Source organism: Astyanax mexicanus, chromosome 2, assembly GCF_023375975.1.
Source record: "Astyanax mexicanus isolate ESR-SI-001 chromosome 2, AstMex3_surface, whole genome shotgun sequence".
NCBI lineage: Eukaryota > Metazoa > Chordata > Actinopteri > Characiformes > Acestrorhamphidae > Astyanax > Astyanax mexicanus.
This window is the reverse complement of record NC_064409.1, coordinates 6,781,749-6,888,207: the sequence shown is the minus strand read 5'-3', so window position 1 is coordinate 6,888,207 and position 106,459 is coordinate 6,781,749. Positions and strand designations below refer to the sequence as shown.

The 106,459-nt window shown below is 37.5% G+C and overlaps 3 protein-coding genes across 7 annotated transcripts; 2 read left to right on the top strand and 1 right to left on the bottom strand.

Annotated features, from left to right (window-relative positions):
* Positions 1–715: 715 nt before the first annotated feature.
* On the top strand, positions 716–55,518 carry tspan9b (tetraspanin 9b). 2 transcript variants are annotated; one of them, XM_007252376.4, is made up of 8 exons: positions 716–959; positions 25,989–26,068; positions 47,188–47,379; positions 47,571–47,645; positions 47,857–47,958; positions 49,251–49,382; positions 53,151–53,234; positions 54,801–55,518. In XM_007252376.4, the coding sequence occupies exons 2-8, from the start codon at positions 26,006–26,008 to the stop codon at positions 54,870–54,872; spliced, it is 720 nt and encodes a 239-aa protein (XP_007252438.1). In that variant the 5' UTR covers positions 716–959; positions 25,989–26,005; the 3' UTR covers positions 54,873–55,518. The 2 variants fall into 2 exon arrangements, with proteins under 2 accessions (XP_007252438.1, XP_007252437.2); XM_007252375.4 differs by lacking the exon at positions 716–959 and having other exon boundaries at positions 25,235–26,068.
* A 1,923-nt stretch (positions 55,519–57,441) lies between these two features.
* Positions 57,442–89,649, bottom strand: elapor2b (endosome-lysosome associated apoptosis and autophagy regulator family member 2b). Of its 2 annotated transcripts, none has more exons than XM_022671849.2 (22): positions 89,359–89,649; positions 84,312–84,432; positions 83,055–83,244; positions 82,797–82,944; positions 80,203–80,292; positions 79,578–79,683; positions 79,308–79,457; positions 78,124–78,212; positions 77,849–78,032; positions 76,374–76,502; positions 75,592–75,682; positions 75,325–75,427; positions 74,059–74,196; positions 72,291–72,554; positions 72,025–72,198; positions 70,749–70,938; positions 69,232–69,328; positions 68,377–68,478; positions 67,657–67,783; positions 66,266–66,444; positions 66,012–66,174; positions 57,442–64,075 (listed from the first exon to the last, which is right to left on the bottom strand). In XM_022671849.2, exons 1-22 carry the CDS (start codon positions 89,449–89,451, stop codon positions 64,004–64,006), a joined length of 3,000 nt encoding a protein of 999 aa, XP_022527570.2. In that variant the 5' UTR covers positions 89,452–89,649; the 3' UTR covers positions 57,442–64,003. The 2 variants fall into 2 exon arrangements, with proteins under 2 accessions (XP_022527570.2, XP_022527571.2); XM_022671850.2 differs by having other exon boundaries at positions 57,442–64,072.
* A 3,696-nt stretch (positions 89,650–93,345) lies between these two features.
* On the top strand, positions 93,346–106,059 carry dmtf1 (cyclin D binding myb-like transcription factor 1). Of its 3 annotated transcripts, none has more exons than XM_007252374.4 (17): positions 93,346–93,455; positions 95,474–95,586; positions 96,662–96,784; positions 96,864–96,955; positions 97,046–97,148; positions 97,257–97,333; positions 97,930–98,087; positions 98,197–98,229; positions 98,317–98,426; positions 99,498–99,726; positions 99,833–99,984; positions 100,692–100,844; positions 103,302–103,387; positions 103,562–103,720; positions 103,852–104,064; positions 104,958–105,093; positions 105,184–106,059. In XM_007252374.4, the coding sequence occupies exons 2-17, from the start codon at positions 95,481–95,483 to the stop codon at positions 105,219–105,221; spliced, it is 1,968 nt and encodes a 655-aa protein (XP_007252436.3). In that variant the 5' UTR covers positions 93,346–93,455; positions 95,474–95,480; the 3' UTR covers positions 105,222–106,059. The 3 variants fall into 3 exon arrangements, with proteins under 3 accessions (XP_007252436.3, XP_022527568.2, XP_022527569.2); XM_022671847.2 differs by lacking the exon at positions 93,346–93,455 and adding an exon at positions 93,467–93,681; XM_022671848.2 differs by lacking the exon at positions 93,346–93,455 and having other exon boundaries at positions 95,502–95,591.
* Positions 106,060–106,459: the final 400 nt, after the last annotated feature.

Here is a 106,459-nt window from a genome sequence, read left to right as displayed (position 1 = left end):
GTGAGGTCCTATATCGTTTGACTACATGCATGAAATCTAATTAAAATCAAGAATCAAGAATAGAATATCACAGATTAAGGAGCAGCATGTGTTTATTTACCCAGTATTATTTAAATCAATAACATTCAATAATAATGTTAAATAAAACATTGAAACAATTTAACTATGGTTATTAAATCAGAATAACATCGTCATGTTTATTGCTTTATAAACACGGTTTAAGAGTTTAAGTCAAAATATTTATTAATATACAATAAATATGTATTACTAGTAATGTCATGTTTATGTGTGTATACATACGTTTTTTTTACAATAGTGTGTGTAGTGTGTATAGTATGTGTGTAATATGTGTGTGTGTATTGAGTGTGTGTATATAGTGTGTATATAGTGTGTGTGTAGTGTGTGTGTGTGTGTGTAGTGAGTGTGCATGTGTAGTGTGTGTGTGTGTGTGTGTGTGTGTAGTGAGTGTGTGTATGTGTAGTGAGTGTGTGTAGTGTGTATGTGTAGTGAGTGTGGGTAGTGTGTGTGTGTATAGTGTGTGTGTGTGTGTGTGTGTGTGTGTAGTGTGTGTGTGTGTGTGTGTGTGTGTGTGAGTGTGTGTAGTATGTGTGTGTGTGTAGTGAGAGTATGTGTGTGTGTGTGTAGTGTGTAGTGAGTGTGTGTAGTATGTGTGTGTGTGTGGAGAGTCAGCGGGCAGCTCCGCCTCTTTACCCTCCACTATTTCCGTTCTCGTTGTCCCAGAAAAGTTCGGGCGATGGGGATTCTCTGAACTGTGGAAAGCCGCGGGTTTAGAGTGAAACTGGAGGCCTGATCAGCGGTTTGGGTCTGGGTGTGAGTTTCTGGACTCTGCGGGTCTCTGGATGAGTTTATCTACCGGAGGGCGCGCAGAGAGCGGAGTTAGGGGAGCGAGGTATCTTCTGAAGTTGTGAAACTAAAGACTCGGGCTGGTTTAGAGCGAGGTGAGTCTCCTAAACACTAAACTCTAAACACTGCATGCGGGCTGATTTACTGTTTCCTGTTCTATTGAGTTTTAATGAGCGCACAGAAAAGCAGCTAAAGTAATCCGACTTAATAGACTTTTAAATTGGAGTTTTTCCCAATTTAAATACCTTGGATGTTTATTGTCGCGGTCGGTTTTCTGGCTTCATCCGTCGTTCCTGATGGATGATGATGAACTGTGGAAAATCTGCAGCTCATTCCGCTACACAGAGTAACACAGACAAACAGCACTGAACCCAGAGAGTGCCTACTGCTGGTGCTCACGACTTAGTATCTGGTGCCCACCACTTAGTATGCAAAGTCATTCATATTTTGGTGATTTGGTATGTTAGTATGTGGTGCTCACCACTTAGTATGTGGTGCTCACCACTTAGTATCTGGTGCTCATCACTTAGTTTGTGCTACATAGATTGTGTGTCCCCAATTACTACCTGGTGCTTACCATACAGTATCTGGTGCTCACCACTTAGTATTTGGTTCTCACCATTTAGTATGTCGTGCTTAGTATCTATTGCTCACCACATAATATTTAGTGCTCACCACTTAGTATCTGGTGCTCACCAGATAACGATGATCTATGGAATATCTGCATATTTACATAAACATATTTATTATTTATGTATATTATTATTTATTATGCTTTGTGGATTTAAATCCACATTTATAAAATGTTACTATCTTGTGCTCACCACTTAATATCTGGTGTACCATCACTTAATATCTGGTGCACACTACTTAGTACCTGGTGCTCACAACTTCTCCATGGTGCCACACCATGTCCCCTCAAGGGCTCTGTAGATTTTTAATGGTCAGTGGTTTATTTTGTGTTTGTTTAAACCCTGTCCACTAGAAGGCAGTGTTGTACCCTGTATTAGATCCTATTTTATTATTGCATAAACAGTAACATTGTGTGTCTTTTATTACAAAGAGAGTTTAAAGATTTTTAGATTTAAACGATTGCAATATGTCACCTTGTTTACAGTACAGCAGTATATTTTGGCATATTAAATCGTAACTCTTTAAAAAATCCAGAATAAAACCAACTGATTATCCAGAAAACACACATTATGCTGCTCAACAGCTAGTTAATGAGGGTATGTTGTTCTGGATGACCAGCTGGTTTTGAGCTGGATTTTTAACAGGGCTGTATTGTGATACATATCATATCTGAAATTCTTAACAATACACAAACGAGTCTACAATGCATATATAGCTAGCCATTTTATTTACTTTATAAAACAAACATGTTATACATGTGTGTTATATCTGAATTTTGGCAAATTAATATTTTGCCTCACAGCCTTCCTGCATAAACAAAAAACTTCTCAAATCTAGTGCAAAAATATGTTTTGGACATTAGGCAGAAAGTTTCATGTAAGTGTTATCTCTGATGCAGCTTTTTATAGGCATTAAACATCTTAAGATGTAAGCCTATCTGGTTCCTATCAGCAGCACTGTAAACAACCCGACTCATTTAACACCAAACCACTTTGAATCCCTCTGAAGTAGATTTTAATCATTTAATTACAGAGAGCTTGAAAAAACTTTGAAAAACTAGTGGAAATTCCCTTCAAGTAGTGAGTCAAGTATGAATCAAGAATAAAGTGCTAGCAAAAACGTGAGTCATGAAACTGTTCAGATACAAACTTGTCCTTTTAGAACATCTGGATTTGTTATATTCTTCAATACAATTTTTAGCCTTTATTTGGTGTATAATAAAATATATAATAAAATTAATCAGTTTAGGTGCTGAACCCACAAAACAGAAGGAAAGAAAAACAGTAATACTAGTCTAAATTAAATATGAAGCATAAAATGGAAAACTATATTATTTTTCTCACAAAAATATGTTTGCGTATGTCCTGAAGGAGCATTTGTTTTGAGTACTTTAGAGCATGTGCGTACACACACACACACACACACACACGTGGGAGTTTTAGTTGAGCTGCTGAGGCACCCTGCAGGAATGTGAGGGACTGGTCCACATTTTGCACAGCGCTGTGCAGCACGGGTGATTGATTGGGGGGTAGTAGGTTGTTAAAGTCAGGACCTGGACACACTCTGTTCAGCCCCTAAACACTGAAATTTCACGTTTAATACTTTATTAGAATTCTTAAACTCATGTTAATCATGTCTAATATTTAAACTCTTGTAAATGCATACATTCTCATGTTTATTGATATACCACTGTTAATATATAATATATAAATATAAATTTAATATATATAAAAAAAATAATGAGTTTCTTTGATTTTACCAAATTGAAAACCTCTGGAATATAATCAAGAGGAAGATGGATGATCACAAGACATTAAACCAAACTGAACTGCTTACATTTTGCACCAGGAGTGGCATAAAGTTATCCAAAAGCAGTGGGTAAGACTGGTGGAGGAGAACATGATGCCAAGATGCATGAAAACTGTGATTAGAAAACAGGGTTATTCCACCAAATATTGATTTCTGAACTCTTAAAACTTTATGAATATGAGCTTGTTTTATTTGCATTATTTGAGGTCTGAAAGCTCTGCATCTCTTTGTTATTTCAGCCATCTCTTATTTTGTGCCAATAAATGCTCTAAATGCAAGTATTTTTATTTGGGAGAAATGTTGTTCGTAGTTTATAGAATAAAACAACAATGTTAATTTTACCCAAACATATACCTATAAATAGCAAAATTTCTTTCTATTAAAGCGTTTATAGAGTTTAACAGCAGATCAGCAGATATAAACTTTGTGAAATGTGGAAGTACCAGATTGTACCGGTAGGGGGCGGTTGATTTGCTCTGCAGTCTGCTGAGTGCAGCGGTATCATGCCTGTAATTAAACTGTCTCTGAGAGGAAACATAAGCCAAGAGCAGGTCTAATAGAGGAGGCAGGAGCTGTCTGATTAAAGAGAGGGATAAAGTGTTCATGGCACAGCTGTAAGAACAAGGTTTGACTGTGTGGATGTGTGTGTGTGTGTGGGGGGGGGGGGGGGGTGAGAGGTAGTTTGTGACATTGTGCATTGTAAAGTAATCCTTTTTAAATTACTGAACAATTGAATTACTTAATATTATTGATGTTTTAATTTAAATGTACCACCCTGTATTTTTGCCCATTGTGTTCTGTTAAGTTCCTTTTATATCACTTGCAGTAAGCAAATACACAGTAAAATCCCAAGTACTCCCAAGCTTAATCAAGAACTGCAAGACATTTTTTCTCAGAACTTTCTGCTAAAGAGCTGAATTCATGGTTCCATCAATTACAGCAAGTTGACCAAGTTCTAATGCAGGCAAGCAGCTACAGAATCCAAAATTCTGTGTTATTTTGATGCCAGATGTAAAGGGACACATACCTTCCAAATTGTTCCACTTTTGTCTTATGAGTCCACAGAATTTATTTAAAGACAGGCCTTTGTGTTTTATTTGGTTAGCCTTGTTTTTCACTCTCCCATGGATACGTTTTTAGCCCAGAATATTTCTTATTATTGTATAATTAACATTGACTTTAACTGAGGCGGATGAGAGCTGTAGTTCCTTAAATGTTCCTTAAATGTTGTTCTGTATTCTGGATCTCTTTGACGAGTTGTCCATGCAATTTTTAAGTAATTTTGGTAGGCTGGTCACTCTGGTGAAGGTTCACTAGTGTTTTGTTTAAAAGTAATTCCTTGATTCTACAGGTCTGGCAGTAATCACGCTTGGTTGTGGTAGTGAAATAGTGAAATTAAACTTAAATAGTTAACTGCAGTTACTGTATTTTTCGCAGTATAAGGCCCACTTAAAATCCTTTAATTGTTCCAAAAATCGACAGTGCGCCTTTTAATCCAGTCCACTGTTAAGAAACAGTAAATATTAATATTAAAGGTATTTTTCAGCTGATCAGACAAAATGACATTTAATCCAAAAACCTGATTATGATTAAGAGAATGAAGTGTCATGTGAGTGATCTTGTTTGGGCTGACTCAAGTGTCTGAAACTAGTGAGTTGTTTCTGGATATTTGACCTGAACTGTGTATGTGGGTGAGTGTGCAAAGGACAGTTAGGCTGACACCTCAAAACTGAATGTCCAGTATGTAGCATGTAATGCAGAAGTCAGCGCCTAAGCAGCAGAGATGAGGCCGGAGGACACATAGAAAACAGTAGTAATCAATAAATGATTTAACTTAATCAGTTAGAAACAGTTGCTGAGGAACCGTTTAACTGACCTTTGCACAGTATGTATGGGTGGGATTTTGGGGATATAAGGTCTTGCAAATGTAAGGATCATTGAACTTCTTCTACTGAAACTCTGTCTGAGTGGAAGGGGTTCCCAGAGCTCTGTTGTAATAAATTGCTAATTTGCTGAAGATCTAAGTATCCTGTCTCTCTATCAACTCTACTTCGGGCTTCCATCAAAAGAATCAAGGGGAACGCACTGGAGCAGTTGAGGGTAGTGCTGATTTTCCCAACACCACTCTATGTATGAATTTTACCAGTCAGGTATTAAGGAGCAGTAAAGCCACTCAGCTCTCCAGCAGTATTAGCATTAGCTGCTAACCCTGCTACACGCTAGCTTTCTGGCTAACCCCAGATAGCAGCAATAGCATTACTCGCTAACCACACTAGCTCTTTTGCTGTTCAGAGGCGAGTATGTCGGACTGTAACCTGCCCATTTACCGTGTTAAAAACAAGCTAAGTGGGATTAAACGCAAGCTAACACCACCCTGAAATACTGGAACACTTAGGGTTCGTCAATGTAACCTAGCGATTAGCGGCTAATGCTAATGCTCCAGGTGTAGAGGAAATCTGTAAATTTAAGCTGTAAATTAAATGGAAACGCTTTACTCACCCAAATAATCAGTTTTCAGGAGAGGAATCTGTGTAGATTAACATTCAGCGCTTGTCTGACTTTTTTTTTATTACAGTTTTACAGTTTTGTTTAATTAACTTAGCTTAACAGGTCTCGCCACTTAGAAGGAAAACATGGCGACACCCCTCTTTCTACTACTAGTTACTAGTGTTTAGGGCTGGGCGATATGGAAAAAAATCTTATTACGATATAGTTTTTCATATCAGCCGATATCGATATGTATCACGATATAAATCAAATCACTTTCTGTTACACTTAAAGGTTTCTATTTTTACTCAGAAGTGACAGAATAAGGGAGTTATGGACAAAATCACTAGCAGGCTCAGAGCCTTGTGGACAGACACTAGGATGTTAACATCTTGCCAGGTGGGTACAGCTTTTAAATTAATTTTAAAAAGGGGACAAATATATAAACTAAAAAATATGTAAGACCCTTTACATTATATGTCTGTTTAATTTAAATTGCAATAACACTTTATTTATTTTTATAAAATTATATTTAATCAAAAGATCATTCCCCTCCCTGAATGCAGGCAACTACATAAAGCAAAATACAAGAGTATATCACAGTGTTCATTTTGACAGGTGATTTTGATACAGTCTTAGTCTTTTCACTAAAATGTATAATAGTTTTAGTTACATTTTAGTCTATCGGATATTATTAGTTTTAGTCAGATTTCAGTCTAGTTTAATTTTGGTCATATAAAAAGTATGTATTACATATGTTTTACTGTTTTTCTATTTTCTATTTGTTGTAATTTTAGATAATTTACTGCTTATGTTTTTTTTAAATAAGAGCCTTTAGTTTTTTTTTCATTTAAATTAAGCTAACATTTAAATATTTTAAAAAAAAAGTGGCCTATAATGGAGGTGGGAGGAATAAAGTCAAGTTTCTGAAATGATCCACTTCTACTGCAGTACAGATTTATACTAACATTACTGGCTTTCAGTAGACTAGACTTACATTACTTAAGTGTATTTAAAACTCCAGTTCAGTAACAGCAATGTTTAGCTCAGTTCAAATACAGCTAGACAGATTATATAATCTTCTGTATTTAGTAAAATATCCAGCATAACAGACTCTCTATCTGTTAAAAACTATAAAACACAAAGACAGAGGAGAATGCTGCCCTCAGGGTTTTCTAACAGAAACAGTGAGAGTTAGGAAAAAAGATGGAAAGTGCTTCCTTTCTGTGTGTTTATATACTAACCCCTCACTCGTGCTGAAGTTAACCTTAATTTACACGAAACGTGGATTAACACGGCTAACGTGCGTTACCCATTAGTTTATTAGAATGTAAAAAGCAGTGAAAGCATCTTAGCTAATGATGACAGATTGCACAGATCCCTTTTACACCTAAACATCGCTAACTTTAAACTGGAGACAAGCTAATCTAACTAGCAGCTAACAGAGCAGCGTTTACCTGCCTTCAGAAATCTGAACAAGCTCACCTCTCTAAATATCTTGGAGACGCATGCCTCATATTTAAAAGGTGAGTTTTCCAGTGTAGCGCCGCTGAATAGTATAAATGAAGTTTATCCAGTAAATGGGAGAGAAGGAGCCGCTATGTGAGGAGTTCAGAGTGGAGGGGCTCGGGGGGTGGGGCGGAGGGGGATGGTGGAGAGGGGAGGGGAGGGGTTGTACTGGGCTGAGCAGCAGTTCAGCGTGCTGCCTGATCTCGTGCTGCGCCTTTTCACAACGCTACTTAAACGGGAAATAGAAAATTTAGTTTATCGAATTTCTCGCCCCGACTTATCGCGATATATAGTTTCCTCGATAACTATCGATATCGTTTTATCGCCCAGCACTACTAGTGTTGCATAAAATGCACTTTAAAATCAGATGCGCCTTATTTATTAAAATAGAACAGAAAATAGACGTTTATTGATAGTGCAAAAAAATACGGTAATAAATTGGTGGGCCTGGTACTTTTTCACATAGGACCAGGTTGGTTTGGATAGTTTTTTTCCCTTAATAACCGAAATCATCATATACTCATCATTTACACATGGTAAATAGGGGTGGGTGATATGGCTCTAAAATAATATCACGATATTTCAGGGTATTTTTGCGATAACGATATACTTGGCAATATAGGAAAACAGAAAAATAATTCATTCATTTTAGGAATATAGTACAATAGTATAAGAGTATAATCATAATGTGGCAAAATAAATAATATAGCATAAAATAATATAATGCAGCAAAAAATATTGCAGAATATTTTCATGCATATAAACTGCAAACAAAAACTATAAACTAAAACAATTATACAATAAATACACTTAAAGCTTCACAGTAAATAATGGACTACTTTTAAGACAAACCATCGCTATTATCACAAAATGGATTTTTAATATCATGATATTTCTGTGTCACGATATATTGTATACGTTATAATTTTGAATTGAATTCACAGATAATCACATTCCCCTCTACATATAGGCACTTACAGTGATTGGACGGTGTCAGCAGTTTAGTTACTGTTTCAGTGAGTAAAGTGCAGGGTGCAGAGTGAGAGTGTATAGGTGAAAGTTGTGGTGTGGTTTGTCCACAGAGATCCATAGTGGTGATGATCCAGGTGAAATGTATGAGTGACAGGCTATGGGCTGATACTCTGCTACAGGCTGTTCAGCATCCTGATAGCCTAAGGGGTGGAAGTCTTGGGAACTGATGGCTTCTGGACCTGATGCCTCTGTACCTTCTGCCGCTGGGCAGCTGTGAGAACAGAAAGTGGCTCGGGCAGTTGGACTCCACTTCATGGAGTTACACCTGGTTATTCTCAGAATGGTGGTGGCTGGGGTAAAATTCCAGGAGCTGAACCCTGATGATGTGCTTAACAAATTAATGTTATTCAGAAAAAGTAGAACTATACAGCTCCAACTTATTATTTAAAATATTATGCACATAGAAATGCTACCACACTACAGCAGGTAACTCTGTGGTAAGCTTTAGCCTTTCTCTTACACCCAAAGCCTCCTCCTTTGAAGCAAAAAAAACACAGCTAATTGATTTCTTCTCTGTTTATTTTACAGTTTTTTTTAGCTATAAATGTCACAGTCCTATCCTGTTTTTGCATCTCTCTGGTGTGTCCTTCTGTTTAACCTTTGCACGTGCCCTTTGTCTATCCTGTTACTCACCAAAAACGCTCCAAATAAACAGACTTATCTACTGATTCGGACCTAAGAAACCAACTACAGGTGTGAAAACATTAAAACTACGCATTCAGCTATGGTGATATAGTGGTCCTCTCAATGTTTATGAAGGAAAATACTACATTTTTGGAGTTTCTTTGGTCGCTGGTGCCAGTGACCGCCAGTGATTCTTCCCCTCTGTTTTGAGTGTTTCTCTGAAAATTCATGCAGCTTCAATAAAGTTACATTCTTGATGCTGTCTTGATAGCATTTTTTTGAGGACGATATATCATTTCAGAAATTATTGCGATAAACTGTATTATTGTCATTTTAAGACAATTTAAATGCCACTGACTTATTAATAATATTATAGCATAACAAAGCATTTACACCTTTTTAAATACAACAAAATTTTAAATAATCATAGTTTTCTTTACCTACTGCAGTCCAGACTGTGTATGAAGTAGCAGTTATAGAAGATTGTTTTGCAGTATGACTGGCTAAAATACTGTGTTTTGTTATATATGTGAACAAACATTAAATAAACATAATAGACGATAACATGATTATCAAATATTATTGAGGTAGTGTCTATTTATTGTTCGATATGTCGATAATATAATTATTGTGACAGGCCTAATTGTGCACTTGCAGCAATCCAGCCCAGTGGTGGAAAGTGATGCTGTCCTTTTACAGTCAGAGGTGCTACCGAATGATTCTGAAACTAATTATGAATTAAGAATTATTATTAATTTAAAATAATTTGTTTCCTTCTTCAAATTATTATAAACTCTCGCTCTTTTCACTGTTGCCTACAGGACTGTGATTTTGTGTGTCAGTATGAGTGTGTGTGTTTTCTCTTTCATTCTGGGTTTTGATGTGTGTTGACAGAGTTGTCAGTGTTATAAAAGCACATTACTAATGTAAGCGGTGCGAGCCCAGGAGAACACCTTCAAAGGGCTGGAGTGTGAGAGATTGTATGTGTTCGTGTTAAAAACTTATGAGTGTGTGTTTAACGGCTGGCTTTTATCTCCTTTCACACACTCACTTTTTAGAGTGGTGTTTCGGAAGAGACCCTCTCTGTCTTTTTTCGTGTCTAGGGAAGACATGTTATTCTCCCACACTTTAATAGAGCACTTTTTGTACTCTTTCTAGTAGCACTGATAGCACTTTTAGTATGTGTGAGGGATATTAATGCTTAATACCTAAAACCATATTTTTTACCTTCAGTTTTTTTTGCTTTTGTGTTTAAAATGATGCTTCGTTTAGTATAGATGCCCCCTGGTGGATATACATATACAGCTCTGAAAAAAAATAAGAGACAACTTCAGTTTCTGAATTAGTTTTTTTCTGATTTTGCTATTTATAGGTTTGTGTGTGAATAAAATTAACATTGTTGCTTTATTCTATAAACTACGGACAACATTTCTCCCAAATTCCAAATAAAAATATTTTCATTTAGGGCATTCATTTGCAGAAAATGAGAAACAGCTGAAATAACAAAAAAAAAAAAAGATGCAGAGCTTTCAGACCTCAAGTACTGTTAAGGACACAAGTTCATATTTAAAAAAGTTTCAAAAGTTCAAAAATCAATATTTGGTGGAATAACCCTGGTTTTTAATCACAGTTTTCATGCATCTTGGAATGTTCTCCTCCACCAGTCTTACACACTGCTTTTGGATAACTTTATGCCACTCCTGGTGCAAACATTAAAGCAGTTCAGCTTGGTTTGTCGGCTTGTGATCATCCATCTTTCTCTTGATTATATTCCAGAGGTTTTCACAAAGTAACTCATCCTTTTTAGGTGGTCTCTTATTTTTTTTCCAGAGCTGTATACTGATTAACATGCACTGCTGCAATCACATGAATTAATATTGCATCAACCTACAGCATACAATATGTGTAACTGTGCAGTTAAGCAGCCTGTTCAATGGTAAAGAGATTGCCAGGGCTGTGATGATGTGTGTGTTCATGACAGGTTGGAGTTGATGAGGTGAAATCTCCACAGGCTGTTGATTACAAACCAAAGGGGGCTTTGAAGATTGATAAAGCTTGTAGACCCTAAGTCATGCTGTGCTGCAGGGATGGATTACTGATTGGGCTAGTGCCCAGAGACCTCTGACTGCCACGGGCCTTGGAGTGGGTTCGGGTGGGCATAGTAAAAAAAGATAAAAAAGATGAAAAACAGAGACATTTACATTACATAAAAATAATAATAAAATATTTTGATATAATATGTTTTGGTGAAATGTAGGCTGTTTAATAATATTATTGAGAGCTATTTAAAGCATAGCTAACTAGCTAACTAGTTCTTAGGACATTGCCTTACCTGACAGTCTCACATGCACCCAATGCACTGGCTTCACCATAGCTTTAAACTCACCATAACTGAGCCTTTTTCTCTCAGTAAGGATGTTCTGGTGTAGGTTTCTCTTCACACTGTGGTAAAAGAAGTTGTATAGATATTGGGTTTATGTTTTTTAATGTAGTGTCTTTAAACAAAAGCTCTATCTGGACGAAATTAAATTTACTCAGTTATTTTATTCTATTCCAGACCAACCTTTTCTGTGTTTTTCTTTTTTGTCCTCTGAGAAACATTCAGGCTGAATTACCTACCGGTACAGTTTTTCTTTGATAATTATAGTCCCGGATTTAAACCACTGTGCTTTTTCAGACAGAAAAAAAGTTTTTTGGCCGCTCGTGTGTGCTTTATTTAGTCTCTGAGCTCTCTGAGCTCATATATGGATATTAAACAGATTCTGAATAGCTGGAGAACAACTTATCTTTTTAAACTAAAAACTAAACTGACTGTTGTTGAAACATCTTTTACTGCTTGAACACTGATGTTGTGAATGGATGGATGGATGGATGGATGGATGGATGGATGGTAGGGTAGATAAATGAATGGATGGATGGTGATAGATAGATAGATAGATAGATAGATAGATAGATAGATAGATAGATAGATAGATAGATAGATAGATAGATAGATAGATAGATACATAGAAATAGATAATGTGAACCCAGTTAAACAAATTTGTTATATTAGATTTCCTCAGTACATAAATGACCAAGTTTAATATTTAAATGTCTCATTTAACATGTTTATATATTCTCTTTCAAACGTCCAAGCACCACTGCATTAACGTTAAGCAAGTTTATAGTGAAGTGTTGTGATTCATTGAATATGATTATGCAACAGTATCAATTAAACATGAAAAAACTTAGGTTGAATTTATTACAGTCTGGATACCAAAGGTTTATCACTTAAGATGTGTGTAATTATTTTTACAGGAAATTCCCCTGAGAAACTAATCAAATATTCATATTACGTCCTTTTCCTGTCACTTCTTAGCCTTCATGTTTTTTTCCCCTCTTTTGTTTGTTTTCCTATCTATATATTGTAGCTCTGCCCCCTCATTATCTGCCCCCAGGTGTTTCTTGTTTCCTGTTCCCTCCATGTGTACTGTATTTAAGTCCCTTATGATTTCAGTGTTAGGTTTTCTGGTCTTGTGAGTGTTCAATGTTAGTCAGGTTGCTGTTTCCTTTGTTTTCTGTTTTGTTAGTTTATTCAGTGTTACTCCAGTAGTCCTGTCTGTAGGAATTACATATCTGCCTTGCGTCATCCCTGCTGCAATTCCTGACAATTCTATATGACACTAACAATTAACAACCAATACACTTTACACTTTTGCTCTACTGACATTTTAAACCACTTTAAATACATTTGCAAAGTTAAGCATCCAACCCACACACAGCTACATACATACATGCATACATATATATATACACACATACAGCTACACACATACATACACAGTCTTATACTCTAAGCAGAAGTATGCTTTTGCCCTAACTTGTCGGGGTCATGGTGTGCAGAACTCGAGATGTTCTCTTGCAGTTATATAAAGCACAGAACGAGCCATCCCATAGGAATTCATACAGACACACACACATACACACACACACACATACATATACAGACTGTCTTGTCGAAAGAACACCTCACACTCCAGCCTGGAGATACCACTGCGCCCAAGAGCTTTTGTGGGGCTGTAAGAATTGATTAATTAGTGATGAGGAATGGGTAGGTGTGGATGTGTGTGTGGGTGGGTGGAGTGCAGAGGTGATTAATTAGTCATTAGATAGTGGGAAGAACGTCTCGTTATCAGAAAACCAAATGTTCATGTAACTCTTAACGCATTGCTTTAAGATGCTTCAGGATTGCCACTGCCCCTCACCTGAGCTGTGGAGATGTTTGGGTGCTCAGGGATGCAAAATCGAGCGTGTTTTAATTGCTGTTGTTCTTTTCAGCCACACAAAAAGCTCCAATTAACACCTTCCAGTCTTTAGACATAGTTTATTATTAGTGAACAGAAGTACTGTTCTTCTAAACAATCTGAGGAGATTTCTGTTAAACATGTGATTAGAATGTAGAATGTGATAGTTTCCAAGGCATGCAGTACAGCTAAATATGTATGCATTACATATATATATATATATATTCCCTGTTTAAATATGTAACCAGTGTTGTAAGCATGTAGTCCCAACTTTAGTACTGTTGCACAGGGTAGTGTAATCTGATTGACAATAAAGGGGCTAACAGTTTTCTTTGTACCAATGCTGGAGGATTGAGGTTTTTCAATTTACAAATATATAATATATAAAAATTAAAATAAAACTCCATTCTGGATCCAGAGCCTGTTTGATTAGAATGTAAGTCGCTTCATATGTTGTGACCAATTAATGTATAAAAAACATGGATGCCGGGGTTATATTCTATTCTGTTTTGTGTAAATGAAGCCAAAAATTGCCAGCAATGTTGTCAAATTTGCAACCAATAGAAACCGCAGCTTCTGCGGTTTCTATTGGTTGCAAATTTGACAACATGGCTGGCAATTTTTGACATCAGAGTGTGATTACTGTTTTTACACATGCCCAAACAAATCGCACCATGAGAGAAACCAAATCTCAATCAAAGAGTCTGATATAACCTCACTAAAAAGAGCGAGTGTAAATGTTTAGTTTATTATTTAAGCAAAAGAGTCAATAAACTTTATCCAGATGGTATGTTATATATATATATATATATATATATATATATATATATATATATATATATATATATATATATATTTCTTTTTAAAGAAAATTTTAAAAGAAATGGATGTTCCAATGACAATGTGTTTGTATTCATAGTTATAATAATAATAATAATAATAATAATTATGATTATTATTATTAGTAGTAGTAGTAGTAATATATAAAATATGTTGCTCTTTACAAGAGTATAAATGAATTGAACTTTTATTATTATTATTATTATTATTTATGTATTTATTTTTTCAGTTGTTTCTGGGACAGTATATTGTCCAAACTAAAATATTTTGCCGATTTTAGTTTAATTTAGGCCTTTGCTTCCTGTAAATCTGAATTCTTATTTAAAGCATCTAATCCAGATGAGAAGAGAGAGTGATAATCAAGCAGGAGAACAGTATAGATGAATGAGAAACTGTGATCAGGTGCCAGTCTGTGGTCTGTCTAGTCTAAAAAAAGACTTGTTTGACCTATATGCAGGGTTGGAATATGTCTGTTAATGTTCTATTATGCTATGATTGTACAAAAAGATCCATTATTGAGAAGTTTAGTTTGTTGTGAACTGTTCAGAGGTGAGCAGCAACTACAAAAAACTGAAACTTGCTTCCTACGTAACATAACTGCATGTCAATTTATGGTATTGTATGTATGTATGTTTTTTATTTATGATGATGCTGGCTAAACTTAGTATATACACGCATTTAAGATTTTTCATTTAGGTAATGCATTTTGATGATTTTTTTTAATAGGTTAGCTTAAGCTGCTTAAAACTTTTGACAAATTGATTTGCTAATTTAAATGCTTGTAAGTGATTAATATTAATAAAGCTTCTATATATATATGTGCTAAATGTTGCACCATTAGGAAGTTAATGGCAGGTTAATTACAGACAGAGTCCAGAACAGAGACTCTCCCGAAGGAGCTCAGGCGACCAGCTGTGCATGAGAGTCAGAAAACAGCTGTAATTTAAACACTGACTAACTGTCCACTATCCAGACCTACTATACACATTATTCACCCTGTAGAAAATACAGTATGGAAAATAAAAAATAAAAAATTTATTTGCTTTGACTTTTATTTTATTGCAGGCAGTAAAAACCTAAGATATTAAATGTTTTCTAATTTTTGTTCATTTTCAGGCTGTGGCCAATTTGCTCTGGTTCAGAGACCACTTCAGTTTCTGAATCCTTTTTCTGATTTTGCTACTGCGACAACAAATAACAGAATATTGTTATTTACAGCCTTTATTTGCAGAAAATGTAAAATGGCTGAAATAACAAAAGAGATGCAGAGCTTTCAGACCTAAAATAATGCAATTCAAAAGGTTTTAAGAGTTCAGAAATCAATATTAGATGGAATAACTCTGGCTTTTAATCATAGTTTTCATACATCTTGGCATGTTCTCCTCCACTAGTCTTACACACTGCTTTTGGACAACTTTATGCCTGCAGTCCTGGTGCAAATATTCAAGCAGTTCAGTTTGGTTTGATGGTTTGTGATCATCCATCTTCCTCTTGACTATATTGCAAAAGGTTTTCATTTGGTAAAATCAAATAAACTCATGATTCTTAAGTGATCTCTTATTTTTTCCAGAGCTGTAGATGCGGAAACATCTGGATCAGTAGTGGCAGTGAGAAGGCGGGACTAAAACAGACATGATTAAAGCTGTAAAAATTCACGCACAGAATGTGTGGCAAATTAAGAAGCCAATGCTGGTATGAAATCAATTAGAAATCCAGACCAAATGTGTCCTCAAAAAAAGGCATGTCTGTAAAGGGAGGATTTATGGTCAAAGCGGATTTGAAAATGATCTTATCAGGAGGAAAATAGATGATCACAAGCCATCAAACCAAACTGAACTGCTTGAATTTTGTACCAGGAGTAAAGGCATAATGTTATCCAAAAGCAGTGTGTAAGACTGGTGGAGGAGAACATGATGCCAAGATGCATGAAAACTGTGATTAAAAACCAGGGTTATTCCACCAAATATTGATTTCTCAACTGATTTTTAAAACTTTATGAATATTAATTTGTTTTCTTTGTATTATTTGAAGTCTGAAAGTTGTGCATCTTTTTTGTCATTTTAGCCATTTCTCATTTTCTGTTAATAAATGCTCTAAATGACAATATTTCTATTTGGAATTTGGGAGAAATGTTGTCTGTAGTTTATAGAATAAAACAACAATGTTCATTTTACTCAAACATATACCTATAAATAGCAAAATCAGAGAATCTGATTCAGAAACTGAAGTGGTCTGCAGTATAATAGCTCTTGGAGCATTTATTCTCATCTGTAAGAGTTAGGAATTCACTATATTATTATCTATTGGCTTCAGGGCTTCAGCTGCAACCATTAACAAAGATGGATGTGAACTCTGGAGGCATGTTGTCCCGTATGGTTTGTGAAGGAATGTGGGCTATTTTAGGCACTGACACAAACTGTATTCATTAAATATGAGACATATAACCTACATGACTCCACATTTAAGCCCACCTAATAACACACCACTGTGTGTGTAAGTGTGTGTGTGTGTGTGTGTGAATCTATGAGGCAGACTGGCAGGCAGATGTTCATTAGTATGTTGTGTGGCAGTGGCACATTCTGCCGTCCTCAGAGTCTCTTTAATTAATCGTCCTCAAACATACACACTCAGCGGGACTGCTGCTGTCAGTGACGTGTGTGTGGGAGGGCAGGTAGGTGGATTTTTTTGGCGTAAAATTGTCAGAGAGACATAAAGTTGTTTCAGCAACAAATAGTTCCAGTCTGGATCCTGACAATAGAATACACAAGCTCTCAGCACAGCTGGCTTCAAGCGTACTGAAGTGTGTTATGCTAATGCTGTCTGTCTCTCTGTGTGAATGTATATGAATAATATGGTTGCATGTTGAGTAAGGTCACCAGGAGCAGACAGAATATGTTTATTCTCACCTTGCTGACAATGTTAATGTTGAATATGAAGAATATGAAGGAGTTTTGTCTTATAGTGTATTGTGTTCATTTTTATTTAAAAAAGTAATTAGTATATTTTGTCTTAATCAATATTTAGAATGATCAATATGTTATCCACTGTACTTTATGATCTCTGGATAATTCTTTAAAGTGATTCATATGAAACAATGAGTAAATTTTGCTATTATATGTTTGAGTAAAATGAACATTGTTGTTTTATTCTATAAACTACAGACAACATTTCTCCCAAATTCCAAATAAAAAAATATTGTCATTTAGAGCATTTATTTGCAGAAAATGAGAAATGGCTGAAATAAAAAAAAAAGATGCAGAGCTTTCAGACCTGAAATAATGCAAAGAAAACAAGTTCATATTCATAAAGTTTTTAAGAGATCAGAAATCAATATTTGGTGGAATAAACCTGGTTTTTAATCACAATTAAAAAACGCATCTTGGCATGTTCTCCTCCACCAGTCTTACACACTGCTTTTGGTTAAAAATTCAAGCAGTTCAGTTTGGTTTGATGACTTGTGATCATCTATCTTCATCTTGATTATATTCCAGAGGTTTTCAATTTGGTAAAATCAAAGGAGTCTCTTATTATGTTCAGTATTTTTTCTCTGATAAATAAAATCATGGGAGAGTCCTATAAAATAAACTTTCCAGCATTTAAACAGTAAATTTCAGCATGAGTCCTGTAAAGTTAAACTGTTTCCTGCACTGAAAACACCTTTTCCTTGAGCCAGTTACAAAGGAAAAAAGCTGTGGAGCCAAACCCAAACCCCTAATCAGAAAAAGTATAGACAGTATAGAAAATGTCTAAAAAAAAAAGTCATGTTTTATCTGATCAGCTTCAGTTTATTTATTAATATACATCAATTCCAGCTTCCTAAACATTCCAGAAAAGTTGGGATGGTAAAACATGCATGACTTCGTAATGTTAACATTGTCATTCCTTTTCATAACACCTATTGTTCTGGCACGAAGAATAACAAGTGTTGAAGTGTTTCAGGTGTTATTTTTTTTTCAGTTCTTTCTGCATACACCATTTAAGGTATAACACTATAGGGTGTTAAGGGGTGTGATTAAAGTCTATAATAGCCACTGAAATACTATGTCTAATTTTCTAACAAGTGCAAGTTAGTTTGTGATTTAGAGTGTAGTATGTAATTTGTATTTCTACAGAGCATCATGGCACCACAATTTCTGTAGCTCTCAAAACATATGTTTAGGGGTCTGAGGTGGGAGCAGGATGTGAAGATGTTTTTAACTGGCATAATCATCAATATGCAATCACCTTTGCAGTCTTTATGACCTTGAATTCATTTTTTAGACTGGAAGCAGAATTCAAAGTCCAAATTTTTGCTTTTAATTTCCTAAGGATAAAATATATAATCATAATTATCTAATGATATTTATTTACACATCAGTTGATTCTCTACAATGGCTTCACACTTTATACCTGAATATCAAAATTACCTTTGCAACACTTAAAGCAGCACTAGGTAGGATTTCCTTGATTTTTGATCTTTTTAAAGAAGTAAAATTACAGCTTGAAACTCACTGCAGCGCTGCATTGAGGTGTAATAGGAGGAATAACGGTGCTCTCGTGACTGTGCCGGAGCTCCTCTGAGCTCAAACCAGACTCTGTAAATTTTCCGAGGCGGCCGCGACCAACTCTCGCGAGAACTGCGACCTGCTTTCCGACCTTTAGTTCTAACAGTTCTACAAGGACTACTGGTTCATTCTTTACAAACTAACATACAGACACTCTGACAGAAGCTGGAAAGAGACCGAATATGTCTGTGAAAGCCAGAAAACGAGAAAGAGAAACTAATCTGCCTGAAACATTTATTACACTCTACAACTGTAGGGGGAGCCCACGAGCACAAAATCTCAATCCTACCTAGTGGAGATTTAAAGTTGCTATTTACAATTCTGGAGAATGACTGCTGATATTTGAACACTGTATCAAAACCCACACATTCCTCTCCTTAGTGATCCTTAAATGAATGCATGTTAAAGAGCACACAATATATTTACTCAAAAAGGAATGGGAAAAAATAGCAAGACATCTTAGAAAAAATATTATTAAAGAAAATCTAAGGATTTACAAAAACAAATATATAGCTGATAAAAACAGCAAAAGCAAACCGCCTCGACTTTTTTCACCTCCTCGACCTGAGCATGAACTTCAGACCAGCTGTTTTTCAAGAATACACTACTGCAACAAAATGAAATTTACATTTTATTATTGCATATGATATGGTAAGGCACACCCCTAACTGAGAAATTAAAAAATACAATAATTTTATCAGATTTGTAACAGAAGTCAATGATCCAGAATGTCATGACACTACAAATATCTCCATATATCCAGGATTAAAGTAATATAAATGAAATTGGACAGATATAATCTCTCTCTAGTAGATTTATAATGGGAATTGAGAAAAGTGTACATTTTTCTTTTCTTTTCTAAAAACAGCAAAAAAGTAATACCCTCACTGATGTGATAATTAGGGGTGGGTGATATGGCAAAATATTATTATTCAGGGTATAATATTGTTTACGATATTCAAAAATGTTAATATTTCCCTTATACCCACATATTCATAAACTCTTACTATCAAAAGTGGTAAAGCAATGATGAACACTGTTGTATTGTGCTTAGCTTGCTTGATTGTGTTTGTGTGTGTGTGAGTGTGTGTGTGTGTGTGTTTGTTTGTGAGTGTGTATGTGTGTATGAGGGGGTGGATTGGGAGGGTGGTCTCGGAGGTGGAATGAATGAATTAATGAATGTCCTTCTCTGATAGACTTCAGCCTGTAATTGGGTGTACTTGAGTTCAGGGCTGATGTACAGTTTGCCTCTCAGTTCCAACAAAATTAGCAACTCGTCCTTTTCTAATGAGATCCCTGAGAACCCTTGGCGTCAAGAGAAGACAGCAAGTCAGCATTCTGCAATAACACACATCAACACACAGTAGGGGACAGCGAGATCGCTGATCCCAAAATAGGAGGCTGCTTATCAAGGGCATGACTGTTTACCCACTTCAGCAAATGAATGTTTGAATTAATACCTTATACACTCATCGTCAAAGAAATAAAAAAAAATGTCAAAAGGGAAGTATTGGATTGGATTGTAATGCTATTCAGAAGGAGTCTACCATGGACAATAAATGCATCCATAAACATTTAGACTGATACAGGCGTCTATTACTCTTATTTATTGAGCTACATATCGTCACTGACTAATAAAAAACAAGTAACTCCAAAACAGCAACTTTACAGGAAAGAGAAAAAACCTTCTAAACTTTCAGTGGAAGTCAATGTAAAAGAGTTTATTTCAGGTCATTGTGAAGTATTTCTATTGGTCTATTCATTAAAAAAAAATTGGCACAGTGTAAGAGACAGTTTGTTTGTTCAAATTATGTAGTAAACTAAAAATCAACAAAAATAGAGATACTTGGTTTTCATTGGACAGCGACAATATGTAGTGCAGCATGTGTAACACATATGTATGGCAACATTCTAGATGTCTCTAGAAATTCACAGAAAAAGATCCTGCAATAATCCATCCTACCTGTATGTATATAAACGGCGCCTTCCTCACCAACAACAATGAAACCTCATATTTGAGAGACGACTCATAGCTTTATAAAGGGAAATGGATGAGTTAGCAGCTCATATGTGGAGCATATTTTGCTGGAGTGGAGAGTAAACAGCTGCTCTGAAGTTCATGCTCAGGTTAAGGAGGAGAAAAAAGGCCAGGTGGTTTGCTTTTGCTGTTTTTGCTTGTTTCAGCTTTAGCTTCACAGCTGCACCAAGAGATGTGTGAGAACGAGAGAGAAGCATGTAGCGCATGCAGAAAAGCTGCATGTCCATGGTTTGGATATGTATCCGATTTAGGAACAAAACAGATTTTGCACATTCACACACCCACGAAAAAATCAGATCAGATCTGAGTCACATCGAGCAAAAAATCTGATTTGAGTCACTTCAGCCTGGTAATGTAAGCATAGCCAAACTGCCTCTAATAAAGACCAAAAGTGATCTGACATCAAATGAAATTGCACTCTGGATGTAGGAAGCGTGACAACAAACCTCTGATTTTGGCACTGACCACAATGCTTTCCTATACTTTAAGCAAAAATCACAAAATAATGCTTCTCAAGCAGCACTGTTCAGTGGTCGTGTCACCCAGCATTAATCATTAGCCGCAAACGAAAAGTCGTCGTCATCTGGCGCAGCAGAAGGAGCTTCCCTTAAATTATACAGCAGCAGTTCTAGTTACAAACCCAGCCAACTACAGCTGACTTATTACCGCCCAGTAAAGAGCATACTCTGAGACTGGTGAGTCTGTGTTGTGTGTACTTATCAGTGTGTGTGTGTGTGTGTGTGTCTGTGTTTTCTGTGCCCTCATTACTGAATATCAGTTCTGTAAGAAATGGAGGACTCACACATGACCATGACTCATTGCCATGGCAACACACTTTTACAGGTCAGCAGACATCCTTGCTAGCGGTCAGATTCTCTCTCCTCTCATTCTCTTTCTCTCTCTCTCTCTCTCTCTTTCGTCTCATGTGCACACACACACACCCACAGCATATGCACAGCCTTAAGAGTGATGAATAAACAGAATGTGAGTTCTGTCTCTGTTCATTTCAGATTTAGAATCACTGTAGCATGAATGATGCTGTTTATATCCTGCAGTAACACACGTTTTGGATGCATTTGTAATATTTTGGAACATTGAAATACTGGTAATTAAGGCATTAGGACAGTGTTACATTATTGGTTCAGTACTTTTGGTGTATTGTTGTTTGGAACAGTATCAGTTTGGTCTGGAGCAACATTGTTAATTTGGTTTGATACACTTTAACACTGTTGTTTTGTTACATAGCTACCCTGCTGGTTGGCTAGTAACATGATAGATTTGGTACATCATAACATTAATCTGCAGACCAGATTCTGCAACAGCTTCTACCCCCAAGCCATCAGACTCCTTAACTGCAGAGACTGAACTGATGGTTTTTCTGTACATGCACACACACTCTTACCCCACTTACCCCAGAAAATGGAAAGCACTAAAAACCCTACTACCTCACTGGACTCTATTGCACACTGTGTAATAGAGTAATTACTACCTCACCTGGTCTTTTTTGCACACTGCAAAATTTGCACACTGTCTTGTTATTTATTATTCTTTGTCTGTATTGTGTTGTTTTGTCTGTCTGCACTTTTGTACTGTTGCACTATTGTTCTGTCTACACTGTGTTTATGTGCACCATGGTCCTTGGAGGAACGTTGTTTCGTTTCACTGTGTACTCTGTATATAGCTGAAATGACAATAAAAACCACTTTGACTTTGACTTAATGATATACAGCTCTGGAAGAAAACCTTTAAAATTATGAGTTTCTTTGATTTTACCAAAATTAAAACCTCTGGAATATAATCAAGAGGAAGATGGATGATCACAAGCCATCAAACCAAACTGAACTGCTTGAATTTTTGCACCAGGAGTAAAGCAGCATAAAGTTATCCAAAAGCAGTGTGTAAGACTGGTGGAGAAGAACATGCCAAGATGCATGAAAACTGTGACTAAAACCAGGGATATTCCACCAAATATTGATTTCTGAGCATATTCCTAAAACCTTATGTTTTCTTTGCATTATTTGAGGTCTGAAAGCTCTGCATCTTTTTTATTATTTCAGTAATTTCTCATTTTGTCTAAATAAATGCTCTAAATTTGGTAGAAATATTGTCTGTAGTTTATAGAATAAATCAACAATCTTAATTGTACTCAAACATAAACCTATAAATCGCAAAATCAGAGAAACTGATTTAGAAACTAAAGTGCTCTCTTAATTTTTCCAAAGCTGTATGTGTGTTCTGATGAACATCAAGTCTGTGTCTGTATATGTAGGCATGATGTTTTTCTGCATCTTTGTGTGTGTGTGTGTGTGTGTCTCATCTCAATAGACCTTTTCTGACTGGATAATTTATACTGGCCCCACCCACCTGGGCTCAGTTCCTTCTGCTTGCTGATTTCCTCTGAGCTCCATGCTGCCGTTTGCACTGAGAGATTACATTTGTTTAATTTATTCAGCAGAAGGAGTGTGTGTGTGTGTGTGTGTGTGTGTGTGTGTGTTTATATCTGTGTGTAGACAGATACACTGTTACACAAGATAGCATCATATGTGTGTGTGTGGCTCGTGTGTATGGATACAGAGACGATACTAAAAAGAGGGAAATTCTTACTCATATTATGGGACACATGCCAACACAATCTGTCTTTACAGCAGGAGACTAAGTGAAAGACAGGGTCACACACACACACACACACACACACATATTACCTACTTACACTACAAAGTGGGGCAGCACAAAACAGTTTCGTTAGTAGTTAATACAGGGGGTTGTTGTGTCTATGCTATAATCTATAATCTATGCTAATAGATTTTGGTCAGTCTCTGTTGCCGTGTGCTGTAAACATCGTGACCAATCACAGTTCACAATGAGTAATTTTGTGGGGAATATACAGACAGACCAATAAATATACACACAGAAAAAAATATATTTTACATAAATTTATTACATAAAAATATATTTATTTTCACAGCAGTCATCAGTGGCACACAATGTTACATTGTTTGATTAGTGTGTAGATACAATAGTACATTGTTTCATTGTTTATTTTTGGTACATTGTTACAGTGCAACATTATTACATTGGTAAATTATTGATTGTATGTGTTGTTAAATTGATAAATTCTTGCTTTGTTACATTGTTACACTGGTAAATTCTTGCTTTGTTACATTGTTACACTGGTAAATTCTTGCTTTGTTACATTGTTACACTGGTAAATTCTTGCTTTGTTACATTGTTACACTGGTAAATTCTTGCTTTGTTACATTGTTACACTGGTAAATTCTTGCTTTGTTACATTGTTACACTGGTAAATTCTTGATTAGCTTTATTGCTACACTGGTAAATTCTTGATTAGGTATTTTGTTACACTGGTAAATTCTTGATTTGCTATATGTTACACTGGTAAATATTTGTTTTTTATATTGTTACACTGGTGCATTGGGAAATGTTTGGTTGTGGACATTGATACTTTGATAAATTCTTGCTTTGGTATGCTATTACATTGGTAAATTATTGATTTTCTATATGTTACACTGGTAAGGTCTTGATGTGGTATACTGGTGCAATGTTCGGGAATCGGGAATGTTTGGTTGTGAATATTGATACATTGGTAAATTCTTGATTTGCTTTTTTGTTACACTGGTAAATGTTTGGTTTGCTATATTGTCACACTGGTGCATTGTTGGTTCTTTGAATTACACTGGTTAAGTGCTACATTGTTGGCTTGGTACAAAAATGTAATAATGATGGAAAAATGCTGTTGTACAACAAATTGTAATATTAATACCGAACATAAAAATTTGCTGCATAATTATTATTATTGGTGATGATAATAATGGGCTTTTTGTGTTTTACCTGTGATAGGCACAGCACTCTTGTCATGCGAGTTCATGAGAATATTTCATTCTCGTTTACACAGTGTTAAAGCATGAATGGCTGTATGTAGGCTATTGCTTACCCTTGTTGCCCGTGGCCCAGTTGTCAGAACAGATCTGCACCCCTGAGTTCCTGCATACGCTATAGATATATACTCTCACATACACACATCATCCTTCTATAGCACACTATTATATTACCATTTTACCCTTCCTTACAGCTATTTCTTTCAGTTTGCCATTTGTCCTCTGTTTCCTTTCTCACTGACACAAATACACGCACACACACGCACACACACACACACAGAGACAGCATGTAGACGAATCCCCTTTAAAATATGACGCACCTTCTGAAAAGTATCTCTAGAGGGGAGGGACCAAGCCCAGCGTCCTGTTGGCTGGCTGACCCGCGGGAGGAGGAGAGACGTGCAGAGAGAGAAAGAAAAAGAGAGAGAGAGAAGGAGGATAGGAGAGAGAGAGTGAGAGTGAAAAAGCTGTGGGGAGCTGTGTAGTTCACTAATAATAGCACACTAAGAGAGAACACACACACATACACACACACACATTCATACTCATACTCGGGAGTTAAGAGAAGAACCAGCGAATGAATGGACTGAAAGAGAAAGAGAGGGATTGAGAGTGAGAGAGAGCTAGAGAGAGAGAGAGAGAGGGGGAAAAGGAGGTGGAGTGATATATATATATATATATATGGAGGGAGTGAAAAGTTAAAGCAGGTCACCTGTGACTCTGATGAGAGAAAAAGGAAGATGGGATAGCAGCGTTTTTGGACAAAAAAGAGAGGAAACATCACAAGCGTGGATCGGACGGAGACGGAGTGTTTCTTGCACATCCAAGTTGTCTCGTGGGAATCTTTGGGATGTGTGTGTTGTGTTTACTGTGAAGACCTGCTGACTCTGTAGCTTTTCTGTTCGTGAGTGTGTGCTGCTTTGAGGCTGAGTGCTGCCTTGTGTTTATTGTGTGTATTGTGTGTGTGAGAGTGTTAGTGAAGCATGAGAGCATCTGAGAGCATCTGTGGTTGTGTGTGAATGAGTTTTTTTTTCTATTTTTTAATGTGTATGTATGTGATTTGAGTGTGTATGAAATATGAGTGTGTATAAGAGTTTATAAGTGTGTGTGTATGCGTGTAAGTCATGTCCCCGGGACACTCTGTCTCTGATGATGGAGCAGTGTGAGGTCAGCGCAGCCGCAGCCGTCCAGCGCAGCCCCTCTCTGGACAGTGCGGAGCTGGAGTTCGCCCGGGCCGCCCACCGGGGTCACCGTTTGGCCGTGGGTGCCTTTTACGGCTCGCGAGGTTCAGGGACCCAAACTCAGCCAGTCAGTTCTCCAGCCCCCGAGGACGCGGTGCAGCCGGAGGGGAAACCAGGCACTCAGAGAAAATCTCAGCGGGGAAAGTTTCTGGTGTTTTATCTGGACCTGTCCTTTGTCTTCTTGCTAGAGCTGGAGAAGCTGAGGATGGCGCGCGGGTGCCTGTGCTGCGTCAAATACATGATGTTTCTCTTCAACCTGCTCTTCTGGGTGAGTGACCTACAAATACTATACTACATATCTATCTACACACATACAGCTCTGGAAAAAAAAAAAACAAGAGACCACCTAAAATTAGAGTTTCTTTGATTTTACCAAATTGTAAACCTATGGAATATAATTAAGAGGAAGATAGATGATCACAAGCCATCAAACCACCAAACTGAACAGCAGGAATTTTTGCATCAGGAGTAAAGACATAGAGTTATCCAAAAGCAGTGTGTAACACTGGTGTAGGAAAACATGCCAAAATGCATTAAAATATTGTGATTCAAAACCAGGGTTATTTCACCAAATACTGATTTCTGAACTCTTAAAACTTCATAAATATGAACTTGTTTCTTTGCATTTGTTAAGGTCTGAAAGCTCTTCATCTTTTTTGTTATTTCAGCTATTTCTCATGTTCTGCAATTAAATGCTCTAAATGAGCATAATTATATATTTTTTGGAATTTAGGAGAAATGTTGTTTGTAGTTTATAGAATAAAACAACAATGTTCATCTTAATCAAACATATACCTATAAATAGCAAAACCAGAGAAACTGATTCAGAAACTGAAGTGGTCTCTTAACTTTTTTACAGAGCTGTATTTTTGATATACAATATTGTGCAAATGTTTAGGCACCTGTGGGAATTTCAGTAAAGGAAAAGCTTCTTATCTGTGCAGTAAGTGTTTATTAGCTCAGTAAAACACATTACAGCATTACAATAAAAACAAACAGTAATTTTACAAAAAGCAGAGTTTTTACAGCACAGTGTTCCTTAAAACATCTCATAATCTCTCCTTTAAAAGAGTTTAATAGAGTTATTTCTAGTTCTCATCATATTAATCAACACCTGGTTTGGTAAATTACTGGTAAATGTGGTAAATCAGGTGAGCTGCTGCTGGAACTGAACATATCGTTATACACATGCTGGCTGAGGAGCATCCAGGAGAAATCTGAAATCTCTACACTTTGTTCTTCAGCTTGGCTCACAGGATATAACATACTTAGTTAAATATGAGATTTTCATACAGACGTTTTACTGTATGTATGTTTATTTGCATCTTTTCAAATCATATGTGGTGCTTTTTTCAGGTACAAACATGTATATTGCTGAGATAAATGGATTAGTGTATTTTGCTTTGGTGCCTAAAATTCTGAAGTCTTTGAAAGTCTTCAAAACTATTTTTTATATATTTTTTGAAAGCCAGCCGTTTTCCATATTTCAGAGCTGTTTATGATGTGTATGTTTTGCCAATGTCCTGTTGGAACACCCATTTGTTCCCAAGCACAGAAAGGTTAACTGTCTACCTGATGGTTTGAGATTATCATAAATAATTATGAGATAGTCCTCCTTCTTCATTATTCCATTCACATCCTGCAATAAACCTATTGAACTGTCAGCAAAAAAACAGTCCCTGGACATGTTGCTTCCACCACAATACTTAACTGAATTTAATTTAATTAGTTCTAACTAAGGCTGCTTTCACACCATTTATCTTGGATCTACTTAATCATGGTTGTGTTGCTGCAGCCAAAAAAAACACTTTTAGATGGTTTGGATTTTCAGATAAATTACATAAAGTTCAGGCAAGCTGTTGTCACCACTTAAAAAAAACATAAGAAGAAAAAGGTGAAGAATCGGCGGATTTTGGCGGATTGCGCCAAAATCCGAAACGCCTCATTACACTGTAATACACCGTAGTTTTAATGCATCTTCCAAATGAACCCACCCATTATAAGAATAGTTAGGGACCGGCAGGGCCAACAACCAAATGGCAGCAGACATTTGGCAACAAACAACATACCAGAGTAAGCAAGCAGAGAGGGAATACAGAGGAAATTCACAACATGGTAAAAAAGGCAAGGCAACAGAATGATCAAAATACAAAAAAAGGTCAGCAACAAGAGAACAAACAAACAATAGGCAAAAATGAAAAATAGATAAGCAAAAAGGGTCAGTAACAAACGCTCACAACAACAAAGAAAACGCGAGGTAGAAGAGCTAAGTAAATAGATTAAATACTGGGCAAAGAGTGAATGAAAGCAGGGGCTATATATACTGAACAGTCCAGGTGTGAGCAATCTCAGAAGCACGGTGAGCCGGAACGCTGATTCATCACGTGATCCGGCATGTCTGGAGGCATGAGCTCAGGTGTGTCATGGCTAATGGAGTCAGTTGCAGGCATACAGATAGTGATAGGACTGACAGAGGAATATTTGAGTCTTGTGCATGTACTCTACAGGATTCTTTTACAAAAGTGTATCCGAAAAAGTTGGGATGCTCTGTAAAATGTGAATAAAAACACAATTCAATGATGAAAATGACATAAAAGGTGCTGAGTGGTCCAGCAGTCTAAAGCGCTGCCACTATGAGCGGGAGATCAAACCCCTGCTCATGCAGCTTTGCCATCAAGCTCACGGCGCTCAGAGGGAGCACAATTGTTACCTTTCTCCCTCCGGGTGGGTAGATGGCGCTCTCTCCCCACATCACTCCTAGGGTGATGTCCGCAGCACAGGGCGTCTGTGAACTCATGTAGCGGAACCGAGTCACTGTGCTTTTCTCCAAGCGCACTGTGATGCTGCTCAGCAATACTGCATCAGCAGCAGCTCGAAAAGAAGCGGTGGCTGACTTCACATGTACCAGAGGAAGCATGTGCTAGTCTTCACCCACCTGGTGTGTTGGGGCATTACTAGTAATAGGGGGAGTCCTAGTAAGTGGGTTGGGTAATTGGCTGTGCTAAAATTGGGGAGAAAATTGGAAAAAATACAAATCAAATTATAAAAAAAATAAATAAATAAGAAAATGACAAATCCTACATTTTCTTTAAAAGGTGTTCACCTTATTTCTGTGTAATACTGTGAAACTGCACAGTTTAACATTTACACTTCTCAGCATAAAATAGCAAACAGCTTGATCATCTTTCATCATCATCTACTCTACATTATTCATTATCATTAAAAGATTCAGAGAGTCTGTACCGTAGAAATCCCTGTACACAAGGCAGCATGCCAAAACCAATATAGGCTACCCAAGATCCCCAGCGCCTCAGGCGGCACTGTATTAATAACAGACATGATTCTCTAATGGAAATCACTGAACAGGATCATAAACACTTCTGTAAGCCATTATCTATGAACACAGGTCATCCCTGCATCCACAAATGTAGACCCAGTTTTATCATTGGATTTGTGCACTTGCACATTAATAAACCATATTATTAATTACAATTAAACTCCTTGTGATGTATTCAGTAGAACAGATGCATTAGAATAGTACAGAATATGTAATTCCACATTTGTTTGTTTGACTACTAAACTAGCCTGTCTGCAGTCCATATCTCTTACCCACTGAAAATATTTGGCATGTTATGAAATGAAAAATATGACAAAAGAGATGACAAACTGTTGAGCAACTGAATACATCAAGCAATAATAGGAAAACATTTCACATTCAGAACTATGGCGGCTGATCTCCTCAGTTCCCATATGCTTACAGGGAGTCGTTGAAAGAAGAGGTGATGCAACACAGTGGTAAACATGCCCCTGTCCCAGCCTTTTTGAAATGTGCTTCTGGGATCGAATGCAAAATAGGAATACATAAGAAAAAATCTATACAATTGCTCTGTTTCATTTGAAGTTTTCTTTTGATGTTCTGGTGTGCATATTTGTCAATTAAAGTGGCAGTCCGTATTATTTTGTTTCTAAACTGAAAGCAGAAGCATTTCTGAGTGGAGAAAAGATAAAATATTAAGTTAAATGGTACCAGTGTACAGAAACATCCATCTCTGCTAAGCCTAATACTGTATATTCATTCTAAAAACGGGGGTGTCAAGTCGCTTTTCGCAGAAGTTCTTCTGGCCACGTACAGCCTCTAAAAGAGGATCCGGCTCAGTTTTACTGAACGCGAGCGGCTGGTGGAGCAATGGTGACTTCAGAAGGGGAAACTCAGAGCTCAGTAGATCATTCACTCATAGTAAAAACAAAGAAACAAAGGAGTGAAGCTTCTGACTGAGCGCTCTCTCTTTCTTTGAGTGAACATAACCTGGAATCGGATTCATTCGCTCTGAAAGGAGACCGCATCACACACGCCCAGATTAAAATGATTCTTCCACATGCTCGGTGCAATTACCCATTCTCACCAGAGAGGGCCCTGAATCCCCTAAATCCCAAAACTTATGGACGTCAACTTTAAAAATTCCTAAGCATCCTAACTTTTGGAAAAAAGGCTTGTATTTAAGACCCCCTAGAGACCTTTAAAATAGTGGCCGATGACTTTTACAGGACTAGATGTTAGTGCTGGGCAGTATATCAGTTCATCCGGTAAACCAGTGTTAATTTCCCCTTGGGTATGCATTAAAAGCACAATTAAATAACACAAATAACATAAATCCTATATTTTCTTTGAAAGGTGTTCACCGCTGTGAAATACTGTAAAACTGCACCGTTTAACAATTACATTTCTCAGCTAGCCAGTTAGCCTAACAAGCTAACACACTGAAGTAGTGCTGAGCGATAAAACGAGAATAAGTATCGCAAAATAAAATGAAAGAAATGTAAGACACAGTCAATAAAAGTTCAATATAACTTCAAAAAAACTCCTTTAAGTTTCTGACAGACTACAGAAACAGCCAATGAGAATAAGAATAGCACCACGCTGAACCAATCATGTGGCTGGAATTAGGTTGGGCAAGGGAGTTATAAAATTAAACTCCCTTATTCTCTCACTTATGAGTAAAAAGATAGATAGATAGATAGATAGATAGATAGATAGATAGATAGATAGATAGATAGATAGATAGATAGATAGATAGATAGATAGATAGATAGACAGACAGACAGACAGACAGACAGACAGACAGACAGATACATACATACTTTGTTTATCCTGAAGAAAATTTAGCAACCACACAATACAATAAGAAACATATTTAAACATAAATTAAAACACAGAAGAATAGAAAATATATAAGGCTATTAAAAAAACATCAAGTGTGACAGTGATTTGATTTATATCAGAATAATTTTTTTCCATTTGCCCAGCCCTACACTGGAGTAACTGTAGCTTAGCTCTGCGGAGTCAAACACTTGCCTCAAACAGCACTTTATCTGAGAACCGCTTTTTATTAAATGTTTATTAAATGTGTTAAATGTTTTAACTGCTAAATGCCAGTAACAGTAATGCAGGGTTAGTTTACACAAAGAAGCACAATGCTTTCTAACTAAAAATGAAAAAATGTACTGCTTTTGTACTGTGCTGCAAAATCTGGGTTATTTCATTGATATTTTTGAAGAAGAGAGAGGGAAAGGATTCAAAGTATCTTCCTCCCACAGATCAAGTCACTTTATCCAGTGTTTATTTCTGTTCTCTCTGAGTTTCTGCACCTTTTCTAGCATACTTTTACACAGCAGGTAAACAGAAGAAACAGAGGCTCAGTGATGTATGCAGGCATTTTTAGTCTTCACAATTTGTCCTCCAGCAAGTTGAAAAGAAAGTTATTGTTTCGCCTGGATGATTTTTACAGCACAACTGACAGACTGAGGATTTCTGTGTGTGTTGGAGGAACATGTGACGTAAAGCGTCATTGTTTTATGCATACAGTACAGGCCAAAAGTTTGGATACACCTTCTCATTCAATGCGTTTTTCTTTATTATTATGGCTATTTACATTGTAGATTCTCACTGAAGGCATCAAAACTATGAATGAACACATGTGTGGTCTCGAGTTTTATGTACTTAACAAAAAAAATGATCTGTCCTCCACAGTCACCGGACCTGAACCCAATCCAGATGGTTTGGGGTGAGCTGGAGCACAGAGTGAAGAAGGCAAAGGAGCAACAAGTGCTAATAAACACCTCTGGGAACTCCTTCCTTCAAAACTGTTGGAAAAAAAAAACATTTCAGGTGGCCACCTCTTGAAGCTCATTGAGAAAATGATGCCAAGAGTGTGCAAAGCAGTAATCAGAGCAAAGGGTGGCTATTTTGAAGAAACTAGAATATAATTGTTTTTTTAGATATTTCACCCTTTTTTGTTAAGTACATAAAACTCCACGTGTTCATTCATAGTTTTAATGCCTTCAGTGAGAATCTACAATGTAAATAGTCATGAAAATAAAGAAAACGCATTAAAAAATTTATAACTGAGTTTAGTCTGTTGCCATTAACAGCTTCTTTTCCATTGGCTTCTGTCACAATCTATTTGCATACTGGGTGTGTCCAACAGTTTCTGACTCACTACACTCACCATCAGTGTGTAGTGATTCCCCCTGGGCTTCCTTAGAAATAAATCAGCTTCCCCTTTAGTTGTAATAACTTGATGTTTTAATTTATGCTAACTCAAATTTTCATTCCCCATTACTTAACTTTTTTAAAGCAACCAGTTTTCTCAATTATTTTTTTAGTAAATTCAACTCAAAAAATTTGAGCAAACCAGCTAACTCAACTTATCTGGTCTTACAGTTTAACAAAAATAAAAAAGTTAAATCAACCTCCCTTTTAGTTGTAATAACTTGATGTTTTAGTTTATGCTAACTAAAGTTTTTATTCCCCATTACTTAACATTTTTAAGGCAACCGGTTTCCTCAATTTTTTTTTAAGTAAATTCAACAAATCAGGGCATAAAGTGTATGTGTATAAGACAGGAAGACAGATTTTGGCACAACACCCGTTATTTTTCTTTCTAAAAAAGTGCTTTCTTAATGCAGACATTAAGGTTATGGATTAAGACCATCAGAAAGGATTTTGGTGCTTTAGTCTGGACCGTGGTTTGCACCTATTTTTTCACACCTGCTTTTGGTTTAAATCAAACTGAAAAGTCTGGACCAAAAGTCAAGACCAAACAACTTAGGTGTGAAAGCACCCTAAGAGTGCTACAGAGGTGTGTTTAAGGGTTTAGTAACAGCAGCTTTTAGTGGCAGCAGCTCAGGAAGCACATCCCATTATAGTACAAACCGGATTTGTTTAATTAGAGTGTCATTTTGCTGAGGTTTGCAGTGAACCTGTCATCTTCTGCTTACACCGTGTCACTGACCTAGTTGAACACTGAGCCTCAGCCTGCAGGACTTTCTGTACCTGATATGTCAGTTCTAGCCTCAAATATTCTGTTACATGGTGTGTTTGTGAGTGTGTGTGTGTGTGTAAGGGTGTTTTCACCCCAGCACTATTTGGTCTGGTTAAAAAACGGACTCTAGTTGGCTTGTGCCCTTAGTGCGGTTCATTTCAGCAGGTGTAAAAACAGCAATTAGACCTGCTAGAGGAGGTCCAGTTCCAAATGAACTCTGGAGCGGTTCGCTTGTGGTGAGACCGTGATCCGGTCTCGATCCGACCCAGATATCAAATATACTGCTTTTATTTAAGCTAAACTGCTGATAAAGTGCAGTTTAGTCTGATATATTAGCCAGATAATGCTAATTACCACAACTATGAACAAACCCTGTCTCTGTTGCTCCATGCTGTTTACACACACGGTCTGTTCTGCATTCACTACATGCAGCCGTGCGACTGGAACACAGAATCTTCTCACTATATTTACTATATATTTACACTATATTTACTGAGTGAGTGAGTGAGTGAGTGAGTGAAAGAAACTCTCACTCTTTTCCTTTTCATATTCTCCTCTTAAAACAATACTGTGTGTGAAAGTAACAAGTAAGATAAAACAATATAAAAAAGGTTATATAGAAATCCAATGTACAGGTGCTGGTCAACGAATTAGAATAATTTGAAATAGTGCAATCATGAAATTCTTTGAATGCATTTTTTGTGCAGAAAGCAAATCAGGTGTTCACCGCACCTGTCCTACTCGTTAGACTAATCACAGAACTCGTTACCTGGAAAAAAATTTGCTCAGCTGAGCTTTCCAAAAGGCCCATTTAGGCCATTTAACTGTGACACTGTTGTTTTATTGAATTAGAATAATGGAGAAACCGTTTCATTGAATTAGAATAAATGCTGGAATTTTTGTTTTCTGTGAAGAGTGTTCACTGTGCAGTATAAAGTCAGGGTTGAGTAGAATTTCTAAGTTGTAAAATCAATCATGGGTAAGCAGCGCGACCTCTCAACCGGAATAGTGGCTCAAATTCAAGCCCTTCGCCAACAAGGCTTGACCCAAACTAAAACTGCTGAGTAGCTCGGCATCAGCCAGTCTTCCGTCTGCAAAGCTCTCAAGAAAAACTGCAGCAAGCGCACCAACTGTTCCGGCGTCCGAAAAACTTCTGCTCGCGACAACAAGCAGCTGAGAAAGATCGCAGTCAGCAACCGGTTCAAGTCCACTTCCGAGCTCACCGACTGGTGGAACAAGCAGACCGGCGCTGACGTCTCCAGATCAACCACTTACCGTCGTCTGCGCGAACTCGGCTTCAAATCTCGCGTTTCAGCAGTAAAACCGATGCTGAACAAGAAACAAATGGAGAAACGGCTGAAGTGGGCCAAAGAACACGGCGAGTGGACTGCTGAAGACTGGCAGAAAGTGGTCTTCAGTGACGAATCACGCTTCTGCATCTCCTTCGGTGACCAAGGTCCTCGTGTCTGGCGTCGTGGTGGCGAAACCTACAACCACGAGTGCGTGAAAAGATCCGTCAAGTTTCCCCAGAGCGTTATGGTCTGGGGATGCATGTCCGCTCGAGGTGTAGGGAAACTCTGCTTCCTCAAGAAGACTGTCAATGCTGCCGTATATCAAGATGTTCTGGAAACGTTCCTGATTCCGACTGTTGAGGAACAGTTCGGCGAAGAAGACTTCATATTTCAACAGGATCTTGCACCGGCTCATGCGGCAAAGTCGACCAAAGATTGGTTCACTAAAAAACAGCTTGAAGTTTTGGCATGGCCGGCCAACTCGCCTGACCTCAATGTCATTGAAAACCTTTGGGCCATCGACAAGCGGAAAATTCGCGACAGAAAGCCTACTACGCTGGACCAACTGAAGCAGAACATCGCCACTGCCTGGGAAGCTGTGAGTGCGGAAACTTGCGACAAGCTGGTCAAATCGATGCCGCGGAGACTTCAGGCAGTCATACAAGCCAAGGGGGCAGCCACAAAATACTGAGAAAGTGATGATTGTAATTATAATAAAAAATATTCTAATTCAATGAAACAGTTTCTCCATTATTCTAATTCAATAAAACAAGAGTGTCACAGTTAAATGGCCTAAATGGGCCTTTTGGAAAGCTCAGCTGAGCAATTTTTTTCCAGGTAACGAGTTCTGTGATTAGTCTAACGAGTAGGACAGGTGCGGTGAACACCTGATTTGCTTTCTGCACAAAAAATGCATTCAAAGAATTTCATGATTGCACTATTTCAAATTATTCTAATTCGTTGACCAGCACCTGTAAAACTGCAATAAGGGCAAAAATTTATGATTAAAAAAATTACTAAAATAATTATTAAAACGAAAAAAAAAAGTGTATAGAAATATATCTTTAGCTGCTTTTTGAAACTTTGTTTATAGTCAAGTGATTCTGTGCCATCCAGTCTACGACATGGAAGCAACAAATTTGACCTATGAAATTAAAGAACACTTACATGTAGAACTAAAAATATTCGAGATCTTAGTTTTAAGATTAATTTCTAGATGATTGGACTTCAACTGGACATTGTACGATGTTACAGATATATTTGATCTCTCTACTCTCTCTACTCAGGTTAACTGTTCACTCTTTTGGCCGTTTGTTACCAGTGTTTTACATCAGATTCAGACATCAGGTCAACACTTGATCCTCATACGTGTAACAAGTGTGTGAGAAAGAGAAGTGAGGATGGAATTCATATTTCATGTGTTTGAAATTAGTGAGCCTGATGGCTCTCTGCTCCATCTTTAATACATGAGTCATAAAGCAGCTGTCCACACTCTCCACACACACACACACACACACTCACAGATGTGAGCTAGAGGAGTTATCTTTGTTGAGTGTGTGTGTGATGTATGTCATTGCAGTAGACTGCTGAATCAGCGCTCTGCAGTCTATACTGAAGCCCTTTTCACTTTACATCATTATTTATTCATCTACAAAGCCAAAGCTCACAGGACTTCCTTCCACTCCTCTCCTCTCTTCTTCTCTTCTCTTCTTCTCTTCTCCTCTCTTCTTTTCTCTTCTCTTCTCTTTTTTTGCTTTTCTATTCTGCTCTTGTCCGCTCTTCTCTTTTCTCTACTTCTCTTTTCTTCTCTGTACCTTTCTGTACTTCTTCTCTTGTCTTCTTTCTGTTTTCCTTCACTTCTCTTCTCTTCTCTCTACTTCTCATTTCTTCTCTTCTCTCTACTTCTCTTTTCCTCTTATCTTCTCTTCTCTTCTCTCCTCTTTTGTTCTCTTCTCTTCCCTTCTCCTGTTCTCTCTACTTGTCTTTTCTTCTCTACTGTTTTTTGTTTCTTGTCTGCTCTTCTCGTTTCTCTATTTCTCTTTTCTTCTCTCTACCTTGCTCTCCTTCTTCTCCTCTCTCGACTTCTTTCTATTTTCTCTCTCTTCTCTTGTCTTTTTTCTTTTCTCTTCTCTTCTCTTCTTTGCTTTTCTTTTCTCTTCTCTTCTCTTCTTTTCTCTCTACTTCTCATTTCGTCTTTTCTCTTATCTCTACTTCTCTTTTCCTCTCTTATCTCTAACTCACTATTTTGCTTCTCATCTCTTCTCCTTCAGTTTTATTTTATCTACCTTGTCTATTCTATTATCTTGTTTTATCTTGTTTTAATGCTCTTCTCGTCTTCCCTCTTCTTTTCTCTTGTCTCGTCTTTCCTTCCATTCTCTTCACTCTACTTCTCTTTTTTCCTCTTCTTTTTTTCCATCTCTTTTCTTCTTGTTCTCCTCTCTGTCTCTTCTCTTCCTTTGCCTTCTTCTCTCCTCACTTGTCTCTGTCTTGCCTCTTTTCTTTCTCCTTTCTTCTCATTTACATTAAACTCTTCTCTTTTCGCAGGTCCTCTCACTGCTAATATGACTATAACAACCTGCCATACATAATCAATCACCAGCTATATCCCACAAACACTTCTGACTGTTACATACATGCACAATGAGTCTGTGTGTTTGTGTGGCTGAGTGTGTGTGATGCTGAGTGTGTGTGTGTGTGTGTGTGTGTATAATGTTTGTGTGAGAAAGAATGAGAAACACGCTTAAAGGAAAATCCTTTCATTGATCCACAGTCAACAGTAGTTGAGCTTTAAATTGAGAGAGCTCATTAGGCTGCTTTCTCCAAAGACCTGCATGATATATTTGGCCCAAGGTGTGTATCTGTGTGTGTGTGTGTGTGTGTGTGTGTGTGTGTGCAGCAGTGATGCAGACTGAATTCTACATTATTGGGGAAGACTGTTTATCATCCCGGCCTGAACCGCGCTCTGATATATCACACTCTTTTGTGTGGAAGGACGAACGAAGGCCGTCGGAACTCTTTCTTTTCTTTGACTGCTGCTTCCTTTTTATCTCTTCTCCTCTCATTTTTTACACAAAATGTACAAAGTCACTTTTTCTGGCTCTCATTTTCATTTTTATTACTTTTCCTTGTGTTAATCTGGCACTTTCTCGTGCTCTCTATCTCTCACCTTCTCCCACATGCGACTGCAGTCTCATCTGCTTTCAGTAGGGAGGGTGAGAGTGCATGCTGGGTATTTTAACTGGAGCAGAGGGACGTGGCTTTTCACTTTCAGAAAGGCCCTGAGCACCGGCGTTCACTCAGTCACTCACATGGACACAGACACACACACACACACACACTGCTGCAGTGTCATTTTTACTGGCTCCATTGTGTCTTCTCATATGCATATACATACCCTAAAACCAAAAATAAAAACATGAAAAATGTACTTTATTTTAAGTTATATGTGCATCAACAGAGGGACCTGAATTAATGAAACCAGAAGTGAAGCAGGCCAGCGATCAACAGCAGAAATAGAAATTAACTATTTATTTTATATTCACTGACCTGTGATATTCACTGATCACTTAAAAACGATGAGTTTATTTGATTTTACCAAATTGAAAACCTCTGAAATAGAATCAAGAGGAAGATAAATGATCACAAGCCAACAAACCAAACTGAACTGCTTGAATTTTTGCACCAGGAGTGACATAAACTTATCCAAAAGCAGTGTGTAGCACTGGTGGAGGAGAACATGCCAAGATGCATAAAAGCCACCAAATACTGATTTCTGAAAACTTTATGAATATGAACTTGTTTTCTTTGCATTATTCGAGGTCTGAAATTTCTGCATTTCTGCATGTTTTGTAATTTCATTGTAATTTGTCATTTTCTGCAAATAAATGCTCTAAATGACAATATTTTTATTTGGAATGTGGGAGAACAACATATACATAAAAAATAGCAAAATCAAAGAAACTGATTCAGAAACTGAAGTGGTCTCTTAATTTTTTTAAACGGTAGGATCTTGCTCATGAATGTTTATACATGCAAACATATCACTTCTGATTGGCTAACAGCACGGCGACACCAGCGGGACAGACAACAGTTAGAAACGTTTTAAAATAAAGACATTTTTACACTAATAATAGTCTTTGCAATGTCACATGCTACTTTACAACATGTGTAATAATGCCCTGCACTTCAGCCACTGACCTAGTATTAGAGTCTCTGTAAAATGCCAAATCCACCGGAGATCCCATGTGAACGTATAGTTACTTACATACAGAGGTGGGTAGTCCAGGTCCAGAAAGTAAAAATCCACCTGTTTTTGTTCCTTGAGCCACAGCAGAGCCGCACAGGCAGTTGGAACAAAACCCCGGGTTAGATTTTGACTTTTAACTAGTGTAAACAGAACCTTTTTAAACATAAACCTACCTATCTCAATTCTATTTTGCTGCTGGTGTTCCTCCATAGACAAATTCTAACTATGTGTTCCTTAGCTCTGAATTACTGGGTACAGCATTTAACATATAACAATGGAGGTTGAGGAAGAGTTTCATATGCAGCATATACAACTCAGAGAGACCTATATTATTTCACAGAGAACAAGAAAAAGTGGATTTCAACTGATGGACACCTTTAAGAAAAGAAAATCATACATATTGTTGCTTTAATTAAGCTGTTTTTAATTGAAACTATTTACTGATGTTCAGCAGAGCGTGCTGTTGGGTTCTAACTACTCAAACACTCGACTACCCCAAAGGAAGAATCACAGCTAACATCACATTACACAGTGTGAGTGTGTTTCAGGATTTATAGCAGAACTGGATTGCATTTACTTTTCTTTTCCTTCTGATATCTATACCCATCCACACCGATATGTCATCCTCTCTGTACAAATATTATTTGCATGGAGGTTTCACCGGATTAATACTGCATAGACTGCATAGAGGCTGCACACAATGAATACGGGTTCTTTATTACTATTATCTGTCATGTGCTCATGACTCATCTTGTCGAAACTGTTTTGGTTGACCAGGTTTGATATCTGAGACTTATTACATTTTGGGTATCTGTATTGCATTACCGTGAAATTACTTGTATAACCTTCAGATGTGGATTTTTGCAGAAAGCATAAATACACTTATTCTGATACACAGACCTACTCAAACACACAGAGTGATATGCCAACAAAAGGTGCAAACTTTTTGTCATTAGCATTTATATAACTTTGCAGCCGGGAAGTCTGATACGAGTATCATCCCTGTTCTGTGTTGGTGAAAGTCGACAAAAGTCTGAAAGTCACACACACACGCGCACACACACACACACACACACACACACACACACATGCATATACGAATGTATATCCTTTCTAGAACCCCAACAAATTTCATACCATCTCAATCCCTAAATTTACTCCTATATTTCTGTTGTAGGAGATATATCTGTCCATATCTCTAACAATGCCTTTGATAAAACAGAAAAAATCAGAATTCTGATAATCTGTGTAATACATTCAATTCAATTCAATTTTATTTATATAGCGCTTTTTACAACAAAGGTTGTCACAAAGCAGCTTTACAGGAAAAACAGGTCCACGCCTCTTATGAGCAGCACCACAGAGATGCCAATTTTATGGTGACACAGTGGCAAGGAAAAACTCCCTTTAAGAGGAAGAAACCTTGGAAGGAACCAAGACTCAGTCCGAGGAACACATCCTACTCGGGTTGACCCGCTCAGTACAAACAAATAACAGAACAAAAACAGTACAGAGAATTAATGTGAACTATGGCTAATATAACAGGTACTAATTTATGAATATAAGAATGTGATGGGCACAAACTATAGAGCTATGGCTAATACAGAAACAGATACTGAGTGTGTTAATGGTAATCAGTGCAGGGCTGCAGAGCCGGACAACAACACAGCGGGCAGTGGAGAGCCAGGCTGGGAACATCAGGAACAGGGCATCTCCATACATGTAAAAGAGATAGATAGAGAAAACAGAAAGGAAAGGAAGAGAAAAAAAGCAGGAGTTAGAAGGGTTGTGAAATAATTCTGATGAGTAGAAGGACAGGGCTGATTCCTGAAAGCTGGAACCACAGACGGACGCATCCAGGAAGACCGGCCGGCCAGGCGTCTCAGCACATGTGAGAAAGATAGAGAGAGAGAACAGAGAGGGGAGGGAAGAAAAAGGGGTTAGAATGGTTTTATAAAACTCTGCTGGAGTGGGATGGGCACTGGTAGCAGCAGCTCAGGACATGGGGAGAGAAAGAGAAAGCAGATGATTAGGACAGGGTTTATATTTGCTGGATAAGCTGTAAGAGGAAGAAAATTGTAATGAGACATTACTCAAAAGCTTGAGCAAATAGAAATGTTTTGAGTCTAGATTTAAAGATTGAGAGTGTGTCTGAGTCCCGTATATTAATAGGGAGGCTATTCCAAAGTTGGGGAGCTTTATAAAAGAACGCTCTTCCTCCTGTATAGTTTTTTCTAATACGCGGGACTAATAACAGGCCAGCGTCTTGGGAGCGGAGTGAACGTGGCGGATTGTAAGGAGTAAGGAGTTCCTGTAGATAATGCGGGGCCAGACCATTAAGGGATTTATACGTCAGGAGAAGTATTTTATAATCTATACGAAATCTAACAGGTAGCCAGTGTAGGGATGAAAGAATAGGTGTAATGTGATCGAACTTTCTAGCTCTGGTAAGCACTCTTGTGGCTGCATTCTGAACTAGCTGGAGTTTATGGAGTAATTTATGTGGACTTCCAGCCAACAACGCGTTGCAGTAGTCCAGCCTGGAGGTTATGAATGCATGTACCAGCTTCTCAGCATCTTCCAGAGAGAGTATACTGCGGATTTTAGCTATATTTCTTAAGTGGAAGAATGCAGTTTTGACTATGCTACATATGTGAGCATCAAACAAAAGAATTGGGTCAAAGATGACCCCAAGGTTTCTCACAGTTTTACCAGGTATAATTAAGTGACCGTCTATGTCTACAGTATTAACATTTATGTTTTTATCAATATTAGGACCTAATAGAAGGACCTCAGTTTTATCAGAATTAAGTAAGAGAAAGTTGTGTGTCATCCAATTTTTAATGTCTTTAATACAGTCTGTTATTTGATTTATACAGAGCTCCTCGTTGGGTTTAGCAGATATGTAAAGTTGCGTGTCATCAGCATAGCAGTGAAAGTTAATACCATGCCTACGGATAATTTTACCCAGTGGTAGCATATAAAGAGTAAAGAGTAATTAGGAATAGCAGTTGTCGCAATTGATTTTGATGCTATAGATTCTTGGTTACGTGGATTGTAACAGTACAAATAATTAAAACAATCCTCCTATATACAGTATTTAATCTCTACCGTGTTGACAATAACACAGATAAGCATTCTTGGAGCGCCATAATTCCAAAAAACAGTTTCTCTGCTCCACATGCTACATACTAAAAAAATGTAAGTACAGATTTGTACTTAAAAGACCCATGTTTTTTGTGCGAGTATAGATTCTAAACATTATAAACATTATTATCAACTGAATATGTGTCAAGGAGTTCATGATCCAAAATTGTCTGGTTTTCAAATAAAAAATGTGCAAATAAAATATATATTGTTTTTTAGGACAGTGGTACAGAATACTGAATGTACTTTTGGCTGCAGGTTAAATGGTATAAATCTGTACTTTTTGCTGTTAGGAATGACTTTGTACTTCAGAGGGAACAAATCTGACCCTGTAAAGACCAATATTGTACCTTTTGAGGGTACAATTATGAAGAGTGTACCTTACAAAAAAGTACTCGTGTCGTACGTGTTTTTTTAGAGTGTAGGGCCTTTATACTCCCCTAGCCCATGCCTTGCATTAGACATGGTGCTAACAGATTCATTGTTTTTCTGCTTCAGAGTCCTATTTTATTGGCATTGCTTCTCTGCAGGGAGTTGGCAAGCTGTGTGTGTAGGCATTTTTTTATTTAAGCTGTATTTAAACAATCAGAAGCCAAGCACTCAAACACATCCTTTCTTATTTGAGAGAAGCAGCAGGTCTTCCAGTTTCTGTGTTCCATTTGTTTCATTTGTAGTCAGGTGACAATCTAGGTGACATTTTGTAAAAAAAAAAAAATAATAATAAATACATAAATAAAATAAATATTGCATGGCCTCACCTTATTAAGGCGTGGGAACGAGATCATTAAGGTGTTGCAATGACTTATTAAGGCGTGGGAACAAATGTTAATTAAATCTATCTGGAGAATAATAACGCTTGCTTTTCTGTAAATTAATGCTCATGAAGTAACTGAATATTACATCATATACTTTAATTAACTTTAATTACATTACTTCTTTAATCCAAGAATAGTCTTTTGTAAGATAAAGGAGAGTGAACTGGCTTTTTAATTTTTTATCTCTAAATGAATTATGGTGATATTTTAAAGTCTCTTGCAGTGAGATGTGGCGTAATTCTGCATAACTGTACGTTCACACCGAACGCGATAAAATCGCTCTGTGTCCAACAGGCGATGAGTCGCTTGGGGGCGTGTCTCACTCAGAACGAGCTGTCGCTGGTGGGCGTTTTCTTCAGTTGTAATAAATCATTATGTTAACTTTAATAAATAATTCCCTTTGTTTCAATAAAAGGTTCTGTTAATTAAAAAAATGTTCCCTTAGTTGTCATAAATCGTTCTGTTAATTTATAAATAATTTCCTCAGTTTAATATATAGTTTTCTATTAAATAAGGTAATTCTGTAAGGATAGTACTATAGTGGGGTAGCCGCTGGTGAAGTGGAGTATTTTACCTCAGATCAGTTCAGTTCTGTTCTTTCCGTTTTGCTGGCGGAATAAATCTTCAGTAGGAACCGAAAATCAGAGCAGCAATTTCAGGCCAGACATATGAGAATCTGTTTCTGATTGGTAGTCGCCGCCGCGTGTCGCTGCTCATTTGCATAAAGTTAAGTTCTGGTCAACTCTCTCGCGTCGCTCAAACCGCCCGCTTTGCATCGCGTCGCGCCGCGTCACTGCCTGTCACCCAGTGTCGCTCGCTCTCATTGAAAATGAATGACTTCCGGCTGCTTTGTCACTCGCGTCGCGTTCGGTGTGGACGCACGGTTAGAGACACTTATTTAATTTTGGCCACGCCTTAATGGTTATGTTTTAAGTAACTTATTCCCAAGCCTTAATTATCTCATTCCCACACATTAGGATCTCGTTCCCACGCCTTAATTATCTCATTTGCACACATAAGGATCTCGTTCCCACGCCTTAATTATCTTGTTCCCACGCCTTAATAAAGCGTGGCCACACTTTTTTTTTTTTTTTTTTGTTACGTCACTCTAGGGGCTCTATACCAATCAGCTTGATCTGAGCTAATCCCGGCATGTTCCAAACATGTTTAATTTTCTTGTAAATGATGAACATTTTAGTCATCAATCTACTGTGCGTTCTTCACACAAAACTGCATGTAATGAAACTCAGCACTTAAAGTCTTTGTTCTAGATGTGTATATCATGTAGATTCTGTCACATACAAACAGCCTACACTTGTCGTCCTGGAGTGTGGGATTGTTCCTGGAATAAAGTTTCTGTAAAACTAGCCTGGAATGGATCTTAAGAGACTGGTGCAGAACAAAGTCCTAAAAAAAGGACAAATGCATGTGAGTAATTGTTTGTTCGTGGAAATCACTGTACTGGAAAAAAGATTACCGTGAAGCCTTTAAAAAGATTTCCCTAAAAAATGCAGAAACGCTACGGCTGTGTCACGGTCAAGGATGCATTTTTCAGCAGTTACGCCGCTGAAGGCTGTCCTGTTTTGTATGATCCCTCAAATGCATATGAGAAATGTGTCCTTCGTTTCTGAGGAATGGAAGATTGCAGCTGGTGTATCCTTCGAGACCTTCAGTCACCCGCAGCTTCTTTAGAAAAATATCAGAACAGCTGCTAGTGGTGAGAGTCTGAGATGAATTGTAAATTTTAAATTTTGGATACCAGCACACACTAAAAAGCTACAAAGCTTGTCGCTGGGGCTGTACCTTATATTGAGGTACAAAAAAGTACCTTTCAGTGAAAGTCCTTTTTTGTACCCATGGTTTTTGTGCCTGTAAAGATAAAAAAAATATAAACATTATCATCAACTGAATATGTCTCAAAAACTTGATGATCCAAAATTGTCTGGCTTTCAAATAAAAAATGTGCAATTAAATTATATATTGTTTATTAGTACAGTGATACAGAATACTGAATGTACCCTTTGGCTGCAGGTTAAATGGTACAAATCTGTACTTATAGCTCTTAGAAATGACTTTGTACTTCAGAGGGAACAAATCTGACTCTTTAAAGACCAATATTGTACCTTTGAGGGTACAATTATGAAGAGTGTACCTTTGAGTACAAAAAAGTACTTATATCGTACCTCTGTTTTTTAGAGTGCACTATCAAGGCATCTTGTACATCAGCTGCACCCTTTACTGCTTTTTATGATTTCTGTGTATTTTTAGTTTATGAGCATCTATCTATCTAAAATGAACCGTACAAGTAAAGTGATACCTAAGAAAGGGCAGAACTGACACTTTCGTTTTCCTCTCATCAGGACTGTAACCTAAAATTTACAGCTCTATTTTGGTTAGGTCGGATGCAACAGTTTTCCTAGTTTAGTTTATGGTATGGGTGTAAAATATGGACTAAAATCTGATGTGTGGTAACACTGTTCAATATGCCAATATCAGTGTGAAAGACGACAGTTAAGAAGTAGTTTGGTGTGATCGTTCACTTTGGACCTCTACCTCACTCTGCCTCACTCTACCTCCAGCTTCATTATGTCACAGTCAGCAGCATAGAGAACTCCCTCTTTTGCTGCACATCGGTAACACAGTTTGAGTTGGCTGTTATTCACAATGTTACTGCAGCTCTTTTGATGTGTTTATTAACCCTTGTGTGGTGTTCAGCAAAATTAAGCAATTTTACATTAAAATGCTTTACACATGCTTACTTCACCTAAATTGCAAGCAATATAAACAGCTTACATGGTTAATATTTGCCCTTTACCTTTCTTATGTTACATTTCTTTTAAAAAGTGCTACTATTTTTTTATTAGTTTTTTTTTATAAAATGTAAAAGAAAATGAATTAAACCCAAGATAAGAGTAGAAAATTTGTTTAGTTTCAAATTTACAAATGAAGCCCTTGGCCAAACATACTGTATGTAATATAAATGTGTAGGGAGGGGGGGGGGGGTGTACAGTGTGTGTTTATCGAAAATGTGTTTTGATATATGTTTTTCACAAAAAATGAGCCAATGCCAATGAGTTTGAGTTAGAAAAAATATTTTTTTAGTATCATTTGATAAAAAATAAAATGGGTCCCACAGACCCGAACACCACACAAGGGTTAAGAAAACTCATACTGCAATAACAATAAAAATATAATAAATCATACAGTCCTAGCTCACGATTGGACTTTTCACTGCACTAAACTCTCACTACTAAACCATGCCAAGGGAAATATAGTATATAGTATAATATTTCCATTCTAGGCCACCTTTATAATGTGCTTTATCACTGCTGTTCTTTGTTAAGAAGCCCTTAATCAGGATACCACAGCATGAAACGTAGCACAGACCGCTGAGGTGTAATAGTAATAGTGTGTTGGATTAATTTCTCAGTGCAACACTTCAGCAGAACACTATAATATTCCACTATAATAATAACCTGCCCTGCATGATCCTTCTCCACTCATTCTTCACTGCTTTTAACCTCCGCTGACCCGCTGTGTTAGGAAATGAAACTGTTACACTTTAGTATTGAATAGTAATACCTCTCTCTCTCACTCTGTCTCTCTCTCTCTATTTCTCTCTCTCTCTTTATTTCTCTCTCTTTTTATTTCTCTCTTTCTCTGTCTGTATCTATATATTTCTCTCTCTGTTTCTCTCTCTTTCTATATTTCGCTCTCTCTTTTTTTCTCTCTCTCTCTTTATTTCTCTCTCTCAATTTCTCTCTTCCTCTACCTGTCTATATATATTTCTCTCTCTGTTTCTCTCTCTTTCTATATTTCTCTCTCTCTTTTTATTTCTCTCTCTATTTCTCTCTTTCTCTATCTGTCTATATATTTCTCTCTCTGTCTCTCTCTATTTCTCTTTCTCTCCCTTTATTTCTCTCTCTATATATTTCTCTCTCTCTTTATTTCTCTCTCTTTATTTCTCTCTCTATTTCTCTCTTTCTCTATCTGTCTATATATTTCTCTCTCTGTCTCTCTCTATTTCTCTCTCTCTTTATTTCTCTCTCTCTCTATTTCTCTCTCTATTTCTCTCTGTCTCTGTCTGTCTCTATATATTTCTCTCTCTGGTTCTCTCTCTCTCTTGCTGTCTCTCGCTCTTTTTGTCTCTTTCTCTCTGTCTCTCTCTGTCTCTTTTGTTGTCTCTCTCATTGACACAATAACAACATTTATAACAAAAAGTATCATTATGATTATTTTAATGAATTTATTATTTATCAATATTTATATAATAATAATCACTTTCTGTTGGGTGGGGATCCCCATGATTTTAGAGGTCTTATTTTGAGGTGGGTTACCCACTGTCTCTCAGGCTGTGACTTGTACTTACATGTTTGTCAGAGAGGGGGTGGTGTGCCCCTCTCCCAGAGCAATTCATAATTTTTCTATTTTTGAAAATTGTTGAAAATTTGGGATTAAAAATGTTTAAATCTGTTCGTAAAAAAATATTGTGTTTCTTTGAATTTGTCACACTGAAGAAGAAATTGCATCTCTCTATCTCTCTCTCTTTCTCTCTCTCTCTGTAGTTGTCGGGCTGTGGTTTGCTGGGCGTGGGGATCTGGCTGTCCGTGTCTCAGGGCAGTTTCGCCACCTTCTCGCCCTCCTTCCCCTCCCTCTCTGCTGCCAACCTGGTCATCACCCTGGGCTCCATCGTGATGGTGACAGGATTCCTGGGCTGCATGGGGGCTATAAAGGAGAACAAGTGCCTGTTGCTGAGCGTAAGTGGCAGCCTACAAATCCCACAATGCCTTTAATGCTAGATGTGCCTCATGGCTAATTAGTGGGCATTAAGAAGTCACACAGCGTGCTTTGGAAGTACACAGCACTGATATAATAATTTACATAATCACAGAACTGGGAGCAGACTGTATTGTGTAACTTCCCCCTCCTCTCTCTTTATTCCCTGCAGTTCTTCATTGTGCTCTTGATAATTCTGCTGGCAGAGTTGATTCTGCTCATCTTGTTCTTTCTGTATACAGACAAGGTAAAGCAGCACACACACACACGTACACACACACACACACACACACACACACAGGTACACACACATACACACACACAGGTGAAAACACATGCCAAGAAGCACATCCAGACACAATGACAGAGAAGCATACAAATAATTTTTTATTTTTTTATGTGAAAGTTTCTGTAAGGACTGTATCAGACAGTGGTAATGGTGAGCTCTTGTGTTGCAGGTGAGTGACAATGCAAAGCGGGATCTGAAGGAGGGTCTGCAGCTCTACAACACTGAAAACAACATCGGCCTCCGCAACGCATGGAACATCATACAGTCAGAGGTGTGTGTGTGTGTATATGTTTTTTGTCAGTGTTTGCCAATGTCTGTTAAACGTTTGGAAACATCAAGCTTTTCAGAATTCTTTTCTTAATTGACAAAAATGTTGGCATGTTTTCATTATGTTCTTTTATTTCTTACACCTTTAATTTTAACAGGCGACTTATTAAGAACAAGTTTTTATTTACAGTCATGTTAAAAAAAAAAACTGGAATCCCCATAAAAGCCTGTTTTTTAATATATTTAATCAAAGATTTACGCTTTATTTTATTTAAAATGACTTTTAATCATATGTGCTAAAACATAATACAGAAATAATTGTGAGGAAAGAATTAGGACCCCACCCCCACCATGCTCATATCATAGCTAAGAAAATTATCAGTACATCACCTGGCATAAGGCATCAAATTTTCACAAGCTATCAAATATTTGTGTTCATTCTAATGTTTTGTTTACTTATTTTAAACAAATTAGTGCTTATTGCTCACAGATAAATCACTATTAAGTCTCAAATGTCAATCTGTGTGTCTGTATATATGAATTTGATTAAACTATATTAATGTTTAAGGTCAATGTTTTAGACTTTAGACATTTCATACTATTGATTAAGTAATGTAAGTGCGTTGTACTGTTGTTCATATTGATCCTGTTTAAAGATTTACAGCTGTGGGGAAAAAGTAAGAGACCACTTCAGTTTCTGAATCTGATTTTGGTTGGCTAAAATAACAAAAAAATATGCAGGGCTTTCAGACCTCGAATAATGCCAAGAAAACAAGTTCATATTCATAAAGTTTTAAGAGTTCAGGAATCAATGTTTAGTTTGCAGTTTTCATGCATCTTGACATCATGTTCTCCTCCACCAGTCTTACACACTGCTTTTGGATAATTTCATTCCTTTACTCCTGGTGCAAAAATTCAAGCAGTTCAGCTTGGTTTAATGGCTTGTGATCATCCATCTCCCTCTTGATTATATTCCAGAGGTTTTTAATTTGCTAAAATCAAGGAAACTTCTTAGCCTCCTGCCCAATCTTTTCATACTCTCCCCCTCTGTTATCTCTCTTTATTTCATCAGGCAGAAACAACCCACCTGCAAAAGCCGAACAGAGATTGTAGCCATTGCAAGCCTGTTACTGCTGTTAAGAAATGTTCCTATAAATATTGAATGAAGCAATAATATCACTCTGCTTCTCTCTCTCCCTCTCTTTGTTACCACCCTCCCCCCTTTTATGTGTTTTCTTTTCTCTCTTGCGCTCTCTCTCTCTCTCATGCTCTCTTTTTCTCTCTCTGTCTCTCTAGTGGCAGTGCTGTGGCGTGACTGGGCACACAGACTGGCACGATGCCCTACCCGATAAGACAGTGCCAGACCGATGCTGTCAGGAGCATTATAGCGAGTGTGGGCGCAACACCAGTAATGTGTTCTGGTCTCGGGTGAGTGACTAGCAGAGCAGCTATGATCATAACATCTGAGCTGTGCTGTACTGCTGTACTATAAAACTGACCTAATGCTGTAATGCCGATAAAAGAAATTGCCACTTTATTAGGTACACCTTGCTAGTACCACCTTCAGAACTGCCTTAATTCTTCGTGGCATAGATTCAACAAGGTACTGAAAACATTCCTCAGAGTCTGATCCATATTAACATGAGAGCATCACGCAGTTGCTGCAGATTTATCGAGTGCACATCCATGATGATCCACGAATCTCCCGTTCCACCAAATCCCAAAACTGATCTAATGGATTGAGATCTGGTGACTGTGGAGGACATTCCAGTTCAGTGAACTCAGAACTCATTGTTGTGTTCAAGAAACCAGTCTGAGATGATTCTCTAGTGCTTTATGACATGGAGCATTATCCTGCTGGAAGTAGCGTCAGAAGATACAGGTACATCATGTGATCATAAAGGGATGGATGGATATGGTCAGCAACAATACTCAGGTAGGCTGTGGCGTTGATGTGACACGATGCTCTGAATGGGTACTAATGGGCCCAAAGCAAAGCGTGCAGTGAAAATATCCCCCACACCATTACTGCACCACCACCACCAGCCTGAACTGTTGATACAAGGCAGGATGGATCCAAGCTTTCATCCATGTTGTTGATGCCAAATTCTGACCCTACCGTCCGAATGTCGCAGCAGAAATCATCAGAGACTCATCAGACCAGGTTAATTTTTTTCTAATCTTCTATTGAACAATTTTGGTGAGCCTGTGTGAATTGTAGCCTCAGTTTCCTCAGGTTCTTAGCTGCAGGAGCTGCACCCGGTGTGATCTTGGTCTTCTTCTGCTGTAGCTCATCATCCGCCTCAAGGTTGGACGTCGTGTTGTGCTGATGTTCAGAGATGCTCTTCTTCTGCAGACCTCGGTTGTAACGAGTGGTTGTTTATTTGAGTTACTGTTGCCATTCTATCAGCTGGAACCAGTCTATCTCTGGTATCAACAAGGCATTTGCTCCCACAGAACTGAACTGCAGCTCACTGGATATTATCTCTTTTTCGGATCATTCTCTGTAAACCCTAGAGAGGGTTGTGCGTGAAAATTCCAGTAGATCAGCAGTTTCTGAAAAACACCACCAGCAACCAACCATGCCACGTTCAAAATCACTTAAATCACATTTCTTCCCCCATTCTGATGCTCTGATGGTTTGAAATGCAGCAGATCATCTAGGCCACGTCTACATGCCTAAATCCTGCATTGAGTTGCTGCCATTTGATTGGCTGATTCGACATTTGCGTTAATGAGCAGTTAGACAGGTGTACCTAATAAAGTGTCTGGTAAGTGTATAAAATAATATATTAGGCAACTTCTAGAAATTACAAAGAACTGCCTGCATGTGGATAAACACTTACACACATTATCAAAAGGTTCGTGCAGCTGCTCATTCACCATATCTTAAATCTTAAAAACTGAAACTGAGTGCAGTAATATGGAGTTCACCTTTGCTGCATTAACAGCCTCTATTCTTTTGGGAAGTCTTTGCACTAGAGGTGCAGAAAAAGCAGGTTATTGACGTCCGTACAGGGATCCACACACCAACTGCATCAATTTCATGGCCTTGTAGCAGATTAAATCTGAAAGTAAATGTGTAAAAAAAACTGCTACAGACCTCACTGTCTGCTATAAATCAATACTTTCAACTCAGTCAGTGTGTGCATTATGAGCCCTGTTTCTCTTGCTTTGTACTGACGCCCATTTTAACCTTTTTAAACATTCGCACGGCCTGCCTGAACAGTGGTGCCCATCCCAGAAGAATTGTGGAATCTAGAGAACTGGAACTGAAAACACAATAAATACCATCAGTAATATTACTTAACCCTTGTGTGGTATTCGGGTCTGTGGGACCCGTTTTTATTTTTCATCAAAAGATACTAAAAAAATATTTTTTCTAACTCAAACTCATTGGCATTGGCTCATTTTTTGTGAAAAACATATATCAAAACAACCCCCCCCCCCCCTCCCCCCCAACTACACATTTATATTACATACAGTATGTTTGGCCAAGGGCTAATAAACATTGCTTCATTTGTGAATTTGAAACTAAACAAATGTTCTACTCATATCTTGAGTTTAATTCATTTTCTTTTACATTTTATTAAAAAACTAGTAAAAAAAAAGAGTAGCACTTTTTGAAAGAAATGTAACATAAGAAAGGTAAAGGGCAAATATTAACCATGTAAGCTGTTTATATTGCTTGCAATTTAGGTGAAGCGAGCATGTGTAAAGCATTTTAATGTAAAATTGCTTAATTTTGCTGAATTAAATACAAGTAACAAAGTAAACTAGTAACAAAAATATGAACACCACACAAGGGTTAATACTTAGTAGGGCTGCAGCAATTAGCCAACACATAATTAACAACACTGATTTGATAAAATTGCAAACTTGGAATTTCAGTGTGAATGCCCAGTCTGCTTGCTGTCCAGAAGAAGAAACGCAAGGAAAATAATGGGTTAACTTATATAGTTAACATTTAACTCACTCTCTGTGTCTCCAAAAGTGCCCAGCTTTACCTAATGACAATCTGATTATTTTTCCTTTAAACGTCTTCTTAGCCTTTAAATCAGTCTAATTGCCACAAAAGCTACATCACAATTTAAGATGTAATTTTTTTATCAAATCATGGTCAAATTTGAACAAATATCTAAATAATTTTAATATGAAGACATTTGAGTAGCCAAGGAACTCCTAGGAGCCTTTCCTATATATCATTGCTGTCCAATTAAAAATGACTACCATATTTGTCGGACTATAAGGCACGCTTTATTAAAAATATAATTCGATTTTGTGCCTTATAATCTGGTGCGCCTAATATATGAACTTTACCAGTCAGGTATTAAGGAGCAGTAAAGCCACTCCTCTGAAGTACAGCGTTATAAAGGCTGCGTGAAGCAGTATTAGCATTAGCCACTAACCGCAGCGCTAGCTCTTTTGCCGGTCAGAGGTGAGTATATCGGACTGTAGTCTGATCAAACTGTTAAAATGTTTACAAAAATTGGCCTGGGGACCCTAACAGTTAATCTGCCATTACTGACAGTAAGCAGAGATGAAGAGTATGACAAAAATAATTGTTAAATAAATAATCTAATCTATTCTAATCATCTATTGGGAAAATATTGACAGATTAGTCAACTATGAAAATAGTCAAAACAACATTCACATTTTTAAGTGAACCTTCAGGCTAAGCAAGGTAAATCAACTGATTTAAAAGTATGACTGTATGAGGGAGGAGGGGTCTCTGAGAATTTGGGCTGGAGCTCAGATGAATTCCACTTTCTGCTGGAAAGCTAGACCCCCGTTGATAAAGGGAGTTTTATCAGAGAGTGGGAGGCGTGAGCGAGTTAAAAAGACCTGATAAGTGCTAGTGGGATGTGGAACATGTGTAACAGAAACATTTATAGAACATTTATAGGGAGGAGAAGGAGCTTCAGGTATGTTTCACCACCCAAACTCCAGTTAGTTCTTAATCCCACTGCAGAAAATAGAGCTTGATTATAACCAGTGGTGACCTTGGACAGTAGATACGAAAGACAAATTCATTTAATTACACTAAATAAATATAAAAAAAGTACAGGGACATCTGCTTATTATTCTTTTAAATGGATAAAGTAGACAAATAGCTAGAGAAAGAAACTTCATTAAAAGGAATAAATACACTTTTCTTGAGGTCTTATTTTTTTTTATTTGTGTTTTGACCACTAGGGGTGCTATGAGAAAGTTGTGGACTGGCTGGATGATAACAAGCACCTGTTGGGTACTATTGCCATGTGTGTGCTGGTCATACAGGTAATTAAAAAACACAAACACGCTAATCACTAACACTACTATATTAAAAAAAACCTTTAACCTCCATTTTTCTCTTTTTTAATAATGTTGAGTTTTTATTGTAGTTTTATGGTCAAAATGACTCAAAATAAATATTTTATCTACATTCTTTTCATTCAACTAAAAGAAGAGAGCGTTTGTGGTAGAATCTATTTACTAGTGGTGTAACAGATGACGGATCACCTCAGCCTGGCAAGTGAGCTGCAAATTAACTGCCAAAAGCCCTATCCGGACGGGATTAGTTTCTCAGGGGGTTCTGGGATAATTTTCTCTTTTATGGGTGGGTCCTCTGTGATTTTATTCCTGTCCAGAACGACCATATATGTGTTTTTCTCAGTTGTCCTCCGAAAAAGTCACAGGCTGAATTATTTACTGTTTTTCACAGAACTGCGTGGTCCTCCAGTAATTTTAGTCCCGTCCAGATTCACATCTATGAGTTTCATCACTTCGCATTTAATAAAATAGCTATTTGTCTACTAGTGCACGGAGATCTACTTGAACACAACAGTGAGTGGAACTAATTAGAAAAATGAATCCCGTCCTAATAGGGCTTTAGATGAACCATAACAGTGTTAATTTTTATGTACAAATTCCCTCATTCATCTCAACACATTGCTGCAGTGAAAACATACAGACTGAGCAGCTTCTATTCGTGTAAATGAAAAGTGTGAATAACTGGTACTGGTACAGTGAGACAGGAGAGTCATCTAGCATGGTGTACTGACTAAGCAACTGCTGCACTCAACCAGTAGATCACAAACAGACCATGTCAAAATAAAAGTCACCACTACTATTGTAGCAGCAACACAAAATACTTTCAACTTAAAGATAAAAAATATTCAAAGTCTGTTTTATTAAAGTTTTTGGCACATACAGGTTACAAACAGTCCCATGCCCTTTTAACCCCTCTCATCCTACCCTATAACACCCCTCCCTCCCCACAACACCCCACCCTTGAGGCCTGCATAAGAAAAAAAAAAGAAAAAAACTTCACATAAATATAAGCATGTAAAAAAGGAATACAAAGAAAGTACATAAAAAAGTAAAAAAATGTATATATTTAAAAACAGATATATACACAATTAAATAGTGAAGAACATATGATTTTTTTAAGTAAATACCTACTGTATATTATATGTCTAAATTTAACAGGTCCTATTTCCAGCTTCCATGTTAAAAAATAAAAAATATAGATATTTTTTGTTTATAAAAAAAAGTCTGATCTAATCCAAACTGTGAATTTTGTTGCATCATCTGTTACACCACAACTATTTGTTTATCTATGATTTATTCAATATAATAGAGTTAAATAATGTAATGTTTTAGGCCACAATCAATTATTCAAAGCTTTTTTTCAATAGCAGTAACTTTCTGTTATGTATCTTCAGACATTGTTTTTTTATCACCATCCCTGTGATCAGTTTAGACTTTAAAATCAAGATTTCACTACAGAAACAGGTGTATTTCTCCTTTAAATGTTCTTTCCTGTCTAATCTCTGTTCTGATGTCACTTTCCATATCCTGCAGCTCCTCGGCATGGCGTTCTCCATGACCCTGTACCAGCAGATCCACAGAGCGGGGAAGAAGTACGATGCCTAGAAGAGCTGCCTAAGATCTTATCCTGTTAAAAAAAGAAACTAAAAAAAGAAGATCACACTACAGTACAACTCCCAGAGCTCCATTATATGCCATTTTAACTCCTGCTTCTTCTTTTTTGTTTTAGTTCCTGGATGTTACTAATTCTGAGGAACATAGTCTCTAAAACCCTGTAACTGTCATTTTTTATATACTACACATATTCCTGCTAAAGAATCTGCTAAAGAGCTGATCTAGGCAGCAGCAGCGGCAGCGGCAGCCTTTGAGGACTGTTGGGAGGAAGAAAACTAAACTAAACCTAAAAATGAAAGGAATTTTAGAGAAGCAAAGATGGCTTTTGATTCGCGGGAGGATTCCAGCTGGCATCGTGTTTTTTTTTTGTTTTTTTTCTTTTATTAAAATATTCTCTTGAACTTTGAAGTGACGTATCAGCCGAGGAGATACGAGAGTTCCTAGATGACGCAGACGTCTGTCTGCTTAAACAAGAATTTACCAAACACTCATGACATTCTCACTTTTTTTTCCATTTCTCTTTCTCTCTGTCTCTCACCCACACCCACAGAATTTGCTTATATGTACAGTTTGGCACTTATACACTTGACCTATGTATGCTATAAACATAAGATGAATATACTGCTGTTTATCATAAGCTCTGTGTGTCGGCCTGTTTGTCCATGTGCATATGTCCTGTGTAGGCAGAGAAAGAGAGAGAGAAAGATAGAGAGAAAGAGAGAGGGCTGATGCACCGCCTGACAATCACATTGCCTCAGGCCTCTGTTGACCACTGACTCCTCTTTTTTCCTGCTGTTTCTCGCCGCGGCTCTTTTGTTCCTGCATTCACTGATCTTTTCAAAGTGCGCCTTCCCTGCTGGGGCCGACCAGCCATCCCAGCTCAGTCATTTGGAAAAGAGAGAGAGAGCAAGGACAGATCGTGAAACGGGGTGCAAAGAGAAAGGGAGAGAGAGAGATGAGGAGATCGATAAAGAGCTCTCTTCTAAGCAAACATGAACAAACAGAATGGCACTTCAAGCGTTGTTATTAGAAATAGCCTCCTCATAGTCTTTATACCAAAAACACGTTGAAATGCAGAGAACATATTGATTGGGAAACTGTCCCCAGTGTGTTTGTGATTGCACTTGGCATATTTTATTCCTCAAGTCAGTGTCTGATACCAGTCAAAGTAAGTGGCCTCCTCTAAGAGTAAAAAAACAAAAAACAAAAAAAAAAACGATTAGTCTCACCCTCCCTCACTGATAATTTCTCTAGTGCTGTCTGCTCCTGAGCTGCGATCGTTTCATCAATTGTCTGAGGTAAGTGTGCTCAATGCAGGGCTGTAAATGAGATCTATCTAGGAAGAGACTTTCTGTGAAAGTTAATATAAGAAACTTTCATACCTTGTTTGATCAAAGGTTGTTCCAATAATTATTCATTATGTGTCGTTACTGTCACTTTAACACTCAAACCCCACAAGAGAAACTTTACATGAGAATAAAAACCTAATCTTTTAGTGTAACTTTGTGTAATATTTGTCATTTCAGGAATTAGACAGAAATATTTTTAGATTTGAATAGTGTAAGAAATACTTTTACAGAAAGTCAAGAAATTCATTTAAACTTTAAAGCTTTTAATACCTCTCCTTTTGAATCATGTATCAGAAGCTGAGGAAAGGATACTATAATCCAGTAATTTCATCATTTACTTAACTAACTAAGATTAATTCAAGTAATTAAACAATTATCTGTCCCGGAGGCTTCATCTCCACTCAGTATATATATAAATAAATGGTGTTAAGAAATAACTAAAGTTTGGATGGAGGAACATGCCTCTTACTTAGCACCCTATAAATACCATCTACCTATCTTGCTCACCCTCAAGTCTTTGCACCCCTCCACCAGCCCATCTCCGGGACTTTCTGGGAAAACTCTGCACTGACTTTGGACTTGATAATAAAACACAGTGGATCAACACCAGCAGATGACATGTCTCTCCAAACCATCACTGATCATCAGTAAATTTTACATTTTATTTAAAGAAAATCAAGGGAGCAGAGTCTGGAGGAAGAGTGGAGAGACACAGTGCAAACTGCTCGAGGTCTAGTGTGAAGTTTCCACCAATCAGTGATGGTTTGGAGAGACATGTCCACCATCTGCTGGTGTTGATCCACTGTGTTATATCAAGTCCGTTTTTCTGGAAAATATTCTGCTGACAACTTTTATGGAGATGTGGATTTCATTTTCCAGCAGGACTTGGCACACTGCCCACACTGCTAAAAGTACCAATTTGTCTTATATAATATTAAAAAAAAAATTTGAGACACTGTTTTTGGGTTTTCATGGGCAGAAAGCCATAATCATCAACAGTAAAATAAACACTTAAAATAGATCACTCTGTGTGTAATACATCTATATAAAATACGAGTTTCACATTTTAAACTGAACTACTGAAATAAAGTAACTTTTCAATGATATTTTAATTTCTAATTTTTTGAGATTCACTGAGATGCACTTAGTAGTATAAACTACTGAGGATTTGAGTGGATTGTTGAACACAGATTAAGAGCGTGGACTTTCAGTAGAGTGTAAAGCGCTCTGAAAGTTTATTAAAGCATTAGCTGAACTCTGTACTCAGGGAAGAAAAAAACAATTAGAAATCTCAACAAGAACTCTTTACAGCTCAAAATACACAACGATACAAAATAGAAAGTAGAAAAGAGTACTGGCTCTTGTCCTCCACAGTATCTATGGTAACAGGAGAGTGATGGGCTGCAGGTGGGAGCACAGCCCGCTGGGTAATTCAGCACTGCCTCTGCTGCCCTCTGTTGGCTGAATGCTGGAGGTGGACTATGAGTGAGAGCCTGAAGAGGGCTTTTTATTCACTGAACAGTCACTGACATGCAGTCACTTCACATGCCCGAGTTTTAGGCTTTCTCTGCATTTTTATCAGCCGTCCTCTTACTTATTTACACTCAGAAATACGACAACTGTCTGGAAATGAGAGAAGGCTATTTTTCTCAGTGGGATGCTTAAAGTATTCAGATGCATTTCAGCTCATGAGCTCTGCGGTTTTATATATTCAGATGTATAGCAGCTCCACTAATGGCTTATAGAGTAAGATGGATGATGAGCAGCTGATCTGTGGTGGTGGATGGAGAAGAGCTGACTTCAGAAACTTCCAGTCAGCTAGTGAGGGAGGACATGAGAGCCTGAGGGTCCAACATCCCTCGGTATCAGGTCAGACAGGTGGGCAGTCAGTAACTCGGAGGAAGGCAGAGAGATGGAATTAGTTTTGACTGGATTTATGTAAAACAGAGAATATAAAACATTATCTGAGTGTGGCAAATGACTCCGGCAGATCTAAATAAAACAGCCTAACTAAAGGTAAAGAGCCAGAAGGTAACATAGACATGAAGGCTCCCTGAAACACTGGCATCCACCCACTCCACCGTCCACAAACCTGAGTGACCGTGTGCAGTGGGAGAACAGCAGCACCAGCATCTCAGTTTACCACAATTTCCTCTGTCCATGAACCCCTGAATCTGCAGCCTTGTCTAAAGGGAAAAACATTAATTACCAAAAGCTAAACTAAACAAGTAAGTTTTCAGATTGAGTTTAAGATTGAGTTTAAGATTGAGACTGTGTCTGAGTCCCGAACATATTCGGGGAGATTATTCCATAGTTGAGGCGCTTTATAAGAGAAAGCTCTTCCTCCTGCAGAGCTCCTCTGAATTTTAGGAACTACTAATAAACCAGCACCCTGAGATCTAAGTAATCGCGGTGGTTCATAACAGGAGATGAGGTCTTGTAAATACTCAGGAGCGAGTCCATGTAGGGCTTTATACGTTAACAGGAGAATTTTATAGTCTATGCGGAATTTGACTGGAAGCCAGTGCAGTGCTGATAGTACTGGACTAATATGGTCAAATTTTCTCGTTTTAGTAAGGACCCTGGCTGCAGCATTTTGAACTAGCTGAAGTTTATTTAAGTTACTGCCGGAACATCCAGACAGTAGCGCATTACAATAATCTAGCCTTGAGGTAATAAAGGCATGTACTAATTTTTCTGCGTCATGCAGTGATAGGGCATTTCTTAGCTTGGCAATATTACGGAGGTGTAGAAAAGCTGTTCTAGTAACATTAGATATGTGTTTATCGAATGCTAGATCTGAATTTATGATAACTCCAAGGTTTTTAGCTGCTGAACCAGGGGTGGCTGAGAAGTCAGTCAGATTTAGCATTAAGTCTGATAATTTATTTCTAGCAGCTTTGGGGCCTAATAGGAGAACTTCTGTTTTATCACTATTTAATAGGAGGAAGTTGTGCGACATCCATGATTTTACATCTTCTACACAATCCTCGATTTTCTTTAATCTCACTCTGTCATCAGGTTTGGCTGATATGAAGAACAATGAAAATTCACAAAATGTTTTCTAATAACTTTGCCCAGTGGGAGCATATATAATGTAAATAATAACGGTCCTAATATAGAGCCTTGTGGAATTCCATATCTTACCTTGGTATAACTGGAAGACATATCATTTATCCTCACAAACTGATAGCGATCGGTTAAGTACGATTTAAACCATGCTAAGGCAGTTCCGGTTACACCGACCATGTTCTCTAGTCTTTCTAAAAGGATAGTATGATCTATTGTATCAAAGGCTGCGCTCAGATCGAGAAGTACGAGTAGGGAAACACAGCCTTGGTCGGCGGCTATAAGTAGATTGTTTGTTATTCTAAATAAAGCTGTCTCAGTGCTATGATAAGGCCTAAATCCAGATTGAAATTTTTCATAGATCTGGTTTCTTTGCAGGTAAGAGCAAAGTTGTTGGGCTACAGCTTTTTCTAAAATCTTAGAAATAAAGGGTAAGTTTGAAATAGGTCTATAGTTAGACAGTACACTAGGATCAAGATTTGGTTTTTTGATCAGAGGTTTAATTACAGCTGTTTTAAAGGCTTTGGGTACATGGCCCAGGGTGAGCGATGAGTTTACTATCATTAACAGAGGTTTAATTATATCTGGCAGTACCTGTTTTAGTAATTTTGTGGGAACTGCATCAAGTGTGCAGGTTGTGCTGTTTGAAGAGGAGACAATTTTCTCTAGTTCTAGCTGTGGAAGTGGGTTAAAGACTTCCAACCTAACTTCAGTAACAGGGTTTTGTTCTAGATCAGCCAGACCAGATGACAGAGAGGATGTTATATTTATCTGTTTAATTTTATCCCGAATGTTTTCAATTTTACTATTGAAGAAGTCCATAAAATCGTTGCTGGTGTGAATGGCTGGAATCTGAGGTTCAGTACCTGCCTGGCTTTTAGTTAATTCGGAAATAACACTAAAGAGAACTCTAGGATTATTTTTATTTATCTCGATCTGTGAGGCCAGATACGCTGAGCGGGCTTTATTAAGTTCTTTTCTATATTTAACAAGACTGTCTTTCCACGCAGAGTGAAACACTTCCAGTTTAGTTGATCGATATTTACGCTCTAAATTTCGTACTAACTGCTTTAAGGTACGAGTTTGATCATTGTACCACGGTGCGAGCTTTTTCTGTCTCTCTATTTTGTGTTTAAGGGGTGCTACAACATCTAAGGTAGAGCGAAAGGTATTTTCTAAACCTTCGGTTAGTTTGTCTAGTTCTACTGGGTCTATAGGAGAGTACATTAGAGTTGATAAGTCTGGAAGCTTACCTGTAAATTGTTGGGCTGTAAAAGGCGTAATTGAACGTTTTACAGAGTAGCTAGGGGATGTACGTATATTATGACTGAGATGTAATTTAAATGAAATAAGGTAATGATCTGAAATTGCGGAGGTTTGAGAACGAATATTCGGGTTATCTATGCTCACACCCAGGGTCAAAACTAAATCCAGAGTATGATTACAGTAATGAGTAGGTCCTGTTATATTTTGAATAATACCAACTGAGTCTAAAATCGATGTGAATGCCTTTTTTAATGGATCATCCAATTTTTTGAAATGAATGTTGAAGTCTCCAACTATAATCACTTTATCATTACTTACTGCTAAGTCTGTGACAAAATCACTAAATTCTTTTAAAAATTCTAAATAGGGCCCTGGTGGTCTGTAGATGTTAATTAAAGAAAATGCATTCTTTTTTGTAACTGGATTAAATATACTGGTGTAAAGAAGCTCAAAAGAAGTAAAATTTTCATAGTGTTTCTGATTGCTAACTAAGGTACTTTGGAAAAATATGCAGACCCCACCTCCTCTACCGGACAATCTCGGATTGTGTATATAATTATAGCCTGCAGGGGTGGCTTCATTTAATGCTACATATTCATTTGGCCTAATCCAGGTTCCTGTCAGACACAGAACATCGAATTTCTGATCAGTTATCATTTCATTCACTAGAACTGCTTTTGAATTTAGAGATCTAATATTAAGTAAACCAATCTTTAGGCTTGAAATGTTAGTATACTGATAACACACCGATGTACTCGTCAGAGCTCTGTTTTATAGGTGAATCCAGGCTGTTGTATGAGAACTCAAGCATGGATTGTGCCATTATGCAAAAATCTCTAAAATGGCACTTTTATAAAGGGAGAAACAAAATGTATTGATTTGTTTTTGCTTGATTTCCACCAAATTTGAAAGGCCAATCACTCAATTCCTATTTGTTTGAACTCCCTCCCATCACTAGTAATGCCCCTGACACAAGCAGGGTGAAGACTAGCACATGCCTCCTCCGATGTGTAGCCAATCACCACCGTCTCTTTATAAACTGCCACAGAGTAGCCAATGAGCTTTCAAGGAAAGCGTCAGATCCCCAGCTCTGATATATTAGCTATAGGGCTTCAGCGATTAGTCGATACAATCGACAATGTCAATTATTTAAATTATTATTATTTAAAGTTTTATTGTCTACTAATTGTTCATTTATAACACACACTTAATTTAGTCTTTGTCTCCAAAAAATGCCCAAATTCAACAGATTACATAATTAATCACTATATATCAGTAATTTCCATGTTTTAACAACATTTAGACACTTGAATGCCTTTTAAATCCAATTGTTTTTAGAGATGGAGGACATGGCAGAAATAATCGTTTTTCTAATCGACTAATCGAAAAAACAATCATCAGATTAGTCGACTACCAAAGTAATCATTCACTGCAGCCCTAATCAGCGAACAGATCTCTCTACTGACCAGCATTACATTAAGAGTGATGTGGGGAGAGTAAACCATCTACCCATCCAAAGAGAGCTACTCTCTCTGACTCTGGCTGCTGCAGCAGGTTCTGTGATCTTCAGCTCACAGTGACAGCACTGGACCACTTGTATCCTTCTAAAGGAAGTCAACTTATGAAAGTTTTTGAGCGTTTCTTTTGGTACACTGATCATGACTTTTTGTAAGATGTAAAAAAAATACAAATAAATAAAAAAAGAAGTGGAAAACAGCAAAAATGGAGATACAATGTTCTTGCATGGCAGCAACCTGTATTTTTGATGTGTCCTGTTGAATGCAGAGTGTGATGTAGGCTACTTTGTGGCAAATAATGCGTCTGTGACATTCAACTTTGCAATTCTGTTTCAGGGATTAGAGTTTAAAAACAGTCCTACTTTTTTTTTTCCAAAAAACTGCTATTCCAGATTCCAGTTTTTAGCTATCACTAGTTTTGGTGTTTCTGTTGTGAAATACATGCCTCAAAAAATAATTTAAATGGACTGTGGGGCATAGAACAGTTTCTGCCTCAAACTGGTCTCATTCCAAAAGTCTTAGATTATGAGTCACTTGTCTCGTTCAATGGGACATTCTAGCCAGATGTCGCCGGTCACAGTCATAACCATCCACTGCTCTGTCCACTGTGGGTGGTAATGCCTTCTAGGAGGTATTCTTGGTACACACATGTTAAATGCCAGTACAACCTCAGAAATGGAACATCCCATCCATCTACCACTCAAACTTCAGTATTTGACGTCACCTTTCCATGAGCATGCTGACTATTGTTTTACCTCACTCTCAATATAACAATTTAACAGCATGTATGGGTGTGAGTGTTCCCAAGTTCCCACACTTAATAATCAATGTGAGGTAAAAGAATAGTCAGCATGCTCATGGAAAGGTGACGTCAAATACTGAAGTACAAATACAAATACTGATGACTTTCGGCATCTTCAATCAGGTAAAATCATTTCCAGTTCATTTAGTGTTTTCATTGACCAAAAGTATTATCTATTATCTTGACAGCTTGTGTTTTATCTATAAACACTTCAGCTACTGATGTTGATCCAATTATAAGGATGGACACTGGACCTCAAATAATGCGAAGTTTTGAGAGTTTATGAATGAATATTTGGTGGAATAACCCTGTTTTTAATCACAGTTTTCGTGCATCTTGGCATGTTCTCTCCTCCACCAGTCTTACACACTGCTTTTGGATAACTTTATGCTGCTTTACTCCTGGTGCAAAAATTCAAGCAGTTCAGCTTGGTTTGATGGCTTGTGATCATAAATATTCCTCCTGATTATAATCCAGAGGTTTTTAATTTTGTAAAATCGAAAACTCATTATTTTTAAGTGTTTTTTTAAGTGTGTTTTTTTTTTTTGCTGTATATATGATGTGCCACATGCTCTGTTCTTTTTCAATAGAGAAACACTGAGGAAATATTACAGGTGTCTTTGCTTAAATCATGTCTGTTCTCTTGTTCTATGCCCCCTGTAAAAGTCTACCAGATGTTATATTTACATAATCTTGCTTTGGACGCATGAATTTCACAATAAACCACCAAAACCATAAAAAATCTCTACAACCTGGATAAACTAGAAAAGTATGAGGAAAGGATTTACACAATTTGTGTAATATATACTTTAGAAAATCAAATCTGTTTGTGCGTAGGCAAATATATATACTGTATATACATAGTAATCAATGCATGAATCAGGGAGCCTCTTGCGAAGAATTCCATGTGTTAAAGTGTTCCCACGCTGCATGTGGAACCGAAAGAGATATGTAAACAGTTGAGACATTTCTGAGGACTGCCCACAGCTGGTCAAAGCGGATTAGGAACAAGTACAGAGATGTGGGAGTACAGAGATGATCCCAGCAAGCAGAAGAGTCTCTGTCTCTCTCGCTCCCGTCCTGCATGAAGTGTGACCTCCTCCTGCCTCCTCCGCTGGACTATCCCCACACCCATCTCTCTGCCTGAGACGACTTCAGCTGCACTGACTCACTGCTCTCACCGTCTCCCTGCTTTCAGAGAAAACAAAGTGTAGGGTATGATGTTAGTCATTGTTCAGCAAGAGTCAATTCTATACTGCTTTTTCCTATTAAAGTGAAAACAAGCTTAAAGGAGAACTCTGGTATAAAATGGACTTTTGTTGTATTAAAACATGATAAAAAGTTCTTACCTTTGATGAATAGCGCACCTCCGTTCTCCCACAGCGTTCAGAGATCCAGAAATTTTAACAGCTTGTCCAAACACCCTTCAGACTGGGTGACACAGGGCACAATTTGCCCCAATAAATCGCTTTTTCCACCGTTATCCAGCTCCACACCTTCTTGCTAGAATCTGGAGGGCCCTGACATTTAAAACGAGGCATTAATAACTTAAAAAGTGCACAAGAAGCTTATTAAAAAACACTGTTTACATCCTATAACGCTAGCTCCAGCGCCCAGCGACTCCATTACTCCTAGCACCGGCTGCTACGCTATGCAAAGTCTACATAGGAGTGATGGCGGCGCTCGGAGCTGAAGCTAGCATTATGGGATGTAAACAGTTAAGTAATAAGCTTCTTGTGCACTTTTTTAAGTTATTAATGCCTCGTTTTAAAGGAGGTGTGGAGCTACTTTTAGCTGGATAACGGTGGAAAAAGCGTTTTATCAGGGTAAATTATGCCCCGTGTCACCCAGTCTGAAGGGTGTTTGGACAAACTGTTAAAATTTCTGGATCTCAGAACGCTGTGGGAGAACGGAGGTGTGCTATTCATCAAAGGTAAGAACTTTTATCATGTTTTACTACAACAAAAGTCCATTTTACACCAGAGTTCTCCTTTATTATAGATTACATCTTACAGCAGAATTATTTACACTTTCTGAGATTTAATACTGATAATACCACAGTTAGTTCCGACCCTGCAATGTAATTGGCTGAGAGGTGCTCTATGAGTGACATTATCATCCGGTAATGCACTGTATTCGAAGCTCTCCATGTATTACTCTGTCACATACAGGTAACCTAGCAACGATGCAGCGCTTACAAGCCAAACAGAGCAGCTACAAACAGAGCAGCAATGGGACTATTTTAACTTGCGGAGTGTTTATAACTAAACAGATCATATTTTTGCATCCTCTTTAAGTTAACATTTTTTAATTAGGCGTGATAATGTAACTGTGGTATAATCGCAAAAATACACTTGAGGTTTGTGCTATAATGTGTAATATGTAATGTGCTATATATACAATTTTTAATTAAGCAATACATATATATATATATATATATATATATATATATATATATATACTGTATATATATATATATATATATATATATAATTGCCTAATTCCAGTACAGAACTCTCTAAATAATTTTTCTAGGATTTCTCTAAAGCTCTACACAAAAACTTTATCAATAAATTAATTTTACTGAACTTAACTGTACAATAGTTCCTGACAAGCTTATATAAAATGTTTTATATAAGCTTTTTTATAAAATGATTTTTTAAGTGTTTGCTATGGTATCCAAGGTGGTTGCTATAAAGTTGTTAAGTGGTTGCTATGATATCCAAATTGGATTCTGTGGTGTTCCCAAACAGTTGCTATGGTATTGCTAAATGGCTGGTTGCTATGATATCCCTGATGGTTGTTTGTTGTTTGGTGCTTAAGTGTGCCAAGGTGATTGCTATGCTCTTTTATGCAGTTGTTTGTTTGGTAAGTGATTGCTGGGGTGTTGCAATGGTATCCCAGGTGCGGCCATTTGGTTGCTATGGTTATGTTTAATTGGTACCAAACTATTTGAGTTAAGGCAAACTTGAGTAAAGGCAATTCAGAGTAAAAAAAGTTATAAATATAAAAGGAAAACAGTTAATTCATTCTATTCTTTAATTAATTGTTAAAAAAGTCTAAATCTTCTGGCAATTATTTGATGGTTCAGTCTTTATGATTAGTATAACACAGTGCTGTTTCTTACCTTGCTGGCGATAGCCTTCAGTTTGCCCAGTAGTGATGGAGTGTTGGAGTAAACCACGTCATCTTCATTCTCCTCGCCTTCTGCCAGAGCACAGCTGTCTGCTGCAGGCAGCTCACAATCCTTATTAGCCGACATCACGAGGCGGGAATACTTATATTCTAGCCTGTAAAAAAGAGACACAAATGTCAGCAAGTAATTAAACATTTGAAAAAAGTTTAAAATATTTTTCATATCTATTGACACAAGTTACTCACTTCTTGTTTTTCTTCCAGAAGTAACATGTAAGAGAAATAAGGAGGACTGCCATAAAAGCCCCACCCCCGATTCCAACCTTCAGCCACAGGGGGACAGCTTCACAGGGGGTGGAGCTCTTTTCGGGGAGCGAGACTCCTTTCGTGCAAAGCTTTGGCTCGTTCCACACATACAGGGTGTCCTGGAGTGAGACAGATTATTTAATCACTGATTTAACCAGCATTAATTAATATGAATTAAAGCTAAGGCCAATCTGTAGTTTTGTCACTTAGTCATTAATATTTATATTTACAGCAAAGGAAGTAATTACTTGATCCGCTGCTAATTTTGTAAGTTTGCCCATTGACAAAGACATGGACATTCTATTTTTTATTCATTTATTTTTTTTTTTATAATTTTATTTAATTTTTTTCCAATTTTCTCCCCAAGTTTAGCACAGCCAATTACCCAACCCACTCATTAGGACTTCCCCTATTAGTGATGCCCCAACACACCAGGAGGGTGAAGACTAACACATGCTTCTTCAGATACATGTGAAGTCAGCCAACGCTTCTTTTCGCAGCACAGCGGCTCGGTTCTGATACATCAGCTCACAGACGCTCTGTGCTGCAGACATCACCCTAGGAGTGATGTTGGGAGAGAGTGCCATCTACCCACCCGGAGAAAGCAGGGCCAATTTTGCTCCCTCTGAGCGCCGGAAGCTTGATGGCAAAGCTGCATGAGTAGGGGTTTGAACCTGCGACCTCCTGCTCATAGTGGCCGCGCTATAGACCACTGGACCACTCGGCACCCCAACAGTCTATAATTTTAAGGCTAAGTTAATTTTAACAGTTAGCATTGTATATATTATATACATTTATTTGCATTTTGCAGAGAGAAATAAGTATTCAATCCCTCTGCCAACCACTAAAAGGTCTGGCTCCTAAAGAACGGTTATGCTGTCAATACACTAGACGCCTTTGAAAAGACTCTGAAAAGACTTTTAACAGACAAAAGTCTCACACCCTCTCACATCTAAAGACTAGTCACAGATTTTTAGATCTTGTAGAGTCATCATTTGCAAGACTGCAACTAGATTCTTTACGAGATTATTTCCCATCATGCTTCTGGTGGAGTTTACATTCAATACATATTACATATTAAGTTGCAAATAATGTGTATATCAAGCTCCTATGAATCAGTAGTAGTGCTCAGAGTAATCATGACAGAAGCCCTATTAGTAAGTGAGCGCATTTTTTAAATTATAATGTAGCTTTTTTAAGGTGTTTTAAAGTACAACTGCTGCATAATATTGCGGTAAGTTTCTAAGTAAATAGATAAAGCCAATAATTACAACTATAAATGACCACAATAGACCCAATAAAAATTTTTTTTAAAAGAAAAAGTCAGCTACCTGCATGCCTCCTTTACACGCTCCCTCTATGGAGTGGTAGTCTGCATCGGTGCATATTGGACAGGCACTGGAACTCTCCCACAGAAAATAAAACATACAGCCATCACAGGTACCTGCAGGACACTTACTGAACACACACATATACACACAGAAACACATATTTATATTCAACTGTATACATTTAAATACAGATTTAAGCCCTATCTGGATGGGATTAGTTTCTCAGGGGGTCCTGGGTAATTTTTATTTTTTTTTAAGGGAGTCGTCTGCGATTTTATTCCCGTCCAGAATGACCATGTACGTGTTTTTCTCAGACGTCTTCTGAGAAAATAACGGGCTGAATTATCTACTGGTTTTCGCTAAATTCAGTGGTCCTCCGGTAATTTTAGTCCCGTCCGGATGCACATCTCTGAGTTTCGTCTCCTCATGTTTAATAAAATAACTATTTGTCCACTGCTACACAACGTGATTACATTGTGAGCACGCGTTTCCACGGAGATCCATGTAAACACAACAGCGAGTGGAAATGGAGGAGCTACTGAACGTGATGTGATGTGATTGAGAAAGCCTAAAAAAACTCACTGGTCATCCTCTTTTTTAAATGGCATTCCTGATGCAAGAGTTTTATCACTGAGTAGAAGTGTGAAATATTTTACACAGACGCCCCCCTGAGAAACTAATCCCATCCATTTTGGGTTTTTTATACTTAAACATACACACCTTGATACTGTAAGTTCTCCACGCTCTCCTTTCTCAGGGTTGCAGCGCAGAGTAATGACTGCACTGCGCCCATGTTCACATGAAGCAGTGACCAGGGGAGAACTTGGATAAAGAGAATTATTATTATTATTATTATTATTTTCATCACTATACAGTATTAAAACATGTTTTGGTAACACTTTCTATGAATGTCATCTTTATTAGACGCTATAACCACATTCATAACATATTATAATGCATTCATAAGGCATTATAAACATGGCTATAAATGTTTATAAAAATGCATAACCCATTATAGCCATGTTTGTTAAGCATTATGACCTGTGATCATAATACATTATAAGCTGTGCTTATAATATATACCGGTATGTTAAAATAGTATATCTCTATCATTAATAACCTAGTCCTACAACGAAAGTCTGGCACTTTATTTAGAGCGCACAAACACCTGTTATAATACATTATAATAGACTATAATTAATATTATATTCAAGACAAGAATAATTAATGAGTGGTCAAAAATATATTTATATGATTACTGAGGGTGTGTTTATAAGTTGGAAGCTTTTTTAATCATGATCCACTCTGCAAGCAGGGATTGCGTTTCTTGTTATAACATGTTATAAACACAGCTATTAATGCATTATAATCCCAGTTCATGATGCATAATAAACATTGCTATAATGAATTATTCATTTTTATAAATATGTATAGCCACATTTATAATGCCTTACGAATGCATTATAATGTGTTATGAGTATGTTTATAGAGTCTTATAAAGATGACATTCAAAGAAAGTGTTACCCATGTTTTTAGAATACTGAACAGTTTCTTTCTTATTCTCTGTTTACTTACCGAAAAAAAAAGTTAATATCTGGAAGTTTCCATGATCTTCCAGGAAACAGGTCTGGCCTTACACTCACTCCATCCAGAGTGCTGTCTACTGTAGCCCCTGAGAGAGAGTGAGAGAGAGAGAGAGAGAGAGAGAGAGACAGAGAGAGAGAGACAGAGTGAGAGACCCCATTGGTGTACAAAGACAAGGCTCAGATTATGTCAGCTTAGAAACGATTAAGGCCCTCACAGCCGGCTGTCCTGCGGGAACTGATAGCTCTGGATTCAGTTCTGGAGTGGCCTACTCCTTTCAGACTCTATCTGACCCAGTGAACAGCTTAATCAAACGAGTGCACACCTACTCCATCAATTAGCAACATTAGAGGTGACACTTCTCTAGTCACAAAGACTAACGCAGCATTTAAACTGCTCCATTGTTAATGGACACAAGTGTACTCCCTTACTTCAACTGTCCACATGTGGTGGGTGTTAACAGCGTTGTTGGTTATGTCATCCAATTAAATCATGTGTGTGTTTTAATGTATTTAAATGGAAAATACATTTATAAAAGCTATATTTTCTATAAACATATAAGCTTTAGCCTATAAATATTTGATTCAGGTTCACAACACTATCTGAACGAATGTTTTATATGCTGAGTCCTCCTCGAAAAAGAGTTTGGAGGTCGTAATTACAACTTGATATGCTTTCAAGTGTTTTTTATTTAGGTAAAAATGGACGCCATTAGGAAAATCATTTTGTTTATACTTTTGGTCTAGTATCATTAAAAAAAGGAGGTCTATTTTGAACTACTGCAAGAGAATAAAGCGAATAAGACATGCATTAGGTGAGTGATGTTTTTATCCCACTAGAACTGTGAATAATATTAGACTTTTATATTTTAAACCTTTTTTATTTTTTGTTTAAAAATTGAACAGTTTAAAGCTATTGCTAATAAGATCAAAGTTTTTTATAGTTTATTGTAGGAGCAGCCGCCATGACCTCTTGTTACCGACACACCTCCAACTGGGAAACTCAGGGCTTATCTAAAAAGCTTATCTATGAGTTTCCCACTCAATAAATACGAGTTTTTGGTGGTGTTCATGTGCTCTCATCTCGTAAATACGTTATTTCTGACATGATCTGTAGGCAGCAATACACCGCACTGAGGATACACTTTTCAGGCAATCAACTTCTCTCTTCTTATTAGATAGATGCTTTTCATTTGACAGATTTGTTCGCATAAGTTTCAACTTTTTGCCACAACACATCCCCAGGACTCCCCCAGCTGCATCTGCCAGAACTAACACTTCCGATTAAAAAAATGAATGGGATTCATTGCACTGCATTGAGGCAACGGAGCAGTGCAAATCCAGCATAACAGAAGGAACTACTGTGGGACAGACCACTCATATCTTTGATGTAGACTCTTGTCACGCACTAATATTCAAATTAATATAGTCAACTGTGACATTACCATTATTACATTTTAAATAAGTTTAAATAAGGTGCCACAATAAAGATTCTCTGCTTTCACTCACCAAGGAAGGTGTCGGCCAGACTGATAGACTGAGAGGAGAGAGCTGTCCGGAAGCCCCGCCCATCTGCTGGGATGATGGTGGACTGGCAAACAAAAGTCTGAACGTAATTGTTGAGGCCTGCTGACTCGCTCTGCAGGTCCTTGGTGGCCAGATCTGTGACGTTATCTGTACAGACAGCCACCTTCCTCCCCTGCAGTAAAGAGACAGAGAGTGAAATGACAGATAGAATATAACATTTCTAATGTCACCCTGCAGTTACCATATTCACTGTCACTGTCAGCTCTTAGTCTGATTTAGTTTTTCCTTCATTTTACTTCTGTACATCTGATTTAAAATATTTATAACATAATTTCCAATGGGTATACACACTGTTGTTAAGCACACACTACAGGTATTTGGAAAACTGAGGTTATATAAAAACTGATGCACACCTTACTCTACACATCAGCTTTTCTACAAATATCTTGTGAATCTGCATGGTCTAGCATGGGCTTTCAAACATGTATATGGGTTTGTGTTTTATGCTATGAATAATAATATAAAATAATAAAAATAATATAACAAGTTCAACATTAATAAACTTAGAACATACAATTTTCAAAAGTCTTCTAAAAAGATGAGGATTATTGTGTTTTTTTTTACATTATATTGTTCTTTATATGTTTTTAAAAGCATGTCCTTAATTAATCCACATATTTTAAGGTCAAGCATAGCAATAATATCTTCATACATATACAGCTCTGGAAAAAAATAAGAGACCACTTTTTGATGATGAGTTTCTTTGATTTTACCGAATTGAAAACCTCTGGAATATAATCAAGAGGAAGATGGATGATCACAAACCATCAAACCAAACTGAACTGCTTGAATTTTTGCACCAGGAGTGCAGGCATAAAGTTATCCAAAAGCAGTGTGTAAGACTGGTGGAGGAGAACATGGTGCCAAGAGGCATGAAAACTGTGATTAAAAAACAGGGTTATTCTACCAAATATTGATTTCTGAACTCTTAAAACTTTATAAATATGAACTTGTTTTCTTTGCATTATTTAAAGTCTGAAATCTCTGCAACGTTTTTTGTTATTTCAGCCATTTCTCATTTTCTGCAAATAAATGCTCTAAATGACAACATTTATATATGAAATTTGGAAAAAATGTTGTCCGTAGTTTATAGAATAAAACAACAATATTTATTTTACTCAAACATTTACCTATAAATAGTAAAATCAGAAACTGAAGTTTTTCCATGTGTATATGTATGTGTGTGTACAATATATACCTCTGCACCACACAGGCTGATGTTGAACTGATGGAAGTATTTGGTTCCTTTGGAAGTGAAACTTGGCCCATTCATGATGGATCCCACTGAGCTTAAGGCACTGAGGTCATAGGTGAAGGTTCGATTCTGATCTGTGTGGGAGAAGGAGCAGTCGCTGAAACAAACCGAATGTTCCTGTAAAAAACGAGAAACACGCACAGGTTAAGTTTACAGCTTTATATCCTCTCCTGCTATGTGTTTAAGTTCATGCATGTACACACACTCACCTTATTGCTCCTGCTGCCGGGGCCACATGACTGGCAGGCCTCTTGGCCATAGATGTGATGCCCGGAGAGGAAGGTGTTGGGGGGGCACTCCTGGCACTGGTTGGTATCTTTGTCTATGAAGTGGCCGGGGGGGCAGGGCACACAGGACGAGCCGCTCTCCTGACTCACCAGCGCACAGGCGTGGCAGGAAGAGGCCGAGCCATCCAGAGCGTTAGTGACGGTGATGGAGTAGATCTTTACTATGTCATTCACATAGCGGCGCACCTGAGAAGTGAGAAGAGAGAAGTGAGGATCATTCAGTTTACATAGAGTGTAATTTAGGAAAATTAAAGAATTTTAAGTGTGCCTTACTGTGCAAAAAATAGTGTGTCTTTGCTATCGCAATGAAGGGAAAAGTATGCCTTGTGCAGCTCGAAAACTCGCAAAAGGCATGTACTAAGTATCTTAATCATTCACCAATTATTTTATGGTGTAAGGTGAAAAAAAGAACAATCAGCATGTCACTTGCCATTCCCTTTAGGAGTCATGTATGCTTTTACTTAGGCGGATTGCTATTTTAACAGCGCAGCGCTTCTCAGCAGAGGAATTATTACAATTTTCAGGAAGTGTGTATGGGTTACTCACTAATCTCGTCTAGCTGAGTCTACCTATCTGAGCCTAGCATATCTTAAAACTATTGTACCATACTTTTCTAACTATAAGGTGCACTGAATTATAAGGCGTACTTTTAATAAACGTCTATTTTCTGGTCTGTTTTCATACATAAGGTGCACTGAATTATAAGGCGTACTTTTAATAAACGTCTATTTTCTGGTCTGTTTTCATACATAAGGTGCACTGGATTATAAGGCACATTTTAAGAGACACTATAAGGAACTTCTGGTTCAGCAGGTCTCGCCCCTGGGTGGTGGTACGGGGAGGTAGCTAACTAAGTTAAGTAAAGCTTAGCTAAGTAAACAAAACTGTAATAAAAAAGACTATTTTAAAGTCAAATGAATGCTGGATATAAATCTACACAGATTTCTCTCCTGAAAACTCCTGTTTATTTGGGTGAGTAAAGTGCTTCCGTTTATTTACAGTAATTTCTCCAGCATTAAGGCTGGAGCATTAGCATTAGCGGCTAACCGCTACCAGTTAGTGGCTAACGTGGCCCAACAGCGCTACACTGAGGAACTCTGATTGTTCCGGTAAGCCAGGGTGATATTAGCTAGCGGTTTGTCCCACGTAACTTGCTATAACACTGTAAACATGCAGACCACAGTCTGATATACTCACCTTTGAATGACAAAAAAGTTAGCGCAGTTAGCAGCTCCAGTAGTGCTAGCCGGGATTTTGCAGCAGGCTACAGGCAGAAAATGCACACCTCTAAATGGGGAAATAGCAGTTATTGGCTAATGCTAATGCTACTCCAACCCCGGTGCTGGAGAACTAAATTGAAACTCCTGTATAACTCTGTACTTCAGCAAAATGGCTTTACTGCTTCTTAGTACCTGACTGGTAAAATTTATACATAAGGTGCACCGGATTTTTGGGAAAATAAAAGGATTTAAATTTTTTTAAGGATTGCTATTTAAACGCCACAGCACTTCTCAGCAGAGGAAACTGACCCGTTCGATTTACACAAAACACATTACAGATAAGAGGCAGATTTCTCCCAATTGATAGTTTTTGGACTCAGAAAAAGACTATTTTTGTAGTAAAATTGCATAACCATGTGGAACTAATTCAGTCTGAATAATATGTGCATGTGGGTGTAGCAGTGGCTTACATCAGAAGGCTTGTTGGTGCGTTGGAAGGCCCATGTGTAAGAGACTGAGGCGTTCTTAGTCATGATGTGTGTGTACGCTCGTTTGGATTTGGTGCCCTCCCACGACTCCACCACATTAGTGCTCTTCCTGTTCACATCCTGCAACAGAAACCCAGAAGATCAAACACACATTCTCTTCACAATCAGTAGGAAGATTTATGCAGAACTGCTGAGACAGAAAAAGCAATCTTTTTTTTATTCTTCGTTGATGCCTGTATACCACAGACTCTGGGCCAGATACTTCAATCCTAAAAATAAATAGATTTCAAATATCACTGTGCTGACCACAAAAGCAAAGTTTATGGGAATTTATAACCTTTTTTTAGTGATTTTAATCACAAATAATTAGGAAAACACACTTAACACATAGCAACACAAAATACAGCTCTGGATAAAAATTAAGAGATCACCTCGGTTTCTGAATCAGTTTCTCTGATTTTGCTATTTATAGGTTTATGTTTGAGTAAAATGAACATTGTTGTTTTATTCTATAAACTACAGACAACATTTCTCCCAAATTCCAAATAAAAATATTGTAATTTAGAGCATTTATTCATGAAAATGAAACCTTAAATAATGCAAAGAAAACAAGTTAATATTAATAAAGTTTTAAAAGTTCAAAAATCAATATTTGGTGGAATAATCCTGTTTTTTAATCACAGTTTTCATGCATCTTGGCATCATGTTCTCCACCAGTCTTACACACTGCTTTTGGATAACTTTATGCCACTCCTGGTACAAAAATTCAAGCAGTTCAGCTTGGTTTGATGGCTTGTGATGGCATCCAGGTTTTACATTTGGTAAAATTTTTAAGTGGTCTCTTGTTTTTTTTCCAGAGTTCATGTACATGTAAAATTGTTATGTTTTGTAATTAATTAATGGTATCTCATTTCAATCCCAAACAGAGTGTCAGGGAGGGTGTTAATGCAGGGTATTAACTAAAATGTGTGTTTCCAGGACCAGGGTACATGTTCATGTTCAGAAATTTGTAATTTGTTTCAATATGATAAAGACGTACTGTATTTTCACTTTCTGCTACAGATGAAATATTCAGTGTTTAAAAAATGTGCATTATTAAAATGATTCAATTTATGATATATGTTATATAATAATTCAGACTTTACACTATTTAACAAGAGATTTGTGGTGCCTCCTGTGATCTGGACATAAACACACACATACACATACACACAAACAAAGCATTTTCAGCATGCACAGTGAGTTTACCATCATAAAGTAGAGTTCACAGTCTGCAGAGCAGATGGTCTCAAAAACAAATGTGATTCGACCAAACTCGCTGGCTGTCACCCCAGCTATGGACGTTGGAAGTCTGTGAAGAGAAAGTTAGAGATGAACAGTAAGCGCACGCTGGCACAAGACGAGCCTGTAAATAACAGCAGCTGGGCCTCAAGCACTATTGGTTCTGTGTGACAATGTGTTCGGCTCATTTGAACAATTTGAAACAGTTTTTAATGAGCTGCACTTCAGACTCACTTAAATCCAGGCACTCGTAGACTCAGAATAAGATAATCATTATCAGATCCTCCAATTCCACTGTGAATGTGATCACCAGCTACCTCCCAACCTGAACACAAACGCATATGTATCAGTAACATAAAGATTATATTACACTGACAATCATTAGTTCCATGGTAAAGCTGTAATGATACACACATTTTCAGATTTAACACAGATTTCATTTCTGAGAATTTTAATCAACTCAATTTTGATTTGTATTAATTAAAAAAAACAAAAAACACCAATAATTCTCTTATTACAAAAAAAGACACAACACACAAGCCTAGCCCTTTCCTTGTAAAAGAAAAGTGTATTTAAAGATTTTTTTTTAAAAGTATACTTAACATGGAATTGTGAGTAAGTATATTTTTTTAACAGTTATGAAGCTATGTTTAAATACAATATAAAAGCCTAAGCTTTTTCATATAACCTGCAAAAACTTAAGATTTAAGTATGCTTTTTTAAACATAATTTTTGATACACTTGAAGTATATTGTAAATGCACTACTTTGCATATTGATGCACATATTGTGTACACCTTAATACTACTGGGAAAAAAAACTACACTAAAGCTATTTTTCCTATCAACACAACATATAATTTAAAACATATTGCTTAAAAATACATTTTACTGGAATACAGAGATGGTATATTTAAGTATATTTCATGTGTATTTTTTATAAAGTATATTACATTAAAAAGGAACTTTTGATATTCTTTATTTAATTCTGTTACTTAATAATTATGTTTATTCTTACCATTCATGTCGTCACATTTGGAGTTTCCCACATTGAAGCAGGATGTTTTCATGTTTCTGGGTAAAATGTTCCACCATTTGTACTCGTATGCCAGTGATGGCTCTGTTCCTGCAGGACAGGCCTGGCAGTCTGGAGATAAAGAATGAGCTGATCAATTATACCACAATCTCTATTCAGGCAGAAACATATTGACAGAGTTAAATAGTTTGATAGAAATGTACTATACATGCAGCTATGGAAAAAAAGAGACCACATAAAATGAGGAGTTTCTTTAATTTTACCAAATTGAAAACCTCTGTATTATAATCACGAGAATTATGGATGATCACAAGCCATCAAACCAAGCTAAACTGCTTGAATTTTTGCACCAGGAGTAAAGGCATAAAGTTATCCAAAAGCAGTGTGTAAGACTGGTGGAGGAGAACATGATGCCAAGATGCATGAAAGCTCTGCATCTTTTTTGTTTTTTCAGGCATTTCTCATTTTTTGCAAATAAATGCTCTGAATGACAATGTATTTATTTTGAATTTGGGAGAAATGTCTGAGGTTCACAACTTATAAAACTATCCATTGACTTTTGCATGTCCCTGTACAGCCACCAAAAAGCAAGCATCCAGGATACTTACATACACTTGCCACAAAATGGACCACAAAATTGTTAGGTTACCTAAAACATGCTTTTTATGTGTTTTTTGAATATGTAACACAAACTGTAATCTATACGCTAAAACAGGGGTGTCCAAACTACGGCCCGTGGGAAATTTGCGGCCCGTTTCCTTTTTTGAAGCGGCCTGTGAGGTATTTTAGAAATAGAATGAAAGTTGGCCCGCTGTTAAGCAGGTTTTTATAATGTGAGATTCAAAGTTTGAACGCTAGGTGTCAGAAACGGGGCAAAGAGTCTAAAAGCGGAGAGGGTGCGCATTTCTAGTGCAGAAAAACAGGCCAAAGAGTCTAAAAGCAGAGAGGGTGCGCATTTCTAGTGCAGAAAAACGGGGCAAAAGAGTCTAAAAGCGGAGAGAGTGCGCATTTCAAGCGCAGAAAAACGGGCCAAAGAGTCTAAAAGTTGCCGTAATTAAGGAGTTTAATATTAAGAGACAACATGAAATTAAACATCAATTTGAAAAATCTTAGTTTACACAACACTGTCAAAGATAAAGATAGTAAATCAAGTAAAATGGTGTGTAAATAAAATAATCAGGAAAAAAATTATTATTTAAAGTGGTATATTTCATTATTTGTTTTATTATAGAGTCTGTGGCCCGTGACTTCAAATATATTTCTCCTTCTGGCCCCCAACAAAAAAAGTTTGGACACCCCTGCGCAAAAACTCGAAAATTTCCTATTACTTCTGTTCTGAAGTAAAGAATTCAACAACCTACTTATGTCTCTGATGTCTTTTTTATTAAACAACATCTGGGAAATGGGAAAATGGTTAGTAAATTATTGACCTATTTACAATACATGTGCATCTATACCTGTGGTTCCATCAGAGAATGTTCCAGTGGGGCAGGGTAAGCAGGTGGAGGAGTTGTGTGTGTAGAAGCCTGGGTTGCAGGGTGGGCAATCTTCTTTTTCTCCTGAAGGGGGCAGAGCCACCGCTCCACTTACACTGTCTTCCACACAGACCTTCGGCTCCACCCACCGATACAGAACCTGTGTCTGAAATGATACCACAGCACTGAAAACATCAGATCACTGATAAAGAATAACCTGCTTCCTTTATTTCTGTATTTGATTATGAATGCCCTACTTTTCCAGTGCTGTCGCAGGCGGTGTGGATCTGAAAGTAATCTTTCTCAGAGCACGCTGGCCTCTCCTTACACTCCGCCCAGCCTTCCTCTAAAACACACACAGAGGAAAGATAGAGAGAGTGAAACATAACAAAAACACACACACTAACAAATATACATTAATTTGATTTTGAAATTTCCTGCGTAATGTCTTATTACATTATAACTGTATCCTAGGGTTTTGGGTATACTAAATGTTACAACTAGGGGGTTTCCATATCGTACTGTACTCAATTATATTGCCAACATTTTTTTAATATTGTGAACGATATTATACCTTAAAATATTGTGCCATGTCACCCACCCCTAATTATCACATCAGGGTACTACTTTTTTTTCTGGCCTGCCATCACCCCCCCTCTGCGGAGGACTATTTTAGACTTTATTTATTTATTTATTTTTTATTGGTTATTCATTGAGGAAGAATAGAGACATAAGCAAACATGAAACACACAAAGGAAAATGAAAGAGACAAAAAATAGGAAGAAAATATAATAAAGAGGACGATAATGAGAAAAAAAGGGGGAAAAAAACTAAATCAAACCAAAATAGGTAAGGATAGAAAAGAAGATTAAATGTTGGTAGAGAGTGCTTAGTAATTAATGGAAAAGAGGGAAAAAAAGTAAAAATAAATAATTAATGGGAAAAAATAAATCTTAAATAATACCAAGTGTTGATTTGATATGTATTTTTGGAGGTGTTGGTAAGTATGTGTGACTGTGTGTGTGTTAGTGTTTGTGCACAAATAGAGGGACATTATTTGTTAGGTAGACAGTTGTGTTGGGTTGGGTATTGAATCTAACTTTAGCTGTTTTCTTGGTGGATTGGTTAATTTTGTGGGGTAATTACTGTTGGAAGAAGGTTATAATGAATGTCCAGATTTAATTGTATTCAGGGATTTTATATTTGGCAGAAGCAGATATTTTTTCCATGGATATATGATCTATTAGTACATTTTCTATTAATTAATAGTGATGCTGTTTCTCGACTTCCAATTGATGAGGATAGTTTTTTTGGCGATGGTTAGAGCTGCAAGTAAAGCATTGGCTGCTGATTTTGATGTAATGATGATTGCTGTTGGGTCTCCTAGTAAACATGATTCTGAGGATGGATAAAGTCATTTTTAAGGCTATACTGTATATACCTGAGTATTGTGTCCCTGGGCACGGTGTGCATGAGCTGGCTCCCTTGTTGGAGTAGGTGTTCCTGGGGCAAAGATCACAGGAAGAGGAGCCTGGAGTTTTACTGAATGTTCCAGGTCTGCAAGGGAAACACTCTGACGCGTATGCCACACCTGCAGATATCACACACACAGACATCTGACTATGAATTAACATTTTTTTTTTTTCTTATACCACTTTGGTAACTATAAACAAATACAGAAACATTTATATGTGACTTTAAATTCTCAGACCTTCAATCTGGATGTTCTTCAGCAGAACAGGCTTCACAGGTTTCCCTCCCAACAAAATACCTGTGGTCCTCCAGTACAGAATATTAGTGCCTGACTTCAGATTCACCTGCAAGTACACAGATAAATGTGATAAATCTCTGTGCTTTACATTAAAACAATCTACACATATTTCTTTTCATTATTTATTTCTATTATTTATTATCCCATTTTCTCCCCAATTTAAAAGGCCAATTACTCTCATTAGGACTCCCATTATCAGTCGTAATGCCACAACACCAGGAGGATGAAGACTAGCACATGCTTCCTCCGACACATGTGAAGTCAGCACTCAGAGGAAAGCGCAGCAACTCGGTTCTGATACTTCAGCTCACAGACGCAGCCTTGTTCTAATCGACATCTCCATTTTGGAGTGATGAGGAGAGAAAGCATCGTCTACCCACCCAAAGAGATCAAGGCCAATTGTGCTCTCCCGGGGCTCCGGCAGCTGATGGCAAGCTGCATGACAGGGATTCGAACCAGCAATCTCCCGATCATAGTTGCAGCGCTTTAGACCGCTGGATCACTCTGAGCCCCTGTATTTTTTATATAAAAATCAACAGAGAACGAAATCTAAAATTTCACTGACCGTATGTGTTCCCCATTCACCATTAGAGGTGAGCTTGATCCACTTCTGGTCGGCTGTTTGGTCCATTTCCTGGCACTGGTCATTTTGAATCTGGATGAAGAAACAGGATATTTAATGTATGTAAAAACACACAGCGTTTCTAGTTTACAATAAACGACTAGTTTATTACAAAAAAATACTAGATTCCTGTATATAAACATGCCTTATACTAATAAACTTGACTCATACTAATAAACCTGATATGCCTTTTGAGATGTTATTTGAGTAAGGCACCAGCATCAACAAAAAAAAAACAAGTTAATCAGGTAAAGCGATTTTCACACATCTCACTATTGTTTTGAAAACAGTCATTCAACCAACAATAACCAGCCAACAGTGGTCCTGAAGGGTAAGAGGATGACTAACGCAAGTGTGCATAGGAAACCAAACTGTTTTGAGGTTCAAAACAGAGAAGCCAATCAAACCTGAACTACCAGTAATTTATCTTACTAAAGCAAAGAAGCATACACAGCCCATTTAAATCTGAAGAATAACTAAAAATAAATCTGTTGCACGAGCATGCATGGTGCACCTGCTTTGCCAAGATAGCAATGATCATATGTTGTCTGGGTTCAAATCAGTCAGTGGCGCACCTGTGTTTTACACTGTCAAAATAGCTATATGGTAGAAATTTATCTGAACACACCTCACTTTCAGACCAGTGCACCCCTCAGTATGGATATAATCATAAGCTCAATCACTATTTATATATGACGCAAGTGAAAGGTGCAAAAATAGACAGTTGACGGAGTGTAAGATAGCAATGAGCATCACAATGCACCTTGCATGGGGTGTAAGATAGGGTCCCTTTATATTTTAATATAAAAAATTGTTTGTGTGCATGCACATCTTTATATGTAGTAATTCCTTTCTTTTTTTCTAAAAGAAGGATGTAGAGATATACAGTGCCCTCCATAATTATTGGCACCCCTGGTTAAGATGTGTTCTTTAGCTTCTCATAAATTGAGTTTTGTTCAAAATAATATAGGACCACGATGGGAAAAAAAAGTAAAGTCCAACCTTTAACTCAAGTAAATTTTAAGGGGGAAATAAAATCCCTGACTAAGAAATAATTATTCTTCATAAAATCACCTGTTCCACAATTATTGGCACCCCTAACAATTCTTAGGAAATAAATTTAATAAAACTATTTCTGTCACTTCTACAGTAGTTTACGAAGTTGATCAGAGTATGTAGGAACATTTAATTAGTAATTCACAACTTCCTGTTTCCCTGGGGTATAAATATGACGTGACACAGAGGCCATTTATCTTCAACATGGGAAAGACAAAGGAACATACCATTCAAGTGAGGCAGATGTGTGTTGACCTTCACAAGTCAGGCAATGGCTACAAGAAAATCGCTACTCGCCTACACCTGTCCATATCTACTGTCAGAGGAATTATTAAGAAGTTTAAAACAACTGGAACAGTGGTAAACAAGCCTGGACGAGGACGCAAGTTTATTTTGCCACCACGCACAGTGAGGAGGATGCTAAGAGAAATAAAAAGTTCTCCAAAGCTCACTGTTACAGAATTGCAACAAATGGTAGCTTCTTGGGGTCACAAAGTCTCCAAAACAACCATCAGGCGCTATCTACATGCCAACAAGCTGTTTGGGAGGCATGCACGGAAGAAACCATTTCTCACTCACAATCATAAACGCAAACGTTTGGAGTTTGCTAAGCGGTACTGGGACTTCAACTGGGACCGTGTGCTTTGGTCAGATGAAACAAAGATAGAGCTTTTTGGCAACAAATGCTCTAAGTGGGTCTGGCGTAACACAAGAGCTGAGTATGCAGAAAAGCACCTCATGCCCACTGTGAAATACGGGGGGGGATCAGTGATGCTGTGGGCCTGTTTCTCTTCCAAAGGCCCTGGGAACCTTGTTAGGGTGCATGGCATCATGAATGCTCTAAAATACCAGGACATTTTAAAACAAAATCTGGTGGCTTCTGCCCGAAAGCTGAAGATGGGTCGTCACTGGGTCTTTCAGCAAGATAATGACCCTAAACATGTGGCCAAATCTACACAGAAATGGTTCACCGCACACAGAATCAAGCTCCTCCCATGGCCATCTCAGTCCCCAGACCTCAACCCCATTGAAAACCTGTGGGGTGAGCTGAAGAGGAGAGTGCAGAGGAGAGGACCCAGGTCGTTGGATGATTTAGAGAGAATGTGCAAAGAGGAATGGTCAAAGATCCCTCTTTCTGTATTCTCCCATCTTGTGAAACATTACAGGAGAAGATTAGGTGCTGTTTTGTTGGCAAAAGGGGGTTGTACAAAGTATTAACATCAGGGGTGCTAATAATTGTGGCACACATGATTTGATGTTAAATAATTATTTCTTAATGTGGGATTTTTTTCCTACTGAATAAATTCACTTGAGTTAAAGGTTGTATTTTACTCTTTTTTCCCATCGTGGTCCTATATTATTTTGAACAAAACTCAATTTATGAGAAGCTAAAGAACACATCTTAACCAGGGGTGCCAATAATTATGGAGGGCACTGTATGTAAAGTGTGTATTTGCTGGTAAAAGAGCGTCCAGACTCACAAAGAATTCGAAGAACACGTTGTTGTCAACATATTGGTAGTCAAATGAGACGGAACCCTGTTTCATCAAATGAACGGCATACACCAGTGAAACCGTGCACTCGTCCCGATTCGACTCCAAGTGACTCCCCTGAGGTGTCCATGATGAACTGCATACACACAGATACACATATATACAGTATATAACAGTAAGTTTGGGAAATAGGTGAAAAAGACTGATAATATTCATACAGAGAATGAATGTGTCAGAGAGACTGACTTGTTACAGGACAGAGACTCATCCCCAGATCCCTCAGGCTCCATGTAGGTGGCCAGGCTGCTGAACCCAGCAGGAATAGAGTCCCACTGGTCAAACCGCACGCCACTACCCAGTGAATAGAAGCCTGCTGCACAAGCTGTACACTGCTGAGAGGACATCTCCAAAAACTCTCCCGCCTCACAGGAGAAAGCTTTAAAATACATATACAAACGAAAATAATAAAATTACAACATTAAAGGTCTCATTCCATCCTTTTTCATTCATTTTAAAATGTTTAGTTGTGGTGTCTAGTACGAATGAATGTCATATGAGCTGTTTTTGTGAAAAAAAGAAAGTACTCCGGTGATCCTGTATAACGCTGCTTTAGTCTGGTGGAGGAGTGGCGGAGGAAAGAACGACAAGATTTCGGCTCTTGCTCATGAATATTCATACATGCAAACATAACGCCTCAGATTGGCTAACAGCACTTCTAAACATTTTAAAATTAAGACATTTTTACACTAATAACAGTCTTTGCAATATCATATGTTACTTTACAACATGTGTAATGCCCTGCTAAGTGCAGTTCAGCCACTGACCTAGTCTTAGAGTCTCTGTAAAACGCAAAGTCCACCGGAGATCCTATGTAAACCTATAGATACACACAGAGGTGGGTAGTCCAGGTCTAGAATGTATTTATATTTTAACTAGTGTAAACAGAGCTGTTTTAAACATACATCTACCTATCTCAATTGTATTTCGCTGGTGGTGTTCCATAGACAAATTCTAACCATTTGTTCTTTGCTCTAAATTATTGGGCAAAGCTTATAACACTGATGTGATATTTGCACAAATAACACAAGAACAAACTGCCATGTTGTTCCTAGCACTGTTAGCTCCTGTCTGACGTGACGAAGCCTGTGGGGTTCGGACGCCAAGGTGGGCGTGGCCATTAATACTAATTCACGAGTTGACGCAGACACAGTGTTCTTCCTGATCGACTAATTTTTCGGAATAAAATGGAATTTGACGAACAAAGAACAATAAAAAGTGGATTTTATATTTTAAAATATCACATATTATACACTGCCATACCAAGTATGAGTTCCAGCTTGGTCATAATGTACTATACATCACACTGATTAAATTTATGCAGGACTGACGGAGCCCTGAAGCAGCCTCAGACATACTCAATTGATTGTTAGTGTAAATCAAACTTGGCTCCATGTCTCATATTCTCTACCGCACCCACCCACCCACACACAGTTTGTCACTTACTGCAGTCAGTGCCTCTGACAGGCTCCGGGAGGCCAGTGCAGCTGCCCTGCCTGTGCGGGATGGCCACTCTCCAGCGTGCGCCTGTGCTGTCACATTCTGTGTACTCAAAGTAGTAATCTGTCTGGAATACACACACACACACAAACACACATACATATCAGTAAAGGTCACTGATCACAAAAAATGACAAGAAACCAATAGCATAGTCACATGGTAAGGTTGGGTGTGGCAGTGTTAATAAGCTATACTGCAATATTAAATACTATTTAATTAAATTAACCAGTAATTCTGTAAATAACCAAACAATGCTATACCATTTACACTGTATAAGGTGATATACTGCACTCTGGTGGAATAGGGGCTACCTGACCACCAGTGCTGTCATATGCAACAATCAAAAAAAGCATTAGCATCCCGTCTCCTAGTCATCCCATTGAATTTCCCTTTGCTTTTATTCTTTTTTTTAACTCCTAAAAACCCACCGATAGGCAGTCAAGATCCTCCCTGATTTTACTGTTTTTGTCCTTTTTCAGTGCTGCTCTTCTTAGTTTACTGCTAACATTTTTGCCTTTAGAATTTTGAAGTTCACTTTGTACTTTGGCACCTCTGTTTTTTGACCTCTTTTTGGATTGTCACCAACACCAAGAGGGTGAAGACTAGCACACACACATTGCCGAGTGGCATCACAGTGCACTCGGAGGAAAGTGCATCGACTCGGTTCCGATACATCAGCTCATAGACACCTTGTGCTGAGCGACATCACCCTTTGGAGTGACTGAGCTCTCTCAGGGCTCCGGTAGCTAATGACAAGCTACATGAACAGGATGTAAACTGGTATAACCCGCTGGACCACTCAGAGCCTGTTCCTTTTTTTATTAAACTATTATTTTGCATTTTTCAACGTTAGCAAGTGACAGGTTGGCTTACCCAGCATTAAAGATCTTTAAATCCCCTTTAATCCCAGGTTTATTACTTATTAGTTATTATTTTTTATGAAGTAACTATTTTGTTGTTAGGATCTATGAAACTGATGTTCATTATAAAAGTAGTAATAAAAGTGATTTTTTTTTACTTAAGTTTTTTTATGATTAAGAAACATCATGTAATCGATTGTCCTCTGTATAGGTGTGCACCTCAGTATTATATTGACATGATCGGAAGTATTAGTAAAATGGGTACACCTTAAAAACTAGAAAAAAAACTAAGAAACGGCAACCAGTCAAACGACAACCAGACATTTTAGTTTGCGATGTGAGTTGAGACAAAAACATATTAAAAAGTCAAAAGGTTTCAGCAAGACTTGGTCTAAGCATAGCTAATTGACAAATCAATTTGAAGATCTTACACACACCCTCTATGAGAGACGGACAGGGAACAGTAGTCTATAGTCACCAGGGAGACCAGTAAGAGCCAAGTGTCTGTTGTCATGACAATTACTCTCTTCTGTCGGCCTGAGAGTGAATGGTAATGAATTGGAGTCTGACTTTTACTGATAACGGCTCTAAATAAAGAGGCCACCGAGCACCTTGCTGCCGTACACACTGCACTGAGTGTATGAGCGAGCATGGAGAGATAAGGCTGAGCTTTGTCATGCTAATAAGTGTTCCCTCCTGTAAAACAAACTGGAAATCTGCTCTCTTCCAGGTCTAAGAGCCTACGAACTGTGAAAAACAGCCACTGACATGTCTGATATACTTCTCTTAGTGGGGAATCTGTGTTAATATATCTGTATACACCTCTACATTTAAGAGATACTAATCAAAGAGGACATAGTACTGCAGTATTGTTAGGCTTTTTTAAAGGGAGCCAGATTTTTTAAATTACTCAAAACATTTTATTTAATATTTGAAAAACATAAACACAAAGTTTACAAATTACAAGTAATCTTGATATTAATTAATTAAAAACTGAATTTCATTTTAGAGTAACTGTAACAGTACAGGCAATTAAAAGAATAAAATATGCTGCATTTATTTTAAATAGCTTTCATAACACAGTGGTGCATTTTACTGCTTCCACTTTTAAGTGAAAGAAAAATCAGAAACATAATCATGTGCCACTAATAATGTATTTTTTAAAGTAATGCAGAAGGCCAATTAATATCTGTCCACGGGCCAGAATTGACCCCAAGGCCAGACTTTGGACACCCCTGGGTTAGGTGATATAGCAAAATTAAATATGTTTAAGGGAAATGGTGATACATCACATGATACAATGAAATCGAAGCAAATTTTAATGTATCAGTACTTACGCCATAAGCACAACATATGGTATATTTAAAGTAAAAGTCTGTACGTTTCAGTAATTTAGAGATTTGCAAATGGTGAGAATGAGCAGGTGCACAGAGAACAACATGCATTGTGGTCTCCTTTGAAAATGTTCAGCTCATCAGCTCTCTTTAGTTCTAAGACTAAGTATGCCATTCTGAGCTCATCTTCACGTTCGCAGAAGCTCTTGTATCAGCACCGCAGTTGCTCAGATAACCAGCACAAGCTGTTAAAAGCTATGTGATGTGGCAAAAAATGCATGGAAAACCTACCAGACCACTCTGATTTTAGAAAGAAAATATTTGGTATGACAGAGATGGTGGAGGTAGCACATTGATGCCATTTATTTGAATATTTTGTCTCTTCCCCACTCAGGAATATTACTGGTTTCAATAAAAAATCTTTCACATTGCTGCTTTAAACAGTGAATAACTAACTCTGTATCTAAGTAAGAGTTTCACAGTTTTTTTTTAGTGTCATCCCTAAAAACCCCCCAAAAACAAAACAGATTTCACACAAACAACCCATGTACATTCCTTTTAGAAGTAAATCGAACTCAGCTGGTAAACTACATAGCAAGCATAATATTATAATCTTGTTGTAAATGGTTTTGAATATTGATACTTAATATACTAAAATATTGCCCAGTCCTAACTGTAAGGAAATATTTGCATTACTTACAGTGTATTTATGTATAATTTTATGCATTGATTTCACTGGTCTACACAGCATTTAATCTGCTGTGAAGTGAAGTGGCAACCCAGAGAGCCAGAGAAATCATTAATTGTAACATGATAACCCACCATTCACAGAACAGCCATGCAGTCATTAGCAGTGTGTAACTAAGCTAAATGGTAAAAGCACTGCTAATGGTTTTCTCCCCTTTCACCAGAGCAACACAGCTTACACAGAGGCAGGTGCTGCTCACTGGGGAATGCCTGGTTACAGCACACCATGAAATGATGGGTGCATTGAACTCACAGTGCACCTGCTGTTGGCCCTGCCCCCACCCAGGATGTGTGGATGTGTCACAGAGACACACAGAGAGACAGAGAGACAGAGAGAAAGAGAGAGAGAGAGACAGAGAGTGACAGAGCTATAATGAGAGAAATCTAAACAAATACGAAATTAAACCTTTGCTCTATTTTAATGCACATGCTCCACCCCAGACAATGGAAAGCAATGGGTGTCGATGTCCTACAAAACTGATTTAAAATGGGTAAAAAATGAGAACAATGGGTAATAGGCAATAATGCCTGACTACAGATAATGGCACAAGGTGCTATACATATACCCCTAGTCTTTAATTACATTTATACTGTTTTATCCACTATTTTTATACACAGTGTACACATAATAACTAAGCCAAGATGGGAAGATGACATTAGACCTACAGTCTGCGTGTATCAATTTCAGGTCCTTGCTTTTTTCTGGCATGCCATAATCTGAGAAATCAATAAATATATAAGTAACACTAAAAAAACGTACATTGTATTTTTGTACATCTGTTCATTAGGCAGCTATCAGCATACAGGTAAAACAAGTTTAGGGCATGTGTTTCCACTTTCACTTATTCCTTTATTTAAGGCTCTGTATATTTAGCTATATAAACTCATATATAGCTTAACATTTTTTAATGAAGCATAAGAATTACAGAGTATATATAAAATATAAAGATGTTATTCTGGGTTTTAACTGTAAGTTCTCTACTGTCAACTTTACTTTGAATCTGATCATGTTCAGGAAACACTATTTTTAATGTGTTTCTTGTTTAATTTAATTTGCTTACTGTGTCTTCTAACTGCCTTAGTAACCTAAAAAAAAAGCTGTGTCCACTATAAAATACATGAAGGAGTTAAATTTGCTGGTTGATGAATGAGATGTGTAGTCAATATAATTGTTTTGTTTAGTTGTAACCCCTTTTTGGCTGTATGTTTTAATCATATTGGATGTATTATGATGCTTAAAAAAATAATAAAAACAAAAAGCTTTCCCCGAGCTGCTGCTGCTCGCTGATTGGTCAGCCGCGCCTCGTCGTTTTATGATAGGACCCTCGTATTTATAGGCTTTTTATTTAATAAAACCAACAATAACAAACCAACCATATTTCTTTTTCGCACTTTGTTAGTTTACAAACAGCACATATCCACTAGAACCGCTTATAACACGCCTATGACAGCTATTAGTGCACAATTTCACCTGTTTAGGTTCAATTTGCTGGTTGATCAATGACATTTGTGTTGTCAGTATAAATATTTTGCTAAGCTTGAAAACTCTTTTGGTTGTATGTTTTAATTATATTGAATGTCTTTGCTTGTATTATTATGTATTTGGAAATTAACAAAAATAAATAAATATATTAAAAATAAAAAAAGCTTTACTAGAGCAGCTGCTGCTCGCTGATTGGTCAGCCGCGCCTCGTCATCTTATGATAGGACCCTCGTATTTATAGGCTTTTTATTCATTAAATCCGACAATAACAAACCAACCATGTCTCTTTTTCGCACTTTGTCAGTGTGCAAACAGCACGTATCCACTTAAATCGCTTCTAATACGCCTATTACAGCTATTAGTGCACAATTACACCTGTTTAGGTTAGCTTAGCTCATTTCTTATCATCTCCTATAATTTTAGTGAACAGGCCCGAGATTTCTGCCCATATTAAGCCCAAACATAAATTCCCTTCTATTTAAATCAGCGTTTGAATGTTCATAACGCCGTGAGGACCGACAGTACGTGTGTAAAAGGCGGTATATTTATTAATCTCAGTCTCCGTTTACCTCCAGACACGGCGGCAAGTCTCCAGTAGCGCGCAGCCGCGGGAGCGCGCACACGAGAAGCGTCAGCCACCGACACGCAAACCGGAGCTCCATCTTCTGAGGAGAGGAGAGGATAGAAAGAAAGAGAGAGAGAGAGAGAGAGAGAGAGAGAGAGAGAGAGAGAGGGAGGTGTGCAGCACTTGGAGAGCAGTATTAACACGCCATGGTCCTCCGCTGGGTGCGTGTGTCCGTGAAGCGCGAGCTCGGTGCGTCTGTGGCCGCTGTGCTGTTATTAAAGCTCCTGTCGCTCAGACCACGGCTCCGAGTGGCGGAGAGCGGCGTCACGTGACTCCAGTCTGGCGTAGCTAACAGTGGCAAAGACCACATGGAGATAAGGCTCTAAAACATTAATGTAAGTTAAATAGTTAATGCAGAGCTAAGAAAAGTCTAACTTTTTATTTTTTTATTAGTATTTGAAATTTTTCCCATTTTTTTCAGTTTAGCTAGGCCAAATGTCCAACCCTTTCAGCTGTATATAAGCAGTATATCAAAAGAAGGGTGGAGACTAGAACATGCCTCCTTTGGGCATGTGATGTCAGACTCCACCTCTTTTCAGAGGAAAGCGCAGCAACTCGGTTTCCCATACATCAGCTCACAGATGCCTCGTGCTGATCGAAATCACCCTAGGAGTGATAAGGGAAAAGAGCGCCATCTACCCTCCCAGAGCAAGGCCAAATGTGCTCTCTCAGGGCTCCAGCAGCTGATGGCAAGCTACATGATCAGGATTCTAACCATCGATAAGACTAGCACGTCTACTCCGACACATGTGAAGTCAGACTCCGCCTCTTCTCCAACTGCTGCTGATGCAGTATTGACGAGTAGCAACACAGCGCACTCGGAGGAAAGCGCAGCGACTCGGTTCTGATACATCAGCTCACAGATGTCTCGTGCTGATCACCCTATAGTGGTGAAGGGAAAGAGCACCATCTACCCACCCAAAGAGAGCAAGGCCAATTGTGCTATCTCAGGGCTCCGGTAGCTGATGGCAATTTACATGTCAGAGATTCGAACCAGCAATCTCCTGATCATAGCGGCTGCGGCAGCACTGTACTGTGGAAACAAAAAAAGTGATTTTAGATGCAATAAATTATACAGATATTAACATACAGTTACAGATTTAAAGAAACTCAAAAAACGGAAAAAAAAGAATTGTTACAATGGAATAAAACTTTATATTTATAAGTAAAACTTTTCTCCTTTTTATTAGAAAAACTTTTATTCTTTATTTTTGCCGTTTAAGCTCATCAGGTCCAGTCAGTAATTATTCCAAATATTATACAAGATTTAGTGTACAAAAATGTACTGCCAGGTAAAGTGCCTAGGCTAAAAATTTAACAAAGTATGTTTAGTATTGTAAAAAATATATATGAAATGTATATTAAAAACAAATTGACTGTTTAAAAAAGTAAGGGGCACGGAGCCCCTAAAGTGACATCACGTTTAAAAAAAATTATGTGTGGCCACAGCTTATTCACAATACCATTGTGAACAAAGACTATAGTCACTGACTGACTCACTACCCAAAAAAAGCACTTTTAATAAGGCAGAGGATGGAAAGAATTGTACCCCTCTTGTGGCAAGACACAGTGTCTTATCAGACCACACCTGTAATTGTTTTCATAACAAGTACCAAGAGCAGAATTTTGGAACCACTAACAGATTCCTAGAATCTGGTCACCCAGAAACAAAGGGATAACAGAGAGACAGGTAACCAAGAATCCAACGGTTCCGCAAATGGCTCTCATTTGTGGAGATGGGTGTACCTTACAAAAGAACAAACATCAGTGCAGCTCTCTGCCAATCAGGCTTTTATGGTAGAGTGGCTAGATAGAAGCCAGCCATTCCTCACTAAAAGGCACATGACAGCCTGCTGGGTATCTGCCAAAAAGTCACTGGAAGTAACATTCTCTGGTATAATGAAATGGATAGTAAACTATTTGGACACAATTCCCAATTTTGTCACTGCACTGTCGTACTGCACAGGTCGTACTGTATGACCTTACTGAGACAATACATTTTCTCACTTGTTCCCCACAGTCAGTCCTATCAATCCTGCAGATTTTTTTAGACCAGTGTCGCCCTCAACGATACTGTGTTAACCAAAGTAGCATTTTAATGAATATGTAATGTAATAAATAGCTAAAGTTATTACATTGTAATGTAATAACTTTACAATGTAATAAGTAGCTAAAGTTATGCCAAACTAACCCAATCTTTGTCAATCATGTGTTTAAAAGTGTAAAAAAAAAAAAAAACAGTAACACAAAACAATGGAACATGCAAAACCATTTGGATTTTTTCCTTTCATAGCTCAATTGTATTTCTTATGCTTCAAAGATTAACAATGCTTTCACAATGCATTAGTTTAACTACATCTATAGCATGACGTGGGAAGTAAAACATGCGCAGTGCTGGTTCTAAACACCACGTCTCCACCCAGCATATTCAAATAAGACAAGAGAAAAAAATAGCCAGTCACTACACTAAAGGTGTGTAAAAAACACTGAAATGACATCTGTTTAATAAGGCTGTTAAATAAAGTGGTCTAATTAGGGTTTTCACCTTCCACCTTCTTTACAGGTTATTTACATAAATTATCAGAATAAAATAAATATTTAAGTGATTCTGAGCATGGCACTGTTGTTGTATGAGGGGCTTGTTTTAAGTGTTTCTAGAACTGCTAATTTCAAGGCTGAATAAACGTCCTCATTTTCTCAGACATGTCCTCTTTTTGTAATAAAAAAATATTTTAGAAACAGGAATGCTATTTCATAAAATGTCCATGTGCTCCCCTTCTTTATCAGTAGATGGCGCTGTTGTTATTGAAACGAGTTCAGGTAAGCGTGGGCGATATTTGCCCTTTCTGGTCAGTGTGACGTTTCAACGTTTTTTTTTTTTTTTTTTTTTTCCACTTAGTATAATGCAGAAGAAATGTTATTTATTAATTCATAAAATGTTCTACTTTTTCATTTCAGCCACTAACAAACAGAATTTTAAGAAAAAGGGAAAAATAATTCTGATTTTTAGATTTTTGCATCGTGTATGTAATCCAACCTGCTTTTGATACAAAAATGAACAAACCAGAAAATTAAGTAGGGTAAAATTTTTAGTTAAAAAAATCTAAAAACTTAAAGTTATGTTTTTAAAAGGTTGGGGAAAAATATAATTGGATGGTAAGTGTAACTATTATCAATTTAATTGTCTGACAATTTAAGGCTAACTTCTGAAAATTTTGAAAAATAAATCTTCACTCAATTTTTTTATTTTTTCATCTTGTAACAATGGTAAGTTGCATTATACCGTCAGATTTCTGTTACAAGATGCAAAAAAATGAAAAAGAGAAGAGTATTTTTCAATTCAAGGCAGAAATAAAAAAATAAAGATTGGAAAAACAGAACAATTTCGTTTTATACCTAAATTTCTATATTCAAATTTAGCCTGAAAACGGTCAGATAATTGAACTGATAAATGTTACACTGTCATTGGATGAAAATAAATAGAAAAAAATAACAGCACTTGTTGACTGGAGAATTTCTGATTACTTAAAAATACTTCTATTTACTGTATTTTTAATTAATCTGAAATTCTCCAGTCAACAAGTGCTGTTGGGTTTTTTCTTTTCTATTTTTGAATGAATTTGTTGCCAGGTCACAAATCTAAAAATTAAATGAATATTTATTTTTCTAACATTGTAAATTTGAGGAGCAGAAATGAAAACTAGAAAACTTTGTTGAAAAACTTCTTCACTATACTGAATAATGAAAAAAATAAAAAAATACACGATTTTAGACCCAGTGCTGTTTTTTTGTATTTCAGCCTTAAACACTGATCCCACAAACACCTCATATTAACTCTGGTCTGCTTTAATATAAAGAGATTTATTAATAAAGCGCGTTTAGAGGAGCTGCAGGTCAGTATGAGTATGAGTATAAGCAGCAGCAGCGAGAGGTGACATTAGTGTCGGAAGTGAGCGGCGCTGGTTTCCGCCGTGCTGCTCCTCCATCCTGGCACTTGTCTCCATCCTGGTCCCTGCGAAGTGCCCGGACCCAAAACAGGAAGTAAGTAGCCCGATCTAACTCTAAATTCTCCTTCTGTATCGGAGCTGGTCCGCTCCGGCTCCCGCAGCTCTGCTCTGCTTCTCCCAGACGCCGAGCCGCTATCTCCCCGCATTCAGCCCCGCCACAGCCGCTACAGCAGCTTCGCTCCATACGAACATGGCGCCTCAATTTTTCCCCTCTTTACTAAAAGCGCAGAGATTAGCTGAAGCACAGCGACAGAACCCGGGTACACACAGCAGCGGCGCTAGCAGCTAGCTTTAGGATAAATATGTGGCTTTTAATGTGTGGATATTCTTAAATTATGTAGTCAAACATTTAGTCTTTACACACATTTTAGCGAATATAACTTAGCTAAGCTAAGCTAGCTCTCTCTGTTATTGTAACTTAAATAAATAATTGAAGCTAAAGTGTCCTTAGCCAGCAAGCTAACTATCAGCTAACCTAGCTTAGCTACATCTCTGTACAGGACCAGAGTGATGACAGGATACACACATACTTTATACTAAGGCTGAGGATTATTACACACAGCTGTTTCCTAGTAACTTAACTTACTTAAACTGCTGTTTGTTGTAACCAAATTAAACTTTATTGTTAATTATTATGTTTTTTTATTTCTAAATCTAATAACGCATACAGCTCTGGAAAAAAATAAATAGATACATTTTTGAGTTAAAGGAACATTGTTTTTTTATTTTATAAACTACGGACAATATTTATCCCGAATTCCAAATAAAAATATTGTCAATTAGAGCATTTATTCACAGAAAATGAGAAACGGCTAAAAATAACAAAAAAGGTACAAAGCTTTCAGACCTCAAAAAAAAAAAACAAGTTCATATTCATAAATCAATATTTGGTGGAATGTCCCTGTTTTTTAATCACCTGATTTTATGCATCTTGGCATGTTCTCCTCCACCAGTCTTGCACACTGCTTTTGGATAGCATTATGCCATTCCTGGTGCAGAAATTTAAGCAGTTCAGTTTGGTTCGATGGCTTGTGATCATCCATCTTCCTCTTGATTATATTCTAGAGGTTTTCAATTTGGTAAAATCAAATAAACTCATCATTTTGAAGTGGTCTCTTATTTTTTTCCAGAGCTGCATATGTAACTATGTAAAACTTGTACTGGTCAGTCTCAAGCAGTTTAACTAATTTTTTATTTTTTTTTACAAGGTTTCTAATTCGAAGGTGGTTACATTTTTCTCAGTCCTGTTGCTTTCTTGTTTAAAAGCAAGTCCACTAATTTCTTTGATTTTCTCTCAAGAAAGTCTATTGACAAAAGTTTGGACTCATTTTCATGTTTCACTTCATCCCAAGTTCATGTCTCCTTTAAATTGTAATTTTAATGCTGCTCCTTGGACTGACCTTAAACATTTTTATAAATAAAATCTAATATGTATTCTCCAATAAAGAAATAAGTGTTCTAAAAATCGTGTCATGTTATTGTTTATTAAAAATCAGTGAACCCAAGTCTTTGTGCTTTTTTGATTTCCTATAGTGATTCCCCACACCATGAAGAGATGGTTAGATGATGCCACTTACCTGTGATCTAATATACACTAATACAGTGGCCCGTATCCTAATATATTGAAGTCTTTTCATGCTTGATGTTAAAGTTGTTTCACCGTCCAGAGTATGGACAGTGAAAACTGAAATATAGTTAATGTTCTACATGTTTATACTGTCAGTTTTTGTTTTTTAGTGTCACATACAGTTTAATGGGAATGCCACAGTTTTTTTTGTGAGGACCTGTTTTCAAAAAGTAGTAGCAGGTTTTAAAGTTTTGATAGTATAAGTCCTCAGGGGTCATCAGTATCTGGTCCTGAAAGACCTGAGTCCATCATGGTTTGATGTTTCCCTGTTAAAACACCTCTGATTTGAACTCATCAGTAATAGATGTGAGCGGGAAAATCAGATTAATCAGAGGAATTACTGTACTGGCCTTTTAGGACTCTATTTATATAGGCTGTGCATGTGTAATCATCTCTAGATCTCTTTATCTCTCTGGTTCCTTCAGGCCGAGCATGAACACAGGAGATGTCTCAGGTGCTGTGACTCTGGACTCAGTCAATTCTGTCACTTTCACCCAGGACACTGATGGCAATATCATCCTGCACTGCGCTCAGGACGGTAAGGTAATATTTAATTGCTACATGTCCAGTGAGTTGCACAAACTACATAAGCAGTGTTTTTAATTCAGAAATAGAAATTTTCTACTATTTGAAGTTAAGCCTATATGGAAAAAAAGTGGACCAAATTTATTAAACTAACAGCAGTCCAGGTCTTGGCCTGATGTTTGGGAGGTCACAAGCTGTTAACTCTTGCATTTTTCTGTGGCTTGGCCTTATCTCTATATATAACCCTAAAACTGCATGAGATGCATGAAGTGACCAGGTGTTAACAGGGTTCCAAAAAGCACAATTGGCTGTGTTTTCTTTATGGAGGTGGGCCGGCCCCTCCCTCTCTAAATACAGTGCAATACTTGCCAGTGTGGGCATTTGTAACAAAATTGCAGTAATTTTCTTTCTCCAAGCATGTCTTAGTGTTTTGTTTTTGACTGCAGAGAAAAGGCATGAGCTGGTTTAATATGGTTTAGGGTGACATTTTGTTAAAAAATAGGTTTCATACAGTCACACATAAACATACACATAAAAGAGTCTTAGTTTTCTTAGTAATAAGCTGAAGTATATTTAATTATCTTTATTAGGGGTCAATATGGCTCTAAAATAATATCACAATAATTAATGGTATTTTCGCGATTACGATACTCTTGGAGATAACTGACAAAACAGTGAATTAAACAAATTATTTCAAAAATACACTATTGCACGATGCTATTGATGAACTCAATATATCCAGGATTAAAAAGTACAATAAATGATACTGGACAGATATATATATATATATCTGTCTCTAGTAGATATATAATGAAAAATGAGAACAGTGTGAATTTTTCTTTTGCTAAAAACAGCAAAAAAGTGGTACCCTGATGTGATAATTATTGAGCATTATTATGCAAGCATTTTATCTCTCAGTATGTCTTGAATGCCGGTTATTTTATAAATATGGCTTTAATACTGTGCTACATGAATTGTATATTGTAGGAATCTGGCCTATTGTGTTCTACATGTTTGAGTAAAAGCTGTAAAAGTGACATAACTGGATGTAACAGAAAGTTACATGTTAATACACATGACTCATGCAGATGATGGAGGTCTGGGATCAGATGAAGAAGCTGAATCTATGCCTAAGCGATTGCGACTGTCCAAAGACGACACTGATGACTCCCCTGATACTCCCTCCAGCTACTCTGTGTTCACACTTCCAAGTGAGTAGACCGCCAATGTGAATATATACAGAGAGTGTGTGTTAAAACAAAGCTAACACTCTCCAAACACGTTTTTCAGTTTCAGAGAGTGATGAGAGCTTTGAGGTGACAATGACTGCTACAGAGATGAAGGATGAACTGGAGGAGCAGACAAGCGAAGCTCAAACACAGGTACCATCCTCCCGTCAACACATGGCACCTGTAAAAATGACTGTTAGGCATGCTATCAGGGTCTGAGAGTGTGATGTGTGTATTTCTCAGGAGGACGAGAACCTCTCCTCCTCACACAAAAGCAGTGACATGTCTGCAGTAAGTCAAGCCTGGTTTACTACAAAAGAGGACAAAGACACACTAGTGAACAAAGGTACATATCTCTGACACAAACAAAAAAGTGTTACTTAGAAGACAATAAGCAACAAAACTGCATGTTTGCCAGAAAGAAATTCCATAAGATGTTCTTTTTTTTCTCAAGGTCACAAGTGGAAACAGGGTATGTGGTCAAAGGAGGAGATTGATATATTGATGAATAACATTGACAGCTACCTCAAGGTAAGCTCTCTTGAACAAGATTTTCTAAACAATGGGACCAGAGCAGTTTTTAAAGGCAATTTAATATTTTATATAATGTTTTAGATTTGATTTTTATACTTTTATAAAAATTCAATTTTATTAAAAAAAGGCAGATAAAATGAAAATCTGAGAAAATTAGAAAATGATACATCTTAGAAATAACATAAAAGTTAACACATGAAATTAGTAAAGAATGAAGACAGTTCTGAAACTTATAAAACCAAAACTGAATGAACTGTTTAGTACTTACTGTACTGTAATTTTGTAGCGAATTACATACTAATCTAATTACCTACATTTCTGAGAAACTTTCTTTAATTAATGAACCATTAATTAACACTTACCAGGTAACAAAGTGTTTTAGTAGCTTTATGAAACTTTTAAGAAACTAATCTTAGCATGGTAGTCAGTTTTCAAGTGTCACAATGCTTCTCAAGGAACAATTAAAACAATTGAAAAGTGGATAAAATTACCAGATGTTACCAAATACCATCTTTAATTTAAATAATTAATAATAATAATCATATAGACTAATTTGACTCTCATACAGACCATTAAGTGTTTTTACTCTACAGAACCGGGGCATCCAGGACCCCACAGAGATCATCTTTGAGATGTCCAAAGAGGAGAGGAAGGATTTCTACCGCAGCATTGCATGGGGTTTAAACCGTCCACTTTTTGCGGTGTATCGGCGTGTGCTGCGAATGTATGACAATCGCAACCATGTAGGCAAGTAAGTGTGCAGAGCTACAGACACTTCACGTCAGTAATGACAACTAGGTTTACTTCCTTACGCATATTTTATGATGTGATATTGAGAGAAGGCTTGACTTGTGTTTCAGATACACTCAAGAAGAGATTGAAAAACTAAAAGAGTAAGTCCCGTCATTTCACTTTTCCTTTTGTATATAAGTCGATTATTTTCTGAAGGGTGTTAGATAAGTTTGTGTGTGTGTACACAGTCTCAGACAGAAGCATGGAAATGACTGGGCCACCATTGGGGCAGCTCTAGGCAGAAGTGCTTCATCAGTGAAGGATCGCTGTAGACTCATGAAGGACACCTGCAATACAGGTCAGCCCACAACACATTTACACTTAAACTGTAATTCAGAATAACGGGTGAGACTATAGCTACATTCACATTACAAGCCACGTTGCTCAAATCAGATTTTTGGCTCTGATCAGATTTGGCAGATCTTGACGGTTTACATTCACAAATGTAAGTGATCTTTATCTGTGTGTGATGTGAACAAATGTGTCCCTGAAACGTCTTACATGTGCACACTGATATGTGTATAAACGTCACCTTCTTCACCAACAAAAAAAAGTCATATTAGAGAGACGAGAGACTCGTAGCTTTATAAAGGGAAATGGATGAGTTAGCAGCTCACATGTGGAGCATCTTTTGCTGGAGTGGAGAAACAGTAAACAGCTGGTCTGAAGTTCATGCTCAGGTCGAGGAGATGAAAAAAGGCCAGGTGGTTTGCTTTTGCTGTTTTTGCAGTTATAGCTGCACAGCTGCATCAAGAGTATATGTATACGTATCCGATTTAGGACCACATGTGAAAGTGGCACGAATCTGATTTAAAAAAATCAGATTTGGCATGTTCACACAGCCATGAAAAAATTAGATCTGAGCCACATTTAGCAAAAAATCTGATTTGAGTCACTTTAGCTTGGTAATGTGAACATAGCCTTGGTTGAGCCAGATAAATCTGGTTATTTTTTTCCTTCAGGGCTGAATTAGATTATTAGATTATATTAACTTGTGTTTTGACCTTTAATTTGGTTCATATGTACAACACTTATTTTAACACTGTAGCTCTTAATTCTCCTCTGTTTATTGCATATATCTTTTTGGTCGTTTTTTTAAGTATCGGTTCAGGTGTCGCTTAAACACTGGCAGTTTATTATACCAGTACCTAATAACGCATCATATTTCTCTCGTTTCGTATGAGCTTGAATCTCGAATCCAAAATGTTCAGCAGCATCATCCAGCTGATGTGGGCCTAGTTATTCGTGCTAATTGCTAGTCAAAAGCTTGGAAGCCAGCTTGTCAATCTGCCTGCTTTACTTATTATTAAGACATTTTTTAAAGAAGTTAGGAGCTAAATGAGTGAACCTCATCCTGTCTCTGTTGCAGGTAAATGGACAGAAGAGGAGGAGAGGCGGTTGGCGGAGGTGGTGCACGAGCTGACCGGCACTGAGTCAGGCGATATGGTGACTCAGGGTGTGTCGTGGGCGTCTGTGGCAGATATGGTTGGCACACGCTCAGAAAAGCAATGCCGCTCTAAATGGCTCAACTACCTGAACTGGAAACAGAGTGGAGGGACAGAATGGACCAAAGAGGACGACCTCTTCCTTATCCGAAGGTCAGTGCGTGTATGCAACTTAATACATTAAGTATTATACTGTCGATAAAATGAGTTTTAGCACTGAATATGATGTCTGTGGTAAATTGACTTTCTGTTTGTATAGGATAGCTGAGCTGGAGGTAAAAGATGAGAATGAAATTAACTGGGATATTCTTGCTGAGGGGTGGAGCAGTGTCCGCTCACCCCAGTGGCTTCGCAGCAAGTGGTGGACAATTAAAAGACAAGTGGCAAATCATAAAGAACTTCCCTTTGCTGGTAAGTCAAGCATAAAATACAAATTTATACCAATAAAATGCGTTTTTTTTTTTTTTTATGAGTCACATATGTATATCAGTAAGATAATTATGTAACACTATGTTATCCAATTCATAATTGTGAAAAGGCCTGTAATAGTAGTCCACTTTATCAGTCCAAGGGCTTGTTTCACCTATTTCTTTTACTTATTAAGTAAATTGCTGTCTCATTAGTTTGAGACACTAAGTTGTTAGTTTGAGACACAATTTTTATTAACATGTTTGCTGCACCTCATCTAATTAAACAGTTGGGTCAGTGTTCTTTAAGTACCGGTACTGTTGATATCCCTGATCCACAGTACAGGCCAAAAGTTTGGACACACCTTCTCTTTTTCAATACGTTTTTCTTTATTTTTATGACTATTTGCATTGTAGATTCTCACTGAAGGCATCAAAACATAGTCTGAAAACGCATTGAATGAGAAGTTGTGTCCAAACTTATGGCCTGTACTGTATGTAAAAATGCATATTGTCAATTATATAAGAAAATGAATCACAATATAATAAAATTCATATTGTCATATTGCTCAGTACTGTTTGCAGTTGTTTTTGTACCTGAAAGTCACGTGAGCATTAAAACTGCTGAAAGAAGACCTTATTGTTTTGACGGACAGTATATGTGCGAAGTTAGATGTTCACTTATTTTTTGTTGCGTGTGTGTGTGTAAAGTCTTGTTAAAAGATCTACAAGATGTTGCAGAGGCACCATCGCCTCCAGTGAATAAGGTTGTGGTGGTGGGTTCTCGCTCTGCTAACGCCTCTCCCAGCCCCGTCACAGCACTGCAGATCCCCGTACAGATTCCAGTGCAGATCACACATGTCTGTGAGTACAATTTCTGTTACTTACCTTTATAACTGCGTACAGTAGCATGTTTTAGTTTCGTACACAATAGGAAAAAAAATACTTAAAAATAAAAGTGCTTCAAAAGGTTTTTTTTTTTTTTAAATGAATGCCATTGAAAAATCACTTGGGGTTCCACAAGGAACAGCATTTAAAGTGTAAAGACTCCTTTAAGGTCTAAAAATACTCTTTTTTTATGTAAAGCTTTTAAAGGTTATCCACACTACATCACACATAGCTCTTCAGGAAACCTAATCATTAATGTATGGTCACATAAAATTGCAAGTTTTAACACAGATTTAAAACAAATACAAATCTATTTCCTCAAACCTAGGCACCAACAAAAACACATCTCTTTCAGATGCTCTCAGCAACCAAAACTCCTGGTAAAACTGAAACGCCAGTAATGATTGCAGCGCATTGATCAAATATTCAATCGAACACAAAAATCAGATTTCAGTCTGAATAATGCCTTTAACTACCAAGTAGGGCTGGACCCGAATATTCGGGTATTCGGATATTCGTTCGTTGAGTAGGTATTCGGTTTTTAATTTTGGTATTCGGATATTCGTTTTTTTCCTCCTTTCCAGAGTTCCACCTCACTCTAACCACTTCTGTTCTCGCGGGTCCCGTCAGAATATCTTGCGCGCGGGACAGAACTGAACTGTTATTGGCTGGAGCGGGAGTTTAATCCAGACGATGCGGGAGCAAATTAATAAATAGTTAAGAAAACTGTAATAATTGTAAAAAAAAAAAACCTAAAGAAAACTCTCAACGCGCAGGATGGACCGACACACACACGCACACACCGATGGTGTTTGGACTGGGGTAAGGAACGGGACCACACTATTCAGCGCTGCTGTTTTAATAAATATATAAGTAAATTTGAAGCATTAAATGTAGTTTATTTAATTTATATTAGGAACGTGGGGCGGGAGCGGCAGAAATGTGTATGTGGCGGGCGGGCGCGGGATTAAAAGAAGCAATTTTTTTGCGGCGCGGTAACGAGACAGAAACGCGGGAGCGTGGAAGAGTGGGTTTAAAAATCAGTCTCGCGCAGACCTCTATTATACATGATAAAAAAAATGCAGGCTCTTCAAAATTGATTTATATAATAAAACGTAAGGGGTAATGTGGCAACAGTAGGGGCTAAATCGGTTACAAAAGCCTGGCCTACAAAAATGATGTCTGAACGAATTTCCTCTTATCTAATATAATTTAAAATGGTTTAAAAATATAAAATAATTTCTAAGCAAACGAAATATTTAATATTGAGCTTATAGCCCAAGTGCAAAAATACAAAATCAGTAATACGGCTATGCCCTGCACAATCCTTAAACCGAAATAGACCAAGTACAATAACGTCATTAACAATGACTTTCCTCTACTCTAATATAATTTAACATGGTTTAAAAATATAAAATAATTTCTAAACAAACGAAATATTTAATATTGAGCTTATAGCCCAAGTGCAAAAATACAAAATCAGTAATATGCCCTGCACAATCCTTTAACCGAAATAGACCAAGTACAGTTTACAATGACTGTCCTCTAATATAATCAACAATGTTTAAGAATATAAAATACTTCCTGAACAAACGTTTTTTTTGTTTGTTTTTTTAAGCAAATAGCCTAAGTGTGAAAACACAAACAGCAATTTACTGGGCTGGCTTGCGCAGCGGAGAAACCGTGCAGCAGCAGCCTCGGTGTGGGGCAGCAGAAATTCCGGGATGAAAACACAAAGAAATCTGGGCTAAAAACACAGAAAAAATATGGGGTGAAAACACAAAAATCCGGGGTGAATATGTCTCGTCGGTCAGAGCAAATTGAACATTTTTCAGTGGATTAAAGGGGCCGTGATTTGCTTTTTTTTTTTTTTTTACCTCTTTTTTTAAAAACGAATATTCGAATATTTGCTTCGAATCAGTGCCGAATATCCGGAGCTCAAAAAACGCTATTCGGGCCAGCCCTACTACCAAGTGCTAAATTCTTTACAGGATCCAGTTCAGGCTAAGGGGATTTTTGCTCAATGTGGTTCAGGTCTGAGTTTTTCATGGCTGTGTGAACGTGCCAAAACCGATTCTTAAAAAATCATATTTGAGTCACTTCCATTCAGATCCATGGACATGCGGCATGAGAATGTGAACAGTCAAATCATAATTCATGCATTTTAGAGACCGATTCGTTCACATTACACACAGATAGAGGTCACTTACATTTGTGAATATGAACAGTCAAGCCAAATCCAGTCTGAGCAAAAAATCTGATTTGAGCAATGTGGCTTTAAATGTGAATGTAGACATAGTGATTAGGTGTAAACAGGTTCAAACTTACTATTTTTAAGGTTGTAATGATTGAATTTAAATGCAATAAGTGTAGTAACTGAATCATAAAACTGCAGTATTTTTTTTTTTTTTTTTTGACTCTGTTTTGGTGCAGCTTCTTCAGACAGTGCAAGTGGTACCCCTGAAAGTGGGACAATCACACTAAACTCTGGAGCTCTGCAAGCCTTTGAACTTCTACCAGTGAGTGACACAAGTATTAACATGTGCTGTCTCTTGATCACCATTAAATCCAGACCTTCTAACTGCATTACTTATAAACATTTCATGACAACTGGAATAGCTGCCTAAATTCAAATGCTTTAACACATTTATTGGTTTGTCTTTTCTCTTTCTTCTTTTCTTCTCTCTCTGTAGTCTTTCCACCTGCAGCCTACTGGCACTCCAGGAACCTATTTCCTGCAGACAGGGTCCAATCAGAGCCTGCCCCTCACGCTCACAGCCAATCCCACTGTGACGCTTACGGCTGCCGCATCACCAGGGTCTCCAGACCAGATTATCTTACATAGCCTCTCTGTGAGTGTGTGTGGGCCTTTATTTGAGCATACTTCATGGTTACATTGTGTTTATGAGCAGAAATGTATGATAAACTATTAACACAAATTCATTAATTCATTAATTTGTTTTTTGCTTACTTACTCCAACAGGCGGACAGTCTGACTGAGAACGTTACAGTGCAGATGTCTCACCCTGGCATCATCATCCAAACTGTGACCTCAGAAGACCTCCCCGACCCTCTCAACCAATCAGAGTTGACCACAGAGCAGGACTTGGCGAACGAGGAGCCTGCTGAGAGTCCAGACAGTTTGAAGCAGGAGGGAGAGTCTAGTGAGCCAAGCTCAAAAGCCATTACTGACAAGGTACTGTACAGTAGATAGACAAGCAAGTTCAGAAATTAGCACTGTACCCTGGTTATTACTGCAAATCATTTAGTTGAGTTGTAAATTGCAGTAACTAAATTTACAAACGCACCAATGGTTCAGTATTACTGTACAGCTGTGGCTACACTACATCACTTTTATAGTCATTGTAGATTAACTTACATTTTCCAGTTGAACTAAACACACTTAAACACTAAGGATCATATGAATTTAACCTGTTCCTGAACCAAACCCAACATGAGAACCCCAACAAACACTCATGCTGAGACAAAACCAAAGCAAAATGAGCTGTTGGTTAAAATGGAAAATAATATTGGTTTATATTAGAATCAGATGATTTTCAGCCATAATATGTTGTTTGTGATTGGCCAATATTTTGTTAACTAGTCTTGAGTAGGGTTGCAACAGTAAGTCGGTGTAATCGACAACGTCACCTATAAAAAAAAGTCGTTAAAGTGTGATGTAGCGAGATATCGCGCTTGAAAAAAAAGCGAGGAAGACAACACACGCATTGTGAGAAATAAAGCATCCTAATTGGGCTCCCCTTATCCTTAGTTGGACAATGAGGTTTCCGTGTGGGTGGGACTTGCATATATATATATATATATATATATATATATATATATATATATATATATAGTTTTGTAACCATCTTTGGATTAGAAACCTTGTAAAAAATTAAGTGAAGCTGCCTGAGTTTGACCAGCACATGTTTTAAATAGTTAAATATATGTGTATAGATTCAGAGTTAGAAAAAAAGATACAAAAACTAGTTTAATTCGGAAAAGTTACAATAAACAAATGGCACCCATTCGTGGAACAGCCCATGTAGTGATCTAAGTGATCAGTTGTGCTCTGTTTTCTTTTTCCAGCCTCAGGAATCTAAAGAGAAAGAGGAGAATTCTGGCATAAGTGACGGTACGGCGCTCATCGTCCCATCTCCAAGCAGCTTCATCCCAACCAGTGACATCACCACAGACTCTGTCCTTCCTGTTGGATCACTGACAGGTTAGAGTGTATATCTCCTGCTGAAACAGATGGGCTGCTACTTTCAGCTGCCTCTGTACTTAACATGTTTCCTCTTTCTTGCCCCTTTAGATCCCATTCTACAGAACCAGGAAGAAGGATCAGACTAAGGGCTTCCATGAGCAGGCAGAAAAATTGTGTGAACATCATGAAAGCAGAGCCATAGAACAGTTACAACTCCAGCCCAGTCCAGTGCTGGAGAACACTGCACAGGGTGGATGAGAAGCCAGCCAGCCAGCCAGCCAGCCAGCCATTCATAATACATCTTGCTGGTGTAGACGTATAGACGTGTAGATGGCAAGCATTAAAGCACTAATGATGAGGCTTTTTAGCTTTCCTGTAGTCACATGCCCAGCCAGTTGTTATAAGCTACAAGAAACAAGTGTGCTAAGCTGTTTCAATGAAATAGATAAACCTCAGTTTCTTACAGTCTTTGGCAACAAAGCATTCGCTACACCTAATTCTAATACTCCTACAGAGTGTTAACTACACAAACTGACTTATTCTGGTATTGTTATGAGCCAATTCTCACAACACAAGTAAAATTGTGGTGCACACATACAAACAGTTTACTTGTATACATTTATTGTATTAATCTATTCATCAGTATAGTATCTGTACATTTGTCATGATGCAGTTATGAACATGAAGGTACATAGAGCAACACATTTTTTATAGTCCGTTTAAAAGTAAATTCTTACACTGTTTTTGAAATATAACTATTTTAATGTATTTCTGAATATTGTTTTCCCAGTTATTATTATTATTATTATTCCTATTTTATGAGATTTGTCAAGATGCACTGGTTTCATGTTAGTGTATAGCACCAGGATGTTAGCCAAACTCTAAATGTGTGGACATCTGTTAATTTATCAAAGCGTTACATTTTTTCTATGTGAGTTTCTGCATTTGTGTTTATTTATTGAATAAACAAAATGTTATGCAGTATTTTGTCAGACGGCTAGTGTTTATTTTTTTTATAAGCATGTTTTCCACAGGATTACATGCTGGGTCACAATAAAAAGCTAAATCTCAATTTAGTAAATCAGTATTCCTCTTTAACTCAACCCCCTCCTTTGCCTTGGGAGAGGCAGCATCATTTAAGCTTTTATCCACATTAGGAGGTCTAATTTTTCTAAAGGACCAAATGCGTATTCAGGTTTTTTTTTAGTCTCCCAGCAAAGCTCCGTCTGATTTCACTAATGAGCTCTCCTGAGTGGAGCCTAATTAGTGCGGCTTTATGATTTTTGGACGTCAGTGCTCCTAAAGGACTGGCCTTGATTGTTGCAGTCTTAAAGGGATAGTTTAGCGTTAAAATAAAATTAACATGACTTATTGTATACCCTAT

What these genes read in the sequence shown, in the direction of transcription:
- elapor2b (XM_022671849.2), bottom strand. Translation starts at nt 89,451, where the DNA reads ATGGAGCTCCGGTTTGCGTGTCGGTGGCTGACGCTTCTCGTGTGCGCG. An exon ending in ACGTGTTCTTCGAATTCTTT is followed by an intron (nt 80,293 to 82,796) that starts GTGAGTCTGGAC and finishes TTCTTCATCCAG; the next exon opens with ATTCAAAATGACCAGTGCCA. An exon ending in CCTGCGACAGCACTGGAAAA is followed by an intron (nt 78,033 to 78,123) that starts GTAGGGCATTCA and finishes GTATCATTTCAG; the next exon opens with ACACAGGTTCTGTATCGGTG.
- tspan9b (XM_007252375.4), top strand. Translation starts at nt 25,709, where the DNA reads ATGATGGAGCAGTGTGAGGTCAGCGCAGCCGCAGCCGTCCAGCGCAGC. An exon ending in TCTTCAACCTGCTCTTCTGG is followed by an intron (nt 26,069 to 47,187) that starts GTGAGTGACCTA and finishes CTCTCTCTGTAG; the next exon opens with TTGTCGGGCTGTGGTTTGCT. An exon ending in ACAAGTGCCTGTTGCTGAGC is followed by an intron (nt 47,380 to 47,570) that starts GTAAGTGGCAGC and finishes TATTCCCTGCAG; the next exon opens with TTCTTCATTGTGCTCTTGAT.
- dmtf1 (XM_007252374.4), top strand. Translation starts at nt 95,481, where the DNA reads ATGAACACAGGAGATGTCTCAGGTGCTGTGACTCTGGACTCAGTCAAT. An exon ending in GAAGGACACCTGCAATACAG is followed by an intron (nt 98,427 to 99,497) that starts GTCAGCCCACAA and finishes TCTCTGTTGCAG; the next exon opens with GTAAATGGACAGAAGAGGAG. An exon ending in AAGCCTTTGAACTTCTACCA is followed by an intron (nt 103,388 to 103,561) that starts GTGAGTGACACA and finishes CTCTCTCTGTAG; the next exon opens with TCTTTCCACCTGCAGCCTAC.